General features: G+C 37.8%; 6 protein-coding genes, 3 long non-coding RNA genes and 2 pseudogenes across 27 annotated transcripts; 6 read left to right on the top strand and 5 right to left on the bottom strand.

Moving 5' to 3' along the window:
* Window positions 1-3,182: 3,182 nt before the first annotated feature.
* LOC126585078 (co-chaperone protein p23-1-like) lies at window positions 3,183-6,042 on the top strand. Of its 2 annotated transcripts, none has more exons than XM_050249478.1 (6): window positions 3,183-3,292; window positions 4,557-4,743; window positions 4,839-5,016; window positions 5,117-5,274; window positions 5,410-5,464; window positions 5,595-6,042. In XM_050249478.1, the coding sequence occupies exons 1-6, from the start codon at window positions 3,288-3,290 to the stop codon at window positions 5,708-5,710; spliced, it is 699 nt and encodes a 232-aa protein (XP_050105435.1). In that variant the 5' UTR covers window positions 3,183-3,287; the 3' UTR covers window positions 5,711-6,042. The 2 variants fall into 2 exon arrangements, with proteins under 2 accessions (XP_050105435.1, XP_050105434.1); XM_050249477.1 differs by having other exon boundaries at window positions 5,592-6,042.
* Window positions 6,043-13,691: 7,649 nt separating this feature from the next.
* LOC126585079 (truncated transcription factor CAULIFLOWER A-like) lies at window positions 13,692-21,848 on the top strand. The gene is made up of 7 exons (XM_050249479.1): window positions 13,692-14,095; window positions 19,758-19,839; window positions 20,024-20,088; window positions 20,157-20,256; window positions 20,874-20,915; window positions 21,342-21,383; window positions 21,503-21,848. The coding sequence occupies exons 1-7, from the start codon at window positions 13,911-13,913 to the stop codon at window positions 21,590-21,592; spliced, it is 606 nt and encodes a 201-aa protein (XP_050105436.1). The 5' UTR covers window positions 13,692-13,910; the 3' UTR covers window positions 21,593-21,848.
* LOC126585074 (probable F-actin-capping protein subunit beta) lies at window positions 21,754-25,601 on the bottom strand. Of its 9 annotated transcripts, XM_050249465.1 has the most exons (9): window positions 25,337-25,601; window positions 25,104-25,174; window positions 24,679-24,789; window positions 24,191-24,273; window positions 24,022-24,095; window positions 23,668-23,895; window positions 23,342-23,434; window positions 22,984-23,095; window positions 21,754-22,382 (listed from the first exon to the last, which is right to left on the bottom strand). In XM_050249465.1, the coding sequence occupies exons 1-8, from the start codon at window positions 25,472-25,474 to the stop codon at window positions 23,012-23,014; spliced, it is 882 nt and encodes a 293-aa protein (XP_050105422.1). In that variant the 5' UTR covers window positions 25,475-25,601; the 3' UTR covers window positions 21,754-22,382; window positions 22,984-23,011. The 9 variants fall into 9 exon arrangements, 8 of the variants coding, with proteins under 8 accessions (XP_050105422.1, XP_050105421.1, XP_050105426.1 ...); XM_050249464.1 differs by lacking the exon at window positions 21,754-22,382 and having other exon boundaries at window positions 22,760-23,095; XM_050249469.1 differs by lacking the exon at window positions 21,754-22,382 and having other exon boundaries at window positions 22,760-23,095; window positions 23,776-23,895.
* Window positions 25,602-46,598: 20,997 nt separating this feature from the next.
* Window positions 46,599-47,879, top strand: LOC126585082 (aspartate aminotransferase, cytoplasmic-like; annotated as a pseudogene).
* An 11,749-nt stretch (window positions 47,880-59,628) lies between these two features.
* On the bottom strand, window positions 59,629-62,941 carry LOC126585081 (uncharacterized). 4 transcript variants are annotated; one of them, XM_050249480.1, is made up of 7 exons: window positions 62,791-62,940; window positions 62,586-62,700; window positions 62,402-62,482; window positions 61,152-61,198; window positions 60,397-60,476; window positions 60,200-60,237; window positions 59,629-60,040 (listed from the first exon to the last, which is right to left on the bottom strand). In XM_050249480.1, exons 3-7 carry the CDS (start codon window positions 62,438-62,440, stop codon window positions 59,876-59,878), a joined length of 369 nt encoding a protein of 122 aa, XP_050105437.1. In that variant the 5' UTR covers window positions 62,441-62,482; window positions 62,586-62,700; window positions 62,791-62,940; the 3' UTR covers window positions 59,629-59,875. The 4 variants fall into 4 exon arrangements, 3 of the variants coding, with proteins under 3 accessions (XP_050105437.1, XP_050105438.1, XP_050105439.1); XM_050249481.1 differs by having other exon boundaries at window positions 62,402-62,478; window positions 62,791-62,912; XR_007610298.1 differs by lacking the exon at window positions 60,397-60,476 and having other exon boundaries at window positions 62,791-62,911.
* An 842-nt stretch (window positions 62,942-63,783) lies between these two features.
* On the bottom strand, window positions 63,784-66,675 carry LOC126585085 (uncharacterized). Its single transcript, XR_007610304.1, has 2 exons — window positions 66,537-66,675; window positions 63,784-65,621 (listed from the first exon to the last, which is right to left on the bottom strand). It is a non-coding gene; the product is annotated as an uncharacterized LOC126585085 (long non-coding RNA).
* Window positions 66,676-69,531: 2,856 nt separating this feature from the next.
* LOC126585086 (uncharacterized) lies at window positions 69,532-97,922 on the bottom strand. The gene is made up of 2 exons (XR_007610305.1): window positions 96,221-97,922; window positions 69,532-69,599 (listed from the first exon to the last, which is right to left on the bottom strand). It is a non-coding gene; the product is annotated as an uncharacterized LOC126585086 (long non-coding RNA).
* On the top strand, window positions 70,130-78,421 carry LOC126585064 (disease resistance protein RUN1-like). Of its 3 annotated transcripts, XR_007610288.1 has the most exons (11): window positions 70,130-70,683; window positions 70,993-72,088; window positions 72,555-72,833; window positions 72,983-73,798; window positions 74,085-74,549; window positions 74,805-75,731; window positions 76,346-76,424; window positions 76,841-77,021; window positions 77,551-77,672; window positions 77,759-78,280; window positions 78,370-78,421. XR_007610288.1 is itself a non-coding variant. In XM_050249451.1 (10 exons), exons 1-10 carry the CDS (start codon window positions 70,223-70,225, stop codon window positions 77,899-77,901), a joined length of 4,569 nt encoding a protein of 1,522 aa, XP_050105408.1. In that variant the 5' UTR covers window positions 70,130-70,222; the 3' UTR covers window positions 77,902-78,421. The 3 variants fall into 3 exon arrangements, 2 of the variants coding, with proteins under 2 accessions (XP_050105408.1, XP_050105409.1); XM_050249451.1 differs by having other exon boundaries at window positions 77,759-78,421; XM_050249452.1 differs by having other exon boundaries at window positions 70,131-70,683; window positions 72,986-73,798; window positions 77,759-78,421.
* A 1,678-nt stretch (window positions 97,923-99,600) lies between the features above and the next one.
* Window positions 99,601-107,853, bottom strand: LOC126585084 (uncharacterized). Of its 5 annotated transcripts, XR_007610301.1 has the most exons (12): window positions 107,209-107,853; window positions 105,886-105,972; window positions 105,576-105,670; window positions 104,699-104,766; window positions 104,523-104,565; window positions 104,334-104,395; window positions 103,529-103,629; window positions 103,382-103,426; window positions 102,897-103,031; window positions 101,919-101,991; window positions 101,135-101,203; window positions 99,601-100,012 (listed from the first exon to the last, which is right to left on the bottom strand). It is a non-coding gene; the product is annotated as an uncharacterized LOC126585084 (long non-coding RNA). The 5 variants fall into 5 exon arrangements; XR_007610300.1 differs by lacking the exon at window positions 103,529-103,629 and having other exon boundaries at window positions 104,523-104,557; window positions 104,695-104,766; XR_007610299.1 differs by lacking the exon at window positions 103,529-103,629.
* A 188-nt stretch (window positions 107,854-108,041) lies between these two features.
* On the top strand, window positions 108,042-113,244 carry LOC126585065 (disease resistance protein RPV1-like). Its single transcript, XM_050249453.1, has 5 exons — window positions 108,042-108,633; window positions 108,824-109,916; window positions 110,162-110,434; window positions 110,552-110,974; window positions 111,067-113,244. Exons 1-5 carry the CDS (start codon window positions 108,173-108,175, stop codon window positions 111,889-111,891), a joined length of 3,075 nt encoding a protein of 1,024 aa, XP_050105410.1. The 5' UTR covers window positions 108,042-108,172; the 3' UTR covers window positions 111,892-113,244.
* An 18,358-nt stretch (window positions 113,245-131,602) lies between these two features.
* On the top strand, window positions 131,603-143,973 carry LOC126585080 (putative pectinesterase 11; annotated as a pseudogene).
* The last annotated feature ends 206 nt before the right edge of the window (window positions 143,974-144,179 follow it).

The following is a 144,179-nucleotide window of genomic DNA, read 5'->3' as shown; positions in this document are numbered from 1 at the left end:
TGAGGCTTGATCTTGAATAACGGTGATGGGCGGATCTTCAAGGGCTTTTGGGCTTAATCTTGAAGAACAGTGATGAACGGATCTTCAAGGGCTTTTGGGCTTGATCTTGAAGAACGGTGGCTTGTTGATCCAAGGGCCGTCGAGGCTTGATTTTGGAAGAACGATGAACGAAGAACGAAGAACACTTTCTTCAAGGGCCGTCGGGGCTTGATCTTGAATTGGTGGATGATTGTTGATCCAAAGGGCCGTTGGGGCTTGATCTTGGAAGAACGAAGAACGAAGAACACTTTCTTCGAGGTCCGTCGGGGCTTGATCTTGAATTGGTGGATGATTGTTGATCCAAAGGGCCGTTGGGGCTTGATCTTAGGATGAACGATGAACGAAGAACGAAGAACGAAGAGAGCTTTCTTGATTCTTCGGGAACCTGGATGCTTGAGAGCTTCGGAGTTTCAGAGCTTCAGAGCTTCAAGAATTTTGCCTAATGATTTTGGTTCCCCTTAAATGAATGAATTAGCCTCATATTTATAGAATTTTCCAAGGCCTAATTTTGAATATAATATCCCAGATGAAATAAGTCGTTTCTGCCAGGTGTTGACATGTGTCCTGTTTGATGACTTTTCCAACTTATTTCGATTTTTTGTTTAGACATACGCTACGTGTAAAATTTATGTAATACATGAGCGTTGAAACTTTGATTTATTGGTCAACATTTATTTACCGAAATTTCGATGTCTACAAATATATCTCATTTCTAAGAAAATTAAAAAAAATGCTATGAATCCCACAAATTGTGGAACAAACCTCACATACTTAATACACCTCATATTTGCCTTTTCAATTAAAAATTATCTTAATACACCCTACATATTTTTCCATAATACTCTCACACCCCACGTTCTCAATATACATTGCCGCCTAGGATTTAAAGCATATGTGGGTTGTTTTCAATTCCACCATTAAAACCCATGTCGTCTATTTTTAATATTTGGTGGTAATTTTAGGTGTTTAATTCTTTGTGTAATCTATGCGATCCCTAAAAGATGAACACGAACATAGAAACTTGAATAATGCAACAAAAGCAAGATTAATTAAATAATTATCGATGTCGTCAAAATCACTAAAACAATAAAAAAATTGAAGTCTTACCTCAAGTGAAGCTTCCGAAACATTGATTTCATTTTTATTCGTCAAAATAATTTTTCTCATTCAACATATTTGTAGTTTTATTGGTTAGAGTTTTGTTCAACAATGGAGGATCGGAGGGGTTTTGATAGTTAAAGAAGATAAATAATATGTTAAAAGTGATTTGAGGTATATTTAGATTTTTTTAAAACCTAATAAGGTCAAAATTGTCATTGCATAGTAGGCTAAATAAGTTATTTAATATTAAATTTTAATGTGGGGTGCTGTTGACCTTAAAAACTACCAAGCCTACGTGGCGCGCATGCCGAGTAATCTATAAGCTAACTACGTCATTCGGTTGAATGCGGGGCGTGCCAACTCGTCAGCCGAGCTCGGCCGAGGAGTAAAATTTGTTGATGTTGCGTTGGGTGCGCGGCTGACTTTTGCGTCTCGTGATTGCGACCGAGGAAGGAACACGTCTCGACCTCTTGGGTTCTCGAACCTGAAGACAAGGCTACTATTCTTACGAAGTTCACAAATTGTCACTGTCGGATTCGGTCACAGTGATGGTATTCGTCAGAGTAAACTCACACCGAATCGACACCAAAGTGTAAGGGCACAAATACTCAAAGCAGATATGTGTCTTAACAATAAACGTGGTTTGGCCGTCAGAATGCCGAACTCTAAATCCCACTTGAGAGTATCCAATCATAAACTAATTCGGCATGCAATGTGCCGAGCCTAATATACTATAACATCTCACTTCGCCGAGAAGGCTAATGAGATGACATCGACCAATAAGGATTCATAATTCCTTCTCGACTGAGACTTGGATAGATAACCAGTCACCCTCGACGCAATGCTATCTATGTCGACTGAAAATGCTGTGAAACTGGCTGGTTCTACGGTGACAGTGCTATCTATGCCGACTGAAGATATCACTGGTTGCCTTCACAGTGCTGTTTATCCAAATTGAAGGTGTGTTGGCGAAAAAAGAAAATGAAAAAGTCTCAAGGTTGTTGAGAGAATTTGCGCAGGGCAGTTGTGTGTTGAATTGGAGGGGGCTTGAACAATGCACAAACTCTTCTATTTATAGCACCAGACACTTTCTAGACCGAGTTAAAACCCTACTCGGATTAGGATTTCTTCTTCTCATCAAACACCATCTCGACCAGTCCTATTTTCACTATGACTTTGAACCCAGTCCTTTATCAAACCGGATTCCCTTCTATCCATATCTTGCCGAGACTCCTTATTGTGCCAGGATTCAATTACTCGTCTCGCAGCATGACTTGACCAACCTAGGTTAGGAAGCCCATGAACTAAACGATCCACAGTAATCTTTCTGTAAGGCTTTCCGGGCCGAGAATCCATCTCGGCCCAAACCAATATTTTGGGCCCAAACAGGTGCATTCAACATTTTGTAGAATGCTAACATAAAAAGTAAACTACATTGTATCCATAAAAAAAAATTACATTGTATCGTTTTTTTAATAGAAAAACAAATCATCGCCTCAATCTGCAATGGTAAACTGATGAACACTCCTGATCACAGGAAAAGCATCAACAAAGCTAGCATCAACAAAGCTAGCATTTGAGGCTTGACAATGACACCATTTAAGTATCCCTCCCAAGGAATGGCATATCACGTGTCACTATTTAAACAGTAAAATATGTGTATTAAAAAATTAATAACTTCAAAATATTTTTTTTTTACCATTTATATAAAAATACATGATACTACTTGTGTTCCGTAACAACTCAAAATATCTAAAACTTGCACGAAGTATCGAGCCACACGGCACCACCTAATCTAAAACTATACATGTTGGCTAAAAACAAAACAAAATGTAAGACTAGAATTCGCACCTATTTTCACTTCTTATTATTATTTTTTTTTAATTTTTACCATTGAAATAAATAAATTAAAGACGATTAATATAAAAAATTAATAAAAGTATACGGAAAATAAAAATGAGTGTAAATACTAAATATCACTCTCCTCACTTTACCGTGCATTTTTACATTTTACCGTCCAGAAATCTATAAATAGCACTAAAACCCCTTTCCTTTCTTGTATAAACCACTCCCGACTCTCTCTCTCTCTCTCTCTATCTTCCTGTGCGAAGTAAAAGCTATTTCTGAGCGAGGATCAATACGCCGATATGAGGTGCTGCTCTTAGATCCTGCTTTCTTTTAATTTACATTTACTTTAGATATTTATGTTTTCTTCTTTTGGGGTTGCATAAGAAGCATAGGGTTTGAGTTAGGGTTTTCCAATTTTTCGTCTTTACTTTTTCAATTGTTTACTGTTTGGTTGCTGAGAAAGTGATGGAAAATGAGTTATCTGTGAATATGGAAACTTGAATCCGCGAAGACGCCTTGGTTTTTGTGTTGGGTTCAGTTGAGGTTTAGGGTTTTAATTCTGAATGATTTGTTTTTCATTTCATGGAGATGACTTGTAATTTGATTTGACTGAGTAATTTGATGGAAATATGTTGTCTTATTTTCCATATTTCGTTTTCTCTGCAACCAAACAGGGGCTATAAGTTTTAATTTTTAAAGGATTTACTCAGATTTTGGTAAATTAATACCAGACCTAATTAGGAGAAGAAATTGCTGAATTAGATTTCTCAATCTCTTTTGTATGTTGTAGAAAGCTATTTAATTTATGCAACTATTGTGCCGGTCTTTCTTTTTCAGCTTTATTTTATCTATTCCCATTTTTTCTAAACTCATGTTTCCATTTTCTTTTTTGGTTTATCATACTTAAACACTGCCTTATTTGTGCAAGCTGCAACTACGTGCTTGAACGCGTTTTATTATTGGCGGGATGTGCATAAAGCTAGATATATGTGCAGGACGCTTGATTAGTGTAGGGTTTTAACAACTAATTGCTAGCAGCTACCAGCTTTGGTTAGATGAATGCTAGTCTGATTTGTCTTACAGTACTTGAGGTGCTAGTTTCATAGTGTTTGTTCCCTGCTGTGCGGTTTCATTTTTGTTTCTTCATAACTTTCTTGGTCCCGGGAGTTATGTAGATTGAATACAACGAATGTTCAGTGTTCTTTAACTGTTAGGTATTTGGCATCGGTTGTGTAGTTCAAGAAATTTAACATTTAGCAATTGGCGGGTAAGATGTAACTTTTGGGTCTTACTATCCTTATGGCAGCCTGCCTAACATTTGTACGCTCTACACTCTACCATCCAATTTAATGAAATTTCAAAGATTGGGCGGTACTGATTGCAGAAATGAAAAAAAAAACTACGATATTAGAAAGGTGAAAGTAAGTGTGTTAGAAGAAGTGGCTAGCATTATGGATAATATTTTAAATTTGTATTTCTATAAGTTTTTTGTTCTGGAGTATATGATTTACCTCGATTGTTTTGTACTTTAATCTTTTCTAATTTTCATTTAAACTTTTACATTTCAGCCGACATCCTAATGTGAAATGGGCCCAGAGGTCTGATATGGTCTACATAACTATTGACTTGCCGGATGCCCAGGATGTAAAGCTTAAACTGGAGCCTGAAGGAAAGTTTTTGTTTTCTGCTACTACTGGACCAGAGAAGACAGCTTATGAAGTTGACCTTGATCTCTATGACAAGATTGATGTAAATGTAATGTCTCGCCATAACCATCATGGATTTATTTCATTTTACTAGGATATCGTAGGGTAGTCAATTATGGGACTAACATATTCTTTTACTTGCAGGAGACCAAGTCTAGTGTTGGCTTGAGAAATATCTGTTACCTAGTGAAAAAAGCTGAGGAAAAATGGTGGAGCAGGTTGATAAAACAGCAGGGAAAAGCTCCTATTTTTCTGAAAGTGGATTGGGATAAATGGGTTGATGAAGATGAGGAGCCTGAAGAAGTGAAGGGTGACGAAGGCGGTGAGTGTTTCTCTTATCCTTCCTAAATCTCTTTCTGTATTGTCATAGTTTCCTTGAGGAATTCTGATTGTACGCTTTTGGCTTTAATTCTGGTTTCCAGGTCCAGGTGGGTTTGGAAATAATATGGACTTTGGTGGACTCGGAAACAATATGGACTTTGGAGGACTTGGAAACAATATGGACTTTGGAGGACTCGGAAACAATATGAACCTCGGGGGACTTGGAAACAATATGAACTTTGGGGACTTTGATTTGTCTGTAAGTAGTTATACCATCGCCTTACTGTTGAATTGTTTATACTAGTATAAGTAGCTATACCATCACCTGACTATAGGATTGTTTATATTAAATTATTTATTACGTTAAACAATTTCTTGCATTCTGTTATTTCAGAAGTTGAACATGGGTGGCGGTGGCTCGAGTGCTGACGCTCTTGGCAAGTTTGATGGTGAGTTTCACAATCTATATAGTCCATTCCAGTTGCATGATCTTTTGTTTGTTGGAACTGGACTAGTAACTGCAGATTAGCGTACAATTTATCACTGACAATTAAATTAACCGTCTTGTACTACTAGCAGAGAATGATGATAGTGACACAGAGGACGAAACTGCGGACCAACCACCATCCGCTGCTGGAGAATCTGACGCCAAACCTCCTGCGAGTGGTGAGCATGACGCAAAGGCTTCTGTCTGATGATGCAAAAGATTCAGAAAGTATGCGGGTGTTACCGCAAAAGTTGAAGTTTTCAAAGCCTTCTTTACAGCGTCTTCGAAGCCAATGCTACTCCCTGTTTCGACATGCACTTGAATATGTTTTTATTTCCCGACACAGCTTTGTGATTGCTTTGCTTCGCCTTCACAAAAGGGGTTCCTTTACGTTTTGTTTATGGTTTTATCACGAGGGGTAGCCAGCCTGATTGTTCGTGAGACGACTGCCGTTGGCAACGGAAGCTTTATTATCTTCCCACTTACTGTGATTCGCGGATATTGGAATTTACCATGTATTAGATATCGGCTTGTTCATTACCGGTGACGCTGTTGATGTATGGTTTTTAGTCATTGTATAGTATGCATCTCAGTCATATTCATAACCATCTTCAACGAAAAGGCTAAACATAGCCCCTCAATAATTTAGTGATCACACTAGAAAAGTTAGGGTTTCTGAGGAATTATTTTTCGGTTTGTCTGTCTTGATTTTTTCGCCTGTCAGGAGGTTGATTAAGTTTTATTCCAAAAGGAGATTCAAAGTCCTTTCAATTGCTCCTGTTCTACAAGAAATTGTTAAATTATTTTTTAAGAGGGGTTTAATGTTTTTTAAAAAGCTGGGTTTTGAGAGAAAATATGGAAGAGAACGATCATGAGACAGAGAGAAGATGAATTTCTAAAAGAACAGAGACGTGAAAAAGAAAGTGGATTCCACAAAGGTTGGGCCTGAGCTGCCGGGTTTTGAGGGTTTTCTTGCTACTTTAAACTAGTTGAGCTTGTTAATTAGTGGCATCAAGTCTAATTGTTCACACTGCAATGAGTTTGATCCGATGATGAATAGCTAATCAGATCGTCATGAGAATTGAGACTTTTTTAGTGTTTTGTGCCATGGTGGTTTACTTAGAAGTGTTGTTTTGTCAACCCACCTGTGCCGTGACATGGAAGTCTTTCTCATGTATAGGGGAAGATAAAGAGAATTGAGATCAAATTTTCTGCACCTATTTTGTGTGTGGCCCTCTCTGTGACTTCTATCATTGATTGACACATGTTAAGTTTATGACAACAAAGTTAAGGAGAGTGAAGTTTATTTACACGTGACAATCAATAATAGCGTCCATAGATGCTACAATATGTTACGTCTTGTTTAATGTATCACTCTGCGCCTTAAGCGCGGCACATGCCAACCTTGAATGTGACTTTACGAGTGCGGCTCTTAGGGCTGGTTTGGTATTGCTGTGCTTTGAAAAAAAGCTGCTGTAAGAATAAGCGGCTGTGCTGTGAGAATAAGTGGCTGTGAAATAAAGCCAGTAGAGTGTTTGGTAAACTTTTTTGTGAAAGTGCTTTTGGAAAAAAAATCAGGATGATAGTGTGTCTTTTCATTAAAGGAGCACTGTAGCTCCGTGTGCTTTGAAAAAACTGGTTTTTTTTCAAAGCAGCAAATAGCAGCTTCAGCTTTTCCTTTGATTTTCAGCTTATTCTCACAGCAGCTTCCAAAATAAGCCCTTTTTTTTCAGTTTACCAAACACAAAAATGACCCTTAGCTTTTTTTCACAGTGGCTTTTTTTAAAATCACCTCAATCCCAAACGGGGCCTTAGTATCAGCTCAATCACACAAGCATCCCCTACTTTCAGACGATTTTCGAGCACAAATGCTTTCCAACCATCATATATTCTTGCATTCAAAGACATATCGCTTAACTAACGATACAGATAGTCTCTGCAAACATCAGAAACAAAATATAAAAACAAACCAAAAAGGGGGTTATTATGTAGTTCTGTTGCTCCTTAAGCTGTTTCGTTCCTAATTCATATTCCAATATGAACTGGGATTGTACAAACGGCGAGGAAGTTTACCAAGTGAATTGCTATGTATGATGGTTGCATTTTGACCATGAGAAACGGATTACTAGACTCTAAACTCATAGCTTAAGAACCATGGATACTTAAGCTCGCAGTTTCTCCCCCATCCCTAGACATGCTCCAACTCTTGCTTCTTGTTTTTTGGCGTGGCGAATCCAACCATCCCTAGACATGCTCCAACGCTTGCTTCTTGTTTTTAGGCGTGGCGAATCCAAGATTTTGACAGAAACATATCTTCGAGTTCTTTGTTCTTGAGCAGATAGAATCGCCCACATACATTGGGTTCTCCGGCCGGAAAACAAAAAACCATCCACTACACAATAACCAACTTTTACAAAGAGCAGTCAAAACCCACGGAAGACAAGTAACCAAAGCCATACGGAAGGAAAACACCCTTGACCTTTTGTGTATGTCATGAACAGACCAAATTTACCACAAAACTGATCAGCCTCTCTGCAGTTTAACTAGATACAATCCTAGCCATTGCTTGCTCTTCAATTAATGGCTTTAAAAAGTGTCACAGTGTTCACTGTACGTAAAAGATGCGTGTCTCCCGATCCTGCTCAATGAACTTTAAAATCCAATGATAAAAGTAGAAAGCCGTTGTAAGCCCTACTCAGTCACAACTGCACAATGGTTCTAGTCCTTCTGGGACAGGAGATAAGTGGTAAATCCATTGCTTTCGAAGGCATGGCCTAAGTTTAAGTCTGATCGGGTGAATTTCTCAGCTTGCTCTCCATTTCTTCAATCATTGTTCAAATGTTACAATACGATGTACGATAAACGGTTTTGATCACAAGATTCCTAGAATTTCCAGAAAAATGATCCTCCTCCGGATCAGGAATGCTCTGCGAGGAGCCGCACACCCACCCCCGTCAATCCTAAAAGAGGATAGGTTTCCATAAAGTAATGATGTGGACGTGGTTGATGCGACCAAAGCAAAAGTTGCCTACTGATTACCCTAAACGTTCAGACAGGATATACTCTTCTAGATGTGTAGGCCCCAATATTAACAAATTAAGGAAGAGCGTTAAGTACTATTTACAGAAAATAAATAAATTTTGGTTACCTAATTTTGGAATCAAAGTGAAAATATAAGAAACAAAAGCGTTTAATTGATTAAACTAAGAATGGATTGAAAATTAAGTACTAATTTTATACGTCGCTTAATATTATAGTTTAATGATTTTTTTTTTCAATTTTAAATGAAGATCTTATAGACGGCCATTCATCGTAATAGTGAAAAACATTTGTCTCTGCATTTTAATACAAAATTTGAACTTATTTAACATTGATAAGTAAATGATAAACATTACATCACCATCTCTTTGGCGTTGTGAGCAAAAACATATCTACTAAAACCAAGATAGAGGGTTTACCTTTTAATAGAATAACCTTATTTTGTTCTGAAAATGGCTGAAAAAATATGGAAAAGGATGGGGATCCTAAGGATCTCGTGATCGTGACTATTCATCATACATTATGCAGTCAGAAATCATTTCATTTAAAATTTAAAGAAGAAATTAGGTTCACATCCTTCTTTTTGTTACTCTATTGATTAAAATCCTATTCATTTTTAATTTTTGATCAAGATTCTTGGATATTAATAACATCATTAATGATTTGAATAATAAAATATTTTTATTTTTAAATATATTCCTTTAGTGTTAAAAATGTTATAATTAGTATATTTATATTTATGGCTAAATTTTTTATTATATATTTTTATTTTTAGTTTGTACCTATTTTTAATTTGCAAATATTTTTTAATTTGTACCAATTTTCTTTTCATTTTTAATTTGTACCCATATATTAGTTTCTTTTTGTGCCCATATTTTTTAAAGTTTTATTTGTGTTTGTACCTATATGTATACCGTCACGTGATATTGTATATTTAATCAATGATAGAAAAATTACATATGGTATGTTGATGCACAAAATCAGTGGGGACTTTGGTACAACAAAAAGTGTTAAATTTATGACCTTCGCTAGGTTGCTCCGGTCACTAGTGTGGATAAGTATGTAAATAGATAGAGACAGGGAAGCAAACACAAGATGTACGTGGTTCACCCATATTGGCTACGTCCATGGAGTAGAGGAGTTCTCATTAATTGTGAAGGGTTTACACAAGTACATAGGTTCAACCTCTCCTTTAGTGAGTACTAGTGAATGATTTAGTACAAATGACACTCGGAAATATTGTGGGAGAATGATCTCCTTTTATAGAAGAGTTTCTAGCTTTGTTAACAGCAAAAGTATCATATATCATCAAGGTCGAACGAACTCTTGATTTGATGGACTTGTTTTGACCCTTAAATTCTTGAGTCGGTCTTATACTCTGGAGGAAACTAGAAAACCCTCCAGCCTAGTTCAAGAATAAGCTTGTGGAAAGTTACTTCTTCAAAACCAAAAGTATCTCATATCATCTCTTCTCCTTTTTCTTCTCTTTATCCTTCCTGCTGCCTGCAAGATAGGGAGAATGAGAACAATTAGTTGGAACTCGAAATCAAACTTCTGATCTGGGACTGATTGCTTGGAGCTTTGATTGCTTACCTTGTTTGTCACATCTTTCGGCAGATCTCCTAGCTCGGCGACTTAGGGGACTCTTACTACATGGTTTGTATCGCGCTTGATCAAGCCTGAAACTACAAGTAAGCTTCAAGTGAAATTGATACATTACCTTGTGCATCTCCACCGGTTAAGGATACCACCCTTGGATGGAGGAAAAATACTTGCAAAGAAGATGCCACATCTACCTATGAGATAGATAAGGCAAGTGAAAACGATATCACACTTCGGTACTAGGAAAGTTTCGTGATTACTCAGCGGCTTGGATCTTGCAAGTCCCCAACCAAGGAGCTTTCCTCACTTGGAAACTTAGGGGATCACTGTTTGTACCATACTTGATCAATCCCGAAACTATTGAGTACTGATCAACATTATACCGTTAAGGATCCAGAAGAGTTTCCCTCCAACCAGGAGGCCAATCACAGTGCAACACATGTCAACATCAGAAGCCAATCACAGCGCGACACGTGTCAACATCAGAAGTCAATCACAACACGACACGTGTCAATGTCAAAACAAAGCTAGAAACTCTTCTATAAAAGGAGATCATTCTCCCACAATATTTCCGAATGTCATTTGTACTAAATCATTCACTAGTACTCACTAAAGGAGAGCTTGAACCTATGTACTTGTGTAAACCCTTCACAATTAATGAGAACTCCTCTACTCCGTGGACGTAGCCAATCTGGGTGAACCACGTACATCTTGTGTTTGCTTCCCTGTCTCTATCCATTTACATACTTATCTACATTAATGACCGGAGCAACCTAGTGAAGGTCACAAACTTGACACTTTCTGTTGTACCTAAGTCCTCACTAATTTTGTGCATCAACGTGGTATATTTATGTTTTATGCCTAAACTTTGTATCATGTATTTATATTTTTAGTTTGTACCCACTTTTAATTTGCAACATATATTTTTTTAAAATTTGTAGTATTTTCTTTTTAGTTTTATTTTGTACCCATGTATTAATTTCTTTTAGGGCCTATATTTTTTTTAAAATTCATTCGTACTCATAATTTTTTAATCTTTTATATGTACCCTAATTTATTTATAATGTACCTATTCTTCTTTATTAATGTACCACTTTGTTATATGTGAAATGTACCAATTTTTTAACACTATGGATACATTCTTTTGCCATTTATTATTTCTTATTTTTACATAGTTTTTATCCATTTATTCAATCAAAACGTTTGAATTCTTTCATTGTAACCATTTCTAATAGTATTATAATGAGGGATTTTAAATTTATAGGATTATAAATCTCATAAAATATCAAACAATTAATGTCAAAACTATAAAAATAAAAATATTAATAGTAATATAATGAGGTACAAAGTCAAGGGACTTTGATCAAACTTTGAATACTATTAAGGTTTTAATAAAAAAATGTTAAGGATTAGGGACCGCGTCCAAAGTATTCCAAATTTAAAATTAAATATAAATAGTACTTAACGAAAACTGACTGGACGATGTACAATGAATGATCACGATTGCGGAATCCTTATGATACCCACAAAAAATCCCAAGTAAAATTCTCTATATGTGTATTTTACGCGAATAAGTAACGCGGTAGGATGACTTTCCGCACAAAAGAACATTTTCATAAATCGTAAATAGAAATATCCTACAATTTCTTAAGAGATTAAGAGCTTGTTTGAAAGTACTTTTAAAATGAGTAAAAATACTGTTGATAAAGGTGATTTTGAGTACAAAAGCACTAAGACCTACTCAAACCCCTTGAAGTAAAACTCAAATTTTAGATTATAAACTTACCCCAACTTTGCTTCAACCCTTGGGGCAAATATGAGTTTTAATCCAAAACTCATTTTTAGAGCAAATTTAGCCCATGATTCTCCTGAGTTAGTGGAGCTGGGCCACCATATACGTGTACTTTTTTTAGTTTTATATTTATAAATTTATTGAATACAACAGATAAGATTTAATATGATCAAATCTAACGGCAAAACAAAAGATCTAAAGGTCCAAATTTAAATCTAAAGCCTAAAGTAATAAAAAAAATTATTTTATATGTTTCATATTTTTTCATAGTGTTCCATGAGTTTCATAGTGCCAGTTTAGATATTTTTCAATATTTATCGGAATTTAAATATTTTTAGGTTAAAATATTCAAAAAATTAAATTAGAATAATCCACATAATTTTTTTTTTTAAAAGTTACTTTAAGAAAAAATTGTCCTAAATTCATTATTTAATACTCCCAGGCTAAAAATTTAACTCAAAAAAAGTTGGAGGAGAAAAACTGTTTCTGTGTTAAAACCTAAATCTTCTAGGTTAAAAATTTTAGATTTTAGCTCAAGAGTTTGAGATGGTCTAAGTATATTTTGAAACAAAAAACACTGTATCTAGTGTTTCTTGCAGGAAATACTATATATGTGCTTTTTACAAAAAACATTTGTTTCTTCTACGAAGCATTTAAAATATTTTTCAGAATTCGTTCGAATTTTTACTAAGAATTTATTTTAAAAAACATCCAAGCGATCCTAGAATTTTTAAGCCCAGGAATTCAAGTGCGGTGGTTCCCAACTCAGCCGATATGGATGGATGAGGAAGGCAGATGTGTTCTGCGAGGAGCCGCACACCCAACGTCAATCCTCAATCCTAAAAGAGGATAGGTTTCCATAAAATAATGATGTGGACGTGGTTGACGCGACAAAAGCAAAAGTTGCCTACTGATTACCCTGAACGTTCAGACAGGATACAGTCTTCCAGATGTGTGGTCCCCAATATTACCAAATTAGGGCAGAGCGTTAAGCACTATTTATAGAAAATAAATAAATTTTAGTTACCTAATTTTGAAATCAAAGTGAAAATATAAGAAACAAAAGAGTTTAATTGATTGAACTAAGAATGGGGAATGAATATTAAGCACTAATTTTATACGTTGCTTAATATTATAGTTTAAAGAAATTTTTTTACTATAGTTTAATGAATTTTTTTTTTCATTTTAAAATGAAAATCTTATAGATAACCATTTATCGTATTAGTTAAAAACAATTATCTCTATATTTTAATACAAAATTTGAACTTATTTAACATTGATAAGTAAATGATTAACGTTACATCACCATCCCTCGGGCGATGTGAGCAAAAACATATCTACCAAAACCATAATAGAGGGTTTACCTTTTAATAGAATAATCTTATTTTGTTTTGAAAATGGCCGAAAAATATGGAAAGGGAACCTCATCGGATTTTTTCTTGGAAATCCTAAGAATTTCGTGATTATGATTGTAATTGTTCATCGTATATCGTACAGTTAGAAATCATTTCATTTAAAATTTAAAATTAAATATAAATAATACTTAACAAAAATTGATCGGACGGTGTACGATTAACGGTCACGATCAGACGATGTACGATTAACGGTCACGATCAGACGATGTACGATTAACGGTCACGATCACAATCCTTAGAATCCCAGAAAAAGGATCCGCCTTTTCTGAAAAATATGCCTTGCTGACATGTGCACCCAAAATAAAGCTACTCTCTTTGGTTCTGGTACGTTTCCTATTTTGTCCTATAAACAAAATTAGTAATATCCATAAATAAAAAAAGGTAAATTCCTTAAATGGTAGTTGGGTGGGAGGATCGCCGACGACTGAGAAACCCCTCCTCTGGTTTTCCTTCGAATTCGCTGCTGCTGCTTCTAGGTTAGGGCTCTACTCTCGCTCCCGGAAACTAGAGAGAGAAACAAGAGAGGGAGAGAGAGATTGAGATCAAGCAATCGCAAGTAAATGGGGCGAGGGAAGGTAGAGCTGAAGCTAATCGACGACAAGCTCAGGCGGCAAGTGACGTTTTCCAAGCGGAGAAGCGGACTGATCAAGAAGGCACGTGAGCTGTCCGTGCTCTGCGGGGTGGAGGTGGGCCTCGTCATCTTCTCCGCCAAGGGGAGGCTCTACGAGTTCTGTAGCGGCGAGAGGTACGCCCCCCTTTAATTTGTTCTTCCTTCTCAGTTTAGTTTTAGCTTAATAGGAACCGGGATCTCGACCCCAAAAAAAAAAAAAAAGCTTAAAAGGAACCGGGGCTGGGTACAGTTTAGTGTGGTTGGGGTTATTGTGGTTCGGTTCGATTCGAGGGTGGAAACCGTAATAAATTATGTTGACCTTCACCAAATTTAAATCCATATATGACCTTCACCAAATAACCAATACGCCAACATTTAATTTGCTAACTAAATTAAATATTTTGTATATTATGTTGTCCGGTTTAGAATCGGTTTCAAATATTAAGAAGAGAAATTAAATTTACTTAGCTTGCGGTTCGTTTCAAATTAAAACCGTTAAAATTAAAAAAAATGAATCATTCGGTGCGATCGAAGTTGATTTATGTTTAATTTCGATTTTATGTCCCAAGTGCCCGCCAGGAACTAGACAGCTGGCTCCGGATCTATCTTTTCTTCCTTTTTCTGTATGGGAACCGGATCCTCTCTGCATCCAAACAATTTAAGTAGAAGGATCGAATGATCCGGACCATTGAAATTTGATCTAATGGTTACAAATAGAAGATCCTTTAAAGTTAATAATAATTATAGCTGTTGAATTAAATTTCAATGGTCTGAATTATTTGATTATTGGACTCAGCTCATTTGGGTCCGAAGGTGATCCGGTTCCTTCTGTATGTATGTCTTTGCAGTGCTAGGCTGCTAGCTAGCTACCATCTTGTAATTAAAAGTTGGAAGTTTTAACGAAAAATTCGTGGTACTGTTCACTATAACGAAAGATTATATTTTTACACTAAAAGGTCAAATTTGATATTATTTATTTTACCTTTTATTTTATTTTTATCGTTAAAACTCAAAGTTTTTAAATCATTTTGATTTGTTTTCTTTAAGAGTTACCAATCAATGGATCCATTTATTTTATTTATTTTTTGTTGATGTATGTGCTATCTTTTCACATGTTTTGTATAACTTTTGAAGTGATAATTTTTATGCTTCTTTCGCCTTTTGAGGTAAATTTTTTTTTTTGAATTACTTAACTAATATCAATTACATAATTTTGAACTTTAATTATTTAAACACATTGAAACTTACTATTAACTAGGAAATTATTTTTTTTCTAAAAATTAAAATAAAATTGTTTAAAGAAAACTCGTATGTGGTTATACCTCAGATTGAAAACAATGAAAACATAAATGAAATCTCCAATTTAGCGTTAAAAGACAACATGTATAAATCCGTTTAGCTCTCGATATTCTTTGTCCTTCGCTTACAAAGAGGAGGGTTTCGAATTTTGAGTTTCCAGCCTTCTCCTACCCATTACGCTTCCAACGCTCGCCATTGGACTAAATTTCCCATTGACTATGCAAGAGATTTATTGGAGCGACTACATCCATCATCCACCGTTACTAACGAATGAACACCTTTAGACAACCTTTAGCATCAATCTCTTCAAGGGGCATGGGGCGGACCCGAGTTGTTGTATATGAATACTATATACATATTTATATATTATTCCTTTTCTTCCTCTATATTGTTAATATTCGATGGGGAAAAAGTGGATGCTGTTTTCCCAAACTTAGTAGAATATGTAAGTATAGATGCCTCCAATAAGAGAAAAACGCCTCCCTTCTCTCTCCCCTGCCGTTTTGCTCCATCAGTCACTGATGGTAGGCTGGTAGCTTACCCTATCTCTCGGAAGATGATAGCTCGCCTCAATCCTCGAATTCCGGTGTTAGTGGGCCTGAGCTCGGTCTCAGATTGGGTGCATTGTTGTTGCACCAGATTTAAGTTAGCCCCAAAATTATATATAATCCCTAACCGTAACAACTACTTAGATCCCCTTCCTCTGTGCATCACACGAATGCTCTCCTATACCCTCCCACTCCTCAGCCCCCAAGTCCTCCATTTGTTTGTTGGATACCTGCTTTCGATGGAGAAGCCTCTTCTAGCCATTGTGTTTGCTACCCACCTCGAGAGCGAGTTGTCGCTCACTTAGATGAATGTGGGCAAAACCGCTGTACAGCTACTTTTGGGTATCTGCACCGCCTCCTTCAACGGTTCTGATGGTGTTTTGTCTTCTTGTTTGGTTGGCATTACCAGTTTTCCCTTGCTGGTCCTTGAGTGGTTGATATGGTTGCTGGTGCTGGCTGCTTTCTTTTGCTGAGTATTTTAGAGGCAAATTTGTGTATTCTTTGTGCATCTTTGTTGTTGAGGGGATTAGATATGTTCTTCAATTAGGACTTATTTGCATATGTGGTTTGTCTTTTGGCCCTTATGTTTTGTTGGTGCTGACCGCATATCAACTGATCTGAACGGAGGATTGGTGAGGTATATGGTGGTTGTGGCAAAGACGACTTGCGTCAACATAGTCTAATTGGGCATCATGTTCCTTGAGCTTCTTGGTCCACTTGGCCTACTAGCAGCTTTTCTTTAAGTTTATCTCATCTTATGTAACATTTTCTTCTATTAATGAAGTTTATGTTTGATAAAAAAAACTCAACTTATGTTCGATATACATTTACTTGACGTGAAATGTATTATTGCCAAACCATTTGGCAACATAAGATACCAAACATTGAATTGATCAAGTTCTGACCTGAATAGCATGTGATTCATATGCACATTGTTGGGTTCGTTAGGAAAATAGAACATTGCACCTCAACTTGAGAAACAATCACATACCTCATCTTATCATCCACTAGCTTATCACATACCTCAACCTTTCATAGATTGTCGGATCACATTAATTTGTGAACAAATAATAAGTGATATGGAATCCTAAGTGTGGAAAAATAAGTAATAGTAACTCTCATAAGCAACTAAAATAGTGACTAATCAATATAATCACCATTTGATCCGATAGAGTTGTGTGTGACGACTGCTATTGTTGTCGAGATTCTGGTACGCACTCATGTATATCAATAGTTGCACGCATTGTATTGAAAGTGAGTTTGTAAGATCACGTTAACATGTCAAGTAGTGTTTCCATCACATGAAAGAATTTCTTAAATAATTCAGGGAAAAATAGTATAGCATGATACGTTGAGATGATAAAGAAAAGTTTGCATGCATAAGGAGTGATATGGTAATAGTTAGAGTAATATTGGTTAAATTTCCATGCATGTCGTGAGCATGTCTGTGATGAAGTTTTGTTTGGCGAAGCACTATATATATAGTAGAATATATATTGGATCATCAGAGTTCCAAAGTATTTGCATGATTATTTGGTGATTTTTGCGTCTAAGAACTAATTAATTAGCTTGCTCGGGTTTGTTAACCTTCTTCAACTTGAAAAATAAAAAGGAAAAAAAATATCAGTAGTTCCCTGTAGTAAGTGTATTTGTATTGGTATCATCACTCCATGGGAAGGACCATGTTAATTACAAGAATTTAACACCCTCAACTCTTACTGCAGAAAGAAGAAAGGTGTAGTCTGCTCCATAAAGGGCGAAGGTACATAAGTTTATAAAGTTCAATAAAATCTAATGTGGTATTATATATAATTAAATATAGGAAAGAAAGACCAGGATCAAAATATTCGTAATAATATACCTAAAAGAAGGACCAAGTTCAAAATCTATGGCATTGCAGATGGCATTTTATCGTAGTGTCGGAAAGCAATCATGCATATGTACTCTGGTGTGAATTCCCCTTCACCTTAACAATTAACAATTTAACGACTAACATTATCGTTTGCTAAAAAAAATCTATCACATCATTGTTAAAAAAAAATCACCTCTATAAGAAAATTATGTTATAATTCCTTTTGAAATTTTGTTTTTCATTTATTTCCATATGATCTGACTATAAATGTGAAATTGACTAGTATTGATATGAGAGAACGTTAAAATACAATAAATATGTAGATAAGTTCTGCATGCATGTAAATAAAATATGCGTATGATAATCCACCGACATACTTACAGTCCTAGGTTAATCTCCTAGGTTGCCATCTGGCTTCGAGTTAAACAAAACCGGGAGAAGTCCAACTCCTTCGAAGCCCTTACAAAGTTTATTAAATTTCTGATGCGAGACAATGCTTCACACTCTCAACGATAATCAATTGCATATCACGTCGTGCACATCCTTTTGTCTACTATATATGTTACATTTTTGTTGTCCCGACTTAGGGTCCTTTTAAAATGTTTCTCTGGAAAGTACTTTTGCTTATAAACACTTTCATTAGCAACAATCAAAATGTCTATACATTCAATTGTTTCTTGATAAAGCACTTGGAACTCTTTAAGAAGCACTTGCTAGGTATTTTTCATAAAAGCACTTAGAAATGCTTTTACAATTTAGAAAGATTTTAACTTTTTACGTCAAACATTGTCAACACTTAATTTTTTGAAAGCGGTTTTAGCTATTCCTAGAACTCTTCCAAACATACATTTTAACTGCAATATGAAGCTTAACTTTGATGTTTATATCTAGTAGTGGTGCAGTATATAGTGATAAGGCCCAACTATTTGATCCATCAGTTCTCCCTTGTGTCCAGTTTTCATCGATTCTTGAGCGTCCATCTTGAAGTGTTGTCGAAATAGGAATAGGATCCTATCTGGATCCTGTTTGTAAGGATCCCGAGAATTACTTCATCGTGTATGTTCATCTGTCATCCTGCGGTCATAAATTATTTTGAAATTTTTTTATTTAAAATTGAAATAAATAAAAAAAATTCAAAATGATTTCTGATCAAGTGGCATGATGTACGATGAACGGATACGATGAAGTAATCCCCGAAATCCTAGGATCCGGAGAGAATCCTCATCTGTTGAAATAATCATGGCATGCACCTTACATTGAGAGTAAAATAGTAAATGTCACTCGTTTAAACTTCTAGGGGGATTTATACCTAAAAGGTGTTATTTTTCTATGTTCTTCTATTGGTTTGGCTTTCCTATAAGTTCATAACTTGTGGTGAAAGGGTTATTTATCTTAGCAGTTTACATTCACGGGTGCATTTTTGCTCACCACCCTATGTATCATCGTTAGATGAGCTTAAATTTATATTTTGTGTCTATCCACTACACAAGTTTCGAAATATAAACTTATTGAACGATGATAAATAAGTTGGTAAGCATCACAATCACTTGAGAATGGTGAGCAAAAACATTCTCAAAATCTAGAGAGAGAAAGCGAGCAGCGCCCAGGAGGACAACTTTAAGCCTACATCAACAAGAAGAATACAAAAAAGAGCTCCCATAAAAAAGAAAAAGAAAAGAGAAATAAATAAAGAAAGTGTATGAAAAACAAAATGCCATTCTTTCGAGGACAAACTACATGTAGTCCATGTAGTTTGCACAAAATTGTACTTCTATCCCTGTAGTTTCAATTTTATTCAGTTTTGGTCCCTATTGTTTTCTATTGTGTTTCAGTTCAAGATATGTATTCACCTTAGCTCTGATACCATGGTAGATATGAAAAATCAATTAGAAATACGTGGAAACACCAAGTTCTTTTAAGCCCTTAACGAAAAATCAATTGGTACTTGAGTATGTTATCATGAAGTCCAATCATCACTCAGTACGTTTTTCACATGTTAGATAGACTCTTATTCTCCACACGAGAGGAGCCGCTACTGTAAGTATATCATGGATGGTTTATTTCTTTCATAATTAATGCACATAATTATCTACTTCAGTTTGGGAAAGCTTCTGGAGCGTTACCAGATGCATAGTGAAGAGGAAATTGGTGCTTCCAAGAATGCTGGTGGTACTGACAAGGTTAGCATCAAAGACACCTGCCAGGCACCATCTGGGCTACCCCCAGAAGATTGGATTAATAACTTCAATTTACTGTATTTGTTAGGACTTCATGTTTTGTATCAGTGTCGAAATAATTACAAACACCAGTAGCAATACTTGCAACCTATCGTCTCTTCTCACATTCTGCTAATCTCGGGTGCAGAAGCATAATTCGGAATGTAGTGATCTCCGCGCAGGCGCTAACCGATCTCCGAAAATGATTCAAAGGTAAGTATCATGTACAGAAGCTTCGTTACATTCACCCACGTGACCAAGATCTGATTATGTGTTTGCAGTGGTAGGGAGGCACAAGACCTTGATAATCTAGATGTTCCAGAGCTCACCCAGCTTGAAGAGGAATTAGATGCACTTTTAAGACAAACAAGATCAAGAAAGGTTGTTTCTTTATGCTCAGACCATTATTAATTAGTTCATATTCTGGTTTCACTTAGACTGGTTTCAATGGATCTTTCAATTAAGTGAAGTACCTATTTTCGGAATATAAACCTGCATACAGAGCTTCTTTTTCTAGCTGGGATTGTGTCGAAGATCAGTAATGTATGAAACGTCTGTTCTCTTTTGTTATGTTTTTGTCCTTGAGTTTTGGAAGTTGGCAAGTTCTGTTGTTTCCATGATATCAAGGTATTTTGTTCATGTTTTGAGTGAAGTTTAAGCTACAAAATATATGATTCGTCTATGAAACTGCAATTTCATGTGTAACAACATCGATAAGTGTTTTACGACACAAGTTTACTGATATTTGATCATTTCAGTAATTCCAGAGATTAACATATATGTGCACTAATACAAATTCGATGGTGTTCCTGTGTCATAAATAACTAGGAATGTAAAGAAAGAAAAAATCAGTTCAAGTCACTCGATTATCGTTGAAATAACCACACAGTAGTAACAGATACATGAAGTGTTTATATAATTTGTGTCGTGTATTGGAAGTACAGTTAAGTCTAATAGATTGGTGGTAAAAACTCACTTGAGTACTACTGATAATGCAGACGCAGCTGATGATGGAAAACCTTACAGCTCTTATCGAGACGGTATGCATTCTCTCTCTCTGACATCATCTGTTCTTTCTCTGATAATGGAAGGAGTTCTAATTCTATTCTATTGCCATTTGCATTCTGTTTGAGGGCATATCCACATTACACCTACGTTGATCAGCGGTCCATGTGTACTGTGATATGCCCTCCCCCGAACTCACGGTTCTTGCAGGGACTTGCATTTTTGTTGTTTCATTATTTTTGTGGTTTGGGAGAAGGGGAGGGGAAAGTGTAGATTAAAATCAACTATAGTGGTTCACTAATATTTTTCTTATATACTCAGTTGTCTGATCACTTGATCACTGCATTTCTGCTGGTGCCATATATATTTACATATTCAGATGGTTTAAATATTTGTGGAGTGATTTGGACAGAGTTTTGATTTGAATTTGGTGTATTATGCATGGCTCTATTTCTGAACAGGAAAAACAGCTGAAGGAAGAGAAGCGTCTCATAGAAAATGAGGTATATACGTAAACAATTATGTATTTGTTGAGTTATTGGAGAAATGAAGGTAGAAGTTGTGATAGAAAAGCAAGTGAAAAACAAGTACTCACAGTCACTTGATGGCTTTAATTTATCAGATTGCAGCACTGAATCTGAAGGAGCAGGCAGACCAAGGACTGAGCTGCCGACGAGGAACCGGATCAGCAGAGCACTTCCTCCGACTATAACATCAACAACAACAACAGCTGCAGCAGCGACGACGATGTTCCGGCCACCAAACTTAATTTAATTGTTTTTCAAAAAGTAAAAAATGACGAGACACAGTACAAACCAACTCAGTTCAAGCCCAGGATGCGAGACAAATAGTCCATGCTGGGCAGGGTGATCATTCAAACAACAAATAAATATTGTCCTTAATTAAAACACAACCAAAAACTGATTATTTGCAACAAAAAACAAGAGATACTTCCCCGTTACGAAACATTTACAGATTGCCATCACATGAATGAATTACTCATCCGGATATATTTCAGGATTCCAGAAATTGACCATTCTTAAGAAAGAGAAGAAAAGGAAGAGATGGGAGCGACGACGGAGGGAAACATCGTTATTTTGGGCCATGCCAAAAGATTTCACTACAAGAGCAGCGAGAATCGACTTCTTGGCAAGAGGGTTCCTGGATTATGTATGAATACAGCCTCAAAGACCATCCATTTCTGCTGTTGACAATGATGGTGATGAGCTGCCAACTCCGAAAGAGCGATAGGACCACGGAAAAGAGGAAGGGAAAGTTTTAAGGCTACTGTCGTTGCTTCTGCTGGCGGCGACTGTGATGATACTGCAGCGCAATCAAAAGCCAAGAAGAAGATTCCAAGAAAAACTGATGATAAATTGGTGGCTGCTGATTCGATTTCTACTCCCGCTTCCATGTCACTTCATGATGTTATGGATGATCCGTACAGTTTCATTAATAGGATCAATGTTCAGCATCATTCATCGTTCTTCCACTTTTTCGATCTGCAAAAGACTTCAAGAACGAGCCATTAATCCTTAGATTCCATTACAAATTAACAAAACTAGAAAGAATCGACAACCAGAGGTTTTATCTGTTAAGATCCTAAATTATTTCCAACCAAACTTCTTTCCCGGCAAGAGGCGCCTCAAACTCTTCCGGGAGCAACAATTTGCATTGCCATAGCCCGAGACGGTGCCTCAAGCTCTCCAGCCGTGCTTGTGGAAATGTTAATACGACGTTGGTTTTTGTATGGTTACAGTAGCAACCTACTTGATTGATTTAGCTAGGGTTTGTTATTTTGGCTTGGCGTATTGTACATGGTTTAGGGTTAATGGGATAATATGATTTTGCTTAATATCAAATAACTTGACACACAAGGTTAATGGCTAATATGATTTTACTAACTCAAGAACACAATTGATAATGAGTATGAAAATACAAAATCCACGAGGCGTTTTCGATTCACAAACCGGCCATCTTCTCTACTGTGCAATGGCACAAGGCCACCAAGTGGTACAATTCAAAACAACAGAACATTTCAAAAACTAGATAATGACATAAAGTACAGCAGAACCCTAATCGCTTAAGTTTGACAACCAATACCTAGTGAGTGACTGGTATTCCCCCTTGTTCAGCTGTCAGGCAGTCTCATCACTACTTCAGATGGTGGTCGTAAAGTGCAAACCATCTCTTTCGTCTTCCCAAAATAAACCTGCAATAAGCAGATCAATGACAATTTAAATTCCAACGATAAATATACGAAGCCCTTTGTAAACCTTACTGTTTAGTCACAACTGCACAGTGGTTCAAGTGCCAGTGAGACATCTAGTACGTGGTAACCCAATGCTTTCAGCGGTCATGGATGGCTCTTAGTTCCATAACTTGACAAAACATTGTGTAGACGGAGCTGTAGAGCAGGATGTAGAAACGTAAGTGTGCATGTAAGGAAGCACAGTAGCTGATCGAGTGAATTTCTCAGCTTGCTCTCCATTTCTTCGATCATTCTTCCCATGTTACAAATATGGCCTTCTTGAATTGAGAGGTGCATATTCATCTACAAAGCCAAAAAGAAAGAGTACTTGATCCATCCCAGGATATCATACAAATAGTACATGCAGGGCAGCACAGAAAAACAGATGTTGAGTGATCATTCAAACAGCAAATCTTGTGCTCAATTAATTTAAACCATATCAGCTCCAACAATATAACACAATCACAGAGATTTCACAGCACTTTCATTGGCGTACATCAAGTTTTTCTCTTAACTATCAAAAGAGAGAAGAGTACCATTTCTCCCCGAACCGACTTGTTTGTACCTCTCAAAAAAATGTTTCCACAAGCAAAATTGTACAGAAGATCAAATTCCTCGATTGAAAAAGAATAAAGTGTGATTACGTGTCGTCTAATTGATCCAGACAAAGTGAATGTGCCTGATGACTCATTATCAGTAGTCAAAGGCAGCATGACAGTGCTGGTTAAACGGTAATGAGCTGTTCCTTCCTCCTCCGGACCCACCTATGTAAAAAAAAAAAGTTCCTGAATGACAGTTAGTGGAAGTGTGAAAGGGGGGAGAGTGTCAGGACTACATGAACACCTTCACCACAGATGTACATTGTTCCTACCATGACAAATAGAGTTTACCTCAATCACATGTATAGCATCCCATGGCCCCTCCTGCAGATAACCTCTCCGACCTTGCCCTGTCTTGGAGCCATCTGAATCCCCTCAAAAAATAAAAATCAGCAAATATACATATAACAGAACATAAATTGAATTTTGCATCTCCTTGGAGAAAGTTCAGGCAGTATACCTTTCTTGATTAAAAAGCAGCCGACAAAACCTTCGTTAACATCCTCCCACATATAAACTGAAGAAATGCCACCTTCATAGTACCTACCAAATTACCGGTTAATCAAGCTGTATAAAATCTTCAGAAGGAAACAAAGAACAGAACCACTATGCTAAAATAAATTGCATGAGCATACTTACGACACATTCTTTCCTTTTTCCTTTTTTCGAAAATTTGCTAAAAAGGTCGTACCCAGTGCACAAGGCTCCCGCTTTACGCACGGTCTGGGAGAGGTGAATGTCGGCTAGCCTTACCCCCATTTATGGAGAGGCTGCTCCCAAGTCTCGAACCCGAGACCTACTGCTCATGGGCGAAGGCACTTGCCATCGCACCAAGTGCGACCTCTTTTCGAAAATTTGCTAATGGAAGAAAAATCATTTTGTAAGTGTTTTATAAAGTTCAACCAATGCCAAGAACAACAGAAGAATGAGGTAAGTAAAGGACCTCACTGGTCACGAAAAATGGCAAAGATGTCGTTTGCTTCAACTTCAAGTTTCCTCAACTCAGATGGGAGGCTGCCGTCTTCTAGCAGCGGATGATATTTGTTTGACCAAGGTGATCTACATGGAAATATAGTAGCAAAAATATCACCATAGGCAATCGATGTTCACAGAAGAGAAACGATTGTACGAAAAAAGAAAAAACAGGATTACACAGTTATACCTGCATTGCACTAATCACACCAATATCTGCATGTGAACCAAAACAATAAATTAAATTAAATTAATCAAACTATATCAAACATCCAGATTCACAAATCAAGGCCAGATCTGCTACCTCTAAAATGTCCTAAAAAAATGTAGCAATTAAAGTGTAAAATATCAGAATACTAACACCAACCCATCAAATTTGACAAAAGATTTGAGGGTTTTACCTGTAAGAGTCTGCATCTCTGTTATATTCACACAAAATGAACTCCTTCCCGTATTTCATATCGCACAAAGCCTGAATTTCGGGAAATCAGAGCAACACTGTGACTAAAATTTGAATTTCAAGACAACATTTTATTTTATTTTTTTGGGACTAAAATGAAACCCTATGAGAAAGAAAATGGAAAGTGAAAAGTGGATTGGATTGGATTTTCTCGGAAAACAAACAGGGGAGAACCTGGAGTGGCTGATCGACTTGAGAGAGGAGATCGGAGGAGTGCTGGGGGAGAAGGAAGAGAAGGGCGGAGAGAGCCGTCTCAGTGTGCTTGGGAGGCATCCGACGCATCCGACGCATCAGTCCCATTGCTGCTTCCATTTTCCCCTTGTTTTCTTTTTCTTTTGTTTTTCTGGTTCGAAATTCGGATTTTGATTTCTTTCGTTTCACGAGTTTCTAATTATTTTTTGGGTTGTTTGTTTGTTCGGGTATTATAAACTCCCATAAGCAAAAAGAAAAGAGGCGCCTTGTTTTGTTTGACCCGAGTTTCTCTCGCGGGAACTCCCCACTCACACACTTATTTGTGACTATATTATTATTTTGTTGATTTTAATTTTCTCATTGACCATTCGAATTTAAGATGTCTTTCTTACATTACATTATTAGGCTAAATTTTTCTTGGATCTAAATTTTTGTTTTTGAAGCTAATAAGTATTAAGTAATTTAGCTACATTCATCATTTTTTTAGATAAAAAATATAAATTTGTTTAGATGTGTTTTTAAAATAAATGGAAGTGTTTTTAGGTTTTAAAACACTTAAAGTGCATTTTAGAAGAAACATCAGTTATGTGTTTTTTGCAAAAAACACTTCAAGTACTTTTTTTTAAATTCACTTGCAATTTTTTAAGAATTGATTCCAAAAAGCATTATCAAAAGTGTATTTATTAGTCTTTTCGAAAACACTTCCAAAATGAAACCCTATGAGAAATAAAATGAAAAGTGAAAATTGGATTGGATTGGATTTTCTCGGAAAACAAACAGGGGAGAACCTGGAGAGGCTATTGACTCGAGAGAGGAGATCGGAGGAGTGCTGGGGGAGAAGGGAGAGAAGGTGGAGGGAGCCATCTCAGTGTGCTTGGGAGGCATCTGACGCATCAGTCCCATCGCTTTTTCCATTTTCCCCTTGTTTTCTTTTTCTTTTATTTTTCTGGTTTGAAATTCAGATTTTGATTTCTTTCGTTTCATGAGTCTAAATATTTTTTGTGTTGTTTGTTTGTTCGGGTTAATATTTGAACATTAGGCTGCAAAAATAAAGAAGCTCAGAGATGCCAATTAAAAGAAGACTTGCTCGAAGCCTAGCACTAGGTCCAGAGATAAGTTGGCGCCTCCCCATTAATGCATAGACCATGTGTCTATGATTTAAATGTTAAGTGTTGGAGGGGATAGTCAATTTAGGATTTGATAAGATTTTAAAATCAGGGTGTAGTCAATTATGATTTGAAACAGGATTTTAAAGGAGTTTGAAATCATAGTGTAGTGAAATTAGGATTTAAGAGGATTTTAAAGAATACAACCAAATCCATGGATAGTCAATTACGTTTCTAATAAAGTCCATCAAATCTAAGTGTAGTGAGAACATCAAAGATTTGCTAGGATTTTAATGAATGGAGGATTTTGATGGATTTGAGAGTGAGTTGTATAAATACCAATGCCATCCAGAATCCGACCCTCCCCCCTCAGATTTCTTTTCACATTCATCATACTTCCTCTCTCAGTTAGAAGAAGAACAGTCTTCCTCAATCGGTATTGTTTTTCTCTTCCGAGATTGATAAACCCAAGCTTTGAGGAAAACCATATTTATTGTTTGGCAGTGCCTTCACCCATTGTATGCCCCAATTTCTCGATTATTATAATTCCCCCCACCCCACCCCATATTCATTTTTCACAAAAGAGCAAATAAATTATATATAAATTTCTAATATTTCACAATTCGTTTATGAACAATTTATATATATAATTTTGGTTCCTTGAGTCAGCTTTTATATTGTGGGTTTTGCTTGGTTTATGGTGAAGTAATTAGCAAAACCCAGTTGCCACAAGCTGGATTTATTGAAAAAAATTCGGGTTTAGGAACACAGATCTTTGCATGTTTACGGAAATGTAAGAAAGTTGGAAGCTTTTCTTCAAAAACCCATTTGTTAATTTGGTGGCTTTTCCAATAACTAACCGGTTGAATTTGCAGTTTTGCTTGGCTGCTAAGCTGAATTTGGCTCTTTTGGAATTACCCATTTTCCAGTTACAGAATTGGATTCTTATTTCTTTCGTTTCAATTTGAACAACTAATAGATAATTTTGATTTGGTACTTTGGTTTGATAATTTTGATTTGTATAGAGCAGCAAATTATAGTGAAACACGACAAATTAACCCCAAATAATAGATTACTTGAACCCAAAATAAAGAAAAAGGCTATGCAAATGTATGCAAATTGCTCCAAGTTCATGTGGCAAAATGTATAGAGACCTGTACAATAGGACGTGTTTCAGAAAATTAGTCTCCAACTACCATCTGAAAGCCAGGATTATTACTATGGACATGTGGAGAGACAAACAAGGTGACTGCAACAACAGTTGGCAAGAGTTTCAGGTACAAACATTGTAGGTTAATTTTTTGAAATCCTAAGAAATCCTAAAAAATCCATGAAAGAAATCCATACAAATTTATAATGAAAATACGCACAAATTTGTCAAAATCCATATAGAATTGTAAAGTCTATTAAAATCCTTTGAAATCTGTTACTTAAAAAAAGTCTTTTAAAATCCTATGAAATCCAAATTGACTACACCCCCTAACTCACAATCAACCAAAAAGCATTTTTTAGTGGCAATACAAGTAAAAAGATGATGAGTCACTACCCTCCAAATGCTTTCGGGCAAAAGCAAAGTCAAAGCAGTCGGGTTAATTCGCATATAAAAGGAAGAACATGCCCCAGAGATAAGGACACTCAACCAGTCAAACAAACAAACATACAAACTCTGCTCTCAAGCCAGATTTGCATCCAAAAGCTGAAATCAACCCAGATTCAGTCATTTTTAGCGACAAGCTATCTTTCTCTCTAGTTTAATGCTCTGCTATCTCCCTTAGTGGCGTAGTATCAAATCCCTTGTGTAAACTTGTTTACCATCCATCCTTTTTTAGCATACAAACCCCTGTAATCACAAAGAGAAGTGACTGCAAGAAGTTCAACCTTGACAGACAAGGTGAAATCTTACATAAAGCTCTTTGTTTGTTTTCTGAATTTGTAGATCTATTACGTAATGCATTCCCCAATATGTATTCAAGTCAAGTCTACATGTTGTCATACTTTAAGAGTTCTATTTGCATCTGGATCTGGTTAGTTTAATGGATAAGCTATCATTAAAATCAATCAAGAACCAAGCAAACGGCTAAATGGCTTAAAGAGGATCTGAACTCCCTTCATACGAACATACAAGACTATAAACTAAAAGTCCTTGGTCACAAGGCAAGAAAAAGAACTTAATGTGGACTTAACCCATCCATGACAATCCTTTGTTAACAAGAAGTCCGAGTAACTTGGGGCGCAAGTAATCGACTAAACACACTCTTGTTCTACATATGCTATACTGAGATAGCAGTGGCACGCCTAGCACTTAGTCAGTTTTGATTGCGAGCCTCAAGGCCTACACCTAAAACCCCATAAAGGCACCCTTCAAAACTAACTCTATCATCTTCTTGTAGCACAACATTAAGCAAGAGCCAAACTACACATCCAAAGTGCCAATCCCTTGGGGAGCTGTGCTGAAGTCTAAGGAGCCCTCTCCAGAGAAATCTTCGCCCGAACAGGTATATTATGAACTTCGAGAAGTAAAAAGAAAAGAGGATCCTTGTTTTGTTTGACCCGAGCTTCCCTCGGTGGAACTCCCCACTAACGCACTTATTTGTGACTATATTATTATTTTATTGATTTTAAAATTTCCATTGACAATTTGAATTTAAGATGTCTTTCTTACAATATATTATTAGGCTAAATTTTTCTTGGTTCTAAATTTTTGTTTTTGAAACTAATAAGTATTAAGTAATTTAGCTACACTCATCATTTTTTAAACAAAAAATATAAATTTGATTGGACGTGTTTTTAAAATAAATGGAAGCATTTTTAGGTTTAAAAACACTTAAAGTGCATTCTGGAACACCAGTTATGTGCTTTTTGCAAAAAAACCCTTTAAATTCTTTTCTAGAATTCACTTGCAATTTTTTTAAGAATTGGTTCCAAAAAGCACTTTCATAAAAAATGCATTTCTTTTCGAAAACACTTCCAAATACACCGTATATATCAAAGAGACCGTTACATTCATATACTTGGATCCAAAACTAGTGACCGGTTGAGTTGATTTGTTTTAATATTTAAGGCATTCCTCTTTACTTATAAATGAGAAATCTCAGATTCGATACTTAGTAAGTGGCTGACCCATTATGTGGTATGGTTTAATTTCACCTCCTCTTAAAGTAGACTAGTATATGCCCACACACAAAATGTGTGAAATTTTTTACTTTGGTTATTAAAATTGATGGACAGAAGAAGAGAGTGAGAGAGAAAGTGGGAGTGAGGAGAGAGGGATAAATGTTGTTTTTTTTATTCATTTTTTAAATTAGAGATGATAAACTTACATGTAGGTGAGGTTTAAAAAAAAGTAAAATTTTGTTTTGTGAAATTACGTTACTGTCATTAACTTTTTTGTTGTGATAGAAAGCAAAAATGTCTTTTCACCCTCTTTTAATTGACCAAGAGAGTTTCATTAATGTAGTTTTAGATTATACTTCTCCTCTAAAATGTAGAATATCATTATAAAAATGAAAAAAATTTATTTGGATATGTGTAGTAGAGGAGGAAAAACTGGAGTCAAGAATGTTCATTGGAGAGAAAACCTTGGTTCAAACTAAATTTGAGTTTTACAAATTAAAGTATGTGCATTAGAGGTGGTTAATGTTGGAGTAAATATGTTTTTATTTAAAATATATTTAAATTTTGACTTATTACAAACATTAAATATAAAATGCAAATTGTAATAAATTATTAGTAACTTATGATTTGATAAGAGAACTTATTATTAACCTATGATTTGACAAGGAGCACTTTCCTCCACAAAAAGGAAACATGAGAAAGCTTCTCACCTTAAAGATGGGATTCCTCTCTGAAGACAAAGATCAAGTCTATATAAATAATTTTGTTCTGTCATGATCCGTACGTTTCGATTTCTTCAGTTTTAATTCCTTGCAGTTTTGAATGATTTGTACGTTTAGATTTCTTTTGCTTTAATTTCTTGCAGTTTTCAATGATTTATTATTTAGCCCTGCAACAATTATTTCATCTACCTATATATATTGATCCCTTGTACGAAGGAAGAAGGTGAATAGAAAAACAATAGCTTATATTTAAAAAAAAAGCAACATATTGAGAAGGTGTGAGTTCGAAGGGTCTTCGACTGTGCAAGGAAGAGCTTTATCAGAAGAAGAAGGTTCTGGGCTGTTTTATCTTGAGGATGACGTGGTGTTTGTGAACTACTTGCACACTTTGGGCAGAGCGACTTAGTCCGTGACTCATCCCAAGAATCATTCACCACTCAAGGCTTCTACATTTTTCGGGTAACTTCGTTCCTTACTATTTCAGTTTACAACAATTTTAAGACGTTTCCAATCTACCATGCATTATAAGGCAAACTCTGCTTCTCAGGAAAATCATGTTGAAGAGCAAATGATTGCAATGATATCATAAATCAACGTAGTTGATGGATCCGAGGGATGGTGGGTGGACACCGGCGCTTCTCGCCATGTTTGCTATAATCGTTCCCTTTTCAAGACCTATTATGTGGCTGAGGGAAGGAAGGTGTTGTTGGGTGATTCGCACTCAACTGATGTTGCTGGTACTGGAGAGGTGGAGCTGAGGTTCACCTCTAGAAAAACCATGATACTGAAAGATGTGATGCACGCTCCAGCAATAAGGAAGAATTTGGCATCGAGCTTTCTTCTCAAAAGGGCTGGATTCACTCAAACCATTGGTGCATATACGTATTCTCTTACTAAAAATGGGGTTTTTGTGGGAAAGGGATATGCTACAGATGGAATATTTAAATTGAATGTTGATGCTAATAAAATGTCTACTTCTACTTACATGTTGTCTTCATTTAATACTTGGCATGCTAGACTTTGTCATGTTAACAAACGCTTGGTTAAGAACATGAGTAACTTAGGTTTTTTATCCAACTTATCATTGAATGATTTTAAAAAATGTGAATATTGTAGTCAAGCTAAAATCACTAGAACTTCACATAAATCTGTCAATAGAGAATTTGAACCACTTGACTTAATTCATTCCGATATATGCGAATTTGATAGAGTGTTAACTAGAAATGGAAAACGTTATTTTATTACCTTTATTGATGATTGTTCGAATTACTATTTTGTCTATCTTATGAAAAATAAAAGTGAAGCTATTGACATGTTCAAAACTTTCTTGACTGAAGTTGAAAATCAATGTAATCGTAAGATTAAAAGATTTCGTAGTGATAGAGGACAAGAATATGAATCCACTGAATTTGTTAACTTGTTTAGGTCTAATGGAATTATTCATGAAACTACTGCTCCTTATTCTCCTAAAATGAATGGTAAAGCGGAAAGAAAAATTGAACTCTTTGTGAATTGACTATTGCTACTTTACTTAGTTCTGGAGCTGCTTCTTATTGGTGGGGTGAAATTGTGTTGACTGTATGTTATGTGTTAAATAGAATTCCTAACTCAAAATCAAATATCTCTCCTTATGAAATTTGGAAAAATAAGAAACCAAATGTATTGTATTTCAGAACTTGGGGTTGTTTAGCTTATGTTCGTAAACTTGATCCAAAAAGATCCAAATTGGCTAGTAGAGCATATTAATGTGTTTTTATTGGTTATGCATGTAATAGCAAAGCATATAGGTTTTATGATTTGGAAAACCATGTCATAATTGAGTCACTTGATGCTGATTTTTATGAGAATAAATTTCCTTTTAATCTTCGAAATAGTGGGGGTTCTAATTCTTTTAAAATTTATGAACCTACTATTGTAGAACATAGTCAACTGCATTAGAACCTAGGAAAAGTAAAAGAGCTCGAATAGCTAAAGATTTTGGGCCTGATTTTCATGTATATAACTTACAAGAAGATCCTAATACAATTCAAGAAGCTTTAACTTCTTTAGATGCATATTTGTGGCAAGAAGCTATAAATGATGAAATGGACTCCTTGGAGTCAAATCAAACTTGGCACTTGGTGGATCTTCCACCTGGTTGCAAAACAATAGGTTGCAAATGGATTCTTAAAAGAAAATTAAAACCTGATGGTTCAGTTGAAAATTTCAAAGCCTGACTTGTTGCCAAAGGTTATAGACAAAGAGAAAATATAGATTTCTTTTATGCTTATTCACCTGTGACTAGAATAACTTCTATTCGTGTATTGTTTGCTTTAGCTTCTATTCATGATCTTGTTGTGCACCAAATGGATGTTAAAACAACTTTCTTAAATGGTGAATTAGAGGAAGAAATATATATGGATCAACTTGAGGGTTTTATTATTCCAGGACAAGAAAATAAAGTTTGCAAGTTAGATAAGTCACTTTATGGATTGAAACAGGCTCCTAAACAATGGCATGCGAAATTTGATAGTTTGGTTATTTCGAATGATTTTAAAATAAATGAAAGTGACTGCATCTATTATAAGTTTGAAAATAATATATGCACTATAATATGCCTATATGTGGATGATTTGCTCATTTTTGGTTCAAATATTCATGTTGTGAATAATGTCAAATCTTTGTTATGTGCTAATTTTGATATGAAAGACTTGGATGAAGCTAGTGTAATACTTGGTTTGAAAATAACTAGGTTTGAACATGGGTTTTATTTAGATCAATCTCACTACATAGAAATTTTTTAAGAAAGTATAATTATTTTGATTGTAAACTAGCTTGTACTCCTTATGATCCTAGTGTAAAATTGTTCAAGAACTATCACAGCCCCGTCCCGAATTATTGTTATCGATGGTGTGAAATGTCTAAATTGCCATTGGACATTGAGTATGTTATGTGGTGTTGTGGCTTAAGTTTGGGTTTAAACTAAATGGGTTAGTTCCTAAGTTTTTGGAACTTAAAGTTAGTAATTTTGGTTGTGATTAGTGACCTAAACTTGGACCACACACTCACACTCACACACACACACCTCCCGTTGACATTTCTCTCTCCTCCCTCTCTCGGATCTTCTTCCATTTCCGTACAACCTGTACGGACAACCCTCAAACCCTTTCAATCTTCACAGATCGAGGTTGTGATTGCTGTTTTTAAACTCCTTGCAAGTTTAGGAGTTGTTCTATACCTGTGGTTGGTCGAGAAATCTTCGAAAAACCGTGAAACCATAACCTCCGATGAGGTACTGTTCATGCACACGTAAATGTGGAGTTTTTGGAAGATTCTAAGGTTATAGGAAGCTTTAGATCACCTTCATGAAGCTCAGAGAAGAAAAATGAAGTGATTTGGACGTCGGGAAGTTGAGTTTTGACGAGTTGTAGGTTTAGCCGGATTATCGAGGGATTTTCCGGCGAGTTCCTCTGCAAGGGTTCCGGCTAATATGTTATTTTCCATGAATTTATTTTCCCCTGAGTTACTTATTTTGTTTTATATTTTGGCATGGCATACTTATGAATATGGATATGTGAAGCATGAATTGAAATATATACATATATATATATATTTATATTCCATTTATGGGAAAGTTATATATGTTTTACGGCGAAGGGTTAGAGCATTTGATAAATGAAATGGTTTTGAAAAGCTTTGTTTTTGCCCACTCACACTTTCTATTTTGCGCCCCTCCAGGTTTTAGATAAGCTTATTCGTTGGTGGCTCACGAGGATTGATTGGAGGTTCTGACAGACTATCACAAACGTAGGGCATCTTTGGGTGTCGTTTAATTAGTACTTGTTTTCTGGACTAAACTTAGGCTACTCACGCTTTGATTGTGTATTCACACATTTTCTAGCACTTATCTTAGCTAGTACTCTTATGAGTTGGTTTTCATTTATTCGTACTCTCTATTATCATTATTGCTTTTGCACTGTGCACATGGCTACATCACCCTCATGTGACGGCCAGCATGCCTCAATCTTGGTTGAGGTGTGTCAGTTTGGTATCAAAGTCTAGGTTTAGCAGTCCTGTATAGTTCATGAATATTCTAATCATTGTGATGTCTTCTGTTAGAACTATGCCGCCTCGTAGAGAGCCACGTTACCCAGCTGAGCCTAGTTTCCCTGATATTGCTCAATTAGGGGAAGTTATAGCTAATGTCGTTCAGTCTTCGCTCCGTCCTCCTCAAAGTACACCTCTTGAGACTGTGTATAATCTGAAGCTGAATCATTTTATGGGGAATGAAGGGCATGAAGGAGCGAAGGAATAGATTAATCATATTGAGAAGACTTTTTGTGTAATGCAAAGTCAGGGGAATCTTCCTCCTGATAGGTGGGTCGAGATGACTACTTAGTTTTTGGGTCTGGAACCTGCAGCCTGGTGGAGACAAGAGTCCTATCAGCTGACCCTAGAGGAAATTGCAGATTGGGAAGTGTTTAAACAGTTGTTTCAGAAAAGGTTTATTCCCCATGAGTATATTGATCGCAAAAAGCAAGAATTTACTCAATTAAAGCAGGGGAAGATGACAGTGAATGAGTATTATAGGAGATTCACTGACTTGTCTCGTTATCATCCGGAGGTTACTGTTAATCCGGTTGAGATGCTCTGTCGTTTCAGGTTGGGCACTAAAAAGAAATGGTGTTCTATAGCAACATCGACTCCTTGTGCCACTTACCAGGAGTTTTATGAGGTTTTACTGCGGATTGAGGACTCAGAGAACATGCCCAGTGAAAGTGAAGACGAAGAAGAAAAGAACGGGAACCAGAGGTGAGATGATAAAAGTAAAGGTCAATCATCTTAGAGACCTCGCAAGACCAAAAGCTTTAAGAGAAGTGATGTCAGTTCCAGCTCTTCTAGTGGAGGCTTGAGCTCTAATATGCAGAAGAGAGGTGGTAGATTTTCTGGAGGCCCTAGATTTCAGAGGCAGAGGGATTTTGGTGGTTCAGGTGCTCCTTTATGCCGCAAATGTAATAATAGGCATTTTGAGGAGTATAGGAGAGGCAGCAGTGGATGCTATACTTGTGGACAGATGGGGCATAGGGCAACATATTGCCCTCAGAATCAGCAGATGCCCTAACAACTTTCCTTACCACCACCTGCGCAAATCCATCAAGCTTCAGGACCTAGTGGTTATGCCCATACTGGTCGTGGTAGTGCTTATCATTATCAGGGTGACGCCGCTCCTTATACTTCAGGGCAGTATCAGTACTCGTAGGACCCTCATTATTAGGGTAGTTACCCTCAGTATCCGGGATGTTCTATGCCTTATCAGCCACATTCAGCAGATGGATCCCAGTGGTACCAATGGGGACAGCCCCAGCAGGCAGAGATTGCTGCTAGCAATGCAGGATATTCGAGACAATCGGGTCAGCCAAGGTAAGGACGAGGTATTCATGCTAACAGAGGTCGTGGTAGACGACAGCAGGCTTATGGACGTATCCACAATATGACACTGCATGATGCTCAGAACAATCCTGATTTAATAATGGGTACGTTAAATATTCTTGGTCATTTTGCTAGAGTATTGATTGATTGTGGTGCTACACATTCTATTGTTTCTCATACATTTGTTCAAGTGACACAACCTCATCCTACACCTCTAAGATATGATTTAGAGTTTTCTATGCCTAGAGGGGATAGATGTTATGTTGATTGGGTATATCCAGGATGTTCAGTGATGGTGGAGGATGTTGTTATGCCAGCTAACCTTATTCCGTTAGACATTGTTGATTTTGATGTGATTTTGGGCACTGATTGGTTACACTACAATTGTACCAAGATAGATTGCTATGGAAAGGCAGTCACTTTTCATCGTCCTGGATTACCTGAAGTTACATTTGTAGGAGAGCCTAGCGGGTGAGGCATGGTGTTATTTATGCCATGAAAGCCAAAAGATTGTTGTCGAAGGGTTGTCAGGGATATTTGGCACATGTAGTGTTGAATGATAATGCTCCTAATAGTGTGGAGGATGTACGTGTGGTCAGACATTTTCCGGATTTGTTCCCTGATGATTTGCCTGGTGGTGCGAAAATTAACTTAACACACAAATTAAACCCTCTTTTTATCAAATGTAGTAAAGTATGTAAGTAGGGATCGTTCTGAACCGGGGATTAGGAGGGATTGCTAAACACTTGAAAACTGACTTAGAAACGTAAAAACAAAGTTTAAAACACTAAACTAGACTCAAAGAATGCAAAACTAAAATTTAAAACACTAAAACAATGCAAAAGACTCAAAACAGCAACCAAAAGACTCAAAACTGCCTTACAAACACTTTCTGGGCAGTTTAGAGCACAAACACAAATTTGGACGAAATTGGGTTACAACTTGAATCAAAACACTTAAAAACACAAACTAAATGGATTTCTAACTAATCTAACACTTTAAAATAAAGGGGGATTTGGTTTTGACGAAATTGAAAACAAGACAAAACTTTGTAATTAAAACAGATTGTAAAACGAATTTGAATGAAACTTATGGATGGAAGGCTAGCTAGGAGGTTCTTCTCCACACATGTCACACTTGCATACAAAATGATCTCCAATTGCTTTTCGATAAACTATGAATACTCAACGCCCCATATTAACCGTGAATTGCACTAATTAAACCTCAGTTTTTTTTCACAAGTTATTGAGTTGGATGATTGCATATGACAACCCAAAACATTCCCTACAAGTTCCCTACATGAATTGCATAATAGAGATACAAGCAAGAATCATTAAGTTCTATGAAAAACATAAGCATTGACGATGCACTCGTTACTATGAATTGCATGAAACTTATGCCAAGAATTTACTTAACGCGATTGTGACTAGCAACCTTCACTACTTGCGAATATAAGTTCATAACAATTAGGTGAAACTCCCTTATATTCTAGCATCAAATTCATGCATGAAAATTAAGCGTGCACTCTCAACCAACATACACAAATCAGTTTTTATACGAACGGATAAGTAAATTGAATTCATAGCTTATGAAACGCAATTAGAAGTAATCAAATCATATTGCAAGCATAAACATGGTTTCGAATTCCCCCTAGCCAAGGGGGGTTTAGTTTCTCATACTCACAAAGCAAAGATAAACAAATTTAGACATTGAAAACAAAAGAAAGAAAACACCTAGACGCTCAAATGATCCACTTTGAACAACAAGCACGCCTATGGACTGTCCTCCTTCCTCTTTGCTGCGGCACAAGACTTGGAGACAGGTTTTGGGTGATATTTTTATGGAGGAATGGATGTGAGATGGTATGGTAGTGTATAGGATAGGTGGAGGGTGCGGCAAAGGTAAGGAATTATGGATGTATGGTGATTTGGGAGTGTAGAATGGTGTGGAATGTGGCTGGACGAATTTCTGAGATGAAAAGGGGTATTTTTCATGTGTCTAGTATTCTTCCCTTCACTCCCTATTTATAGAAGCTCCAAAGCAAAGAATCACTCAAGTGGCTTCAATAAACAATACAAACAAAGACCAAAATGATGCAAAAACAGCTAGTTTACATGCTCTTTTATCATTGTGTCTTGCCTTTAACAAAAGGCAATCATTCCTCTCTTGCTAATTCAACTCCTTTGTAGCTGTCCATGTGCCTTCATGATCACTCATATATTTCATGCATTTATACCATCCATTTCTAAAGTCTTTGTGATGTTTTTGTGTTAAAATTATTTTACCTTGTGTTAATGTGCAGTTAAATTTCTTTTAGGATAAATAATAAAAGAAAGAGGGAGTGGAGACTAATGGGACGGAAAGGGAGACTGACAGCCATCAAGAAAAGAAAAAAATAAAAAAATAAAGCAATAAGTGGGAGGACATGGACTAGTGGAAGAAAGAAGGAGTGCATGACAACAATACAAAAACCAGCGGAAAAGAGAAGACAGACTGGCAGACAAAGAAGACAGAAGGAATAAAGAATAAGAAGCAGTGAAGGTGCGGGAAAAAGAAGAAGAAGGCAGAGGGGGGAGAAAGACAGACGTGGGAGAGAGAGAAGCACAGAGGCACGGAAAAAAATAGACACAGAGAGCAACAGAGAAAAAGGCGCAGAAGAAAAGAGACAGAGGGCAGGGAATTGAACGCAGAGGGAAGTCAGTAGCACATCAATCCAAAGGAGGAGGCACGGCAGAGAGCAGGGAGAAGAGGCTTCACTCCATTTTTCTTGGTTTTATCTTCTCAAACCCATGTTTAACTTTTGGTTTAATTTGTGAATTATGTGTAACTAAATTTTAAGTAGTTAGGGGCTGTTTTGAAGCCCCGAATATGATTGTAAGTTTGTTGTGATATTTTGTTTGAATGACTTTTATGAAAGGATGAAAATTGTTTCACTACTTATGTCATTGATAAATTCTTTATGTGTTTCTATGGATGCATACATAGTGAGCATATCTAAGATTTTAATGCTATGAATATATGTATGCCTGCCTTTGTTGAATGAGGACCTACATATGTTCTAGAGTAGCACTTGTTAATTGTGGTTAACATGTGAAACGATTTCTAGGATAAGTAAGACAACGCCAGTACTTACGATGCCTTGTGATGACTCAAACTCTTTTTATTCTTAATGATTTCTACTTGTTAAATCTATGAACACGCCATTCTAGATTGCATGCTAGGGACTAAGTTAAGTTGAAAACACCATTCTCTTAACATACTACATAAGAAAGAGTAATAGGTTGAGTTCTAACAGTGAGCCAACTTGAGCATCTTCATCCGGAAATAAAAGGAATTTGAATGAAACATAACATGTTTGCATGATTATTTGGTGGTGGATAGCATGTCCCCTAACTCATTTTCTTAACTTGTGAATTAAAATCTATTGGTATTATTTAAAATCGGTTTCTGTACTGTTTTTGTATGATTTAATTTAAATAGCAAATCAACTCCAAAAATCCCAAAAATTTGTGTGAGCATAGCTTGGTGTGTCTAGTTTATGTGTATAAACTTTCGTTGCATTTGGATAAGTATAAGTTAGTCTAATAATTATTGTTTGGTGGCTGGTCAGTCGAGACAGCCACCCGTTTTTGTGACATTTTAAGTATTTGGATAAAACAATCTTCTGCGGGAAAGACCCTTATTTTCATATGCTACAATTGACAAATCTTAGTGTTAATAATGAAAATTAATAGGATTATTGTGTGCTACTTTGTGGTGCGTTATAATTACTACCACTTCATTCTTCAATTTCTGATGCATTTGCCTTGTATTCCATCCCTTTTCCACATGTACTAGCTGTTAGACAACTTTCACACACATGTTTTGCATCATTTCATCTTGAAAACATCAACTTTTGGCCACTTTACACCTCTACACACATGCTATGCATCATTTCAGCTTGCAATTATGTTTGTAGTTGCCGAAAATGTGAATACAACTTGTAAAGCAATCCAACAAATTGCATCTTTCACTTCTTTTCCTTTCAAATTGTTCCTTAAGTGTATGTATTTGCACACTTCCATACTTCAACTTCATTATTCAGATTTTTGCATGTGTTGAAACTCTTTTTAAAACACCAAAAACGTCCATCCCACTTGCTCCATATGCATGCAATCCATTTTGGCCCAAAATTGCTCCAAATTGCACCAAAATGCACTTTCTTTCCAACTTTGCTATTAGGACCTATAAACACACGAAAATAGCTTAAAACACTCTTATAAGCAATAACTAACTAAGTAAATGCAAGAAAACATGTTAACTAAGTCGCATAAATATGCTCCTATCACCTGGATTGCCTCCAGATAGAGACGTAGAGTTCACTATTGATTTACTTCCAGGTATGGATCCTATATCTTTGACTCCATATAGAATGGCTCCTGCTGAATTGAGGGAATTGAAAGTTTAGTTGCAGGAATTGGTTGATAAGGGATTTATTCAACCTAGTACTTCACCTTGGGGAGCTCTAGTTTTATTTGTGAGGAAGAAAGACGGAACCTTGAGGCTTGCATTAATTACAGGCAATTAAATCGGGTAACAATTAAGAACCGTTATCCATTGCCATGTATAGATGATTTGTTTGATCAACTCCGAGGTGCTTGTGTATTCTCTAAGATTGACTTGAGGTTTGGTTACTACCAGTTGAAGATTAAAAGTGAAGATGTCCTGAAAACAGTATTCAGGACTCGATATGGTCATTATGAGTTTCTTGTGATGTCATTCTAGTTAACTAATGCACCATCAGCTTTCATGGATTTAATGAATCGAGTATTCCAGCCATATTTGGACAGGTTTGTCATTGTCTTCACTGACGATATTCTGGTATACTTTAAGTCTAGAGCAGAGCATGCTAGACATATTAAATTGGTGTTGAAAAGTTTGAGGGAACACCATTTATATGCTAAGTTCAGCAAATGCCAATTCTGGTTAGATTAAGTGGCATTTTTGGGACATGTTATATCAGCTCAAGGTATTCGAATGGATTCTCAAAAAGTGGTAGATGTGGAGAATTGGGAGCAATCTCGAACAGTCACCGAGGTACAGAGTTTCCTTGGCCTAGCAGGCTAGTATAGACGGTTTGTTAAGGATTTTTCAATTATTGCTTTACCATTGACGAGATTGACCAAGAAGGATGTTAAGTTCGAGTGGGATGATAATTGTGAACAAAGTTTTCAGTAGTTGAAGTATTATGTCACTCATGCACCTGTTTTAGGACTCCCAGATGATAATGGTAATTTTAAGGTCTACAATGATGCTTCTTTGAATGGTCTGGGTTATGTATTGATGCAACATGGTAGGGTGATTGCTTATTCTTTGAGACAGTTGAAACCTCATGAGAAGAATTACCCTACTCATGATCTGGAGTTAGCGGATATCATCTTTGCTTTGAAGATTTGGAGACATTATCTTTATGGTGAGAAATGTAAGATCTTCACGGATCATAAGAGTCTTCAGTATCTTTTTACCCAGAGGGATCTAAATCTTCGGCAACGGAGGTGGATTGAGTTGCTTAGAGATTATGATTGCACGATTGAGTATCACCCTGGTCGTGCAAATGCAGTGGCGGATGCACTTAGTCGGAATACTTCAGCTGGACTTAATGCCATCTATGATTGTCATGTTCCTCTTCTTGCAGATTTGAGGTCCACTGGAGTGGAGTTAGGAGTGGAAGATCGAGAGGAAGCCTTGCTTGCAAATTTTCAAGTTAGGCAAATTTTAATTGATCATGTGCTTGAAGCCCAGATGGATGATGAAGAGACCCAGGAAATAATTCAAGCAAGAAATTGAGGCAAGAAGAAAGATTTCAGAATTCAAGAAACCGATGGCATGCTTATGCAAGAAAACAGAATGTATGTGCCGAATAATGCAGAGTTAAAGAAAGAAATCCTTGATGAAGCGCATATTTCGGCATATGCAATGCATCTAGGAGGTACCAAGATGTATCATACCATTCGACCATTTTATTATTGGCCGGGTATGAAAAGAGAAATTACTAAGTATGTGAATAGATGTGCCATTTGTCAGCAAGTTAAAGTGGAAAGAAAGAAGCCTTTTGGATTGATGCAGCCACTTCCCATTCCACAATGGAAAAGGGAAAATATTACTATGGATTTTGTTATAAACTTCCTCGTACACAGAATGGTTATGACGGTATTTGGGTGATAGTTGATTGGCTCACTAAGTCAGCACACTTTATTCCAGTGAGGGAAAAATACTCATTAAGCCGATTAGCTAAGTTATTCATATCGAAGATTGTGAAGTACCATGGTGTTCCAGTTGATATTATTTCGGATCGGGATCTTAGATTCACTTCTAAGTTCTGCGTAGCGTTCCAGGAGGCTCTTGGTAGAAGATTACTTTATAGTACGGTATATCATCTTCAGACAGATGGACAATTTGAGAGGACTATTAAGAAATTAGAGGATATGCTGAGATCTTCAGTGCTGCAGTTTGGCGAGGGTTGGCATGATTGTTTGGATTTGATGGAGTTCGCCTACAACAACAGTTACCATTCGAGTATTGGTATGGCACCGTTTGAGGCACTTTATGGCAAGTCTTGTCGAATGCCATTATGCTGGTCAGAAGTTGGTGAAAGAGTTTTGGTGGCCCTGGACATTGTGGATGAAACTACTCAAAACATTCAGGTAATTAAGTCTAACCTGAAAGCGGCCCAGGATCGTCAGAAAAGTCTGGCAGACAAGCATGCTACTGATAGAGTGTATAAAGTGGGCGATTGGGTATTTTTGAAGTTGTAACTGTGGAGAGGTGTGGTACGGTTTGGGAAAAAGGGTAAACTAAGCCTTAGATACATTGGACCATATATGATCACCGAGCGAGTCGATGAAGTTGCTTATAGACTTGAGTTACCTCCAGAGTTATCCAAAGCGCATGATGTTTTTCATGTCTCTATGCTTCGTCATTATGTTGCAGATCATTCACATGTGATTCCTTCTCAACCATTGGAAATTAATTCGGATTTGACTTACGACGAGAAGTCAGTGACTATTTTGGATTGGAAAGATAAGGAGTTGATGAATAAGACAGTGCACCTAGTGAAAGTTATGTGGAGAAACCATTCAGCGGAAGAGGCTACCTGGGAGACAGAAGATCGGATGAGAGAGATGTATCCATGATTGTTTTATGGTTATTAGTGGATGTATTGTTGTGTATAAATTTTGAGGAAGAACTTTATTAAGGTGGGTAGATTGTCACAGCCTGTCCCGAATTATTGTTATCGATGGTGTGAAATGTCTAAATTGCCCTTGGACATTGAGTATGTTATGTGGTGTTGTTGCTTAAGTTTGGGTTTAAACTAAATTGGTTAGTTCCTAAGTTTTTGGAACTTAAAGTTAGTAATTTTGGTTGTGATTAGTGACCCAAAACTGGACCACACACTCACACTCACACACACACCTCTCGTTGACCTTTCTCTCTTATCCCTCTCTCGGATCTTCTTCCATTTTCGTACAACCTGTACAGACAACCCTCAAACCCTTTCAATCTTCACAGATCGAGGTTGTGATTGCTGTTTTTAAACTCATTGCAAGCGCATGAGTTGTTCTCTACCTGTGGTTGGCCGAGAAATCTTCGAAAACCCGAGAAACCATAACCTCCGATTCGAGGTACTGTTCATGCACACGTAAATGTGGAGTTTTTGAAAGATTCTAAGGTTATAGGAAGCTTTAGATCGTCTTCACGAAGCTCGGAGAAGAAAAATGAAGTGATTTGAACGTCGGGAAGTTGAGTTTCGACGAGTTGCAGGTTTAGCCAGATTATCGAGGGATTTTCCGGCGAGTTCCGTCGGTTTTAGGGCTTTTTAAAGGTATGGTTGTGTTCTATTCGTCATAAGCTTCAATTTGGTTTAAGTTTCATGAAATTTGGTGGAAAATTGAGTGAGAAATGAAGGTTTTATTATTTTCCAAAAACCGGCAACGTAGAGGTCACCGGCGCGGGACTCCGGCGAGCTGAGGAAGACGAATGAGCATATTCCGTCAAATCTGACGGAATATTCTAATGGCAAAAGGTAATGCCGTTAACGTTTGTTAAGGTTTTAATGGAATATTCCTAACGGCAGTTAGGATTCCGTCAGGGTTACCCGCGTGTGGGGCATTTGAATTTTTTTCTAAAAATATGGGGATGTTCGTGAGGTTGTGTAGATCACGTTGGTATATTTAAATACCCCATTTGAGCAATGTATGAGAAGTTATTAACTAGTTTTGTCTATGTGCATTAAATAACGTTTATTCAGTTATTTCGCATATAGGTGAGACCTATCCTGAGGACGTGCGCAGTCAAGAGCGACTCGGGGGCTACGACCCTTCGACATACCAGTGAGTGGGCTTTTGGTTTTAAGTATATATGTATATGCTTGGTATCTTTCCCAGAAAATGCATTTAAATGAGTTATGATTTAAATTGCCATGCCAAATGTTTTACATTTAAAATATGCATATGATGTTTGCATATATATATAATTGTGGTGTTATGGGTGGACGCTAGGTTAAGCCCCAGGTGAGTTATGAATTGTGAATGTGGATAACGGTTGTGATTAATTGAGAAACATTGAGCTCATAAACCTGCACCCCGATGTTAGTGATTTAGCCAGAGATATGACATATGCCTGTATATAATGTCATCTCCCGCACCATATGCTCACATTGGATCCAATTTAGGTGCACAGTCTTGTCGTACAGACCTTTACAGTGGTTCTGACTCGTAGGTGACTAGCGATTTATCGCACAACTATCATGAGAGCGTAGCATTGAGCATAACTATATTACACCCAATCCTGTCGTACAGACACTTACAGTGGTTCCGACTCATGTGCAGTGTAGTGTCGTATAGGTCACTTACGGTGACTCCGGCTAGATTGAGGTGCAGTTTGGGATTGAGGTGCTTAAAAAAAAGCTAGGATGAAAAAAAGCTGGTAGGGATTTTGGTGTTTGGTAAACTTTCAAAAACAGCTTTCTTTCAAAGTTGGGGATGAAAAAAAGTCCAAAACTTAAAGGAGTCCTGAAGCTGCAATCAGCTTCCAAAAACAGCTTATTTTAGAAAACACGGGTGAACAGTGGACGTTTAATGAATTTTTCAATAACCCAAAATTGCCCTCCTTTCCCTCTCGCCTTCAGCTTTCGACTTCAGCTTTCGCATATACCCGAACCCAGACCACTCTCTCGTTCTCTCGTTCCAAAAACCAGCAATCTCTCTCGTTCTCCAGGTTTCTCCAGGTTCCCTTTGTAAGCTGTTTTGTAAAAAATTGTTATTTATTTGTTTGGATTTTTCAATTTGGGGATGGGTGTCGGGAAAAACAACTGGGGATGCAGGGGTGGGAAGAGCAAAGGGATGAGGGTATGGGTGTCTGGAAAAACAACTGGGGATGGAGGGTATGTGCGCACGCCTCACTCAAAAAAAGCAAAATTAGAAAAAGAAAAAAAAATAAAAAACAATGAGAGAGAGAGAGATAACTATTAAGAAATAAGAATCCCATGCAAATGCTGAGAGGAGAGGGAGAGGGAGCAAAATGGGAGGTTTGGCGAAAAGGGTAGCAGAGAAAGCGAATGGAATGGTTGCAAATCTGTGATTTTTTTTAATTGTTGGTTGTTTTTTGTTGGTGAGATCTTAGGGTTTTGATTTGGTAGAGTGGGAGTGGGTTATTTTTGTGATTTGGGGAAATGGGTAATGGTGGGTTTGTTGTTAGGGTGAGATTTGTGAGCTGGGATTTGGTAATCTGAGTGAGTTGGGGTGGGTTTGAGGGGTTTCTGGGATGGTGTGTTTGGGGGTGAGATACCATTTGGATCTGAGACTTGTAAAAAGCAAGTGAGAGAAATGGAGGGAAAGGTTGGGAATTCAGCTTGTCTCTGGTTGATCTTGGTAGCTCATCCACTATGGATGACAATGGTGCTTGTTAATTGTTGAATTGGCTGCTGATTATATGTTTGTATTGACATTGAATTTGCATGTTGCTACTTCAGTTGACTGGTTTGATCAATTCCCCGCTGATACTTTTTTGTTGTTGTTGTATTGCCTCACCTGCCTTTGCAATTAAAAAGGTAAAACCATACTTTTACTTGTATATATGCATATTGATTTTCTCCTGAAAGTTGGAAAATTAATCATGTTTTCTTTATGATGGTATATATTTGTATGTAGTCGTATATAGTGTACCTGGGATCGCTTATATATATTTGTACGTAGTCGTATTTGTAGTTGGGATTGCATACAAATACAACTGGCAAAAGTGTAATCCTCACTATAAAAAATGGAGAGTTTCTGAATTGTCCTGCAAACTTGGTTTGGTAGTTGTCTAATAGATCACCATTATAGTGAGGATTACACTTTTGCCAAATGTGTCTATTATGGTCTGTGTGTGTTGTTGGTTTACTGCGAACAAATGTGTCTATCTTAAATGGTGATGGCCAAGCTTAGATTGCATCTTTTTCCTCAACCCCAGCACCCAGTAAGTATATGTCACTGTTGTAGCTACTACAGTATATCTTAAATGGTGATTTGAATGTCTATTTGTATTTTGATCGTTTGTGCGTAAAATCCTTTTCGGTTTTCGAACCGAGGTGAGTCTGTTTTGGACCGAATTTAACATGATTACAAAGCTTTAGTATGTATTGTTAGCGAAATGTATGTTCCCTAATGTATGGGACTCGAGCGTGCCGACTCAAGCTGATGTTTGTTTCATTTTCAAAATTATGCACGTCTTCGTAACTGAAGGATTTTTATTTCAAAGGTAGTGGCACTAGTTTTGTTATCATCGTTTGCGAATTTGTTAATTTCTTAACCGCCTTTGTGTTCATGGAATGACAGGAGGGAAAACCACTTGTTCTGAATGTGGTGAGAAAAGCCGAACAGCTGCTCGTTAATGACATGTAAGCTATATCGTTGTCAGTAAATTGATTTTGCTATTAATTTAAGAAGCTAACATTATTGACGTTAAATGGCAGCATGCATTGTAACGTGTCTATTCTTCATTCTGTTTTAATACTCTTCATTTCGTTAACATGCCTCTTAGAAGACCTCAGTTCTGCCCCCGCCGGAGCAATTGTACTTCTCCATGTATGTGCTCATAACCCCACCGGTGTTGATCCAACTCTTGAGCAGTGGGAGCAGATTAGACAGCTCGTGAGATCAAGAGAAATTACCTTTCTTCGACAGTGCTTATCAGGTAGACCACGTGTAGAGTTCCAATTTCTCTACACTCTAGTTTCTTCTTTCTGTTTAACATCATGCTATTCCAACTTCTCATGATGAACTGTTTTCTTGTATTTGTAGGGTTTTGCTAGTGGAAGTTTGGATGGAGATGCACAGTCTGTTCGTAGGTTTGCTGCTGATGGTGGAGAGTGCCTTATTGCTCAAAGTTATGCAAAAAACATGGGTCTGTATGGTGAACGTGTTGGAGCCCTAAGCATTGTAAGACTCATTCCATAACTTTTAGTTGCGAGTTACCTTATTTTGATGCATCCCACTAAAATTTAATACGAAAAAACTCCATACTTGCCATACATCTTAAATTGTTCTTGATTATATTGGTTGTTGAAAATTTTACTTGAACATAGGTCTGCAAGAATGCTGATGTTGCAAGCAAGGTTGAGAGCTAACTGAAGCTTGTGATCAGGCCCATGTACTTGAACACCAACCCATTCATGGTGCATCTATTGTAGCGACCATCCTCAAGGATAGACACTATTTGAATCTTGTTCATATATGTGCAAAATGACAATAATTGACTTGATGTATCATCAGCTAGTTATTGAACTCTGACCCAGAAATAGTTTTTCCTTCCCTATTTGATTTCTAATGATCTTATCACTTAATTCTTTTGTGGTCAGGGATTTGTTCAATGAGTGGACAATTGAGTTGAAGGAAATGGCTGATCGTATCATCAGCATGCGTCTTCAACTTTTTGAATCCTTGCATGCCAAGGATTAGCATGGTGGGTCTGAGCTCAAGGACCGTCCCTCATCTTACGGAGGCAATACATGCAGCTGTTACTCGCGCTGCCTAGTCATATGTTTAGAAGGCAACATTTTCTTCTTGTGAGCCGACTCCAATGTTGGACTCTTCCCTTTCTACAGTTTTGTTGTAATAATTGTTTTACCTTATTAGATGAGGTTAAAGATTTCTCCGACTAAAGATAAACTGAAGAAAATCTAGAGGATTTTTGAGTTTTGTTTTCGACCTTCCCCATGTTACAATTATATGATGCACTCATGTCAAATTTTTCGTTCATTAGAAATATTCATGCCAAATTAAAAGTTTTTGGATCTTCAAATACATCTCTTTCGTATGCCATTGTTTCATAATTTTTGGAACTTTTTGGGTTTCAATAGTCCGGGAAGACGTAGTTTGAAAAATGAAATGTGAAGATTGAGCGGTTTTGAAAAATAAATGGTGAAGATTGGTTCTAATATTGTTTCTAAGAAATTAAACGGTGAAAATTGAGCTGGACTGTTTTTGAAAATTGTTTGAATAGCAACAAGTTTTATAAATGCATATAATTAGACTACTTTCAAGTACATTTACAATATTGTACTAATGAATCTTAGCTATTCAGTTTAAAATATTTCAATTGAAGTAGTTTGTCATACTAATTAATATTTAAGATAAAGTTTATAAATATTTTTCTTCTAAAAATAAAGTATATTTAGTAATTTACTTTTATTTGTTAAGAAAACAAAATTATTAGAGTATTATACCCTTTTTTGTCATTTCACACAGTCATAGCTGTTTTACATAAAAGTTTACCAAACACTATCATACAACTTTTTTTCTAAAAGCACTTTTACAAAAAAGTTTACCAAACACTATACTACTTTATTTCACAGCCGCTTATTCTTACAACAGCTTTTTTTCAAAGCACAGCAATACCAAACCAGCCCTGACTAATGAGCTATGAATTCAACCGTACAGACCTTTACAGGGGTTTCGGCTAGTATGTTATTTTCCATGAATTTATTTTCACCTGAGTTACTTATTCTGTTTTATATTTTGAGCATGGCATACTTATGAATATGAATATGTGAAGCATGAATTGAAATACATACATACATACATATATATATATATTTATTTATTTATATTCCATTATGGGAAAGTTATACATGTTTTACGGCGAGAGGTTAGAGCATTTGATAAATGAAATGGTTTTGAAAAGCTTTGTTTTTGCCCACTCACACTTTCTGTTTTGCGCCCCTCCAAGTTTTAGATAAGCTTGTTCGTTGGTGGCTCACGAGGATTGATTGGAGGTTCTGACAGACTATCACAAACGTAAGGCATCTTTGGGTGTCGTTTAATTAGTACTTGTTTTCTGGACTAAACTTAGGCTACTCATGCTTTGATTGTGTATTCACACATTTTCTAACACTTATCTTAGCTAGTTGGAATACCCTTTCAGATGACTCTAAAGCCACTAGTGGATATATTTTTAGTATTTGTGGTGGGGCTGTGTCATGGAAGTTGAAGAAACAAACTATCTTGGCTCACTCTACTATAGAATCAGAATTAATAGCGCTAGCTACGACAAGCGAAGAAGCAGGATGGTTGAGAAACTTACTGTCAGATACCCCTTTATGGGAGAAACCGATTCCAGCAGTTTTGATCCATTGTGATAGCACAGTGGCAATAGCTAAAGTGCAAAACTGTTATTATAACGGGAAAAGGAGACAAATACGCTGTAAGCACAACACTGTAAGAGATTACCTCTCTAAAGGAGCCGCAAGAGTGGATCATATACGGTCTGAAGAAAACTTGGCTGATCCTTTGACGAAAGGACTAGCACGAGAAAATGTTTGGAAAACCTCGAAAGGGATGGGACTAAAGCCCGTAGAAGATTGAGTCATTTGTGATAGCAACCCTTCTAAAGACTGGAGATCCCAAGAAATAGGTTCAAAGGGTAATAACAAGTCACAAGTGACATGAGTGAAGTTTTATTAATTTTAATTTGGAATATTATTCCATGTCTATCCCTAAGAAACATGACATCCTGAAGCGTTTTCTAGGTTGAGATTTTTTTTTCTCTTAGTAAGGTCTATACTCTATGTTGAGTGGGATATCTAGCTGCAGGAATATCCTTGATAGTCTTACTTATGTGAATGTGGAAGTGAGGCCGCTTCCTATGAAATCTTGGGCAAGTTTCTAGAGCGTTCACTATACTGGGATACAAGCACATGGCCGTAATGTGCTGGCTTTTTGAACTTCGCCTTAATAAAGTTATGTGTGTGGTGTTGTCATAGATAGAGTTCAAAACTACAAGTTACTTTAGTATAATTTGGATCACTAACACTATGCACAAGTTCAAGTTGAGAAACACCTTTACTTATGCATAGCTTTATAATATGTTGCTTGATTTACGGTTTTAAACAAAAACAAGTGGGGGATTGTTGGAGTAAATATGTTTTTATTTAAAATATATTTATATTTTGACTTATTACAAACATTAATTATAAAATGCAAAATTGTAATATGTTTGTACCATACTTGACCAATCCCGAAACTACCGAGCACCGGTCAACGTTATATCGTCAAAGACCCAAAAGAGTTTCCCCCCAACCAGGAGGCCAATCACAGTACGACACGTGTCGGCATCAGAAGCCAATCACAACACGACGTGTCAATGTAAGAACAAAATTAGAAACTCTCTTTTATAAAAAGGAGATCATTCTCCCACAATATTGCCTAATGTCATTTGTACTAAATCATTAACTAGTACTTACTAAAGGATAGCTTGAACCTATATATTTGTGTAAACCCTTCACAATTAATGAGAACTCCTCTACTCCGTGGACGTAACCAATCTGGGTGAACCACGTACATCTTGTGTTTGCTTCCTTGTCTCTATCCATTTACAAACTTATCCACACGAGTGACCGGAGCAATCTAGCGAAGGTCATAAACTTGACACTTTATGTTGTACCAAAGTCCTTAATGATTTTGTGCATCAACATTTGTCGCTGTTTGTGGGAAACACACTTATTCCTACTCTCTTCAGCTTTGTCAAGCTGGTTTCCACCATTCGTACACTCTCTTTTGACTAAGCATCCATCTCCAACATGGGAAACGAATGAAGCCACAACACGCAGAACGACACCCCCTTGCGTCTAGTGCGAAGCAACGAAAGAAGCTCGTTCTTCAAGCTAAAGTCGAGGAGCTGGAGGCTCAGAACAACAAGATAGCAATAAAGAATGAGATCCTTCAAGAACAATATGAGAAGCTCTTCGAGACGTTCCACGAAACTAGGCGTACTCAAACACGCGAGCTTGTTGTCCCTGTGGACATCAACCATCATCTGGGTGCCCCCCAACACGGAGGGTCACTTTCCTTCGACATGGGTATCCCTGATGAGGAGCGAGCTAATCATTAAAACATTGATCAACATGAGACTTCTCTCAACCTAACTGATTCGACCCGAAGTAGGAGAAGTGGAGGAAGACACCTCCTTGCAGAAGGGTTAAAAGAATCGAAAGCCGTTTATCGTGACTGCCGATCCTAAAGCAACGTCGAGAGAATCCTCTCCATATAAGTTCGAAGATCAATGACCCAAGGGTTTCTGAAAGACTCGGTCCCCTCCCACGACCTAGGCCACCTACCAATCTAAGGAAGGAACGACAGGTCCCAGAGGAACATGAAGGTACAAAGGACTCGGAGGCATTCCGACAGACTCACCCTAGAAGTCAGTACGGCGAGTCCAAGTAAAAACCACACGCTCTTGCTCAAAATTTCCTACTTCCAAGAAGCAATAGAGACTTACGGACGAAAATTCCAGTGGTACATGACTACACTCAAGACCCCCTTGTCCTACAACTCCTTGAGGAAGTAAACAAGTTGAAGGTCGAACGTCAGGTCGAGATACCTGACTGGAACCAACCCATGCCTGACCCTCTCACAAGGAGGATCCTCGACACCCCCTTCAAGTGAAGACAAAATAAAAGCTTGGTTTACAACTCTATACTGGAAGGGAAGACCCAATTGAACACCTTAACCTCTTTGAGTCCACCATGGCATATCCGATGCATGCCGATGAAAAGCGATGTCTTCTCTTCCCTTCCACCTTCTTTGATGGAGCTCTAAACTGGTATTGTCGTCTTCCACCGGAGATAGTAGACTCATTTGAGGAACTAAGGAAACTGTTTGTCTCTCAACACATCTTCCAGACCGATCGCTTACATTCTGCAGATGACCTGTACACTATTCGCCAGAAGCCGGACGAGTCATTACGAGAGTATGTTGGTCACTTCAGCCATGAGTATTCTTGCTGCACTGAGGCATATGACAAAATCACCCTCAAAGCCTTCACGGCAGACTTACGTGATTGTTTCTTCAAGTACATGATCAATGCTAACACTTGGAAGACTTACTCTAAGGTGATGACACATGCTTACAACCACGCCTCTGCCAAAGCAAGAACATACCAAGGGAACTCCCATATGGTTAACCCCTATCAACAAGTGGGAAGTGGAAGTTAAGTTCTACCAAGTGAGGAGATCTTGACCATTCAGACACCCATTGCATCATCTCCTGCCTCATTTAGCTACTCGCTAAGTCACCAAACGTATTTGTCTCTTGGTAAGAGGAAGGATTTTTACTCTTAGCAAGCCCATTACAATAAGAGGGATAAAAGTTCGTATCAAGACAACTAGGGGTGAACGTACTGTCGACTATTGTGACTATGGGGCCAAGCCTCACTTTTTCAAAGTGAAGGACTAGGTACTGAAGGAAATGCTATTATAAGAAGGCATACATATTACAAATGTTTTAACTCTCAACCACTTGAGATCTTTTGTCACACAAGCCATTTGGCAAATATTTAAAGAAGAGGGAATTCATACAACTTCTTCTGAGTCTTTTGCATTCCTAGCATTGGAAAACTTGGTCTACGCTGACCTACCTATATACTCTAACTCAGAGTTTCAACATGCGTACTTTGACACAAAGTATGTGATACTAAGTGTTACAACCAACATGGTTCACATATCGAAAGCATGGATCCCTTCATGCATATCAAAACATTCATAAGCATCACTTATGTCAATCAACATAAACATCATACATTCCAACACATTCATACATAAACATCATACATTCCAACACATTCATACATAAGCCAATTGTGTTTCGAAATGGTTCAACATACTTTGTGTCATTCAACACTTGCTACAATGTGCCTTGACACCTTGCCCTTATTCTCACCAACTAGGTGATAAAGGAACTCACTTTCGTGCCACCAACCAAGTGATGAAATGTACAACCCGTACTCTAATATTATTTGGAAACTTTCCACTCTTATCACCAACCAGGTGAAGAAGGAACTCATATTCGTGCCACCAACCAGGTGATAAAATGTACAACCCGTACTCTAATATTATTTGGCAACTTGCCACCTTATCACCAACCAGGTGAAGAAGGAACTCACCTTCGTGCCACTAACCAGGTGATGAAATGTGAAGAAGGAACTCATCTTCATGCCACCAACCAGGTGATGAAATGTATAACCCGTACTCTAATATCATTTGGCAACTTGTCACTCATGCCACCAACCAGGTGAAGAAGGAACTCATCTTCGTGCCACCAACCAGGTGATGAAATGTGATGAAATATGATGAAATGTGATGAAGGAACTCACATTCATACCACCAACCAAGTGATGAAAGCAACTCACCATTCATTCCACCAACCAGAAGACGAGTGGTACAACTTGTACAATGTGAACTCCTAGCATTCACAAATAATCAAAAACCCTCAAGCTTTACAACTTAACTAGGGGAACACTCATGCCTAACAAGAGTTATAGTCACTAATAAAGTCTTATTGCAAGCCAACAATGGCTTCAGTGCATGGTATACGAAGATCAAGCTCTTCAGCCCTCTTGCATCTACTTCAGACATTTCTCTTTTATAACAATGCAAACATTACAACTCGTAGAAAGCGTCACACACTCTTGATCAAGACTGTTAGAAGCAAATTCAATTTACATGGCTCATCCAAACCTTCGACTATTACAAGGTGTGGCTTGCATCACAATCTCTTGCTCAACAGTGTGGAAGAAAAATTTGTATATGTTGTCTCTCCCACATTTTTAAATTCCTAGTTTTCCCAAAAAAAAAAAAAACGAAATTGGGAAATTCAACAACTTCAACAAATGGAGGGCAACTACAAATGCCAAAAGCTTCACACACTCTTGATCAAGATAGTGTGAAGCAAAATCAATTCATGGTACTCAATAAAGCTTCATCACAAAAGCTTCACCTACAAAGTTTCAACACAAAAGTTTCAACAAATGGAGGCAACTACAAATACCAAAAGCTTCACACACTCTTGATCAAGACAGTGTAAAACAAAACCAATTTATGGTACCAACAAAAACTTCATCAATGGAGGGCAACTACAATTCTCAAAAGGTTCACACACTCTTGATCAAGACAGTGTGAAGCAAAACCAATTTATGGTGCCAACAAAAACTTCACTTATAAAGCTTCACCTACAAAGCTTCAACTTCAAAGCTTCACCTACAAAGCTTCAACATTAAAGCTTCACTTACAAAGCTTCAACTCCAAAGCTTCACCTACAAAAGCTTCAAAAAATAGAAAATTAAAAATAAAAAAAAAATCAAAAAATAGAAAATAGAAAATTCGAAAAAAAAAAATTTGAAAATTTGAAAATTCAATAAAAAAAAATATTCAAAAATTCAAAAATTCAAAAAAAAAAAAAAAAGAGCCTAGGCCTCCCCTTCTTTGGACCTAACAACTTTCATAACAAATGTACATGAAAGAGAAGTTTTGAGCTACCACTTAGAAAGGAAAATGGTGAAATTTTGTTACTTTGGAAACTTGGCTACTAGCAAGACACCTAATTCGTCAACTCCCTCGATCGGAGACTTGGGGAACTCCTACCGTATGCTACTACACCTTGGTACTTGGAAGTTTGACGACTACTCAGTGACTTGGATCTTCAAAGTCTCCAACCGAGAAGTTTTCCTCACTCGGGAAATTAAGGGAGCATTACCTCAACCTACATATTTCACTCACAAAGCTTCAACATACAAGCTTCAACAAAAGAAAAAAAATTCAAAGAACTTAGTGAGGGAGGCCTTGGTGTATTTAACACAATACGTTGAAATGAAGCAAAGCTTATTTATTGATATCTCCGATAAGTTACAAATATGTACATATACATGAATCAAAATAAACAAACAAGATGGAACCTTCACAAAGGTTGCTCAGGAGAAACCTCAGCAGTCGGCAGAGTCCCAGAAAGATGAGGCACTGGAGGGTGATCATTCGGAGCCTCAGTACTGGGCAGAACCCTAGAAGGAGAAGGCACCGAAGGTTGATCATTTTGAGCTTCATTACGCAGTACAACCCCAAAAGACAAAGACAATAAATGTCTTTGGAACAAACCTCTAATGATCAAGTAAAATCTGACCATCAAATTCATGCAGCTGGTCAAGCTTCCTCTTCATGTTTGTAGCATAGTCATGTGCGAGCCTATGCAACTGTTTATTCTCATGCTTGAGCCATCTAATCTCCTGTTTGAGACTTATCACTTCAGTCGCCAATGATTCAACTTGGTGGGTTCGAGCAAACAGGCGTTGGACCATATTAGACACAGAACATGTACACTGAACACTAAGAGCCAGTGAATCCTTAACAACCAACTCATCAGACTGTTTGGAAAGTAGTCTGTTATCTTTTGGGAGTGAGAAGGTTCCTGGCCACCACCCCAACGGTCATATCATTCTTCATCATAGAGTCCCCAACGGTAAGAGGACCAGTAGGGGATAAGAAGGATGGGCGCCATATATTGTCTTGAGGAGGCATGACTGCCTCTTCACCAAAGTTCAAGTCAAAACGACGGTCGGATAGGCCAGACATTTTCAGAAATGATGAAGGAGAAATGAGGTCCAATAAATCTCTGAAGTACAAAAATAAGGGGAAAATTCCTACAAGCAATAACTCTCTGAACGTACTTCTTGCACACAATTGGTGCCCCTATAAAAGAAAGGGCAACAAGGTCGTTGGTTCAAAAATCGAAGAGGCATCACTCTCCGAAGTTCGAGAAACGGATTTTCCTGAGTAAAATTCGTCGACAATCTCCACACGCAACATCAGCTCCTCGGGTACCACATATAACTTTGCCAAAGATCTCTGACAAAGTTGAGACACATAAATTTTGAAGGTCCAGCTACCCTACTATTACCCACAAGGGTAAAGGAACAGCACCACTGCTTGATAACTGGAAAGTCCCTATGTGTGTCAACCTCTGTGCTTCGTGGCAAGGCAGACTAGCAAAAATGCCCAACCTTTACTCACATTCGAGAAAACACTCCCAACATGATTGCTTGCTCAAAAATCGAAGAGGCACCGCTTTCCGAATCTCGAGAGCCAGACTCCCAACATGATTACTTTCTCAAAAATCGAAGAGGTGTGCTCTCCGAATCTCGAAAGCCAGACTCTCAACAGGATTTCTTTCTAAAAAATTGAAGAGGCACCATTCTCCGAATCTCGAAAGCCAGATTCCCAACATGATTGTTTTCTCAAAAATCGACAAGGCACCGTTCTCCGAATCTCGAGAGACAGATCCCCGACAGGATTGCTTGTTCGAAAACCGAAGAGGCACTTTTTTCTGAACTTCGAGAGACAGATTTCCTTGGATAAAGCTTGTTTGCAATCTTCACACGCAACATCAGCTTTCCAGATACCACAGACCACTTTTTCAAAATGCTCTGACAAAGTTAAAACACGTGAATCTTGCAGCTTCCACTACATTGCTATGAACGAGAAGGTGAAAGAACAGCGTTACTACTCGCTGTTGGGATAATTCCTATATATTTCGACCTTCATCCTCCACAGCCAGGCAGACCAGCAAATAAAAAAAAATGCTCAACTTTTCTTCACATCCGAGAGGGCATTCTCAGCAGAGTCTCTCAAAATACTCAGCTTCTTTTCCCCCGATAATACCTCTGCAAACAAGCCACACTAGAGTAAGAGTATCTCATATCATCTGGGTTAAAAGCAAGAGTATCTCATATCATGCTTTTTCCTTGTCTTTTCCTTTGCCCTTATTCTTACCTGCAAGACAAGGAGAAAAAGAGCAATTAGTCAGCACTTGGAATCAAGCTTCCAGTCAGGAACTGACTACCTGGAATTCCTTGCCTGATTACTTACCTAGCATTGCTCTCGAGTACTCATCCTCAACATCTTATGCTTCCAGAAAAGATACCACATCTGCTTAAGGAGGAGATAAGGCAAGTGAGAATGATAAAAGGAAGCATGTGGAGAAAAGCGCAACAGAACACGTGTCGATTCATCTATTACTTTGTCAATAACAAAAGTATCACATATCATCAAGGTCGAACGCACTCTTGATTTGATGAACTTGTTTTGACCTTCAAATTCTTGAGTTGACCTTATACTTTGGAGGAAACCAAAAAACCCTCCAGCTCAGTTCAAGAATAAGCCTGTGGAAAGTTACTTCTTCAAAAGCAAAAATATCTCATATCATCTATTCTCATTTTTCTTCTCTTTATCCTTCTTGCTGCCTGCAAGATAGGGAGAATGAGAACAATTAGCCGGAACTCGAAATCAAACTTCTGATCTGGGATTGATTGCTTGGAACTCTGATTGCTTACCTTGTCTGTCACCTATTTTGGCAAATCTCTTAGCTCGACGACTTGGGGGACTCCTACTACATGGTTTGTATTACGCTTGACCAAGCCTAAAACTACAAGTAACCTTCAAGTGAAATTGATACATTACCTTGTGCATCTTCACTGATTAAAGATACCACCCCTAGATGGAGGAAAAGTACTTCCAGAGAAGATGCCACATCTACCTATAAGACAAATAAGGCAAGTGAAAACGATACCACACTTCGGTACTTAAAAGTTTCGTGATTACTCAGCGGCTTAGATCTTGTAAGTCCCCAACCGAAGAGCTTCCTTCACTTGGGAACTTAGGGGAGCATTGTTTGTACCATACTTGACCAATCCCGAAACTTCCGAGCACCGGTCAATGTTATACCGTCAAAGACCCAGAAGAGTTTCCCTCCAACCAAGAGGCCAATCACAGCGCGACTCGTGTTGACATCAGAAGCCAATCATAGCGCAACACGTGTCAACATCAGAAACCAATCACAACACAACACGTGTCAATGTTAGAACAAAGCTAGAAACTCTCTTTTATAAAAGGAGATCACTCTCCCACAATATTGCCTAATGTCATTTGTATTAAATCATTCACTAGTACTCACTAAAGGAGAGCTTGAACCTATGTACTTGTGTAAACCCTTCACAATTAATGAGAACTCCTATACTCCGTGGACGTAGCCAATCTGGGTGAACCACGTACATCTTGTGTTTGCTTCCCTGTCTCTATCCATTTACATACTTATCCACACTAGTGACCGGAGCAATCTAGTGAAGGTCACAAACTTGACACTTTTTGTTGTACCAAAGTCCTCACTGATTTTGTATATCAACATAATAAATTATTAGTAACCTATGATTTGATAAGATAACTTATTATTAACCTATGATTTGACAAGGAGCACTCTCCTCCACAAAAAGGAAACCTGAGAAAGCTTCTCACCTTAAAGATGAGATTCCTCTATGAAGACAAAGATCAAGTCTATATAAATAATTTTGTTCTGTTATGATTCGTACGTTTCGATTTCTTCAGTTTTAATTCCTTGCAGTTTTGAATGATTTGCACGTTTAGATTTCTTTTGCTTTAATTTCTTGCAGTTTTCAATGATTTATTATCTAGCCCTGCAACGGTTATTTCATCTATCTATATATATTGATCCCCTATATGAAGGAAGAAGGTGAATAGAAAAACAATAGCTTATATATATATTTTTTAAATATTGAGTTTTAATAGCAACATATTGAGAGGGTGTGAGTTTGTATATTCTTTCATTGTGCAAGGAAGAACTTTATCAGAAGAAGAATGTTCTGGGCTGTTTTATCATGGGGACGACGTGATGTTTGTGAACTGTTTGCACACTTTGGGCAGAGCTGCGAAATGTCTTAAAGAGAGCGACTTAGTCTGCGACTCATCCCAAGAATCATTCACCACTCAAGGCTTCTACATTTTTCGGGTAACTTCGTTCCTTACTATTTCAGTTTACAACATAAAACTCAAATATTAATTTTTTTGTTGGAATAACTTTTCCATATCAAGAAAGAGGGAAAACGTTTTTTGTACACTCATGTTTATTTTTAATATTTCAACTGAGTAAATTAAAAGAAAATCAATAGAAAATACAAACATATATGTTTTTTTTTATTATAACAAAAAAATGTGGTAAAAACATTTCCCTGAAAAGAGTTGAGGATGCCATGGAGAGATGATCTTCAGCACTCAAAATGGTTGTGGTTTTTCTGTGATCTCAATTACTGACTGAAACATATTAAATTTGGGATAATAAATTTTAAAAAAGTTAAATTTATAAATACATATTAATTAATGATTAAAGTCACATAGATGTCACATCTATTTTAAGTGCAAAAAATGAACTCTGCTTAAAATGAACTCTGCTTTTGGAATCGGACTCAGAAGCAAAAGCAGCCCCAAGTAGTTGGTAGAAAATGACTTCTGTTGTAAAAAGTCGGTAAAATGATTGGGGGTTTGTGAGGTCTTCGCACTATACACTCTTTGTCCATGTGCTTTTAGCCTTTTATGTTACGTATGCTATTATTCCTACAACATTTTGTTGGTAGCCGGAGTAGAGTAGAATCCCCCCAACAAATGGCAGACCCACTCAACAAAATTGTGATTTGGAAATCAGAAATAGTTAGTAAACTAGAATATGTTACCCGCGCGTTGCTGCGGGATAAAGAATTATAAGAAAGATTATGTTTGAATGATATAAAAGATTGCTCATTGTGATAGAAGATTAATAATATTTACATTGAAAACGTTAGAAAGATGTTCACGTACCAAAAATTAAATAAAGCCGAGTTACAAAAAATCGTAGCTCCAAAAACATGAAAATCAAACTTTGAGAACCAATTCTCTTCCCAAGCTTCAAAATCGCATTCAATCAACTTAATTACACTGACGAATCAATATGCTAGGATCAACTCAAACAACCCAACACCCCTACATCAACACACAACTAATACAGAACCTATTTGACCTCATAAAAATCAAATATGCATAGGAATGGAACATTTTCCAAAGTATAAAATCCAAACAAAATTTCTGACCTCTTCTTCTCCTTGAGCATTTTCAAAAGCTTTCTTGCAAATTGAATTGGCAACACACCGTTGATGCTGTTGATGTTGATATGTAGCTGTTTATCCAAGGAACACATAAAATAAAAACAAAGCGAAAGATAGTTATTTAGTGAGAGTCGATAATCTCATTTTTGCCTCAAGAGAAGCAAAATCGAAATATACAACTAACCAAAAATAAATTTAAAAAAAAAATCTCTCAAAATATGTGGAGCTACCTGATTAAGTGGGTTCTTTGGCATTCCATACTCAGCAGCTAGAAAACCAAAAACATGTCATGCATTGCAGAGAAAGTTAATGGGATAAACGTCATGTTTATCAATTATATTTGCATGATAGAAGCTGCTGGAATAAATTTAATCATATTCATTACCCAATCTGGAAAATTTAAAATGTAAACACACAAAAGATATACTTATTATATTTCTTTCTTTGGTAAGTGCTTTGCAGACAATCACACATTTTTTCCCTGTTATTTTGGAAGAAGTATACCGTCTGCAATTTTGTTAAAATAAATAAAATAATATATTAGACAATGCCCTTAAACCATGAACATTTAATGTGGAGAAATTGGAAGTTGAAATAAGTGGAACATAGGACAGAGGAGCAAATGCAAAGAATATTGTGATCAAAATCGGAACTCAGTGAGAGTTCAACAGAAAGATTAGTGGAAAATGCACTCACACACCAACTTGAAAGAAAACAGTGTCAAATAATTGTGTCAGGAATAGAAAAATGCAAACTTTGTATGGAAAGTAAAGATTTACTTGCAGACCGGCATCAACAAAAGCAAATGGAATACAACGAGAGTTACTGCAATAGTGAGAGGGAGGGAGAGAGATTAAAGATGAGTGATCAGTTAAAGCTATAATTTTTTAAGCGTGTTCTGCAATATGAATCATTCAGTTATCACAATAACATGCTTGAAATAAACAATATGCATAATCGTGGTATAAAAGAAAAAAAAAACAGAGATGCAATATCACCAACATTCATGATTATTATCCAGAATCGCTAAAGTAAACAGAAAATCAAATTAACACCTCTCTATTTCTAATCCATCTTCATATTGTATTGTGATAACGTTTATACTAAACAATGTTTCCACCAAAATTTAATAACAAAAAGATCACAGTAGAAGTTAACATGAGAGAAAGAGTTGACCTCTACCTCTTATATGTTGATCCTACCAATCCCCTGCATACTTTTAAGTCCACCTGTTAAAAGAAGAAAAAAAAACACAAAATTTGCAACACAATTTGAACAAAAAGAGAGTTCTCAATTAGTGAAAACTTTAGTTTCATGTAAAGAAATTGTGTTCTAATTTTAGGGCTTAACTATGCAATATTTGGATTTGCATTTAGCTCAAATAAGTAAGATAAACTGATAAAGCAAAGGATAAAAACAAAATCTATATCCATTTCATTATCCATTCAAAAGGACATTTGAACAAAAAAGATTTTTATTCATCCAAAGAGCCATTAAACTAAAAAATTAGTTAACTAATCTTTACATTTGAATAGTGTAAGTAGATAGTTTTCTTATCAATGCATCAACCAATATGCAGTGCAAATGAGAAAACTGAATATTAGATTTGAAAACTTTTTGTCTCCACATTTTGCTAACACAAACTCTAAATTTTTTGCTAGCTTCAAATGGACCCAAACTTTGGATTGGAAATATATTCATTTCGATCTGAAATTGAAAATTTATATTTTGTTAGTCCAACAATGTATAAATGCATTCATGTAGCATGTCTCCAAATAACAATACTACCCTTTCAAAAAGGCCGTCGTAAAAAAGGTCGTACCCATTGCACAAGGCTCCCACTTTACGCAGGGTCTGGGAGAGGTGAATGTCGGCTAGCCTTACCTCCATTTATGGAGAGGCTGTTCCCAATACCCATTCAAAAAGGCAAAAACAAAAAACTAAAGTGAAATATTAAAACTTGAAAAAGAGAGGTAAAAGAGTTAGTTGCTTCCAAAAGTGCAAGCGACCAATTTGTTTTCTATGAAACTGTAAAAAAGTAGCATAACAAATAAGGACACGATGGATGATTTGTTTTCTATGGGTATAGCTGATGTTGATCATAGTTTTGCTCAACATAAACAGAAAATATGGTAGCTTTCAACTACATTGCTACACAAACAGAAAATTTGTTTTCTATGGGGTGCCCCACCGAAACTTGTATAGAAACGTATCATTCATGTTTCATGACCAACTTTCGATTGTATAAAAACAATCAAATAATCCTCAACATTGAAAGAATAAAGGAAGAAGCAAAGTTTACAACAATGTCAGCAGTTGCTTCGATTAGTAAAAACAACATTATGCACGTGTGTGGTTAAGGCTTCACTCTTTCGCATTATACCTAGGTATTAGGCTAGTCAATGTAATCATGAGTTTAGAAATTAATTGACCTCAACGTTGAAGCACATCTGCAAACATTCACAGCACATTGCAAATTGTTGCTCTGGGTCACCACCAATCAAAGACCCTGCCTGCACACATAAATATGTGATCATGAATGAATCTTTGATACAAAAATAAAATTATTCTCTTAGTTCCGTGAAAACAAAGTAACAGAACTTTTGCCATACTAACCAAGTCCTTTTAATGTCGGCAGATTCAATATTCACCCTATCAATCAACCTCGGAATAGCTGCTCCCAGAATAGGCAAACAATTTACCCTAAGCATGCAGAGAAAGTACTCCAGACCTACCAATACAATTATATGTATTAAATACAAACTGAACCTAATCAGATAATAAGACATCCATTTATAGTTTTGTATCATCTCTATCTTACATGGACAGTCTCATTCTCTTCTGAAATGTATCCGTCGCAAAAGCAACTCAATCCCTTGGCAAAAGACCAAATAAGAAAACAAATAATTTTTTTATCATCTTAAAAACCAAAAAAATGAAGACTCCTTACCAAGAAGATAAGTTCAATTTCATCACCGAAACTCCTAGCTTTCTTTGGAACACTCATTTTTATCCTTGAAAGTAACACTTCAGAAAGGCAAAACCCTCTTGAGAAATCTTCATTAGCAGCAGCAGGGACCGTTCAAAGTTACAACAAACAACAACAACAACAAAGCCTTTTCCCACTAAGTGGGGTCGGCTATATGAATCCTAGAACGCCATTGCGCTCGGTTTTGTGTCATGTCCTCCGTTAGATCCAAGTACTCTAAGTCTTTTCTTAGAGTCTCTTCCAAAGTTTTCCTAGGTCTTCCTCTACCCCTTCGGCCCTGAACCTCTGTCCCGTAGTCACATATTCGAACCGGAGCGTCATTCGGCCTTCTTTGCACATGTCCAAATCACCGGAGCCGATTTTCTCTCATCTTTCCTACAATTTCGGCTACTCCTACTTTACCTCGGATATCCTCATTCCCAATCTTATCCTTTCTCGTGTGCCCACACAACCCACGAAGCATCCTCATCTCCGCTACACCCATTTTGTGTACGTGTTGATGCTTCACCGCCCAACATTCTGTGCCATACAACATCGCTGGCCTTATTGCCGTCCTATAAAATTTTCCCTTGAGCTTCAGTGGCCTACGACGGTCTCACAACACGCCGGATGCATTCTTACACTTCATCCATCCAGCTCGTATTCTATGGTTGAGATCTCCATCTAATTCTCCGTTCTCTTGCAAGATAGATCCTAGGTAGCGAAAACGGTCGCTTTTTGTGATCTTCGCTAGATTGCTCCGGTCATTAGTGTGGATAAGTATATAAATGGATAGAGATAGGAAAGCAAACACAAGATGTACGTGGTTCACCTAGATTGGCTACGTCCACAGAATAGAAGAGTTCTCATTAATTGTGAAGGGTTTACACAAGTACATAGGTTCAAGCTCTCCTTTAGTGAGTACAAGTGAATGATTTAGTACAAATGACATTAGGAAATATTGTGAGAGAATGATCTCGTAATCACGAAACTTCTAAGTATCGGAGTGTGGTGTCGTCTTGACTTGCCTTATCTGTCTCATAGGTAGATGTGGCATCTTCTCTGGATGTACTCTTCCTCCATCCAGGGGTGGTATCTTTAACTGGTGGAGATGCACAAGGTAATGTATCAATTTCACTTGAAGCTTACTTGTAGTTTCAGGCTTGGTCAAGCGCGATACAAACCATGTAGTAGGAGTCCTCCAAGTCGCCGAGCTAGGGGGTCTGCTGAAAGAGGTGACAGACAAGGTAAGCAATCAGAGCTCCGACTGATTGTTCACCTTCTCCCCATCTTGCAGCAGCATGAAGGATAAAGAGAAGAAAAATGAGAAGAGATGATATGAGATACTTTTGCTTTTGAAGAAGTAACTTTCCACAGGCTTATTCTTGAACTGAGCTGGAGGGTTTTCTGGTTTCCTCCAGAGTATAAGGCCGGCTGAAGAATTTGGGGGTCAAAACAAGTCCATCAAATCTAGAGTACGTTCCACCCTGCTGATATGGGATACTTTTGCTTTTGACAGAGTAATGGATGTATCGGCACGTGTGCTGTTACGCTTGTCTCCACATGCTTCCTTGTATCCTTCGCACTTGCCCTATCTGTTCCTCAAGCAGATGCGGAATCTTCCCTGGAAACATAAGATGTTGAAGATGAGTACTCGAGAGCAATGCCAGGTAAGTAATCAGGTAAGGGGTTCCAGGCAGTCAGTTCCTGGCTGGAAGCTTGATTCCAAGTGCTGACTGATTGCTCTCTTTCTCCTTGTCTTGCAGGTAAAAACAAGGCCAAAGGAAAAGACAGGGAAAAAGCATGATATGGGATACTCTTGCTTTTAACCCTGATGATATGAGATATTCTTGCTCTAGTATAGCTTGTTTGCAGAGGTATTATCGGGGGGAAAGAAAGCTGAATATTTCGAAAGGCTTCGTTGGGAGTGCCCTCTCAGATATGATGAAGGGTTGAGCATTTTTGCAGGTCTGCCTGTCCGTTGGGGATGGAGGTCGACATATATAGGAGTCTCCCTAACAAGTAGTAATGTTATTCCTTTACCCTGCTTGGTCATAGCACGGTAGTGGGAGCTGCCAGTTTCACATGTTTTAACTCTGTCAGAGCACTTTGAAAAAGTGGTCTGTGGTATCTGGCTCTCGAGATTCGGAGAACGATGCCTCTTCGATTTTTGAGAAAGCAATCATGCTGGGGGTCTGGCTCTCGAGATTCGGAGAGCAGTGTCTCTTCGATTTTTGAGGAAGTAATCATGTTGGGAGTCTGGCTCTCGAGATTCGGAGGGCGGTGCCTCTTCGATTTTGGAGCAAGCAATCTTGTTGGGAGTGTTGTCTCGAATGTGAGTAAAGGTTGGGCATGTTTGCTAGTCTACCTTGCCACGAAGCACAAAGGTTGACACACAGGGACTTTCCAATTATCCAGCAATGGTACTGTTCCTTTACCCTCTCTTCGATTTTGAGAAAGTAGTCATGTTGGGAGTCTGGCTCTCGAGATTCGGAGGACGGTGCCTCTTCGATTTTGGAGCAAGCAATCTTGTTGTGAGTGTTTTCTCGAATGTGAGTAAAGGTTGGGCATGTTTGCTAGTCTACCTTGCCACGAAGCACAGAGGTTGACAAACAGGGACTTTCCAATTATCCAGCAGTGGTACTGTTCCTTTACCCTTGTGGGTAATAATATGGTAGCTAGACCTTCAAAATTTATGTGTCTAAACTTTGTTAGTGTTGTTTCTTTGCTATTCTTTTACCTTTCTTGGTCAGAGCGATGTAGTGGGAGCTGCAAGCTTCACGTGCTCAACTTTGGCAGAGAACTTTGGCAAAGTTATCTGTGGTACCCATGAGCTATTGTTGCGTGTGGGAAGTGGGTGATTGAACAGTAAGATTCATGTGCTTTCTACTTCACCAGAAGTCTTCGACAGAATGCCCTTAATTTCTGCAAAGCTGAGTGTGCGTGTGACAGGTGCTGACAAGGCTAGAAAAGTAGGTGCCGCTTCGATTTCTGAGATCGGCCCTCGTGGTCTCTGAGCAGCCCAGCTTTTGAGAAAGCGAGCGCCTCTTCGATTGATTCGGAGAACGATGCCTCATCGATTTTTGAGAAAGCAATCATGCTGGGGATCTGGCTCTCGAAGATTCGGGGAGCAGTGTCTCTTCGATTTTTGAGAAAGTAATCATGTTGGGAGTCTGGCTCTCGAGATTCGGAGGGCGGTGCCTCTTCGATTTTGGAGCAAGCAATCTTGTTGAGAGTGTTTTCTCGAATGTGAGTAAAGGTTGGGCATGTTTGCTAGTCTACCTTGCCACGAAGCACAGAGGTTGACACACAGAGACTTTCCAATTATCCAGCAATGGTACTGTTCCTTTACCCTCTCTTCGATTTTTAAGAAAGTAGTCATGTTGGGAGTCTGGCTCTCGAGATTAGGAGGACGGTGCCTCTTCGATTTTGGAGCAAGCAATCTTATTGGGAGTGTTTTCTCGAATATGAGTAAAGGTTGGGCATGTTTGCTAGTCTACCTTGCCACGAAGCACAGAGGTTGACACACAGGGACTTTCCAATTATCCAGCAGTGGTACTGTTCCTTTACCCTTGTGGGTAATAATATGGTAGCTAAACCTTCAAAATTTATGGGTCTAAACTTTGTTAGTGCTGTTTCTTTGCTATTCTTTTACCCTTCTTGGTCAGAGCGATGTAGTGGGAGCTGCAAGCTTCACGTGCTCAACTTTGGCAGAGAACTTTGGCTGCACTCGACGGAGCTTCAGAAATCGAAGAGGCGCCTGCTCAGAAATCGAAGAGGCGTTTGCTTTCTCAAAAGCTGGGCTGCTTAGAGATCACGAGGGTTGATCTCAGAAATCGAAGAGGCGTTTGCTTTCTCAAAAGTTGGGCTGCTCAAAGACCTCGAAGGCTGATCTCAGAAATCGAAGAGGCGCTCGCTTTCTCAAAAGCTGGGCTCCTCAGAGACCACGAGGGCCGATCTCAGAAATCGAAGAGGCACCTACTTTTCCAGCCTTGTCAGCACCTGTCACACGCACACTCAGCTTTGCGGAAATTATGGGCATTCTGTCGAAGACTTCTGGGGAAGTAGAAAACACATGAATCTTACTGTTCAATCACCCACTTCCCACACGCAACAATAGCTCATGGGTACCACAGAAAACTTTGCAGATTTTTATAGGGGCTGGCATTAAGTTCCAAAGCACACTTGAATCTCCACCAGTAGAAGCTTCATTCTTGCACTTCTAAGATCTTGATTTGTCCGACCTCTTCTCTCTTCAACACCTTTGAAAATGTCTGGCCCCTCCGACCGTCGTTTTGACTTGAACCTTGTTGAAGAGGCAGCCCCGCCTTCTCCAGACAACATATGGCGCCCATCCTTCGTCTCCCCTACTGGTCCTCTTACCGTTGGGGATTCCGTGATGAAGAATGATATGACCGCTGCGGTGGTGGCCAGGAACCTTCTCACTCCCAAAGATAACAGACTACTTTCCAAACGGTCTGATGAGTTAGCTGTTAAGGATTCGCTGGCTCTCAGTGTTCAGTGTGCAGGTTCTGTGTCTAATATGGCCCAACGCCTATTTGCTCGAACCCGCCAAGTTGAATCATTGGCGGCTGAAGTGATGAGTCTCAAACAAGAGATTAGAGGGCTCAAGCATGAGAATAAACAGTTGCACCGGCTCGCACATGACTATGCTACAAACATGAAGAGGAAGCTTGACCAGATGAAGGAAACTGATGGTCAGGTTTTACTTGATCATCAGAGATTTGTGGGTTTGTTCCAAAGGCATTTATTGCCTTCGTCTTCTGGGGCTGTACCGCGTAATGAAGCTCCAAATGATCAACCTCTGATGCCTCCTCCTTCTAGGGTTCTGTCCAGTACTGAGGCTCCAAATGATCCCCCTCCGGTGCCTTCTCTTTCTGGGGCTCTACCGACTGCTGAGACTTCTCCTAAGCAACCTTTGTGAAGGCTCCCTCTTGTGTGTTTATTTTGACTCATGTATATGTACATATTTGTAGCTTATCGGGGATATCAATAAATAAGCTTTCCTTCATTTCAACGTATTGTGTTAGATACACCAAAGCCTTCTTCGCTAAGTTCTTTGAATTTTCTTTTGTTGAAGCTTGTATGTTGAAGCTTTCTGAGTGGAGCATGTAGGTTGGGTAGTGTTCCCTTAATTTTCCGAGTGAGGAAAACTTCTCGGTTGGAGACTTGGAAAATCCAAGTCACTGAGTGGGATCGGCTATATGAATCTTAGAACGCCATTGTGCTCGATCCTGTGTCATGTCCTTCGTTAGATCCAAGTACTCTAAGTCTTTTCTTAGAGTCTCTTCCAAAGTTTTCCTAGGTCTTCCTCTACCCCTTCGGCCCTGAACCTCTGTCCCATAGTCGCATCTTCTAATCGGAGCGTCAGTAGGCCTTCTTTGCACATGTCCCAGCAAAGCCCAAAAAAATGTTTAATACATTTTCTCAAACAGGTGGTAAGCACTGACAAAAGGAAATAAAATCAAACACCACATCAATCCAAAACCCAAATTTTATTTCATTTTCTTCGCATCAGATCCCCAAATCAAAATGGATCTGACCCCAGAAGAGCTCCAATTTCTCAACATCCCAGATCAATTTCAAAAATTAAATAGATTTAAATTCGGATATAGGAAACAATGAATGAAAGAAATCATATAAGAAATATACATACACTACAGAGATCATTTAATATTAAAAATCAAGATGCTCAGAGACTCAACACAGACACTATTCATACTAAGAATTCTTAGATACCCGTTGAAATTAATTAAATAAATAAATTTCAGGGCAGCCAATTTATACCTCCGATATTCTAAGCTCCGTGTCCCTTGACTTGGTTCGTCTTCGAATCCATTTATTGGTCCTTCACAGACTTTGCCGAGTACAAACTACAAACATAAAAAATACCCATTATACCTTTTTCAGATGGATTTTAGAGAGAGGCGAGAGAGAGATTAGGGTTTAAGAGCAATAATAAAAACTAATTTTATGCTGAGATGACCCAGTGAAGCAATTGTGGTAGGCGTCTCTCAGATTTGCACAGGGAGAAGCGAAAGAAGAAGAAGAAGAAGAAGAAGGTAGAGAGGGGGTGGTCGATAGCTTACCCGGCGTTTGAGAGTGACAGAAGGCAAGTTGAGAGCAACGGAAGCAGAGATTTGCGAAAAGGAGAACTGGAAACGGATGGAAAAATCGAGAAGCTGCAGTCGAAGTAGAGGTTCAGACGATGATGGACGCGTGACCAACGTGGACAAATGCGTAATTTCACTATGCCAAGACGGAAAAACAACGGGGCAAGGAAAGTTTAATGAGGGCAATTCCGTCATTTTACTGCTGATAAACAATACTTTTCCACCGGATTTTAGTACATAGATGATTTGCGTGGATTCTTTATACTTGTATCTACATTTTTCAACCAAATATTCAATTGTGCTACAACATCGAAATAAGAGTTCAAAGGTGATTTTTACTATTTATAAGAAATTCGAATTTCAAACAGTAAATAAGTACCTGATTTTATCATATAGGAGAACAGTGAACAAAATTGTTAAGAAATATATAACAAACCTCATGGCAACAACAATTTCCAAGTTGAGATGACAACTTGGCATTCACGGCCTTTAATTCCTGGATTTTTATTTGCAAATAAGTTATTAAAACTATACATTCGTTAAAAAAATGTATATTTTGAGAAGATGTGTAGAGCTCTGGTATGCTTACTGGCTCGAGTTTCCGCACCACCTCCTTCTCTCGGTCAGTCTTTATTGGCAGCATCACTTGTGGGAAACTCACAGGCTTCTTTGTTTGCTTCTACTTGGAGGTTCCGTTCGGAGAGTTTCATTGATGGATTATGGGTCTTCCTTCCTCCCATCTCTGAGGCGTTAATTGGTCGGCACCTGCTGTTTGTGCGGTGCTGCAGCGGCAGATGTGGCAGAAGGCTAAGGCTTTCTTTCGGTGTTTGTTTTTGGGCATTAGCCCATTTTTAGGCCCTTGACGTTTAGCTTGTAAGGTGAATTTTTGCTTTGTATATATAGTGTGGGCCCTTGTTAGCTTTGTTCTGTAAATTTTCTACGATAATGATATTTACCGTTTTACCCGAAAAAAAAAGAGAAGAAAAAAAGATAAAAACAAAGGGGCTCTGTGAATAGCGATTCTAGGGTAATATTATAAGGTTCATGTTTTTTGGGTCAATGTGTAGTGGACTTCCTTTGCTAGTTCGATTCAAAATCCATCTGCCCCTAGTTCCATTTTGCAGTTCCGATTAGACATAATCGTTGAACAGATGGAGAACCCGGGCAGCAAGTACGACGTGTTCTTGAGCTTTAGAGGCGAAGAAACACGCATGGGCATCACGGACCACCTCTACTGTACATTAAAAGACTACAAGTTCAATGTCTTTCTGGACGAGGACGAATTACCTAGAGGGGATGGTATATCAGGAGAACTGACGCAAGCAATCAAAGGGTCCAGACTTGCTGCCATCGTGTTCTCAAAGCGTTATGCGGAGTCCAGATGGTGTCTTCAGGAGCTGGTGCAGATCATGGAGTGCAGAAAACTGGGTCAACTTGTTTTTCCGATTTTCTACGATGTTGATCCTTCAGATGTCAGGCATCAGACTGGTAGTTTTGCAACCGCGTTTCAGAACCATGAACAAAGGTTTACGAAAGAAAAAGTCCAGGAGTGGAGAGAGGCTCTTACTGCAGCTGCAGAGTTGAGCGGCGAGCATTTTCAAGTGAATAACGGGTAATAACTTGTTTATTTCCTTTAACAAAGTAATTCTTTGAATCGTTCTGTTTTTCAAAATATAATCGCAAAGCTTAGAAACTCTGATACGAGGATTAATATATAAACGCTTGATCTATCTCACTCGATATACACAATAAAAAAATAATTGGTAATAATTGCCTTGTTGAAATTTAACAACCAGGATTTCAGTTTAGGAAATTGTAATAGTATCTGGAGATTTTGACTCGTCAATTTCTGAAAGATTAATGTGATCTTGAAGTCGCACAATAAATTTTTACTTTTGCTTTGTTGAATTTTAACAACCAGGAATGAAGGAAATTTTATCAGGAACGTTGTTTCTCAGATCACTGGAAAACTGAGCAGAAACAATTGCTTAGTGGTACCTACCAAGCTAGTTGGAATAGATTCTCGCGTGCGAGAAATTAGTAAGCATTTAGATGTTGGAGGATCAAATGATGTTCGCATAATTGGAATTTTGGGTATGTGTGGACTGGGTAAGACAACGGTTGCAAAAGCCGTTTTCAACAAACATCATCATAGTTTTGACGGTGCAAGTTTCCTTGAAACCGCGAGCGAAGAGAAACTGGTTGATTTGCAAAAAAAACTTATTTCTGATATCTTGAAACAGGCCTACATATTGGTAAGTAGTATCAATGAAGGGACCAAGGAGATAAAACAAAGGTTAGGCAACAGAAGGGTACTTGTCGTAATTGATGATTTAGACAGCGTTCAACAAAGAGATGCTTTGGCTATAAAACCTGACTCCTTTGGTCCAGGGAGCAGAATCATTATAACTTCAAGAAACGAACATTTGCTAAAGATAATTAATGTGGATAAGATATGTCCTCTGCCAGCAATGAATGAAGGAGAAGCTCTTGAACTACTTAGTTGGCATGCCTTTAGAAACAATTATCCTAATGAAGAGTATATTGAGCTCTCAAGAAAGGCTGTTGGCTACTGTGGAGGTTTGCCACTAACACTTGAAGTCTTAGGTTCTTATATACGTACAGGAAGCACAAGTGAATGGGAAACTGTACTGGATAAATGGAAAAGGTCACAGCCTTATCGGGAAATTCACAGAAGACTTAAAATAAGCTATGATGGGCTAACTGATGATGACGTGAAGGCTATATTCCTTGACATCTCTTGTTTCTTTACTGGAATGAACAAGGACTATGTCATGACAGTACTGGATGGCTGTCAGTTTTATCCAGAAATAGGGATTCGAGAACTCCAAGATCAATGCCTTGTAACTGTTGATAAAGAAGGCAATCTCATGATGCATGATTTGATTCAAGGCATGGGCAGAGAAATCGTGCGTGCAGAATCCCCTGACAATCCTGGAGAACGTAGTAGATTGTGGCATAATGAAGATATAACAGACGTATTGACGAAGCAATCTGTGAGTACTTTTGCAATTAAATTTGATGTTAAATGCATGTACTAATGTAGCAGAGAAAGGAACCTGTAAGAGACAAAAAAGGAGCCTTTTGTATTGAATCATCTCAAATTAAATAACAGAATCACACATGTCCTGCTCTCGTTAAGTACAATTTGTGAATTATGATACCTGTAGCAGAAGCTTGCTAAAGATACCTAATTCATGTAGACAGATGTAAAGTACAACTCTATGGTTATAATCCAGACATATAAGCATATTATAGTAGATATATAATAAAAGTTGCCTATGAGAGGTCCCATGTTCTATATTGTCTAATTGTCTGCCTCTCATGTGGTTCATCCATCCAATTCAAGGCTTTGTGGTTCTGATGTATGAATTAATCACCTTTTCACTTGCATATAACCCTTTTCTTAGTTCCTCTGTTGTTGTTGGTTTGTTTTTAATTTTCAACTATTTTTTGTAATAGGGAACGGAAGACGTTGAAGGACTCGCTTTAGATATGCAAGAGTCTGACGAGTGTAGCTTCAGTACAGAAGCATTTGGAAAGATGCAGAGTCTGAGATTGCTCAAACTCAATAACATAAAGCTCACTGGAAGTTACGACAATCTTTCCAAAGAGTTAAGATGGTTGTGTTGGCATGGATTTCCTCTGAAGGTCATACCTGAAGATTTCGATCAATCAAACCTTGTTGCTATTGACCTGAGCTATAGCAAACTCATACGAGTTTGGGTGGATACTGACGTGGTATGATACGATCTCAAACAAATTATTAATTATTTTCTTCAGCTTCTGTGAATACCAATATCTTGCTTTCTCTCTCTTCTATTTGAATTTTTATTTTGTGTTCTGTTTTTTTTTTTAATTTATTATTTATTAATTTTATTTTTCCCTAGCAGCTGCTCAAGAATCTGAAAATCATCAATCTCAGTCATTCCCATTACCTAACAGAATCACCAGATCTTTCCAAAATCCCAAATCTAGAAAAACTGATATTGGTAAATTGTGTAAGATTGTCTAAGATTCACCCATCCATTGGGCATCTTGAAAGACTTTCGTTGGTAAATCTTGAGGACTGCAAAACGCTTCAGTATTTACCAGGGGATTTCTGTAAGTCAAAATCAGTTGAGACTCTTATTCTTAAAGGCTGTACAGGATTTATAAAACTGAAGGACAAGGGGGAGATGGTATCATCGACAACACTTCAAGCAAGCCATACAATGACAATGAAATTACCATCCTCAATAGCAGGATTGAAGAACCTGAGATCTGTGCTCCTTTCATTGCATGGCTTAAGTTCTTTGACACTTTTAGGTCTTGGAAACTGCGGTTTAACTGATGATGCAATCCCTAAGGATCTTGGGAGTCTATTTTCCTTAGAAATATTGGAGCTTGATGGCAATTTGTTTTATAGCCTACCTAGCCTCAGTGGACTCTCCAAGCTTAAAATGTTAGATTTGAGTTATTGCAAAAATCTTCTTGAAATCCCAGATTTACCAAGAAGTTTGGAAATCTTGAGAGCGAATCACTGCATTGCACTCGCAAAACTGCCTAATTTTTCAGAAATGTCAAGTATGGTAGAACTGCATCTAAATCACTCCCCCAAACTCACTGAGATTCTAGGCTTGCATAAGTCGTTAAACACTATGAGAAGGATTCATATGGAAGGCTGCACCAATCTCACTGCTGATTTTAGGAAGAACATCATACTGGTCTCTCTCTCTCTCTCTCTCTCTCTCACAGACACACACACACATATCCACAAAAACACGCCAAAAACATGCATTTACAAGAATGTATTTCTTAAGCATAAGAATGACATGTACATGCTGAGTTTTAGGAAGAACATCCTACAGATCTCCCTCTGAGAGCCATATTCTTTTCCTCTTTCTATCACACGCCCACAGAGGCACCTGTACTGTACATGTTCATGACACACGCATGCATAATTAAGGCTTGCTTATACAAATTAATCTGGCTTTATGTGGTATGCTCTAGGGATGGACTTCTTGCGGACATGGTGACATTTTTCTCAGTGGAATTTATGATATTCCGGAGTGGTTCCAGATTGTTGGTATTCATGAGCCCAATGATGTTCGTTTTAAAGTGCCTCGTAATTTTAGAGGATTGACTGTGTGCTGTGTTTTCGAAACATATTGTCCGGGATTTACTGTTACAAATATTACCAAGCGTAAGGCTTTGCACACCTGGGATGAATCTACCTGCTGGGTAGCTGATAGTGTACTCCGTTTGCAAAGTGTATTATCAAATGATGTACTCCATTTGCAAAGTGGGGACGAAGTCTCGATTTCTGCAGTTACAAAGGCTCATGGGAGAGGGAGAGTAATAGGGAGAGTGATGAAAACAGGAGTTAATCTAGTCTGGGATGATGGTAATGCCGGTGACAAATACACTAGCATTGAGGAGATTGGTGCTGTACCAAGAAATAATTCATCTGAAGAGGTTTGTACTTCCGAAATTATTAGATAGTTATATCGTATATTTGCCAAATTTTAGCATCTAAGTTTAGTTTTTGGTTATTTTTATATTTTTGTTTTTTTCTTATATAATTAAACTTCTATAAATAAATAGCCTTGAGACAAGGAAGACTATCTATGTATTTTTTTTTCTTAAATATTATACATTGTATTTAGTTTCTCATCTCAAAGATGTAAAGAAATCAACAATTAACCATAGTTGTATACTTTTGTTTTCTAGACTCTTCCATCTCCCTCGGTCCACACGGATGGTTGTTTGCCCATGGCTTCCGATCTCGAAAAGTGTGCCAATGAGGCATTCATCGATGACTGCTTCAAGTTGGCCGTTGACCTCTACACCCATGCCATCGCTTTCAACCCTCAGAGCGCTGAGCTCTACACCAACCGCGCACAGGCCAACATCAAATCCGGCAATCTCACTGAGGCTGTTGCGGATGCGAACAAGGCAATCGAGTTCGATCCATTATCGTACAAAGCGTATTTGCGCAAAGGAATTGCCTGCATCAAGCTCAAGGAATATCAGACTGCAAAAGCAACCCTGGAAATTGGTGCTCCTTTGGCCCCGCATGAGACAAGATTCGCTAATTTGATAAAAGAGTGTGATGAGAAAATTGCAGAGGAAACTGCTGTTCTACCAACGGCTTCATTGGAGAACATTACAGAGAATGTTATACCTGCAAAAGATGTTCAGCCTGCGAGTCAACCTTCCAATCAGGTGACTGTAGCATCTGTCAAACCAAAATACAGGCCTGAATTCTACCAGAAGCCAGAAGAAGTGGTTGTGACTATATTCGCCGAGGGCATACCAGCCAAAGACGTTAATGTTGACTTTGGTGAACAAAAATTAGGTGTTAGCATTGATGTTGCTGGTGAAGATACATATTATTTTCAGACCCACTTATTTGGAAAGATAATACCTGAAATGTGCAGATTTGACGTTCTGTCCACCAAAGTTGAAATTCGCCTGGCTAAAGCTGAACCATTACACTGGACATCTCTTGAATTCAGTGAGGACAACCCTGTTCCACTAAAGGTCACTGGCCCAGTTGTTGGAGTGCCAAGCCCATCCTACCTATCCTCGAAACCCCGTACAAATCCTGTCACTGTGCATCCCATGCCTTCAAATGATGCAAATCAACCAGATGGGGTAAGAAAAGATTGTCGATCAATCTATCATTAAATACCTACATTATATGGGTTACTGTTTTCTTTGAAGGTTATATTAGCTTGTTTAGGACACTTGTCAGACAGGATTTCTACGTTTTTTGTTAACATAAATGCATAAATGTATGTATGGTAAGAGAAAAGTTCCATATATATAATTTAGAACAAAAATCCGTAGGCAGAATGTCTCAATGGCGTAATATTGCTTTTTTACGTAAAGTAAGCTTAGCAGGGTACCGAGAGAAAAATGGTAAGATGGCAATGATCACCATATAAGACCTAAGTACGGTTTATATAATAACAATATCCCTTTCAAAGTAAGAATAGCATTTCTATAAGCAGTAAACCCTTTGAGATGTTGGTGCCGCTAAACCTGGTTTTGTGATCCAGTATGCTCTTAATTCATAGTTGCTTATCAAGAAAGCTAAAAAGCAGCATTTTCTAGTAAGGAATGCGTTCAGCGAAAAAAGGAAAAATATATACCATAAATAGGAAATCGAAAGCTCTATTTGGGATATTTCATTTCAGTTCTGGATTCATTTCAATCATTTCTTAGCTTCTTAGTTTCATTCTATCTGATGCTTTACTTATTACCAGAATACCATTGTGAAAGCAGAACCTCGTTCCTTCATTGCATCTGGTTTTAGCTTATCCGAAGAGCAGCACGATGTGGCAGGTTTGTTGTTTAAATTAAATTTTCTATCATTTCTAATTACATATTCATAGATTAGAATGCTGGATGTCTTGGACTATTGGACCACAAGTTTGCGAACTCATCCTTTTGAAACTTGTATTTTCTGTCTTTACGTTATGAGGAACTTCGTGATAGTCTTCTCAGAGAAGATGCAAGATTTTTAATTTTCAGTTATTTTCAACTTTTGGTATATTTGCCTATAGAAATATTTTGGCACACAGCATATTCTTGATTTTGCAGTAATTCTGTATATTTGCCTAGGCCTCCTGCACACGGCATACTCTTGAATCTTGATAATGGAAGTATTAAAAATAACATATACGTTTATCCATTACAATTAGCTTGAGAGGCCAGTGTTACAGGTTGCTCGTTTCTAAAACATAATATGCTATTTGCAGGGCCACCAGTCAAACACAGAAAGCAACATCGCATAAAGTATGCTCAAAACCAGGAACCAAGTCTACTGAGAGGTGTGTATTTTAAGAATATGAAGTGGCATGCAGCAATAAAAGTTGACAAGAAACAAATCCACTTGGGCACTGTTGGTTCCCAAGAAGAGGCTGCTCATTTGTACGACAGGTACAATCATTTTTTTTTCACTACGAACAATTTTTATTGGATGAGCACTATAAGGAAAGATCAGCAGATACAAGATTTTTCAGTAGTGCATAATATTGAAATTCATAAACCAGTGCAGTTTTCCTTTGTCTATCTACTACCGAATGCCTTCTCTTGTTTAGTGGTTTGTCATCATGTTTTTAGATACACCAAATAAAACAATCTTAGTTTTCACTGTTGCTACACTGGTTTTTTTCGTTCACGTTCTTTGGACAGGGTCACCAGATAGAACATGCCATCCTTTATGTTCATTCCAACCAGTGGTTACCTGTGTCCTTTTTTATGTTACTTCTGGTTTTTTATTTTTTAAAACCTGAAGGTCTGTTGTGTCTGCATTACCAACATGATTTAGTGGTTCGTGTCAATCCCCCGACATTCAAAAACATGAAACTTGATAAGCCAAATGGGAAAATGGGTGGTAAGCTTTGTGTGTCAAATGCAATAAATTATATGTCATATAAACTTTGTTGGTTTTGTTATTTGTGTTCAGGGCTGCTTTCATGTGTGGGAGGGAACCAAATTTTGAGCTTTCTGAGGAGGAGAAGCAAGAACTCAGGAAATTCAAGTGGGATGAATTCTTGGTAATGACTCGTCATGCAATTACCAATAAAAGTAAGTTTTCCTCTTCTCTTGCCTCACATTCCCCAGACTATACATGCCCCCGGTCTTTAATTGTTTGCTTTCGTGAAATATTTCAGAACACATGAGAAGGCAAGGGGCAGAGTCAGAGAAGAGGTCCGAGAGTCCTCAATTAGAAGACAGCGACTGGGAGGATGACCAAGAAGAAGTGAGTGGCCTTTCAGCTTCAGAAGATGCAGAGCAAGACATGTCAGACTCTTGAACACAAACGTTCAAGGGCAATGCTTAATTTCCTGCTTTCTAACAGTTAAGTGCTCAGCTGATAGACCTCCCATTTTTTGGTGTATAAAGGCCCATATTAGGGAAAATGGTGAATTTCATGGTCTTTCGCTTTAGATATACAAGAGTTTGACACGCGTAGCTTCAGTTCAGAATCATTTAGAAACATGCAGAGTCTGAGATTGCTCAAACTCAAAAACATAAAGCTCACTGGAAGTTACCACCATCTTTCCAAGGATTTAAGATGGTTATGTTGGCATGGATTTCCTCTGAAGGTCATACCTGACGATTTCGATCAACAAAACCTAGTTGCTATTGACTTGAGCTATAGACTCATACGACTTTGGGAGGATACTGACGTGGTATGATATGATCTCAAACAAATTATTTGTTATTTTCTTCAGCTTCTGTGAATACCAATATCTTGCTTTCTCTCTTCTATTTTATTTAGAAATATTGGAGCTTGATGGCAATGATAAGCCAGATATTTGCTTTCTCTCTTCTATTTGATTCCATCCCTAAGGATCTAGGTCGACGTGTCGGATACAATGATAAGCCAAGGACCATCTTCAATTGCAAGATTGAAGAACCTGACATCTTTATTTCTATGGGGTTTGAGAGGGTCACCAAGCAATACTTCATCTGACGAGGTTTGTACTTCTGAAATTATTAGAGTTATATCGTATATTTGCCAAATTTTATCACCTAAGTTTAGGTTTTGGTTATTTTGTCCTATTTTTGTTTTTGGTTTTCTATATAATTAAACTTCTTTAAATTAATAGCCTTGAGACCCAGGAAGATTATTAGTTAGCAAAATATTAAATAATCGATAAATTAAAAATTTATTAATCTATCAAAGTATTTTTTATTTTATTAAATACTATAAATTGTATTTAGTTTCGTATCTCAAAGATGTAAAGAAATCAACAATTAACCATAGTTGTATACTCTTCTTTCCTAGACTCTTTCATCTCCCTCAGTCCACACGGACGGTTGTCCGCCCATGGCTTCCGATCTCAAAAAGTGTGCGAAGGAGGCGTTCATCTAGAACCCGTTCGAGTTGGCCGTAGCATCTGTCAAGCCAAAATGCAGGCATGAATTCTACCAGAAGCCAGAAGAAGTGGTTGTGACTATATTCACCAAGGGCATGGCAGCCAAAGACGTTAATGTTGAATTTGGTGAACAAATACTAAGTGTTAGCATTGATGTTGCTGGTGAAGGTACATATTATTTTCAGCCTCGCTTATTTGGAAAGATAATACCTACAAGGTGCAGATTTGACGTTCTGTCCACCAAAGTTGGAATTCGCCTGGCTAAAGCTTGAACCATGACACTGGACATCTCTTGAATTCAGCTGTTGGGGTGTCAAGTCCAGACTACCCATCCCCGAAACCAGAAAGGGTAGGGTAGGCGGGGGGCCAAGCGATGGGGCAGGAAGAACTTAATGTACAACAACAACAAAGCCTTTTCCCACTAAGTGGATGAAAAAGGAGATGAGACATGCTGAGGGAAGTGAAACAGGACAGTGCCTTCGACAAACTGGAAGGAAGTGGGAAACAAAAAGGTTGAGGGAAATGCTCCGGTCGGCATGGAGATGAAGAAATGGGAGTTCTAGACTGTTGTGCTCTCTAGTACTAGTTGGAACTTGGACGAATGCTTGTAAGTTGTAACCTACTTGGGAGTGATTTTGTTGGTTGTACGGACAATGATTAGTTTTCCAACTAGTCTTTGGCGCTACTCTGGTTTGGATGACGACTCTCTCTTAAGAAATCAAACGGAATTGGTGTATTCGCTTTTGTGTTTTGCTTGTGCATTGTAAAGTCTGATCAAATGAATTGAAAAATAGAAAGGACATTAATTAACAAGAGGTATGTAAGAGATAAAGTTAGGCACGTGGATTGTACCGTCCTTTATCATATGGGAGAACAGTGAAAAAAATATTAAGAAATAAATAACAAGCCTCATGGCAGCAACAATTTGCAAGTTTAGATGGCAACTTGGCATTCACAGCCTTTGATTCCTGGATTTTAAGTTGTAAATAAGTTATTATAACTATACATTAGCTACAAAAATATAAATACTTTGAAATAAATATGGGATTATAGGAATGACGGGAAAAAAAACATTTGAAACTAATGTATTAGAGTATTAGAGAATTAGAGAAATTAGGTTTCAGCAGTACAAAACCTATCACAACCTCGTATGCATCTCCAACTAAAAGAAAACTAGTTAAACACAGACCAAGATGGCAACAAAAACTAACCTTTTTCCAATAGAAAACAAATGAATTTAGGATGGTTGTATTTGAACCTCAAATCTGCTTCTATTTTTTTCCAATTCAAAATTATTTTTTTGAGCCCCCTTTCATTGCAAGTTTTTTTTAAAGTTAAAGGGTAAAGGGTAATGTTATCTTGGGCTTTTACCTTCGGCTTTTTAGCTAAAATGGATATTAAGATTGATATAACTCCTCACTTGGTTCTTGAGATTTGAAAGTGACAGAAGTGGTTCCTGTGTTTGTCCAGTTTCAATTATTTTGTTTATTCCGTGAAAAATCTATGTTAAGTAAAGATCAAAATGATAAAAAATACTCTCAACTTAATAAACAATAAAGCTAAAATAATTTGACAATAATTGAGGGTATTTTTGCTATTTTATTTTTATTTAACATAATTTTATGAAATGACCAAAATAATTGATTGTGAACCAACTCAGAAATCATCTTATCGATTTTAAATATCATAGATGTAAATCACCACATCAAAAATGTCCTGCCCCAAACTGTTAGCGAAGGGCATGAACTCTGGACTACCACTAAAATTCCCCCGTACTTACCCCAAAAGGGTAATAAATTCCCTTTCCTTACACCTAGGTCCACATGAGCTATTACAATTCTTCTATCAAATCTCGTTTTTCTCTATTGAAACATTATTAGTTTTGTCTCCTAAACTTAAGAAAGCCCTCTCACGCTCCACTAATAATTTTTATGATATCATCGTTTGCGTGCATTGTTACTGAAGAAAGTTGAGATTTCATCGTAAAACTAATTGGCAATATGTTATATAGGGAATAATCCCATCTCTTATAGGCCCTTGTATGTTTTGTTCCCTCACCAATGTGGGACTTTGTCTTCACATTCTCATACGCCCCCTCAGATGTGGTGAATTTTCAAGCCTAACACGTGGACAATACAAACAGGGTGATGTGAGCACATGTGGCCATTGGGCTTTACACGTGGGTCAACCTATTCGGATACAATGAAGAAAGTTAAGGTTCCACCATAAAACTTATTGACAATACGAAGAGCAACTCAACCTCTTATAAGCCCTTTTCATACCATAAAACTTATTGACAATACGAAGAGCAACTCAACCTCTTATAAGCCCTTTTCATAGTTTGGTTGCTCACCTATCTTTGTCCTCACATTCTCACAGTTAGCACTATTCTTCACATAATTGATCTTCAAATTCAAATTTTCCAGTTCTCTATTCCTCACTTTGTGTCCATCCCGAATTCTAGTCAACCCTAACTCAACCAATTTGATTAATCATGTCAAATGACTCGACATAACAAAGGCCCTACAAAGGCACCATTCAAACAAACAAGTTCATATTGCAGCACACTAAGCAGCAAACCTTGCCCGACGAGCAGAGCTCCTGGAAGCTGTGCGAGGGACAGATCCAGCCCAAATAGTAGCATCATATCCAAAGGTTAAACTTTAAGTTTTCAAATGAAATCCAACAATCAATCATGTAACGATAGTCCGTGTTTTTAGGTACAAAAGAGAAAAATTGCTATTTAACAATTCAGCAAGAACTATCCACCTACTTCATTCATGGAAGAGTCTTACTCTTATATCAAAGTGTAGAATTATCACTTCAAAACTTTCTTTGTTGCTTCTACATGCAGTTTCTGTGAGAATATGGAATTATCGTACGTTGATAAGTTAAAGAAAGCTTCTAAGGAGTTAAACTACTCCTCCCCATTCCCCAAGAGACATGGGTTATTAGTTACTGAGCAAAAATTTAACTTCCATCACGCAATCATAGTGTGTTCATCCCCACTAATCTTACACAGGCATATAAACTAGTTTTCTAATCGTCAATTAGTAAACTTCATTTTCACCGAAGATGCTTGGATAAGCTGACTGCCAAGATAAATTCATTTTCCAAGAAGATCGTATAACATATAACATTTCTATCCATTAAGTTTCACCTATCAATCTATGACTACAAGTTACAACCAAAGCCTACCCTAGTTTCCCTTATGGTGAAAGAGACCAGGTTTCGAACTGTTCTCTATGTACAGATCCAAGATCAAGTGCATTACATAAATTACAAGCACACCAGACGTACCCAAGCATGTAATGTTGGTTAAGGATTGAGTTTGCATCATGTGGTAACCCGTGTTACCTATCCTTTATTTTTTTATTTTTTTTTATTTTTTTTAAAAGGAACCAGCTGGTGGCTTCGTTACCGCAGTCCATCATTTTTTAGGCTTGAAGACTCACAGATACATTTTAGTCTTCCTGGCCATCCTTTTGCTTTACCTGTCATTTCCATAAGACGCTAGGTTAAAGAAAATAATACGATGGTAGTTAAGACCAAAAGTAAATTACTAAACAGATTGCTACCCAAAACAAGTTTAGCAGCCACCTCTTCCAGCTTTCTATAAAAATTCCGATGCACTTCATTGCGGATGCTTTGCACAGCCATAGCATAATCTCCGTGGTCTTCCACCACCATTAAACCCTGCAGTCGCTGCCTCAATATCTCCAAGGCACCATCCAACCCACAAAAGTTCTTAAAACGAGAGGCTCGAGAGCTGCAGTTGTCCTGAGTTGCAGAAGGTTCTTAAGCGCAACGAGGGCCTGCATACCATTGCAAATAAAGAGAAACTGATCATCATAAATGCCATCATAAAAGTCACCAACTGTGCGTAGGCTACTCTCTGTAACATGGTTTTCGGGAAGCCATTGCCCGTCTCTTGTCAGCAACTTGTGCCAAGGCTCAACCTTTATGGAACCACAGCCGCTGAGCCGTGGAAAATTTGAAGGAGACACCTTACAGGAGGGATGGTGAAGCCTTGTATTTCTTCACCACGTTCAAGATCAAGGGCACCCGCATCGGTCGCAAGACAGGCAAAAATTGGTCCTGGCATGGAGAGACAGGCGCCACTGACGTTGAAGCTGCTCATCCCAAGGATGGAAACATCTTTGGTTTGGGCTATGCCAAAAGATTTCACCACAAGAGCAGCAAATCGACATCTCGTCAAGAGGTTCCTGGATTATGTATGAATACAGCCACAAAGACTATCCATCTGCTGTTGGCAATGATGGTGATGAGCTAGTTTTGCTCTGCCAACTCAGAAAGAGCGATAGGACCACGGAGAAGAAGAAGAGAAAGTTTAAGGCTAATGATGGTGGCGGCGACTGTGATGATACTGCAATGCAATCAAAAGGCAAGAAGACGACTCCAAGAAAAATTGATGATAAATTGGTGGCTGATGATCGTATTTCTACTCCCGCTTCAATGTCCATTCATGATGCTGTGGGTGAGCCGTACAGCAACAACAACCGGTGCAATCATATTCGGACATGTTACTGCTTTCTCCAGAGAAGAATGAAGAGCTGGTGATGGCATGTGCTTCCTACTTGACTGATTTAGCTAGGGTTTGTTATTTTGGCTGGGCGTCGTATTATGTAGGGTTTAGGGTTAATGGCTAATATGATTTTACTAACAGAAGAAAACACTTGATAATGAATATGAAAATAAAAAATCCATAAGGCGTTTTTCGATTGACAAACCCGTCATCTTCTCCACTGTGCAATAGCACAAGGCCGCCAAGTGTTACAACTCAAAACGAAAGAACATTTCACAATCTAGATAATGACATTCAAAGTACACCAGAACCCTAATCACTTAGTGAAGCAAGTTTGACAACCAACACCTGGTGAGTGCCATAGAATATATGCCTCATCAGTTGTCAGGCAGTCTCATCACTACTTCAGATGGTGGTCGTAAAGTGCAAACCATCAGATCAATGACAATTTGAATTCCAAGGATAAATATATGAAGCCCATTGTAAACCTTACTGTTTAGTCACAACTGCGCAATGGCTCAAGTGCCGGTGAGACATCTAATACGTGGTGATCCAATGCTTTCAGAGGTCATGGATGGCTCTTAGTTCCATAACTTGACAAAACATTGTGTAGTCGGAACTATAAAGTAGGATGAAGAAACGTAAGTGAGCATGCAAGGAAGCACGGTACCTGATCGAGTGAATTTCTCAGCTTGCTCTCCATTTCTTCTATCATTCTTCCATGTTACAAATATGGCCTTCCTGAATTGAGAGGTGCATATTCATCTACAAAGCCAAAAAGAAAGAGTACTTGATCCATCCCAAGATATCATACAAATAGTACATGCAAAAGATTTTAAGTGATCATTCAAACAGCAAATCTTGTGCTTAATTAGTTTAAAACAATATAACACAATCAATCAAAAAATTGATTCATACAGATTTCACAGCACTTACATTGGCGTACATCAAGTTATTCTATCACAACTATCAAGAGAGAGAAGAGCTGTTCACTATAACTTTCAATAGCTAAAAGGTGTTGAAACTCCTTTTTTGGTCAGCACTAAATAAAGAACATGAAGTGTATACCTCAATCACATGTAAGTGTGAAAGGGGGTGAGTGTCAGGACTATAAGAACACCTTTGTTCGTCTGGAGGAATTTCCACTGGGGACGTTTCCTGGCCAACGAGCACACAGCTCCCCAAGAGGTTGGCGCCGGTTGATATTGTCTATCGGGCTTCTGCTTATTGGCGGGCTGTAAGAAAAGGATAGAGTTAATTATGAAAGGTGCCTTTGTGGCGCCTTAGGTGTAGGCCTTGAGGCTCACAATCAAAATTAACTTTAAGTGTTCAGGCATGCCACTGTCATCTTTAGCATGACAGATGTATGTTTAGTTTAATTGTATATGCCCGAGAGACAAAATTAGCTATGAAATGTGCCTTTGTGGGGCCTTAGGTGTAGGCCTTGAGGCTCACAATCAAAACTAACTTAGTACTCGAACATATAGTGGTTGTTTCATTGTTGTGGAAGTATTATAACTATTATACTTAATCACCCGAGCCCGAAGAGCAGAATAAACCCAAATAGGTGCCTTTGTAAGGCCTTAGGTATAGGCCTTGAGGCTTCCCATCAGAGTTAATTCTATACTCAAGCGTTCTATGGCAATCATAATATAACAAAAGTAAAACTGAGAAATAGGCTGATTACTTGCGCCCCAAGTAACTTTGAACTTCTTGTTATCAAGGACTGTCGTGGATGGGTTAAGTCCACATAAAGTTCTTTTTTATGCCTTGAGACCAAGGACTTTTAATTGATCAATCTTGTATGCCCAAAAGGTTAGAACTTAGAAGTCTTTTAATCATAAACTTGCTAGAAATAACTTAGATGTAGATGGAAGTATACATCATATTAATAGATTTATGAATGAAAAGATAAAACAAAGAGGGTCGGGCAAGGTTTCACCTTGTCAGGTAAGGCTGATCGTCTTGCAACTTCCTCTCTTTGTGATTTACAAAGGGTTTGAGTGCTAGAAGGGGAGACTGGGGGATGAGTTTACAAATGGGAATCGATACTACAGCAAGATTTAGACAGGGTAGCAGAGCTTTTACAAAGGCTTTTTGGTGAAAGTTGATCCTGAAAAGGATGAAGGCTTGGTTCTGACTACAGCTTCGTATGCACATCTGGCTTGAGCAGAGTTTGTGTATTTGTTTGTTTGTTTGAGTGTCCCTATTTCTGATTTCTCTTTCTCTTTTTATAGACGATTTGGCTTGGCTGCCTGCAGCATTAATCTTGCCTGAATGCAGCTGAAAGGTAGTGACTCATCAGATTTTTACTTGTACTGCCATTATAAAGTACTTTTGGGCTGATTAGCTGGCTAGTCTACACCACTTGATCTCTAGGTAGGTGAGCAAGTGGCTTAAGTGATCTGCACTTAGTCGGGAAAAGGGCTTCTTCCTTCTTCTGGGCTTTGGCTTCCTTCCTTTTGGATCTTCTTTTGGGCTAACCCCCTTTTGAGCCCAAAGTTCAAGTTTTAACCCAAACAATGCCCCCTTCAATTAATATTCAGGTTGGAATTCCAGGCGCCAATATTGATTGAATAGCTGCCCTTCATACCCATGTCTTTACTTGGGACTTGTACCCTTTTAAAAAACAATCATCACTTACCTGCGATCTTTTTACTAACCCACAAATCATCAGCTATCCCTAATACGAAATCCCCCATTTTTCGATTTCCTACCTTCCCAGATATTTCACTTCTTCCAAATTTTCAGACTTCCTTTTGCTCTTCGCCCTATATCTTCTGCCCTCATCACCTTCTTGTCACGCCTCTTCCAAACTTATCAAATGGCTTCAGGATCCGACCAAGTCCAGCTATCATACGAATCTGGTGAAGGCATCGCTACTTTACGCCGCTTACTCAACGGATTGCATCGCCCTCGGGTAGGTTTGTACTCTGAACTTTTCTTTGAAGCACACGGGGTACAATCGTAGGGTCCTGCATGGATTTCTCGCGTCCCTGCTGTGATAGAGAGTAATATGCCCAGGGGTAACTGGGTAAAGAGAGTAATATGCCCAGGGGTAACTGGTTTACCCCAAATCCTTTCTTGGCCAAGTCGGGCATCTCTTCATCTAAGTGGTCATCATATCGTCGTGGCTTTCCTCTAATGAACGACCCAGCTTGGACTCAGTGGATTGATGAACTAGAACCAACCTTCAAGAAAAAATGGATGAACAATGGTATTTATGAACTAATAATGCTTTCAAAAACTACCATTATTCCCAAGCCCGAACTGCTTACTACTTCTCTTCTTTTCTGGAACTTGAGCACAAATACTTTTTATTTTTGCATGGTCCCATGTCTCTAACTATTCTAGATATGGCCCAAGTCTTCAGGCTAAGACCATCGGGCAAGATTGTAGATGTTACCTAAGACTGGGTTCCCTCTTCCTCTTCAATTGCTGAAAGCTCTGATTCCTCCGCATCTTTTCTCCGATTAAAATATAACTCTGCGACTTTTAAGAGTTACGGGACCTCTTTCAAGGGATTCATCCCTTTTGTAAAGGAGAATTTTGGTGCAGATTCTTCATGCCAATAAAGATCAAGAACATATGTACTTCCTTTTATATTGGCTCAACAAGCATGTTTTCCCAAATAAATCTAAATGGGTGAAGGTTGAATGGATCCCTTTAGTGGAAGCCCTCCACAACTTTGATGATGTAGCCACAGGTCAATTTCTTCTTTCTCATCTTTATCATCTCCTCTTTGAAATGACTCAAGGCGAGCCATTTGAAACCAATCTGAATGGACCCATATGGATGATCCAAATATGGCTCCAATGGTATTTTCCATAATTTTGGGCTGTTAACTTAGAATTTCCAGAAGGTGTGGCCCCTGCCCGAATATTAGCTGAAGCCGCTCCTACAGATCACTCTACTTTCGCCTGTTTTTATTTCTTCAAAGTTTGTAGAACCCGATCATACTTGGAGGAGCGCTTCAGTTTTGAGGAGATATCCTTGGTTCTCGGACCAAGCCTTCCAAGACGTTCCCAGGGAAGATGCCACCTCATTTTTCAGGGAGAAATTCATCAGTTGTATTCAACCAAGAGACATAGCCTGGGGAGTTCGTGGCAACCGCTATGATCGTGGGTTGGAAGTATATCACCCTAATTTTTGTAGCAGGCAATTAGGCTTTAGGCAAGCCATTCCTATCCCATTCTTTTATTCTGTTCACTATGGCACTTCCTTTCGGTCACTATCCCCTTCAAAGGTGACCTTTTGAGCAGCCCGACGAAGTTTTGAAGTTATGAATTAGGCTGCCTGAAAGTATATAGTTCTTAACTTCAAATGTACTTCACTTTTCTCCACCTGGTGGGAAGCCAAATGGACTAAGAAATATGGAGGAGATTTGCGAGAAACTCACGACCGTCTTTTTAGCCAACTTTCCCTCAAGTCATACCCAAGTTCGGGTGAACTTGAAAACTAGAAGAAAATGATTCAACAGAAGAACCGGTTACTCTTGATAGGTATTTCTCTCCCTGACTCGACTCTGTCTTCCTTCGAAGTTATTTAAGTATCATTTTTCTTGATCCTGCAGCTCAAGTAGATGTTGAATTAACATCCATTGAATCAGATGATGATTCAGCTGATGCCGCAGTTCTTCATGGAGCTGCAGTAGAGGCTCAAAGACGAGAAACTGGAGAAGGTGGAGATGTTTCAGAATCTTTTGGAGATTCAGAAGCTGAAGACGTACCCAAGGCAAACATCAGAGCGCCTAAGCAGAGAAAAGTAGTTGTGGTCGAGACCTCAAAATCTGAACCTGCATTACCACCCAAACCTAAACGGCAAATCCCCACCAGAAAGAGTAAGAGATCAAGGACTATCCAAGCTTCCAAGTCTTCAACCTCATTGGTTCCATTTTCTAAGGCAGGCATAAAGAAGCAAAAGTCTTCAAGTAAGTTTTATACTTTCCTTTATCAAACTGCCACCCTTCTTCCTTATCTAATTGTCCCTGTTCTCTTTGAAATCAGAACCTCAGGCCTCCAAGAGACCAACTATTGCATCCAGGGAGGATCCACTAGGAGCTGAAATGCATCAAAAAGATGAAGATCTACAGAATGTCACCCTCAGGGAGCTTGAGGTATTTGCTTGTATTTTTATTTGCATAATCTCCCTTGCTTTTCTTAAAATTTGAACATGATTGCTTGATTTAGGTCGTAAAGGAAGAAAAGATTCTTCCGCCCAAGGCCTCTTTATCATTTGCCCAAAAAACAAGTGTATCTCTTCCTCGGGCTAATCCTTCGGAAGTGCATTTCCCTCATTCTTGAATCTTGAATAACTTTATAGTCTCTGGAACAGATGATCGAACTTTCTCTTCCTCTCTTTTATCCAGGTTAGGGTATCTGCGCCTTTGCCTAGCCAAGGTTCACCTCTAAAGTCTTCTATTTCTCCTTCTGCCCTGGAGGCAACTCCAGCTTCTCAATTTAATCCAGCAACAGGAGTCATGTTGCATTTTGTGGATGAGGAAAACAGTTTGGTGAGCAATTATCCTGACATTGAACTTCTATACACTGTGCCCATATTAACTTTTTATTTATCTTTTCTCCAGCCATCTCCAATACATGAATCACAACGACCATCAGTGGTGACACTTGAAGAACATGTAGCCTCTGAGATTCCTATGACCCCAATGGTAGCTATCTTGCAGGTGCTTCCTTGCCCGATAGCTACTACCGATGAACCTCCTTCTTTTCCTCATACTCAAGTATGGAGGCATCTTCTCTTTCTATTTTCTTCTCATAACCTGTTTACTAACAACTGCTGCAATCTCTGGATGCTCTTAGGGCGTTGGTGAAGGTTCGGGCACAACTTTTTCTTCCTCTGTTGGTGGTAGTGATTCTCCTCCTCCAACAGGAACTGATACTCTTCCTTTTAAAACCCTAGGACCCATTCATGCATATTTCTTCTTCCCAAAGCTTATCTCTACCTTAAACTGTCTTTCTTTCTTTAGTTCTTGCAGCAAGCCCTAGGAGAGGCTTCTGGTAAATCTCCCCACGTTTGGTGCATAAGACAGAGTTCCCCCGGCCTTCTTCAACTTCTAAAGATACAGGGATTTCCCTCCCTGGAATTGAGAGGACCGGGACCGAAACTAGAGATCTGGCCTCATCAGTGGTCACTACTCCATCAGAAGAAACTGGAGTACGAACCCCTCCCCCTTCTTTTTCATTTTCGACAACTACTGACTTGCCCGAACTTTTTGAAGAATTCGGGGCAACTTGAGACAAGGCTAAAATCTTCAAATCGTTCTTCTGAACCTTCCGACTTTCAAAAGCAACGCGTAGCTTTCTAAGAATGGGTGAGGAAGGATTTCTCAGCTTCGTTCAGCCTTAAGGCTCTTCATGACATATAAAAGGTTACGATATAGCTTTTCAAAGCCGGCCAGCTATCCAAAACCCAACATGATTCCTTCCTATCTTTCTTTGAGAACTTGAAGGCTCTCAGGGATCAACATCAGAAAGCTGAGAGACAAGCCAATCGTGTAAGATGCTTCAAGGAGAAATAATTAAGTACTTCTGCTCAGGTTGCACAGTTGATGGATGAGGGCTTGCTGACAAAAGAAAAGATTAGAGTAATAACTCCTGAAATCCAGAAGCTAGAAGAACAGCTTGTTGCTCTTAAAGCTGAGTAAACAACTCTTCTTGGCACCCTTAAACATCAAATTGAAGAAGTGAAGAAGTCAAACTTAGAGCTAGAACACACTAGGTCTCAACTTGTTAATAGTAACACTGTTCTGGCTGAACCTAGTAGAATTTTTGCAATCATGCAGACTTATCATTCCCGAATAATTACTCAGAGTGAAGATGTAAATCTGTTAAACTAGGATCACTTGTAACCCTTCTTTTTATCAGAATGAACATGTGTCTTACCTCTGCTTGCCTTGCTCATGGAACTGTCTAAACTAAAACATTTTTTTTTTCTTTTTAACACCTCATGAGTTGGGCTTTCTTCAGTTGAAAAGAAAACCTCATGTTTATATATTCGGGCAATTCCTTGCCTCCTCTTTACTTTCTTTTCTGCTTCCTCTACTAATACCAATTTCAGGACCTGATCATGATCACTTGGTCCTTCTTCTGGTACTATTATTGTTGACATGGAGGTATTGGGGTAACATGGGATCTATCTGCCTCTTCTTTCGCAACAAATGATGACCCCCAACTTAGGTTGATCGCGTTGATAGGGGCTTCCGGGAAAGGGTTTGTATCAACCATCATACTGGCTTGGGGTTTGTCAAGCAACAACTTTCCCTTCACTATAAGGTTTTGTATCCAATCTCTGAACTTGACACAATTGGCTATGGAATGGTTGAAGGTATAATGCAACTTGCAATACTTATTCCCCCTTAGCTCTTCTGGTTTGGGTATCTTTTTAGTACTGTCGGGCACAATTACTCTTGCCCGCACCAGTTCTTCATAGATCTCAGGTGCTTTGGCCAAATCAAATGAATAACTCTAGTACTTGGGAGGTTTCATAGGAACGAACCCTCCATCATTCATTACGATTTTTTGGTCTTTGATGGGTTGAACCAACCCTTTTACTGTCAATGGTTTGAAAGGCGTGGTCATTTTAGCAGCACAAACATCAATTTCCTCTCTATCATGGCCATCTTCATGCTCTGGCCTTGCTTCTTCCACCTCCACACGATGAATTGCTGCTTTTTTTTTTGTAAAAGGAATGAGCCTTGGAAGTATGCTTCACTTGCTATTCTTCTAGCAGCAACCTTTCATACTTGGTGGCAGCGATTACCAACTCCTGTAACTCGTTGAATTGCGTATCATAGAACCTTTTCCTTAGAGGTAATCTCAAAGCCCTTTGAGCAATTGATATAAGCTGCGCTTAGTTAACAGGGAATTGGTATCTCATTCTTGTCTTTCTGAACCTTATCATGAAATCCTCTGTGGACTCATGGTCGTATTGTTTGACTTCAACCAGGTCATTGATAGTCATTTCTGATTCTATTCGTAAAACTGTTCATGGAAGGCCATCTCCATCTGCCCCCAGTTGGCCTGTCAAGGTGTGGCATCACAACTCAAAGTGTGATCCTTGGCATCTAAGACCTAAAACTTCAAGAATAAGGGATATTGTTCCCGAACCTCAACCTTGCAGAATCTACTTCCATTTTGGTGGAATAGATTCATTGGTTATGCACCTCTTCATGTGCCTACCAATGTCGTTAAGGAGTACCATTCTAGTAATCAACATGTGAGACTGATTTTGCTCCAAAATTTTGACATGGATGACCTTGTTGGGAGAATTTCTTTAGTACCTTTGGTTTACTTTGTGGATAATCTTATCGATATTGTCCTCAAATATAAGTTAATTGAATAATGTTTCTAACCAAATTCAATTAAAAACGTGATTAGGTATGAATGTGGGAAAATTAGTTGTCTGGATGAATGCGACACTACGCACACTAACTTATACCTAAATCGCATCTCTAACAACAACTTCAAGTTTATCCAACCTGATTAGGAGCATTGGCACGCTTCTCGTTATATAAATGGTACTACATTACCATTTAAGAGACCTTATGTTCTCCTCATTCCTGAAGAACATCGTTGAGTCTTTAGGATATTCGAGAGAACAATGATCATGAATGAAACCACTGATGAAACATAGAGTGGAATGTCTTTGCATCACCCCTAAAATAAGCCTAAAGCTTTATTTTAGGGCCAATAAGCTACCTTCCCACTGGGATATGCCATGTGTGGCTAGCTTAAAGTCGGGTGATTTGAGCAGTTTACTTGCCATGGCACAACTGTTTGGTATACTTAGGTCGAACAATGATTCCACGACACATCTCCTTGCCCAAAGTAAGGATCTTGTGTTTACAAGCGCACACTTTGCCAAGCTTATTCATTTGGGAAATTTGATTTTCTAAATCATCCCTAGCAAAGATATGAAATGGCCCTTTTTTTTCACAGTGTATTCAAGGGAATATATGTGGACTAATCTAACCAAAATGTGGGCAATATAAATACTTATGGTTTTGGCTGATGAATCGAAAAACTGGTCACATGTTTGTCCACACTCACTGCTGCTAAACCTCCTGGCCGATTTTAAGGCACCGCCACCCAAATTATCCTATAAAGTTTAGAAGACTAGATAATACCATAAAGTTTATATCGAAGGTTTTTTAGAAGTATTGCATTTGTTTTTTGGGGTTTAGAATTGGACATTGAATTCTCATGTTCACCCTAAAACAGCCTTGCAAAGTGATCATAAAGCGCAAGTTAATTGATCACTGGACCTTGGTGAACCCACCAAGCTGTTGGTTTCTAAAGCTATGCAATCATGTACACAACTATGTTGATCTGCTTTAAGGCCATTGCCACCCAACCTATTCGACGTCATAGTTGGTTACTAGGTACAAACTTGACATTTCATACTTACACATTTAGGTGCGCATTCCATGTGCCAAGTTTGCACCACACCAACGTACCAACATGGTTCCTCAAAGAATGATGTAAATCATTGTCGATTATGATTTTCCTTCACACTAGCTCTTTACAACCCTTGCATGCAATCTCCTTACCACTCATTTTGTGAATTGTCACTTTAAGGAGATAGTCTTCTCACTATTAGAGGGAGATAAGAATGTCAAAGTTAATGTAGAACAATGTAGATTTGTGTGGACGTTGCCCACTATGTCTTATAGCCACACAAGTGTGATAAGTATGTGTTACGTATTCTAACTTTCAGAATGTTGGTCCAAACTCATTCCTTTGATCTAGCTAAAATGACAAGATCATATACTAGCTACAAACATGCATGCAAAGTACGAACGTTGAGTCAGCATTCCTGAAGGGTGTTGGCTGCCTATGTTGGGTGACTTGGTACCTTGGCAAATGTTCAATCAATTTGTTCTTGGCATGAAGCACGACATATCACTTGGTTCATTAGATTCACTTCCCTAGAAGAGGAAGATCACGACACATCATGAATCCATAATCGATTATCATCTCAAATAATTTCCACCTCAAGGGATTAATCTGGATTACTCCTGAGACTTGAAGTTCTTGGTCCGGTATACTAGTTTGGATGAGATATGGAATTGGAATGAGATTATCATCGATGCTGTTTTCACTTATATGGTAGCTACGGACATAAATGAAAAGCGACGATTTCGAATTACGTTCCGTTGATTAGTGACAACATAGAACTGATTGGACAACCAAGATTACAATCTAGGTTAAATTCCTTACCAAAGTGTGTTTGGACCTGTCATTCCTACACTGTCCAAGGTAACCCTGTTGTGTTACAAATGGGAAATGAAACGTAATGAGATGAATGAAATAACATAGCTTACGACACAATGTTTCTCTCAAATGTCCTGTGATTGACTGTAGAATTATGAATGTGGTTAGTATTTCTCGATAAGAACATTGATACGGAGATTGACATGTAAGTTCTCAAAGAATTACATGAACTGGTTTAGATAGTTAGACCACAGAACACCTTCTTAACTTGTTTGAGGCGTTTACTTACGGATTGAAGCAATCTGGTAGATGTGGTATACCTGTCTAAGTGATTATTTGATCAATTAGAGATATGAATTATGCCATTGCGTGTTAAACTATGAAGTCATATTCCGAATTGCCAGAGTCACAGTTTATGTTGATGACATGCATCTCATTAAGACTCTCTAGAAGAGCTTGAGAAAACAGCCTAACACCTAAAGATGGAAATTGAGATGAGGATCTTAGGAAAACTCGTTTATGCCTTGACCTGAAGTTCAAGCGTTGTTTTGTGTTTTGACAGTATTTTGGTTTACCAGTCGAACTACACTCCAAATGTGTTATCTTTTGAGTATACCTATGATCTTCCATACGTTATATGCAAATAAGACCCTTGAAGAGGTTATGGAATATAAAGTTCCATATCTGAGCTCAACTTTATGCTTTGTTGTACTTAGCTCATTATGTTAGACATGATATCTCCTTCGATGTTGATCTATTAGTAAAGATGTAGCATTGCGCCTACATGCAACCACTGAATTGGTAATAAAGACGCTTTTTTGCTACCCTGAAGATACTAAGGATTTGGGCTAATCCTAACACATCTCGAGTAGATCCGACCCATTGATCATTAGAATGATCCTAGCCTTGTTTGTTATGTTGACGCAAGATGCTTATCAAGCCCGCACAAGGGACATCCCCAAATGTCTATGTCTTTACCGTTAGGGATACCGCAATATCTTGAGGGTTCAATGATATGACCTTAGTTGCGAATATTCAAATCATTCCAAGACTCACCTCACTTCACTGTGCCACATGTGAGACATGGTTAAGAGCTATTGTTGAGCTTATTTGAAGTTTATGCGATGTCTTCATCCATTGTTGAGTCCTAATGACGATCTATGAAGACTATGCCACATTTATCAACCCGACAAAGACATGATACATCAACGAAGTCAACACCAAAGGATATTGCGTCTACACCATATCAGCAAAACATCAGAAGGTTGAAGTTATGCAAGCCGATCCCAGACAACCTTGCCAACCTTTACATGACGTCACTGCTGAAGTCTACTTTCTCGAAACTTGTCTGAGGAATTGGTATGCCTAACTATTCATATGCAATGCTTGTCGTTCATATTGGGAAACTTTGTCAAACTCAGCGGAAGTATCCAAAATTATACTCACTTGATCTTAATGTACTTTTTTGCCTACGATTAAGAGCATTTTCCCCACTGGGTTTTTGTTACCTAACTAGGTTTTGACGAGGCACCCATCTTGGGTTCGTCATACCTTTGTGAGCTCTTTTACTTGCATCCAAAAGATGTATAGTTTTGACTTAATGCAACTTCTCACCTTTCTCCTTAGTTTATGAGTTTTTTCTCCCACCTTGGGTTTTACCATAACGAGGTTTTGTGAGTTTTACCTTTTATGCATTCTTCCGTTGTTTTGAAACTCACATTCGGTCATTGTGCCAACGACTTCATCAAGTGTGCTTACTTCATCGCTGAAGACCTGATGTGTCATTCTTGAGTATTTACACACTCAAGAGGGAGTGTTGCAGTCCTATTAGATTATGAATGTGATTGTGTAAATCCTATCATATATGAGATATCTCTTTGACTAGATATTATTCTATTAGAGTTGTAATCCTATTAGGGTAAGGAATTTACATTCCTTACTACTATAACTAAAGGCATAATGGGATGGCAAAACAGATACCTCACATTTACACATCTCTCTTTCTCTCTATGCCGCCACACCCTCTCCTTATGCCCTTTATATTGTTTAGTAAATTAAGCATACAACAATACGTAGATTGTATAATGAAAGCTATGATATTTCACAGTTCGAAATAAAAACTTGAGCAAACAGATTGTGAAATTGATAGTAGTACAATTTGGTCAATAGATGACATTTGCATGGATTCTTTATACTTGTATCTACATTTTTCAAGCAAATATTCAATTGTGCTACAACATTCTATGATTACATCGAAATAAGAGTTCAGTGGTGATTTTTACTATTTATAAGAAATTCGAATTTCAAATAGTAAATAAATACCTGATTTTATCATATACGAGAACAGTGAAAAAAATTGTCAAGAAATATATAACAAACCTCATGGCAGCAACAATTTGCAAGTTAAGATGACAACTTGGCATTCACAGCCTCTAATTCTTGGATTTTTATTTGCAAATAAGTTATTAAAACTATACATTCGTTTAAAAAATGTAAATACTTTGAAATACATCTTGTAGTATAAGAATGATTGGTTGAGAATGTGTGTAGAGCTCAGGTATGCTTATCGGCTTGGGTTTTCGCACCAGCTCATTCTCTCGATCTGCCTTTATTGGCAGCGTCACTTGTGGGACTCTCACAATCTTCTTTGTTTGCTTCTACTTGGAGGTTGCGTTCAGAGAGAGTTTCATTGATGGATTATGGGTCTTCCTTCCTCCCATCTCTGAGGCACTATGATGCATGGACATGGACACGAATATGGAGATACGACAATATATGGAAATACATCAAATTTCTAAAAACGAAGACACAATACGGCAATGATATGACAATTAAAAATAATATAAATAAATAGATCTATCTAAATATTATAAAATAAGCATTCAAATATACTATTCAAGTTCAAATTTATTTCGATAAACTTCAAACATTTAAAAAGATAATCCACTAAAGGTCGTACCCAGTGCACAAGGCTTCCGCTTTACGCAGGGTCTGAGAGAGGTGAATGTCGGCTAGCCTTACTCAGTGCACAAGGCTCCCGCTTTAAAAAGATAATCCACTAAACAACTAAATTAGTCTTCAAACTTGAAAAACTAAAAAGAACATCCAAACGACTTAAAAAATAAAAAGAAAAAGTCCCTCATTCTCGAACTAGCTTTTTCATTTCTGCAAGAGCTTCATTAGTAACCTTGTTGCAAGAGACAATCTCATTCCCGTACATTTTTAACAAATGAAACTTGACCCTAGAGTAGGATCCTCTGAAAATATTTTGACAATAGTTGCATTGAAACACAGTACCTCTTCTTCCATTTCCCACTCTTTCGAGCTTTTTGACATACTTCTAGAGTGTACCATGATCATTTTCAACATTCTCAACTGGGTTAACATTAGCATTCGCATGATTATCAAAATGATTCATTTTCCTAAAGAAAATTGTTATTAGCACTCCTAAAATCTCATATGGCACTCCAAATTTTCTATAAATAGAAAGAAAAATACACTTATAAGGAGTGTAAAATGAGATTTTTGGAGTGCTAATAACAGTACCCTTCCTAAATTGCCAACATGTAAATTGTAATAATCAATCCAAAGTAATTGCATAAAATGTTAGGAAAACTAATGAAAATGGTTTGAAAACTTTGAGTTTTAACAATAAGGACAAAATAAAGAGTAAAATGAATAATATCATAATTGACTTTTAGTGTAAAAATGTGATCTTTCGTTAAAATGAATAGTATCAGAAACTTTTCGTTAAAGTTTTTTAAAATGTTACAAGTAAATTTATACAAAGCGATCAACAAAGCAATATAAAAACATATATAAATATATTATAATCTAAATTATTCTCTATCACTAACAATAATATTATTATAATATGCAAAAACAGAAAAGCAAAAGGAGCTTTTCGTTTGGCTTCAAAAAAGCAACAAAGAACGCTAATCATTAAAGCAGAGGAATCAGAGCAGAAAAGCATTGAAATTATTAACAAAAAGAAAAAGAAAGCTTCGGGAAAGCATGGAATTCAAAACCCAGTTACAAGCTCTCACCAGCAGATGCATAAGATACGATGCAGCAGTTGCAAACGGAGCCGACAAGAGCAGTTGCCGATGGCGGTTCAGAGGTTGTGTTGTTGACTTCCTTTGCTAGTTCGATTCAAAAACCATCTGCCCCCGGTTCCATTTTGTAGTTCCGATTAGACATAATCGGTGAACAGATAGATAACCCGGGCAGCAAGTACGACGTGTTCTTGAGCTATAGAGGCGAAATACGCAAGGGCTTCACGGACCACTTCTACCTTAGATTAAAAGACTACGATTTCAATGTCTTTCTAGACGAGGACGAATTGCCTAGAGGGGATCCTGTAACAGAAAAACTGAAGCAAGCAATCAAAGAGTCCAGGCTTGCTGTCATCATGTTCTCAAAGGGGTATGCGGAATCGAGATGGTGTCATGAGGAGTTGGTGGAGATCATGGAGTGCTGAATAACTAAGGGTCAATTTGTTTATGAGCTTTTCTCTTTTATCCTTGGTCTATAAGTTTTTCTCCCACCTTGAGTTTGACTTTTCATGCATTCTTCAGTTGTTTTGAAACTCGTATTCGCTCATTGTGTTGATAACTTCATTAAATGTACTTCATCGTTGAAGACCTGATGTGCCATTTACTTGAGTATTTACACACTTAAGGGAGTGTTGCAGTCCTATTAGATTAAGAATATGATTGTGTAAATCCTATCATATATGAGATATCTCTTTGACTAGATATTATATTATTGGAGTTGTAATCTTGTTAGGGTAAGAAATTTACTGTCCCTATTACTATAAATATGGCATAATGTGGTGGCATAACAGACACTTTACAATTACACATCTCTCTTTATATTTTTTATATTGTTTAGTAAATTAGGCCTACAACAATATGTAGATCATATGATGAAAGTTATGATATTTCATAGTTCGAAATAAAAACTTCAGCAAATAAATTGTGAAATTGATAGTAGTACAATTTGGTCAATAGATGACATTGGCGTAGATTCTTTATACTTGTATCTACATTTTATTTTGTAGGGGTGTGATATCCACACACCTCATTTTACTTCTCACACAACTTTTAATTTTCGACGGTCAGATCATATGAATTGAAGAAGATTAACAGACATAAATTATCAAGGAATATGTGAGAAATAAAATATAGTGTGTGGATATCATACCCCACATAATCCCCACCCACCCACACCAGGCCGAACCTGGAACCTAATCAACCCCACCCCTCACCCACACCCACATCCTCACCACTAGGCTATTCCTGGTGGCTTTTTACTATTTATATGAAATTCGAATTTCAAACAGTAAATAAGTACCTGATTTTATCATATAGGAGAACAATGAAAAAACTTGTTAAGAAATATATAACAAACCTCATTGCAGCAACAATTGCAAGTTGAGATGACAACTTGGCATTCACAGCCTCTAATTCCTGGATTTTTATTTGCAAATAAGTTATTAAAACTATACATTTGTTAAAAAAATGTAAATACTTTGAAATACATCTTGTAGTATAGGAATGACGAGAAAATATGCCCGCACGTTGTTGCGGGGACTTGAATGTATTAGTCGCAACAGGCATGAATAGTTTCCACACAAAGCAACTAAAAAGACGTAGCACCTAAGAATCAATGAACAATTGGGACATCTTACTCATATGTGAGAGTCTCAATCCCTATTTCAAATCCCTATTGGACAAAAGTCCTATTTCTTCTTCAAATGGAATGGACATCATTGATCAAGCAATTAAACATTCCTACTGGCAAATAATTGACCAAGAGTTGAGCAGATATATAAGGATTGGAAAAAGAGGGCAATTAAACTATATAATTTAACAAAAGTAAAGGTCAACACAACTCTTCAAATTAAACTATATATCTAATTTACCAGAAAACTTTGTAAAATTGATAGTTTACCTGATATAAGCACTTAATTTTTCTATTTAAAACAGTTTACCCATTCTTGATAAGTAAAATATAGCTTAAGCTTAATTTATTAACATCTTAATGCAGTTCAAAAGTATTTCCTGTTGTGGCGAGAAGGAGAAGCCCGCCTTAACTTTTAACTTCTTCCAGATGCATATGTACAGTTTACCTACACCCTCATACCATGTGTCTTGAGCTGTTATCTATCCTCCACTTGCAGCATTTTCGCTCTTTTGCACGTGAACCTCGACAACAAACGATTTCATCTGTTACCGGTTAATGGAGATGTCTTTTGCACGACTGGATTACAAAGGGAGAAAAATACAGTATTAGAAAAACACATTATACTCAAAATCATCAGTAAAGATATTTTCAAACACATCACAATCCATTACACAAAGTGGATCCAACTCCAAGACAAGACTAAGCAAACACACAAACTGTATAAAAACCCAATAAAAGTAGAAGTGTAACAATATTGTTATGCATGTAGATTTATTCTCACAGATAACGAATAATAGAATTTGATGATCTTGTTACTCAAGCTCCAAGGAAAAATGAAATAAAATTCAATGGTTAAAATTAATCCTTATGTAAATGTATTTCCCACATCTATATCATTCAAGTACAACGAAATTCAATGGTTTCAACAAAAAAAAAATCATGATTGACTTGAGTTCAGGACATTCAAGTACAACGTAATTGAAATCTGTGCAAGAGATTCCATGAAAACATAACATACAAACAAAACTTAATTGAAAGCAGAAAGAAAAACTTGGACATGAGAACCGATAAACACATTGTACCATAAAATGGCTCTACATGAGAGGGAGCGAGGGAAGAAAAAATGTGTAGAGAGAGAACGCACAGAGTCATAAATCTTGAAACATCCCAACGTTACAAAAGCAGTAGTACAAAATGCCTCACATAAAGATAGAAGAGCCCAACAATAAGTAAGAAAGAAATTAGTTGCTCCATCTATAGCACATTTTGCAACAACAGTTGGGCTCTTGAAACTAAAAGATCATAAATACATTTATGTAAGGGTAATCGGAACAAAAAAAAGGAATTGAAAGTCGATTACGGACTACTCTGGTGTTTATCCAATATTGGGGAATCAAAAATTTGGGAGACCATGCAAATTTTGGAATCCAACTCCAAAATTTGGAGGAATTGGATTCCTTACAATTTGGTGGAGGTTGAATTCCAAGTTATTGGAATGCATTTTGCCTTCCCATTTATACCCTCGAAAAATATAAACAATCATTGGAGACCGAGCAGCACACACTCAGAAATAAAAGATTAGCAACATTTACTTCAAGATAAACATAATGCATACAGAAAAATAAAACTGCAACAAAAAACTTTGCTCACAAACTTTTGCACTGAAGATGAGAATTAAAAGAATCACACCAGACTTACCATTTCAAAAATAAATCCTGGACCTACAAATTCAGAAAAACCCTGTGAGCCGTTCACATATACCTATACCTGTCAAGGTGCACAACACCATTAAATGCTAGAGTTGACATCTACCTGTTCATTCACATAACAGATACAATGAAGGAGACACAGAAAACAAACCAAGCTTCAAGTCTTGTTGTCTAATCTAAATTAGAGAACGCTCACCCAGAAGACAAAGTAATACACATTTCTTAGGAAATTGTTTTGCTGTAGAGGCTATATAAGTGATCATTTCAGCAACGTGTTGCTGAACCTATGTTTATCAAGACGTATCAAAGTAAAGCAAACAAAATAAGGCATTGTTAAATCTTTCTAACTACAAATTCATGAAGTAACACCACCCCGTAAAAAGTAACACCACAGAAAAAAAAAAAAAGACTCCGTAAAGACAACACTCTTGTTAAGACACCCCAACTAAATCAGTTATCAGCAAGAGACCAACATGGCAATGGGAGTCTACAAAAAGGAAATAGAATAGAAGATATAAAATAGTAGACAAATGGTCATAGTTATATTAATTGAAATTGTTCAGAAAAAAAAACAATGTTGAGTACATACTTCCTTAAGAGTAAAAATTTTGATTAATTCATTATAATGGTTTTTTGTAACCCAAGTAGAAAAGGATACAACTTAATAACGATGGAAGCCACAGACCTGTGTCATTTCTTATTCGGGTTCAAATATAGCATATTTCTTATTCGGGAACCAGAAATTTAATATTGCAAGCTCGAGACTTCCATACCTCAAACCGAAGTCGGCGTGCTGTCTAGTAGTCCAAACCTTGATCCTTGATAAATTGAACTTCCTTCTTTGATCTAACAATCAAAAAATAGATAAATTAGGCAGCATGTCATATCAATATAACACCCATATACGTACACAGATACCAAAACAGCCTACATTCAGATTTGCATCATATCCTTGTTTCTAACTCTCTGGGAAATTTTCACAAACACATAATAGGTAAGATTTGCTTCAATTTGAAAGAAATCTGATTTAGTCAATGATCTCAATTGCATGTATATCTGAACGACCATGCTTGTTAGTCAATCATGTTATAGGATGTATTTAACACTTACTAAGCGGTTCCAAAACAACATCGTACATACATATTATGTTGCCAAACTATGAATCAAGACCAAACTTTCCTACTTTGGTAATGTACTCTCCTAGTCTAGTTACGATTTGGTTCCTGTATTTTGACCTGAAAACAATTTTGGTCCCCTAGAAGTTGCCAATGGCACCCGAATTGTAACTGGAAAACAACTCAGACACAGCTATGAAAAATTAAAACTCGAGGCACCAAAGTATGAGAACAAAGAAACCAAAATAGTTAATTTACCCTTTTATATCATACATACCATTAAAATTTTGTTTAGAGATAAAAATGGTAGTCATGGTAGAGAATCCAACCCAACCAAAGAAAGTGGATTTCCTCACTTTCTAGTGCTATTATATTTACTGTGCTTGAGACTATTCAAAGATGAAAAAAGTGGAAATTTCATGCAATATGAAAACAAATCCCTGATAGTTAATACTGCTTACCGTAGAAGCTAACAATCTTATTTCGTACGAAAAACATGAAGATCACTAAAAGACAGCAGAATATAACTTTCATCAATGACATACTTTATGAGAATTTTGGATCCAAAAGTGGCTCCAATAAAATAAATTTAGACTCGTATATGCAATATATTAACATGTGAAAAAACATGCATACCTAATGAAATAATGAGAATGACCTTTGACCATTTGTTGTCTTTGATACAACTCTTTTCATCCATGCCTTCATGTTTGTATCCTTTGGGACATTGACATGAATAATTTCCAGGTGAATTTATGCATGTTGCAATATCTGGAAAGTAAGCAACCATGGACGACCATCAGTTAAAATCCCAATTTTTAAATTGGTTGATTAACATATAAGTTTTATATATCAATGTTTACATCTACGTTGTTTGATAAGGTAAATTAGCAACATATACAGTGATCAAAAGATTAACATCAATAAACTGCTCATTATTCGAAATATACATGAAAGTTGTCATTCACATGATCCAAATGGTAGTTAATGCGAGGACAAAACAGAAGGAAACAAATATTATAGCGGCATAAGTTGAATAATTGCAGCAAGCAAACAAATAGAAGACTCAAAAACTGGAAATGAAAGCAGGTAACATTGAGTTTTAATAACCGAAAAGGGACCTTGTTTAAGCAGCTCCACAGCAGCATTTATACTTGGAGGATGAGCTGCAAAAACAGAAAAGAAAACACAAATTAAACTTAAAATATATAGAATTTAACACTAATCCAAGGATTAAATATCAAATATAAAGTCATTAGGATTGAGACCTCTGCATTGAGGAATATCTACTACATTATGAGTTCCCACCAAATCCCTATCTCTATCCTTCCCGCTCTCTCTCCTGACGGCATGCTCTCACCGAGTCCCTCTGCAGCTCATAGAAAGAAAGGAATTGAAAGTCTCCCTAACCCACCCAATCCGTTCGAAACCCTACAGACTAAAATGACCATCGCAACCCTACCTTTCCATGATTATCAACACGCGACATCAACAATTAATGAAATAAGTTTAACCATATATTCAAACAACAAAGAAATAAAATTGTAGAAAAATCTAAGGTTTAGATGAGAGAAGAATTAAAAGCATCTATTCAATTCAGGTGCTTGAAATTCATATGTTTACAATTCATCTACTGAATGGAGCGTGTAGAAATTGACTAAATTCATACATATGTTTAGGATTCATCCTTCTTCCTCATAAAAATTGCTCCGAACTGCAATTTTCAATAAAATTTGAGCCAAAATCTAATTCAGTATCTGTCGTCATCAAAATCTTCTTCCAAGTCAAAACTCATGATTGGGGGAGTTCAATAAGCAACAGATAATTACCTAAAGGTTTCATCCACCAACAACAATCCCTTCCTCAACAGCCGAATGAAAAGAAAAAAAAAGTTTTAAATTTTGATGGTGCTTTCTATGCCAAATATAAGATGAAAGAAAACTTAACATGTGTACCTGTTCAGGTAGAGTGAACAAAGATTTTATACAAAACAGAAAAATTAGCAATTTGTAAATTTATTTTGTCATGCCATAAAGCTTTTAAGAATCGAGTAACATATATTTTTCGACATACTGGTTCTTTGCGCGAATAAACTGAAGGTGTAACTTGCATTCTTCTGTGGAATGCTTCTCTAACTGCAATAGCAGACAAACTGATGATGATGGGGACTAATAAATTCATGAAAAAAGCATGAAATTTTGAAGCTTTACAAAGTGTAACAATAAAACTGCACCCCGTGGAGAAACCACATAATTAACTAACCTTGATAAAGTCAGAAGTATCCACATCCTGCCTGTCTGAATTCCTGAAAAAAAAGCATGAAATTTTGAAGCATTACAAAGTGTGCTTTTTAAAACTTGGACACAGGGCCTTCTTCTTCTTCCGGAAATTATCAAAACTAATCAAATTGTGGAATTCCAATCGTTAAAATGACATACCAGACTGAATAAATATTGTCGTATGCCTCTCACTTCTTCAATGGAGCTATAACTCCTTATACCAAGAACTGCAACAATTCAATCAAAAGTGAGACCAAGTTTATGCAAAGTAAATACATACACAATAACATTATATTTGACAATATAAGACATTGAATTCCCCACTCTTTGATACTTAATGACTCGTCCTATTACCAAATAGCTATTGGAAATGGTTTGAGTTATAAAACCTGACTCTAAACAGGCCTGACTCTTATCAAATAGCTCTCGAAAATTCGATATGTAAAAACTGAAACAAAAAAATAGATCCCAAATCTCATCCCACAACGAACAATGAACCAAAGTTACATGAACAAAAACAATACCAACATTTCAAGCTGTACAAAACTAAACCCATTCAGGAAAGCACAAAGTCATACATCCAATCCTGTCCCATTCAAAATTCCAATACTCGATTCTAAAGAATAAAGAGAGCAATAGCATTCAAAATCAATAGTTCGCAAGTCTCCAACCAGCATAGCAAACTGCAAAGAGAGCAAAAGTCTCCAACTCTCCAACCAACATAACAAAATGTCAAAAATCAAAATGCCTTATGGCATTAGTACAACACAAAGTTCAAAATATTAGCAATAAATTTAAAAATGCCTTATCTAATATCATTATTGAGGCCATAAGTTGGAAGAGAAGACAAAAAACGAAAAGGGGTTGATGCAGGCAATGTAAAAAGCATAAGAGAGGAAAGATACCCAAAACCAATCACAAATCATAGTGAAAATTCATGTTATAGCAACCCTAAATTCAAAAAATTTCTCTCGTTTTCCATATTTTCTCATCAAACAAACCACATACTCATATAAAATCAGAAAAGTAAAATTACCAACAGTAGCGTTGCGGCTCGTATCGCCCACAATGGCGTCGAGATTGCTTTCTGCAGCAAGGATTACAAAGGAAGTCCATAAAATTCATCGACAACTGGAAGAAAACAAAACCACCGAAAGTCAAGAGATTTGCAAAACCGAAAAGAAATGAGAGAGACAGATAGAGAGAGAGAGATTGGAGTACCGTAAGTGTATAAACATATTGGAAAAACAATTGCACGAAAATTACTACAACTTGAATCAAAATTCCACTGTTTATTACACATTGCTTTGGAATTGTGTAAGTAGAGAAAGAATTGGAGTTCTTACAGTGTTGGCAAACTGAATATCAGATTCGAGCGTCTTGAGAGATTCATTGAAGGACTTTGTTCAACGTTTATCAAATGTCACTAAATTCTGTAATGTACATGGAAAAATCCAAAAATATTAGATATGAACAAAAATAAGTGAATCAGACGACTGTAATTTTGAAATATCATCTATTTGCTAATACGGCCTTTTTCCATCAAAATAACATAACCCCAAAGAAAAAATGGAAATTAGGAACGACCCATAATTTGAAAATTTACAAAAATTAACAGAAACGAATTAAATATGAGAGAAAGAATTGGAGTTCTTACAAAGTGTTGATGAAATTTCAGAAAAGAATTCGACTTTCCTGATCGTTTTTACTCTTTTCTCATCCCTCCCATAAAAAATCCTAAACACTCATCACTCCACCCACCTCAAATCCTCTCTCTCTGAAAATAGAAAAAATATATGACCCTTTCTCTCTCTAATCTGAAGAAAAATCTGATCAAAATTTATAAAATTGGTTTTTGGTTTTGTAAAAGTGTGGACAGTTAGAAGGGAATTTGTAAAGCGAAGAAGGGTAACGTTTTCAGTAGATGGGAAGCAGAGCCATATATGTAGCTCGGTTCGTTTAGAACCAACGATCATCCACACAAAACCTTGACTTACACAAAAACCCATTCAAAAAACCAAAACAGATATCCAAAATTATAACCAAACAATCAAAACCCACAATAAAAAAAATCATACAACAGCAATGCTTTCACAGAAAAAATCTCTAAAAAAACCCCACAAACCCCCTAAAAAAAACTCAATTTGATTACCTCGCCCCTCTCCCTACCATCAGTCCCCTCCAAATCCATGGCAAGAGAGTGAAAGAGAAAGGATTAGAGAGAGGTTGAGTGTGACAGAGATGAGGGGAAAACACGGGATGGGATTACCAATCCCTGAAATCACTCTCCCTACCCCCAAATCCCTCAAATCACTCATCTGAAAGTGCAACAGAGCATGGTCCCATCGACCCCATTCCGGTTCAGAAACAAAGGAGATGAAAGTTCCCCTCTAACCAATGCTCGTTCAATCACCGACACCAACAATTGATTTGAGGAGAAAAAATCAACCCTAACCCATTTTTTGGTAGCCTCACTCCTCCCTCTCCCTTCCCCTTCCTGCCATCCCACACCTCTCTCCCTGAAATCCATCCACAAATCCTCCCATATATATCTCTCAGCCTAATCCGTGAGTTTTGGTTGAAGCACAGCCACACCAAATTTAGATCAAACCCTAATTTCCAGAATAATGATAAAAATCGACAAAAAATATATACAATTGGCACGTTACCATTGATTCGAGTTCTGGTAAGGAGTGCGGCGACGAGGTAAGGCGAGGTGTGCGACGGCGAGGCGTCGAATCGACTTTGTCATTGAAGAGCTCTGGAGCAAATGGGTTTGTCGTCGAAGAGATCTCTGGAACAAAATCGGGTTTGCTTCCATCCCGCACCCTTTCTACGATGGTCGACACGTGCACTCTGAAGGGTGGCAATTTCGTAAATAAATCAAAATTTTCAATCTGAAACTGAAGAGGCGGTGGCAATCTTGTAAATAAGTTGAAATGTGGTTCAAAATACTGTTCATTTGTACAGTGCAATTGACAAGCCTTCTTTAGACTAAAGTAATTGGTTGAGAAGGTGTGTAGAGCTCCGGTATGCTTATCGGCTCGGGTTTCCGCACAACCTTCTTCTCTCGGTCTGCCTTTATTGGGAGCGTCACTTGTGGGAACCTCACAAGCTTCTTTGTTTGCTTCTACTTGAGGTTGCGTTCGGAGAGAGTTTCATTGATGGATTATTGGTCTTCCTTCCTCCCATCTCTGAGGCGTTAATTGGTCGGAATTTTGATGTTCGTTGGTGTCCATGGTTCATGCTGCTCGGGTGGTGCTGCAGCGGCGGATGTAGTAGAAGGCTAAGGCTTTCTTTCGGTGTTTGTTTTTGGGCCTTAGCCCTTTTTTAGGCCCTTGACGTGTAGTTTGTAAGGTCAATTTTTGGTTTGTATAATTGTATTTATAGTGTGGGCCCTTGTTAGCTTTGTTCTGTAAATTTTCTATGGCAATAATATTAACCGTTTATACCCGACAAAAAGAAAAAGAAAAAAGGAAATGAGAAAGAGTATGTGAATAGCGATTCTAGGGTTATTGTAAGGTTCAGTTTTTTTGGGTAAATGTGTGGTTGACTTCCTTTGCTAGTTCGATTCAAAAACCATCTGCCCCTGGTTCCATTTTGCAGTTCCGATTAGACAAGATCGGTGAACAGATGGATAACCGGGGCGGCAAGTACGACGTGTTCTTGAGCTTTAGGGGCGAAATACGCAAGGGCTTCACGGACCACTTGTACGTTAGATTAAAAGACTACGAGTTCAATGTCTTTCTGGACGAGGACGAATTGCCTAGAGGGGATCCTATAACAGAAAAACTGAAGCAAGCAATCAAAGAGTCCAGGCTTGCTGTCATCATGTTCTCAAAGGGGTATGCGGAATCGAGATGGTGTCTTGAGGAGCTGGTGGAGATCATGGAGTGCAGAAAAACTAAGGGTCAATTTGTTTTCCCGATTTTCTACGATGTTGATCCTTCAGATGTCAGGCATCAGAAGGGTAGTTTTGCAACTGCGTTTCAGAACCATGAACAAAAGTTTACGGAAGAAAAAGTCCAGGAGTGGAGAAAGGCTCTTACTGCAGCTGCAGAGCTGAGCGGCGAGCATTTTCAAAAGAATAACGGGTAATAACTTGCTTATTTCCTTTAACAAAGTAATTCTTTGAATCGTTCTGTTTTTCAAAATATACTAGTGTGTTGGTGATGAATGTTTAGAAGTTTAACTAGTATATTCGAATCTTACACACTCCTAATAAATGTTTAGAAGTTTAACTAGTAGATCTTACTTTTTCTTAATTATGAATTTTAATTCCAGGAGTGAAGCAAGGTTTATCAGGAAAGTTGTTGAGGAGATCGCTAGAAAACTGCAGAATGGACGCTTAAATGAAGCCGCAAATCTAGTTGGAAGAGATTCTCGCCTGCAAAAAATCAGTAATTATTTGGATGTTGGAGGATCAAATGTTGTTCGCATAATTGGAATTTGGGGGATGTGCGGGCTAGGTAAGTCAACAATTGCAAAAGCCATTTTCAACACATACCAGGACAGGTTTGATGGTGCATGTTTTCTTGAAAATGTGAGAAATGAGAAAATGGTTGATTTGCAAAACATTCTTCTGTCTAAAATCTTGAGATCGGCCAACATAAATGTGAGTATAGTCAATGAAGGGACCGAGGAGATAAAAACAAGACTTCGCAACATAAGGGTTCTTGTCATAATTGATGATGTAGACAGTGTGAGACAGATAAATGCATTAGCTATAAAACATGACTCGTTTGGTCCGGGAAGTAGAATTGTTATAACAACAAGAGATAAAAATTTGCTAAAGACACCTGAAGTGGTGGATGATGCATGTTCTCTACCGACAATGAATAACAATGAAGCTCTTGAGCTCCTTAGTTGGCATGCGTTTGGAAAAAGTTCTCCTAATGAAGGATATCTCAAAGTCTCAAGAGAAGCTGTTGATTATTGTGGGGGTTTACCACTTGCACTTGAAGCTGTAGGTTCTTACCTATGTACAAAAACCACAAGTGAATGGACAGATGCATTGAAAAAATGGAAAAGACTACAGCCTAGCATAACTCATGAAATTTTTAAGGTAAGTTATGACGGGCTTACTGATGACAAGGTGAAGGATATATTCCTTGACATATCCTGTTTCTTTATTGGAATGAACAAGCACCATGTCATGGCAATATTGGATGGGTGTGATAGTAATCCAGCAATAGGTATTAAGGAACTCGAGGAGCGATGCCTTGTAACTGTTGATCCAGAAGGCAATCTGATGATGCATTGTTTGATTCGAGACACGGGCAGAGAAATTGTACGTGCTAAATCCCCTAAGAAGCTTGAAAGTCGCTGTAGATTGTGGCATCATGAGGATGTAAAACACGTATTGACGAAAAAATGTGTAAGTACATCCTCAATCAAATTGCATTTAATACATGTTTGTAATAAATGAGAAAAAAAATGCTGATTTTATTTACTGAATTATTTGAAAATTATCCCTGTAACACAGATGACTAATTTAGATTGTTCAAACAAAACTGATGTCTAAGCAAACTCTTGTCACTGATCCAGTACTGGTGCTCTGCACCGGTTAAAGTCTAAGCAAATAACCCTCGTCTTACTTTAGTTTCTTTTGCTTTCTAACAGGAAAAGAAAAAAATCGAAGGAATCGCTTTAGATTTTTCAGAACCTGACAAGCTTAGCGTCAGTACAGAAGCATTCAGAATGATGCTGAACCTGAGATTACTCAAAATAAGAGGCGTAAAGTTCACTGGAGACTGCAAACATCTTCCCGAAGAGTTAAGATGGTTAAGTTTGTCTGACTTTCCTCTGCAGGCCATACCAGAAGATTTTAATCAACCAAACGTAGTTGATGTCGACCTGAGTTATAGCAATATAAAAGTCTGGAATGACAACGTGGTACGATACAAACCCAACCAAACTATCAATTCTTTCCACCAGGTTTTTACATACCAACATCATGCTCTCTCTCTTCTATTTGAATTTTGATACTTGTTTTCCCTTTTTATCTTGCAGTCACTTGAAAAGTTGAAGTTTCTCAATCTTGGTTATTGTGATCACTTGAAACAATCACCAGACTTTTCAAGAATCCCAAATATTGAGATATTGATACTCGAAGCCTGTAAGAGTTTGTCCGAGATTCACCACTCTGTAGTACAATTGAAGAACCTTAAGTATTTATCTGTTGCAAAATGCAAAAATCTTGAGGAAATCCCAGATTTACCAACAAATTTGGAAATCCTGAAAGCGGATGAGTGCATTGCATTGAAAAAGATGCCAGATTTTTCGGAAATGTCGAGTATGGTAGAACTGCATCTGAATCACTCCCCCAAACTCACTAAGATTCTAGGCTTGCATAAGTCGTTAAACACTATGAGAAGGATTCATATGGAAGGGTGCACCAATCTCACTGCTGCTTTTAGAAAAGCAATCCTACAGGTCCTCTCTCTCTCTCTCTGCACCCATCCGTATACAGCCTATACATACATGCATTTATTAACTTTTTGTACAAATCTTACTCCATGGCATAGGGATGGAGCGCGAGCAGAAATGGTGATCTTTTTTGCCCAGGAAATGATCTTCTATCAGGGTTTACATGCGTTGACCCTAAGGATGAAATAGTTTCTGCTCTTTTTATCCCCGGAAATGATCTTCCATCAGGGTTTACATGCGTTGACCCTAAGAAAGAAATAGTTGTGCCGCAATGTTTCGGTGATGATGCAAAGGCATTGACTCTGTGCATCGTTTATTCTTGCAACGACTCCCAATCTAGTGATTCTCTTTGCATCTGTGTTGAAAATCGTACCAAAGAAACTGAGATTTCAAGCTCTCCAATGTTTGCCACCGTACTAAATCGCCATGAAAGTAATATTTGGCTGGGACATTTATCAAACAATACGCTTAATGTGAACGCTGGGGACAAGATAAATGTTGGTGCAAGCGTTGTAGGACACGGGAGTACAGACGATATTCATCTCAGGGTGCAGAAAATAGGGGTTTACCTGGAGCAGGAAAATGTAGTCGATGAATTTTCCAATCCTATGACACTTTCCAGTGAGTATGACAAGGAGGTCAATCTTATGCAAGACGAGGTGAGACTCTTATCTGAGGAGAATCTATCTCGTAAAAGACAGAGGTATGACAAGGATGTCAATCTTATGCAAGACCAGGTGAGACTCTCATCTGAGGAGAATGGATCTCGTAAAAGGAGGGGGTATGACAAGGATGTCAATCTTACGCAAGACCAGGTGAGACTCTCATATGAGGAGAATCGATCTCGTAAAAGACTGAAGTCTAACGGTGTTGTAAGAAATGCACAAGAAATTGATGGCCCGATAAACAGCTGCATGGACTAGGAGGAAAAAGAAAACAAGGTGCGTAAAACGGAACTCGAGTCATCAGAAGATTTTTTTTTTTTTACTTGAAATATGAGTTTAGCCTTTGAAATTTAAATTTGTTCACATAAAATCTTACATAAGTTTTTTACTCGAATAAAACTTATTGACTAGAATCTACAATAGCAAATTCATTAGTTATGTTTGACTTTACACATTTAAAATTTTTCGGGATGCCCAAAGTGTTACGACCTTTTTTTTGAAATATTGTATTTTATTCTCAAGATATGTGAAATGACTATTTTGCCCGAATGGAATGTCTTAATTAATTTTCGAGCCTCGACTTGAAACTTATATTCTTATACTTTCTTTTAGTTTCATAACAATTTTCTCGAATGTTAGTTCAATTTCGAAACGAAATTCGAATAGACCACGAGGGCATAATTGTTATTTTTGCAACTATGGAGGGTAATTGGGTGATTTCATTTAAATTATTTTAAGCGGGATTAAACCCACATCCGGTTCTCTCTCTTCCCTCATTTTCAGAACACTCCCTCTCTAAACTCTTTTTCTCTCTCGAACTCACTCTCTCTCTAGCACCAAGAGAAGAAAGCTCTCACTCTCTCACTTACTGATAGTAGCATATATATGCGACTTTGTTATCTTATTTCTTTGCATTTACTTAGCTAATTTTCATTTATTATAGTAATTTAAGTCATTTTCGTATTATTGTAGGTCCACGGGTAAAGCAGACAATAAATAGTCAAATTGAGCAATTTGGAGCGGTTTGGACTTGGATTGGATAGCATGCATAGAAAGCATATAGACTGGACGTTTTGGTGTTTAAAAGGCGTTGAACATATGCTAAAATCTGAAGGAATCCTAGTTAAAGAGATTGGAAGTTCAAAAAAGGCTTCCCATGTGTTGCTAGCTGTTTGTGCACTCAGGCTTCCTTCACACTACCTCCCCATGTGCTGCTAGCTGTTTGTGCACTCATGCTTCCTTCACACTACCTTTCCATGTGTTGCTGAAACTGTCGATTCCTATCCGTGGAAAGACAACAGAAAGATAGCAGAAAATGTGTGTAAAAGGCCCAAAGTTGCTGCATGTGTTTGACATGGTGTAAAGACATTGAACACCAACATTTGTTTTGCATGTGTTGGTCCTTGCTTTGTGTTGTTTATCAAAACCACTTGTATGGTTATTTACTTTTCAACATGTATAAATAAGCCCTCTTGTAAGGCTTTGAGGCATCCCATCTGAATCACATTCCATCTACAAGGGATCAGTTTGTAAACCTTAATTTTCAAATTTCTTTCTATCTTTGTTTTAAGCTTTAATGTTTATTTTAGAATATTTTTCATTTATGATAAACATGTATAACTAAGTTTCTTTGCGGCTAGATGTGAATTCGAAGCTATTATCATATGTTTTATATAAATTGATTACATTCAGTTATTGTTTCATAAAACATGAACGTGATTTACTTATCTGCTTTATAAAGAACTTATTCGTGTATGCTTGTTAAGGATGCATACTTAGTTTGCATACAGGGATTTGATACTAGAATATAAGAGAAATTCACCTAATTGTTATGAACTTATATTTGTAAATAGTAAAAGTCATTAGTCCTGATTATGTTAAGTAAATCATTGGCAGAAGTATCATGTTTTTCATAGTTATAAATGCTTTGTCGATGATTATAATTTTCACAGATTCATGGTTAATTTAGGCATTGTCATTCATGATTTATAGGAACAATAGTTGGAAATCGATTTGTATGCATATAATTCATGTGTGGAGAAGAATCATTTAGCTATATTTTCATCCATATTTCATTCACAAGTTAATTTACTTGCTGCCATTTACTTTTGTTTTAATTAAATTCGTCTAAAATCTCTCCAGTCATTGTTTTGTTATTAGTTTAACTTAGTTTTGAGTTTTATAATTCAATTTGTGTTGATTAGCATCCATTCTAATCCCCGGAATAGAATGATCCTTACTTATCGTACTACGATTACATAATTTATAGTTTAATTTGTGTGTTAGTTTATTCTTGCATCACTTACCTTCACAAATCAAACCTAAATTTTACATGTTCGAAGTCCGTGGGATGCAAAGGATCACAATGGTGGTCTTGCATGTGAGATCGGTGCAGTGTGGACCTTGGCACCATTAAAGCCAAGAGCTTGAAGCTCTCAAACTTCATACCCAGGTGAGGCCTCTGTTTATCCTTCGAATTTCCGTGTTTAATCATGTTGTCTTTCACCCCCATTGTGTTAGTTTTATGTTGAAACTCGAGGGTTTCAACATCTGCAAGCAATTTTCTGTACCTTTGAACCCAGCCTTGTCAACGAATTTCGGTGAAATATCGTTGAGTTAGAAGCCGGTGGATGTCCTAGTACTTCTATTCTCTCCAGTTGTTTTTGTGATACTTGGGACGAGGTTTTTAACACCATAATCGAGTCCTAACCCCTGCATGCACCTTATATCTTTTTCCAGTTCCCGGCAAGTGTGAACGGACGAACTCTGACTAGTTTATGACTGGTGGTGCACTGACCCCATTGTAATCGAACCCAAGTAATTAACCTAGTTGCATCTGAGTTTCTAGTTTCGCTCGTTGAATTCGAGGTGGATTCAACCTCTCATCGTCCTAAAAAGGGTCTAGGTAAGTTCCTGATCATATTTAGGACTAAATTACACAAATTTTGGCGTTGAAATCATTCAAATCGATCTTAGATTGGTCCTAATCGAAATTTGGAATTTTATGTTGTTTTCAACGAGACTCAGGCAACCAGCGATGACGACGGGCGATGGGCGACGATCATTTATTAACCTTAATAGCAGGAACTGAGATTCCGTTATCTACTAACGGAGCAGGTATATTCCGTTAACTCACTTAAAACCTCACCATATCGGCAATGGCAAGTGTGACGTCTACTCGCCGAACAACGGTGGTGAGTACGATGTTGACGGCCCACGGCAGCGCATGACGGTGCATGACATAACCGCTACGATGCGTGGCTGGAGCATGGCGATGCGTGCATGACCCGTGACCTATCCATAGTTTTTCAGTGTTCTAAATTCACGTGGCGCCTTCCGTTTGTGCAAATTCATTACCTAAATGGTAGTTTAGGACAATTTTCCATAAAATATCAATTCCACCACCATGGAGTGAAACCTGTAGATGAAGAACATGCCAACACCGTGAGTCTGAGCACTGAGAATGGTGGTTCCCGGCGTGGAGGCTCCGATGCTTAAGTCAATGATTGTAGAGAGGGGTGTAAAGTGTATTTCTGGGGTGTTGATGGGCTTACCTGTGGTGAGGAGTCACCAGGAATATTTATAGGCCTCCTGCGAAGTCAGTCCACGTCACTGGACATTCCCTTACGTAGCCTGGAATAAAGGGTCCAACAAGGAGACCGATCGGACATACGAATGCCATGTCGGAGAAGGATACTTTGTCTCTTCTCCATCGTGGGTGAGAGGAGTGGCTGTGCCAAACTGCCCCGCCTGGCACATCACGTGGCCTAGAAGGTATTATGCAGGCTAACCTGCGCAGCCTAGTACCTGGACAGCTGGTCGAGTCTGTACTTTTGATTGACTTGGTTCTCTCCAAAGTTAAGTCATTTGTATTCGATAGTATCAGGGAATCACCTGATTAGATCGATCCACTTCCGGGGTAGGCTTAGCTTTCTATTCACTCTAAGTCTTGCCCTAGGGTGCAGGCTTATGTTATGTCCACTGAAGAGGTGATATTTCGGTGTCTTACAAAACTTATGCTTGAATTGTATTTAGAAGATATCTTAAGATCATTGGTAATTTATTTTCACCACATGATTATCATACATATAGCTAGCTATGGCCGTAGGACTTATTGCAGGTACCTTCTTTCTAGTAGAGGCTGGAATGTGCTAGTAGGCGCTAGATATCAATCAAGTATATGTCACTTCACCTGCTTACTATACATTACGTTATTTGTGATTGATTTATTTTCTTTGATATGACGAGCATGATCTTGACTACTATTATTGTAGTATTACTGTGTATGTAGTTTTCACTATACATGTTTTCAAAACAGGGACTATTATGTTGAATGATTTTAAATGTGATAAAATTAGTCCACTAACGTTTTTTTCCTGTCAACCCCTTCAGGACGTAACGAGAATAAGGAGAATGCCAGTGGTGACGAGTAAGCTTGGGAGTGAGGCTTTCATCATATGGATTTAGGATGATGGTTCATTTACTGCAATTTTATCTTTATTATAATAGTTGCATGATCGTACTTTTGATTATGCATAATACTGCGCTTTTATGTGTTTATCGTTGTGTGAAACTTCTAGTTGCTTTAATGTGATGTGATAATAATGAGAGTTAATCTCGAGATAATTTGTGTCCCCAAGTGGGGAGGTTGATAAGTGAACTTGTAGAAGCTTTGGATTTATTAGTGATGAACGTTTTTGTTCAAATTCTTGCCAAACATAAATATCTTACTATGGCTTCGTCATTAAGTTGGCCTGTGATGTCATCTCTCAATGGGGTTATATGGTCAATTTAGTGTCGGTCAGCACGTTATGGCCTTATAACTTGTGTTATGAGGGTCAGGGTGTGTCAATTTGGTATCAGAGCATGGTTAAGGGAAACATACATTTGCATTGTATGATGCCAGTAATTGTGCTAATTATTTAATGTCTACTTAGAAAATTATGCCACCTAGGTGTGAACATATTCCTATTCCGGGATTACAACAGTTAACTAAGGCATTAGCCCAACTAATTTCTAATGCGAATCGTGGTCGCACTCAGGCAAAAATTGTCGTGAGTCATGGTGCCTACTTTCTCAACGGTTGTGGAGCCGGGGAAGAAGTTGAATCTTGGTTGGAGCATATGGATGATGTCCTTACAGTTATGAGATGTTCGGTGGAATAGAGAGTAAGCACAACGACTTTCTTCATGGTTGACAACACTAAGAATTAGTGGAAGACGGAGCGTCACAACATTCGAGCTGATGAGGTTTGGACTTGGGATCTTTTCGAGGAGCAGTTCAAGAGTAATTTTTTGAGTCTTGAGTTTCAAGCTATCAGGAGATGAGAGTTCTTGGTTCTCGAGCAAAGGGATATGTCTGTTGTCAACTATGAGTGAGAATTTTGGCGATTGGTCGAGTATTGCCCGGGTATTCAAGATAGTGCTGATGAAAAGAGAAAGCAGTTCATTTCTAGCCTTAATCCTGAGTTATGCACTTATGCCGTTGTTAGTGACGGTGTCACTTATGAGATAGCTTTCCGCACAGCTTAGCGGGTTGAACAAGTGATTAATTATAAGAAGCAAAAGCAGATAGCGAAGGGTAAACAAATGAGCATTTGTGGTGGTGGATGACAGTTGGTGGATTTAAGAGTAAGTTTAAGGCCAAAAATATCAAGCATTGTCCATGGGCGGAATGAAGAGTAAGGCAGCTATTAAGAAGAAAGGTTAGCTTTCTGAGTCTACTAATGGTGGATCTAACAATACTACACTTCGTGCCAGCAAGGGTTCTGCCAGCAGTGGCCGATTCTCTGGCAACGGATCTTGGGGTGGCTGTTTTTGTAAGGACCACATACCTTTCTGCACTATTTGCTTCACATACTATGACGATGAGTGTAGATCGGGTACGGGACTTTGCTTCAATTGTTGCCAGCCATGACATTTTCAGAGGAATTGCCCTTATCCGAGGCAACATTCAGGGATATCTTACGAAATGATTCAACAACTTGAACTTGAAGTTCCACATAATTCATATCAGCAACTTGCACCTTATCCTGCTTATGGGCAATAGTTTTTTCAGCCCAGTTTGTATGGAAAAAAAAAAACATTTTCTTCCTCTCACATATATGTAGGCAGTCTAATTTGGATTCAACCACACCCTCAAATCAACCCCATTCTCCTCTCATTAGATGTCATGGCAATTTTGACTGGATTTCACCTCCGTCAGTGGATGTGCACATATTTTGTTCCAACAATCATAATTTCAATTTTCGCACAAAATGTTAGAATACGATTGGCTCTATAATTTCACATAATAAAATCTTGATAATAGATTACACACACACACACACACACACTTAACTTCGTGATAAAGACTATGATTCAGTACCATTCACATTAAAGCAATTGTGTAAGTAACACATTAGGGTATGTGATAGGAGGGACGAGCATCGCTTATCCAATTTTTTTCTTTAAAAAAGAGGATCAGCTGGTGGCTAACATTTCCACTTTTTTAGGGCCGAAAAGACTCATAAAGGCATTTTAAACTCTCTTGACAATCATCGTGTGATTCACCAGTACCAAGAAACGAATCCAGAATCGCTTATCCATATAAACCTAACTTGTATCTACATAATAAAATATTCATAATTGTATACTACTAAACTAAGTAAGGATTGGGTCAAGGTCTTAATTTGACACCATTCTGCCATAATTGATTAATTTAGCACCAATGATTGTAGAACCGGTTTGCATCATTTTCTTCCTTTTTGACATGGGTGACATCTGTTATTTTGTCTTAAGCAAACATTTGGTTAAAAAAACATTTTCTTCCTCCCAGAGAAATGTAGGCTGTCCAATTCAGATTCAACCACCATCCAATCAACACCATTCCCCTTCGTCAGAGATTGTGGACAATTCCGACTGAATTTCACCTCTGTCCGTGGATGTGTGTGTATTTGGTTCAAACAATCATAATTCAAGTTCTACACATAATGTTAGAATACGCTTGGCTCTATATTTCACATAATAAAATCTTGATAATAGATTATATATATACTTAAATTCGTGACAAAGAATATGATCCAGCATCATTTACGTTAAAGCACTTATGTAAGTAACGCATTAGGGTATGTGATAGGAGGGACGAGCATTGCTTATCCAGTTTCGAAAATTCCGGGACCGGTTGTTATAGACAGGCTTATAGCCTTTGTTCGTGGCGGGAATTTCCGTGGGGAATGCTTCCTGGCCGACGAGCACACAGCTCCCCGAGAGGTTGGCGCTGGTTGATGCTTTCTGTCGGGCTTCTGCTTTACTGGCGGGCTTGTCAGGCAAAGCCTGTCGGGCAAGGCTCGTCGGGCAAGGCTGAAAGAGAAGGACAAAGTTAACTTTGAAAGGTGCCTTTGTGGGGCCTTGAATGTAGGCCTTGAGGCTCACGATCAAGATTAACTTTGAATTGCTCAGGCGTGCCACTACCATCTTCAGCATGGTAGATGTAGAACGGATGTTTGGGTTTTAGTTATATCTGTTCGAGAGCCTATGTTAGTTATTAACAGGTGCCTTTGTATGGCCTTAGGTGTAGGCCTTGAGGCTTCCCGTCAGTAACTAACTTAGTACTCAAACACATAAGGTTCCTTTTGTGAGTTATATGGTTCTTATAACCATTATACTTCTGATTACCTGAGCTCAAAGAGCAGAATGGATCCAAATAGGTGCCTTTGTGGGACCTTGAATAGGCCTTGAGGCTTCCCATCAGAACCCTTTCTATACTCAATGTTCTTGCCTGATAAATAGGATGAATCCAAATATGTGCCTTTGTGGGGCCTTGAATAGGCCTTGAGGCTTCCCATCAGAATTCATCCCATACTCGAACGTTATATGGTCATCATAATATAACAGAAATAAAACTAAGTAGCAGGTCGATTACTTGCGCCCCAAGTAACTTCGGACTTCTTGTTATCAAAGCTTGTCGTGGATGGGTTAAGTCCACATCAGGTTTTTTTTTATGCCTTGAGGCCAAGGACTTTTAGAATGATCAAATCTTATATGCCCGAGGGCTTAGAACTTAGATCTGGTTTTAACTGTGAAGGCATATTCAAATCGGATTCAAGTGTTGAGAGAGAGCCTTTTAATAGCCATATTACTATAAATAACTTGGATATAACTTGAAGTATACAACATATTGCTAGGCTAATGAATGAAAAAGACAAAAACAAAGAAGGTCGGGCAAGGTTTAACCTTGTCGGGCAAGGCTGATCGTCTTGCAACTTCCTATCTTTGTGGGTTAACAGAAGGTTTGAAGGCTTAGAAAAGGGGTTGGGAAATGAGTTTGCAGAAAGAAAATCGATACTACAGCAGGTGTTGAACCGGGTAGCAGAGCTATTACAAAAGGTTTATCCCGAAAGGGATGAGGGCTTGGGCTGACTACAGCTTCGTTTTGAAGGTAAATATGGCTTTGAGCAGAGTTTGTGCTTGTATTTGTTTGTTTTGAGTGTCTTTAATTCTGACTTCTCCTTCTCCTTTTATAGCCACCTTGGCTTGGCCTCCTGTAGCAATAATCTTGCCCGAATGTAGTTTGAAGGATAGTGACTCATCAACTATTTACTTGTACTGCCATTAAAAAGTATTTTTTGGGCTGATTAGCTGGCTGGTCTATACCACTTGACCATTGGGTAGGTGAGCAAGTAGTCTGCATGGCCTGCACTTAGTCAGAAACGGGCCTCTCTTATCTTTTGGACTTCGGCTGGGTCTCTTCCTTTTAGGCTGCTCTTTGGGCCAACCTCCCTTAGGCCCAAAGTTTCAGTTTTGATCCAAACAGTGCCCCCTTCAATCAATATTCAGACTGGAATTCCAGGCGCCAATATTTGATTGAATATATCTCTATTAATACCCACGTCCTTCGTTCTTGGGATTTGCATACTTTTCAAAAGCAACCACCGCATTTCTTCAGTTAATCCCATCACTCCCGAATCTCCTGCATTCTTTCCCGTAATCGAAAACTTCCTAACCCTTCAGCTGCTTCTTCCTTGTCGTTCCATTTTCCAAACTTCATCAAATGGCTTCAGGATCCAGCCAAATCTATCTATCATATGAATCTGGCGAAGGTATCGCTTCTTTGCGCCGTTTACTCAACGGCCTGCATCACCCTCGAACATGTTTGTATTCTGAGCTCTTCTTTGAAGCACATGGGGTACAATCGTTGGGTCCTGCATGGATTTCTCGGGTCCCTGCAGTGATAGAGGATAATATGCCCAAGGATAACTGGTTTTCTCCAAATCCCTATTTGGCTAAATCGGGCATTTCCTCATCTAAGTGGTCATTATATCGCCGAGGTTTTCCATCGATGAATGATCCGGCTTGGGCCCAATGGATTGATGAACTAGAGCCAATATTTAAGAAGAAATGGATGAATAATGGTATTTATGAGTTGATAATGCTCTAAAAAACCACCATTATTCCCAAGCCCGAATTGCTTGATTCCTCTCTTCTTTTATGGAATTCGGGCACCAATACTTTTGACTTCCGCATGGGTCCCATGTCTCCGACTATTCTTGACATGGCTCAAGTCTTCGGGCTAAGGCCGTCGGGCAGGATAGTAGACGTTACTCAAGACTAGGCTCTCCCCTCAATTGCTGAAAGCTCAAGTTCATCCACATCTTTCCTCTCCCTGGAATATAACTCTGCAACCTTCAAGAGTTATGGAACCTCGTTCAAGGGATTCATCCCTTTTGTAAAAGAAAATTTTGGAGCAGGTTCTTCCTGTGCTGATAGAGATCAAGAGCATATGTATTTCCTTTTATACTGGCTCAATAAACATATCTTCCCCAACAAATCTAAAGGGGTAAAGGTTGAATGGATCCCCTTGGTGGAAGCTCTTCACAACTTCGACGATGTGGCAACATGTCCATTCCTTCTTTCTCATCTTTACCATCTTCTCTTCGAAATGACTCAAGGTGAGCCATTTGAGACTAACTTGAATGGACCCATATGAATGATACAAACATGGCTCCAATGGTATTTTCCAGAGTTTTGGGCTGCCAACCTAGAGTTCCTGGAAGGTGTAGCCCCTGCCCGAATCCTAGCTGAAGCTGCTTCTACTGACCACTCCACCTTTGCCTGCTTTTATTTCTTCAAGGTTTGTAGGACTCGATCAGATCTGGAATGGGGTGCATCAGTCTTGAGAAGATATCCTTGGTTCTCTGATCAGGCATTCCAAGATGCTCCTGGTGAAGATGCCACCTCCTCTTGTAGGGAAAAATTTATTAGTTGCATTCAACCGAGAGATATGGCCTGGGGAGTTCGGGGCAATCGGTATGATCGAGGGTTGGAGGTGTATCACCCTAACTTTTGCAGCAGGAAATTGGGTTTCAGGCAAACCATCCCCATCCCGTTTTTCGACTCTGTTCACTGTGGCACCTCTTTTCGTTTAGTATCTCCTTCTGAGGCGACCTTTAGAGCTGCCCGACGCAGCCTTGAAGTCATGAGTCAAGCTGCCCGAAAGTCCATCGTCCTTAATTTTGAATGTACTTCACTCTTCTCTTCTTGGTGGGAAGACAAATGGACCAAGAAATATGGAGGAGACCTGAGAGAGACTCATGATCGCCTGTTTGGTCAACTTTCCCTTAAATCATATCCTAGCTCGGGCGAACTTGAAAATTGGAAGGAGATGATTCAAGAGAAGAATCGGGTTCTTCTGATAGGTATCATTTTCTCATCTTGATTCCACAATCCTTCCCTTAAACCCTTTTAACTTTTTCTCCTCTTAACCCTGCAGCTCAAGTGGATGTTGAATCAATACCTACTAAGTCCGAGGATGACTCAGCTGATGCAGCAGTTCTTCATGGAGTTGCAGCAGAGGCTGAAAAACGAGAAGTTGGAAGAAGTGGGGACGTTTAAGAAGATTCAGGGGCTGAAAAAGAAGCATATGAAGCTACCATCCAAGTGTCTATGCGAAGGAAAGCAGTCGTGATTGAGAGCTAAGATTCTGATCCTGCATCCCCCCTCAAGACTAAACGACGAATTTCTACTCCTGCTAGAAAGAGTAAGAGAACCAGAACCGCCCAAACTGTTAAGTCCTCAGACCCACCTGCTCCAGTCGTTGAGGCGGGCAGAAAGAAGCAAAAATCTTCAAGTGAGTTGTGTCTCATTCTATTAGGCTGCTACCTTTCTTCTTTATCTAGTTCCTTATGTTTGAACACAGGACCTCAAGCATCCAAGAAACCAACCATTGCCTCCAAGGATGAACCCTTAGGAGCTGCAATGTATAAAGAGGCTGAAGAATTGAGAAACCTAACCCTTAAAAAACTTGAGGTATAATTTACTTGTATGTCTACATAATCTTTCATGTTTTTCACAAAAAAAACCCTGAGCAAGGTTTACTTGAATCAGGCTGCAAGAAACGAAAAGCTCCATCCGCTCGAGGTCTCTTCACCACTTACTCAAGAGACGAACCTCTCCCCCCCCCCCCGGGTTAACCCTCCGAAGGTATACTCCCTTTCTCAATCCTTAGGTAACTTTATGATTTCTGGGGGTAATGCTTGATCTTTTCTTTCTTCTGACTTCAACCAGGTCGGGGTATCTACCTCCTTGCCTAGTCAAGGTTCTCCTTTGATTTCTCCTTCTATCTTGGAGGCAACTCCCTCTTCTCAATTTGATCCATCCACGGGGGTAATGTTGCACTTCGTAGAGGAGGACAGTAATTTGGTGAGTAACCATCCTCACAGTGATTTCCCGTACATTGTTTTGATATTAACCTCTATCTACCTCTTTCTCAGCCTTCTTTAACATAAAATCCATCAGTGGCAACAAGAACAAATGACGAACCCATAGTTCCTGAGATTCCTGTGACTTTAGAAGCAACTGCTTTGCAGGTGTTTGACTGCCCGACAGTTACTCTTGATGAACTTCCTTCATCTTCTCAGGGTCGAACTCTAGTAAGGAGATATTTCATTTCTGATCTTCTCTTACCATCTGCTTAATAACCATTGCTGCCCTTCCTGGACACTTCCAGGGTATTGGTGAAGGTTCAGGTGCAGTTTCTTCTTCCCCCATCAGTGGTAGGGAGTCTCCTCCTCAACCAGGGATTGGTACTCTTCCTTGTGAGACTCCGAGGCTTAGTCAGGTATATTTCTTCCTCCCCAAACTTCCTTCATTTCAAATTGTCTACTTAACAATCTGATATTCTTTTGGTCTTTGCAGCAAGTTCCTGGAGAAACTTCGCCTCCTTGCTTGGTTCGTAAACCAAAGCTCCCCCGACCTCATTTGACTATTGGGAGTACTAGGACTGTTCATCCTGGAATGGAGAAGGTCGGAGAGCCAAAAACTACCCCATCAGTAGGTGCTACTTCACTAGAGGAAACTGGAGTGCGAAGTCCCCCATCAACTTCAAAAACTGCTAAGTTGCCCGAACTATTTGAAAAATTCGGGCAGCTTGAGACAAGGCTGAAATCCTCGAAGCATTCTTCACCTTTAAGTTTTCCAAAACAGAAGCGAGTCTTCCAAGAATGGGCAAGGAAGGATTTCTCCGCTTCATTTAGCCTTAAGGCCCTTCATGATCTGGAAAAGGTTACAAGTCAGCTTTTCAAAGCCAGCCAACTGTCAAAAACCCAACATGATTCCTTCTTCTCCTTCTTTGAAAATTTGAGGGCTCTTCGGGATCAACATAAGAGGGCAGAAAGACAAGCTAATCGTGTAAGGTGTTTCCAGGAGAAGGAATCAAGCATTTCTGCTCAGGTGGACAAGTTAATGAATGATGGTTCATTAACGAAAGAAAGAATTGGAGTGGTGACTGCTGAAATCCAAAAGCTAAAGGAACAACTGGTTGTTCTCAAGGCTGAGCAAGCAACTCTTCTGGACTCCCTCGAAAATCAAATCGAAGAAGTGAAGAAGACAAACTCGGAGTTGGAACATTCTAGATCTCAGCTTGCAAGCAGCCATACTATCCTGGCCGAACCTAGTAGGATTTTTACCATCATCCAGACATATCACTCCCGAATAATCACCCTGAGTGAAGATGTAAAATTATTAGACTAGGAGCACTTGTAACCCCTCTCTTAGTGGAATGAACATGTATTTGTCTTTTGCTCGCTTTGCTTCTGGCCCCTATAAAATTTTTTTTTTCTCTCTCGGGCAACTCTTTGCCCCTTGTTTACTTTCTTCTTTATTTGAGCGAGGGTGTCTTGACGACCTGAGATCCATCTTTCCCCTTTGCTGTTCCAGCCGATGACACTGGCTTCTCCATCTAAACCAGATGGATCGCGTTGATAGGAGCTTCTGGGAACGGATTGGTATCAACCATCATACTAGCTTGTGAATTGTCAAGTAACAACTTTCCCTTCACTATAAGGTCTTGTACCCAGTCTCTGAACTGGACACAATTAGTTATAGAATGGTTGAAGGTATAGTGTAACTTGCAATACTTCTTTCCCCTCAACTCTTCTGGTTTGGGCATCTTTTTTGTACCGTCGGGCACAATCATTCTTACCCGCACCAGCTCTTCATAAATCTCAGGTGCCTTGGCCAGATCGAACGAATAGCTCTGATATTTGGGAGGTTTTATCGGGACAAAGCCTCCATCGTTCATCACGATCTTCTGGTCCTTGATGGGCTGAACTAATCCTTTTACCATTAATGGTTTGAAAGGTGTAGTCATCTCAGCAGCACACACCTCGATTTCCTCTTTATCATGATCGTCCTCCTGCTCTGGCCCAATTTCTCCTACCTCCACATGATGAATTGTAGCTTTGTTTTTGTAGAAGGGATGAGTTTTGGACGTATGCTTCACTTGCTGTTCTTCTAGCAATAGCTTCTCATATCTTGTGGCAGCAATGACTAATTCCTGTAGCTCATTAAATTGTGTATCGTAAAATCTTTTCCTCAAAGGTAATTTCAGAGCCCTTTGAGCAATTGATATGAGCTGAGCTTGGTTAACAGGGAATTGGCACCTTATCATTGTCTTCCTGAACCTCATCATGAAGTCCTCCGTGGACTCATGCTCGTACTGTTTGACTTCAACCAGATCATTAATAGTCATTTCTGGTTCTATTCTGTAAAATTGTTCATGGAAAGCCATCTCCATTTGCCCCTAGTTGGCAATAGAGTTAGGGGGTAATAGAGAATACCACTGGGATGCAAGTCCTACCAATGAATTCCCAAACAACCTTAACTTGTAGTTCGGGTTGTCCTTATATGCCACACAATGATTAGAGAACTTGAAAATGTGATCTCTGGAGGACACACCGCTGTCTTCACCCGTGAATGTTGGGAATGCGGGCATCTTGAAGTTGAGAGGAAACGGATTCTGTTCATCAATGTATTCAGGATAAGGCTTTTGATAGTTAACCCTGAATACTGGGCGAGCTCGTGGTTGAGCATTTTGAACCACTGCCCTCCTCAATTCGGCCAACTCATCTCTTAGTTGTTGAGTAGCTATATTATTCTGGAAGAGAAGGGCAGACTCGTCCTTCGGGCTTCGGTCATTGCCTATGAATGCTTCTTTTTTTGACTCAGACTTCCTCCAGTTGGTTCCCCCTCCCTTATAAACCAATAGGGGTGGCCTATAAGGAAGAGGTTTGTCTGGGGCCGCGAAGCTTTCCTTTTGGCTGGACTCTCCCGTTGTTATGGGCATCCCATACTGTCCTTTCCTGCTCGCTTTGCTTCCTGTTATTAAATGTTAACAACGGGAAGCTAGGAAACTCTTTCCCGATGACGGGCTCTATCGCGGGTTGACTCCCTTCAGGAACTGCTTTTTTCTTTCCCCTATCCGCTTCTTCTTCTAATAGTGGAAATAGAGGAATGACTGGCTCACTTCTGATGGTAACCTGGCTTATCCCACTTCCCTGAGCACCTTTTGGGGTGGAAAACTTCAAATCGAGCCTTCTCTGTAAATTTCCTGTTAAGGTACACAGTCTATTGACTTCCCCATTGGTCTCCAAAGAGATTTTTTCCATACTTCTCAGTACTTGTATCATAGTAGCCTGTAATTCCTCATTCGTTCCTTTTCCTTCCGACTTCCCGGATGAAGATGGGCTTTCTAGAACCACCCGTCCTGATGGGGAAGAAGGATTTCCTGATTGATCTGTCATTGATAGCAAAAGTTGAGAAGAATAGCTCTTCGTTTCCTTTCTACAAAGTATATGGCTTTTCTTTTTGGGCATGCAAGATCTACACAAATGAAGTCCTATTGGGCGTGCCAAAACTATGTTCGTGGCGGGAATTTCTGTGGGGAATGCTTCCTGGCCGACGAGCACACAGCTCCCCGAGAGGTTGGCGTCGGTTAATGCTTTCTGTCGGGCTTCTGCTTTACTGGCGGGCTTGTCGGGCAAAGCCTGTCGGGCAAGGCTCGTCAGGCAAGGCTGAAAGAGAAGGACAAAGTTAACTTTGAAAAGTGCCTTTGTGGGGCCTTGAATGTAGGCCTTGAGGCTCACGATCAAGATTAACTTTGAATTGCTCAGGCGTGCCACTACCATCTTCAGCATGGTAGATGTAGAACGGATGTTTGGGTTTTAGTTATATCTGTTCGAGAGCCTATGTTAGTTATTAACAGGTGCCTTTGTATGGCCTTAGGTGTAGGCCTTGAGGCTTCCCGTCAGTAACTAACTTAGTACTCAAACACATAAGGTTCCTTTTGTGAGTTATATGGTTCTTATAACCATTATACTTCTGATTACCTGAGCTCAAATAGCAGAATGGATCCAAATAGGTGCTTTTGTGGGACCTTGAATAGGCCTTGAGGCTTCCCATCAGAACCCCTTCTATACTCAATGTTCTTGCCCGAGAAATAGGATGAATCCAAATAGGTGCCTTTGTGGGGCCTTGAATAGGCCTTGAGGCTTCCCATCAGAATTCATCCCATACTCGAACGTTATATGGTCATCATAATATAACAGAAATAAAACTAAGTAGCAGGTCGATTACTTGCGCCCCAAGTAACTTCGGACTTCTTGTTATCAAAGCTTGTCGTGGATGGGTTAAGTCCACATCAGGCTTTTTTTTATGCCTTGAGGCCAAAGACTTTTAGAATGATCAAATCTTATATGCCCGATGGCTTAGAACTTAGATCTGGTTTTAACTGTGAAGGCATATTCAAATCGGATTCAAGTGTTGAGAGAGAGCCTTTTAATAGCCATATTACTATAAATAACTTGGATATAACTTGAAGTATACAACATATTGCTAGGCTAATGAATGAAAAAGACAAAAACAAAGAAGGTCGGGCAAGGTTTAACCTTGTCGGGCAAGGCTGATCGTCTTGCAACTTCCTATCTTTGTGGGTTAACAGAAGGTTTGAAGGCTTAGAAAAGGGGTTGGGAAATGAGTTTGCAGAAAGAAAATCGATACTACAGCAGGTGTTGAACCGGGTAGCAGAGCTATTACAAAAGGTTTATCCCGAAAGGGATGAGGGCTTGGGCTGACTACAGCTTCGTTTTGAAGGTAAATCTGGCTTTGAGCAGAGTTTGTGCTTGTATTTGTTTGTTTTGAGTGTCCTTAATTCTGACTTCTCCTTCTCCTTTTATAGCCACCTTGGCTTGGCCTCCTGTAGCAATAATCTTGCCCGAATGTAGTTTGAAGGATAGTGACTCATCAACTATTTATTTGTATTGCCATTAAAAAGTACTTTTTGGGTTGATTAGCTGGCTGGTCTATACCACTTGACCATTGGGTAGGTGAGCAAGTAGTCTGCATGGCCTGCACTTAGTCAGAAACGGGCCTCTCTTGTCTTCTGGACTTCGGCTGGGTCTCTTCCTTTTAGGCTGCTCTTTGGGCCAACCTCCCCCGGGCCCAAAGTTTCAGTTTTGATCCAAACAGCCTTAATCTTTGAAAGCTTATTAGGTGCTCCCTCGGTGATCTTGGTGACACAGAAACAGTTGAGCTCCGCCTTGAGATAATCTCAATGTACAGAAATGTGTTTTGACAACTTTTTTAATTAATTATTAAACCACATTAGCACATAACAGACTTTTTTACAGAAGTGTGACAGAATGACCACATTGATTTGCAACACCTATTTTCAGGGACTACGTTGATCGATTTTCAATTTCAATGACCATCTTGATCATGTGGGTAAATTTCAGGGACCATTTGTGATAAAAACTCTTACATCTTGTGGGCCCTATTTATGTGTCATATCAGCACATAATAGAATTTTTTACAGCATTATGATGAAACATTGATTTGTGACATCTATTTTTTAGGAATTACATTGATTGATTTTCAACTTCAAAGATCAATTTGGTTCAATTCCAATGACCATTTGTGATATAAACACTAGCATAAATCACTGCTTATTGTTCTATTTCTTGATCATTTGACTAAATTTTAAAAATGTATACTCTTATCGAAAGAAATTCGTAAAAATTGAAAAGTAAATAAACACACATGGGTTTTGAACCCTGGACCTTCTTGTTAATTTTATACAACAAAAATTGCTAGTTCTAGTTAAACTTCTTTGTTATTTAACTAAATTGTATATATTTATACTATTATGAAAACATACATAAATATACCACCCTCATAATTTTTGTGCCTCTAATTTTTTTTTTTTAGGGGGATGGAGGGTTGCCTAACTCGCATTGGGCCTAGGCCGGCCCTAATACACTCTGCACTCTCAATTGAGTGTAAAGCAAAAATAAGTCGTACAAAAAATGTAACATACAATTTTCTCGATCCAATTTCACCCTCTTTCATTTTTTCAAAGATGGTTTTATTAATTTTGAGTTTGATCCATTCTAGACGATGCGTTTATTAATTACACCCTTTCTTTTTAGAACATAATACGCTTTAATTCTAACATTATAAAAATGAATTTTGGAGATCGTTGTGTTTGTTTGGTTTTGCGGCTACACCTAGGTGGAGCCCATATTGCTTACATACCATTTTTTAGGGATTAAGCAACTCGTAGTTCATCATTTTCAATGAGTGAATGATCCATTGAAAAAGAAAGATTTGGTTATGCAGTTGCGTCTAGAATATGATGATAGACTGACTACGCATCCGTGGCAAAATCAAATCGGCATCATTCTAGATTTTTTGATGAGCGAATGACTGAAAGAAAGATTTTGTATTTTGGTGAATTTGGTTGTATGGACTAGAGATTCGATTTGGATTTGCTTGAGGTGAACCAAGGATTTGATTTGGACTTGTTTTTGGTGTTGTGCATTTGCATCTAGATTGAATCTATAAATTGCCTACACCCTTGGTGGGATCAAACCTGATGTAGTTTGGGATGTTTTTGTGCAGCTTTGTGCCATTTGAAATGTGAAACGGCTTTGTACTATATGGAATTTGAAATGATTTTGTGCCATTTTGACCAATTTGGTAATTTTAACAGAAATTTGATTAATTTGATGTAGATTGCATCTAATAATAAAATAATAATAATTATCTATTCTAAAGTAGGGGGAGGGCAGACACTGTTCACGTTTGTTTTGATTTTGCTTTATTTACAAAAATACCAGCCGAATGGGAGTGGGTTGGGAGGGTGATTCTCAAAATTTCAGAGGGTGATTTTGTCCTTTGAGGTCAATTCGTCCCCCCTCGATTTTGCTTTATTTACAAAAAAAACCATGGGATTTGAGGCTGGGTTGGAACGTAGTTATTAAAAGTTAGGAGGGTAATTTTATCCTGTACGCTTGAGACGGATTGGGGTGGGTTTGGGTATGCTGTCATTCAGTGAGGGTTTCGGGGATGGGAGGCCATGCCTCCGATAGAGAGAGAGACAGAGCGAGAGAGAGGGAGAGGGAGGAGTGGGGATCTCAGTGCCATTGCTGCAGATCCTCGATTTCATGAGTGGGAGAGGGGGGACAGTCAGAGAAAAGTATGGGGGTACTCCGATCTCTCTCTCTCTCTCCTCCGTTTCTCTCTCTTAATTTCCTTTTGGTTTTGGAAATCTCTGACCTTTTGGGTGAGTGAGAGATTATTGATGATGAGAAAAGTATGGAGGTCTGACCTTTTGGTTTGGGTATGCTTTCATTCCTCAATTTTCTCCATCCGAGCAATGAAAAATCGAACTGGGTTTTCAGATTATCGATGCACAGGGATTCACAGACAGAGAAGGGAGAGAGAGAGAGTTGATTGAGGGAGTTGGTGAGTATGGGCTTGCACAGAGGGAAGATCAAAACAAACGTGAAAAGTGCCTGCCCTCCCTCCTAAGTGGGAAATGGCAAGCGCAATGGACCCAATTTCATGGCAGGTTGGTTTAAAGCAATTCCAAAATTTGGGATCGTTTCGTATATTTTTAGGTTTTTCAATTTTTCTGATTCATTATATTTTAATTTTATTGAATTCAGGTAACCATCTTCAAATTTTCGGTTTGATTTAAAGGAATTTTTTAGGCAAAAAAGCTAGGGCTTTCCGGTGAGTTCTTCGGGTTGTACATCCGGGTGGCTTTAATTTGTTTAAATTTGGGGCTTTTGTGATTTGGGACTTATAAATGGTTTGAAATTTACGTTTTTCAAATTTCAGTTCCCACTCAGAAGTTTGTACTGCCTCATCATTAGAATTGTTTCCTTCTGCTCTTCTTCTCGAAACAAGGTCACAGATCCACAGACCATCAAGGTATGTCATTTAATTATATATTGTATATGTATGTATTGTATTATGCATGTGTGTGAATGGTGTTTTTCTCTGTTAATCTGTATTGGTTTTCTTCTGATTTAGTTAATGGACTTTGTTTTTATTTCAGATAATTTGGTTCAAGCTAAAGTTATTGAACGTATGATAGAACCAGTGATCTTTCAAAAAGGTTGGTTCTTCTATATTTTTATCCTTTTGGTCGTTTTGAATGGACTTCCTGTATTCTGAATGAAGCTAAATTGAATAGTTGTTTTTCGTATACTGTATTTTCTTTTGTTAAATTAGTTCTTTTTTTTTGTTGAAAAATGTTATTTGGTTTTGCAGATCAAAGTTTTTCAGCAAGAAAATTATCTGTCAAATTAAATTTATTGTTATAATTCTACATGTTCTTGGTTTGCATTTATTTTACTTGATTGTGTTAGTGGTTGCTTTTGTTTTCACCCAGCTACCAAAACTTTGCCTACACTGTCCATCTCTGTTCTCCGCCGTCCATTACTGTAAGTCCCTTTTTCTTTTTCCAGATTTTTCAATCCTTTTATGTTTCATTTTCTGAAATCTTCATGTTTCTGTGCACACACACACACACACATATATATATATATATATATATATATATATATATGTATGTGTAAATATTGTTAGATATGGGACTGTAAGCAGTAGTGGATTAGTGTCAAATTGCACTTAATTAGTGGTTGGGGTGTAAGTAATGTGCTTATGCGTACCTGTTTCTTAGTTTTAATTTAAGTTTTCTGCATTTAAAGAGTGGTTAAAGAAAAGTTTTATGTAATTGATTTTCTGCTATAATGTTTTGCATTCTTTAGTTATATAGTTCTACATGTTCTTGGTTTGCATTTATTTTACTTGATTGTATTAGTGGTTGCTTTTGTTTTCACCCAGCTACGAAAACTTTTCCTACACTGTCCTACACTGTCCATCTCTGTTCTCTGCCATTCGTCACTGTAAGTCCTTTTTCTTTTTCGAGAATTTTCAATCCTTTTATGTTTCATTTTCTGAAATCTTCATTTTCAATGCATATGCAAATCTGTGCTGAAATTCCTCTCTAGGGATTTTCATTTGTAGTAGGATTGAATCGTTTAAATTCATCTTTATCATTGTATGAAAGTGGCCATGTTTTATTTTGTTGTCATCTTTCTTGATATCCTAATTGATTTGACTGGGTTAATATGCACTTAGTAACGCATTCTGGCAGCAGTATGCATGTTAATTCAACCGAAGAGTTAAGGTTCTATCACACAACAGGAAACTGGATTGATACCTACTACCTGGCTATCAGTAAATGCTTAATAACAAATTTATACAAATTATAAAGGTTCATGCATTCACAATCTCATTTTAAACTTGAAGGTAGTTAAGCTGAATATACTGAAAGATAGAGATGTGCGCACCGCTTTCATCATTTCAGTTATGAGAAAAATGTTTGAAAATAAAATATATTAATTTTTGGTTCTAATTATTTAATCCACATGAGAGCTATTGCCTTAAGGTCATGAGTTTTTTGTTGTAATTGGCGTTTCTTATTGGTCAACACAATACAAGCTTTACCAGAGCACTAGCTAATACTTTACTAGACTAAAGTAGAATGATTGTGTTTTCCAATTTGTCTGATTGTAATCAATCAATAATTTATTAAGCCAGTAGACTAAAGTAGAATGATTGTGTCTTCCAATTCACTAAAGCACTAGCAAACAATCAACTGAATCCCGATTTGTTTGCAGCGTGTCAGCAAAGAATTAAAACATTTTATGGTGGATAATCAATTGGAAACAGCTTCAAATGGGAAGTTAGGCTGAGTTGGCACTTGATTGGGCTTTAGACTGAGAGAGTAATCTGGTACAATAGAGCCGATACTAACATCTGGTTCTGTCTAGACTCTAAATCACATCTTTAGTCGTCACATTTGAAACTTTGAATTCTTGAGTTTATATAAATTTTAATTCTCATTAGTTAATGCTTAACATTTGGCCTTTTGTTTAGAATAAAATCATTCCAATTTTTTGGTGTCTTTTTAGGTGGGATTTGGGATATGGTATACATTTGGCCTATGTGAGTGATCCCTGCTACAGGAATGGACCTCTATTAAATTTGATTTTCCTAAGCATTTTCTTTTGTTTAATGTCAAAACTATTTATAAGTTATATTTATAAGCAAGTGTTTATATTAGGAGGTTGTACGTTGACTAAGCTTTTAAGTTAGAAGGTGGAGGTGTCTTTAAGGTTTAATACAATAGATAAGTGGGTTAGATTTCTCAACTTTTAAATTTCTCAACTTTTAAATTGAATGTACCACTGATGTGGGTTTTCGACCTTCTATTGGATTTACCACTAGGTTAAAAATTCTAAAGAAATGCATGAACTTGGTGGTTCTAATTATGTGTTCTGCTGTTCGGGTTGGGTATTGGCAATGTGGGTCAGATCCCATTTTCTGTGACACTGCAGGTTTCTGCCTTCGGGATTTGTGAAACAGGAAAAACGAATTTTGGGTGTCTGAGTCCATGGCCATAAAAACCGAATCTTTCAACAAATTTATAGACCTTTGCAGAGTTATGATTAACAGAGACTTCGTGGAGTACAGTATTTGAGTCTGGTTTTGGCTAAATGTGAACATTGTAATACATTGTTAAGGAGATACCTTGAATTTTCACTTATCTGGACAGTACTGAAAACAGTAATGTGAAACCATCTTAGTTTACATTCCATTGTTGGAGGAAACTCTATACGACTTTTGATTTGCCAAATAATGTGCATGCTGTGTATATGCTTTATAGTGCATATAAGCATATCAATAATTCTTGGGGATGGATGGAGGGTTGTGTGGGTATGCTAGGATGATAGCATACTTTATAAGAGTGTTAGCTTCAAAACTGAGTTGCTATGGTGCTTCTTGGATTTCAGAACATTGGCTATGCTCTATGGTACACCAGCCTATACAATGTTATACGGAATAGGACCAAAATATTTACTTTTTGAAAGCGCTAATGAGCAAGAAAACGGAAATCTGTTATTGAAATGCAAGCATGTTCAATTTAATGTTTGTTAAAAGACCTTTTTTTTATTATGGTTTCTTCGGAGTTTCTTTTTCATTCAATGATGTAAATAATTTTCATCTTAATTTGTTTGTTTAATATAGGTAAGGGTGCCGTGCAAGAAGGCCAAGGAAATATTAATGGAAGAAAGCAATGTCCAGGTGGGCCTTTTTAGTTGCAAGTTTCTGTTTCATTTCTTTCTTTGTATTGTTTCATACAGGTTTTGGACCTATAAAGATTTGGGCATGTCATGAGGTAAATGAATAACCATTTTGGGTTTTATGTGTTGCAGCCTGTAAAAAGCCCTTTAACTATCTGTGGTGATATTCATGGACAATTCCATGATCTGGCGGAGCTTTTCCGCATTGGAGGAAAGGCATTGTTCTGATTTGGGCTATTTAATTTATCGTATGTGTTCTTCAAGGTTGTTAATTGGTTGCTACTTATTGGTGATGTTTTCTCTTTCTTATTTTGTAGTTTTCTGGTTTGTTCTGTTGGATGTTTCACTTTCCAAAAATAACATTAATTTCCTGTTGCAATTTTTTTGCAGTGCCCAGATACAAACTATTTGTTTATGGGAGATTATGTGGACCGTGGCTATTATTCAGTTGAAACAATGACTGTAAGTATTGAGTATTTTTATTTCTACTTCTTATCTTTCAATTAGTTAAGCTATAATTTTAGGGTTCTCCTTATGGCACTAAGATAAAGGTATTTTGGTAACTCTGTGCAATGATTTGGGTTCATTATTTAGGGTTTTGATCAATGGCAAGCCCAAAAGGCCTAACTATCTGCCTCTGGAGGTATGCCAGTTCCTTTTGATTATCATATTCTTTCTCAGACTCTTAGTCTTATCTTTTTGGAACTCCTCTGTCTGATATCTAGATTTGTGCTTTCCCATGGGGTTTCTCTTGGTGTTTTAGCTTTGTTCATTAGTTTCGCTTCAACGGTATACAAAAGCATTATCTTCAAAGCAGAGGGCATCCTTAGTTGAAAAATCAAGGCAGAAGGCTCAGGAAAGAATAAGAACTGTGACGATATAGCTTTGCAGGTCATGAAAGGTTTAGTTTCTTTACCACATGTTGCAATAATTCTTCTTGCTCATTTGATTTACTATTGCAGGCTATGAAAAAATACCAGTATGATAATGATCCTGTGCTTGCTACATGTGGAATTTCTATAAATAAGGACTTGACTCAGGTCAAGGGTCGTGTTCTTGAGACTCCGAAGGTAAACTGTCACTTTATATATGGGCTCTGTGGAGTGGGGGGGGGGGGGGGGATATGCAACTTGGATATTTCAAATGAGCTCAATAGGTTGTATCGAGTGCACAAATGAGCTCAATATGGCTCATCGGTTATAGAGAATTAGAATTTGCAACTTGGATATTTCAAATGACTAACAAACAGTAATCAATTTAACTTTTCTTCCCTGTCAGTTTTCGTGCTTTTTCTTTTCTTATTACTTTTAGGAGTTAATTTTTGAGATATTTTATGACTAACAAACTTGAATTTTTTGCTATTTAGTAGTGAATTTGTAGCACAGTGGAAATATGTGGAATGAGGGCGATGTCTTCTACTTGCTCATCCAAAGGTTCCAATTTTTTGCATTCTTTTGGGGTTTTTTTTTCTTAATTTTATTTATGAAATTAGATGACTAATTTTTAAATAATGAGAAATTAGTTCTTCGTTGTGAAATGTTCATTTTTCGGTGTTTCTATTAAAACAATGAAATCTTAATCTTCTATCAAATGGGCTGTTATTTCATATGTTTTAATGTAAACAGTTCACTGATTATGGTTGTAGTTGGTTGGTCTGAATTGCAGGATTATTAAGGTCTGGAAAAACTAATTATGGTTGTAGTAGGTTGGTCTGAATTGCAGGATTATTAAGGTCTGGAAAAGTTGCAGCCTGAGATGGACCAACTATCTGAGGCCAAACTTGAAGAGAGGTCTTTTATCATAATATGAGGAGAAGATATGCGGGATGAAGAGGTGAGCGAGAGAAACGGTGAGGTTTTATTTTCTGATTTGGATTGTGAAATTGAGTAATTTTCTGCTTTGTGTCTTTTGAGCAGGTGTGGGATTTAGTTTCATGCCAGGGGTTGTAATGGGTGGATTGGATGTAAAATTTTCTTTTCGAATTTCAATCCCCCCTAAATCTCTTCATTCCAACCAAACATTTGAGGATTTGGTTTTAATTGTTTGTTTGGACTTTTGAGCTTTTGACCAATTATTTGGATGCTAGGAAAATTTACATGCTATTTGGATACTAGGAATATTCATGGAACTCAAACAAGATTGTTTCATAATTTTTTGAGAAATGTGGAATTTCGTTTCATATGGTATTGACTATTTTTCAAAATCCTATAATCTGATCGGAGTTCTGAATTTCCATTAAGATCAATATTAGTTGTTTTTGGTTCAAGAAATTCCAACATTCTTTGTTGGTCCTTGAAATTTTCATTGGCATGGAGTATAGTGGTTTTTGGGGCAGGTTTGCATGGAAGATGAGAAGACAATCTCTGTGTCCCTCGAAACAAGTATTTTGGGAAGCTCGATGATTTGTCTATGTTTCGCGAACAGGGTTCATTTTCTAAATGTTAATATTTAGTGTATTTACACTCAGGTGTTAAGCCATACATATATAGATGTATGCATGTTCTTTGTTTTCCCCATAATTTTCATATAATTTATGAAGAATGTATACGAACGACAATGATCGAGTGGATTATGCAAGTCTCACTATATAAACTGTAAATTCTACATGATTGTTCTCCTTCCCCCTCTCAAAACACAGTTTGGGTGGATTAACTAAGATATGTGTAGTTAATCTTTTTGTTTGTCTACAAGTCATGGTTTAGAACTTTTGATGCTTGGTGACTAACAATGTAACATATAATTAATGGGGCAGGCAGTGACATAAATTTGGGCAGGGCTTGGAGAGGCAGACCCCATATGGTGTATGCCTACACCAACATGACCAAGGTGGTTAACCCTGCCGGCTGGAGCGACGATAACCACCCTGAATGTAACGATAACCACCCTGAATGTAACAAGTTAGCAGATTATGTCATTTAAAACATGATTAAGCATTTTCATATAATTAGTTTTGAGAGTTAATAATATAATTTGAAATTGCAGCAATGTGGCCTGCGAAGAGTACAAGTGCATGGGTCCAGGTTCAAGTACATATAATGAGAAATTTGAGCAAATAACTGACTGACAAACAAGTCAAGCCTTTCATTAGCCTTGGATATATTCAGGGTATGGTTACTTCCTCCTCCAAATCCAAAAGTGTAGTTATATATATATATATATTTTACATATGTACACTACTAATTTTGTTAGTACTAGGGAAATAGTTGATTTTTCTACGTGCACATATACATATATAGGTTCGATTAAAAAATTCTGTCAATTGAAAATGATACTTTATGTTATCATTTACTTGGTACGTGAAGATGTTTCATTTTGAAAATAAAAGATAGACTATATACTTGGAACAAAATTCTGGAGACTGTTGAAGTGTGCCTTTGGATGCTAACTTGGTTCTTAGAGACTGTTTTGCATTGCTTCTTTCCTTACTACGTTATATGATATGGACATAATTTTTTGTTTATCATTTTGGAGGTTTTCTGGACCCTTGATTTTTTAACGTGCATTTGAGCTTTTCTGTTAAATAGCGTAGAATTGAGTACATGCTGATGGTCTCAATGAAAGAAGATCATCATATATGGTAGAAATTGGTTTGAATTTCTGATGTCGTGTGAGTGGGTTTTAAATTTTTCAAACCACTATATTATCTTTTTAGTAAGCAATGAACATTCACAGAAGATGCAGTTTGGTTTCCTGTTGAAAATTTTAGTACTGATACATAAAATTTGCTAAATATCGTAACTTATTTTGGTCGTGAGTTTGTTCTGTAATTTTTTTTCCTCTGCTATTAATAGCTTACCACATGTGGTAGCAGAGTGATTGCGTTGGTAGCTTATGTATACAAGCAAATTCAGAAGACACAATGAGTTTGATATTCAAAAAAATGTCTGTTGGTTCAGTTTTTGAATCTTTAAAAATTGTCGAATCAATTTGAATATGTAATTTTATGTTTATTGTTAGGTAAATTGTTGTTTTTTTTGCTGATAAAAAGTATAGAGTTTGGCTGTGTAAATGTGTATAGTTTTATACGTTTCGTTTAGTTGACAATATGATAATGGTTGAAGTGCATTCTTTAATGAAATGTGCTTTCTTTCCTCGATGGTGAATGTCTTTTTGGTATTTTGCAGATCGAAACAAAGTGAAAGCTTTTCACTGTGAATTTTACAACCGCTGCCTTGCTGCTTTGGTAAAGTCTCAACTTTTTGATAATATCATTTAATTTGGCCTGTAATGTTAGGGTATTGAGTTGAATGCATATGCTACATGGCATAGGTCTAACATGATTAGAACTTTAATATCATGATGTGTGATGCTAATTAAGCACAATATGAGTATCTGTACCAAGAAAGACATGAGCATCTATCTGTTCCTATTGAGTCAAGTAAGGCATTGTATGCATAGGCACAAGTCATGACTAATTAATGTCCTATTGTTGGTGCAAGATACCATTTTTAGACCTTATATCATTTGGAGCTTTAGTTATATAACAAGTTGGTGCACTGAGTTGAATAAATGGTTGATAGGTTTGGTTTCATATTTATTGGAAAAGGAAAAATGGAGACATGGGAACACAATTATATATAGCATTGCTTATTGTTCTTGAAAGTCAAAGATGTGCCGATGGTGTTGAGGAGAATACCTAATTTAGTTTGACTGTTCTCATTTCTTTGAGTTTTGTAATTGCATTTTTAAAGCCAACATAGTTATCTAAGTTTGTTAGAATTTATGGTATTTTTTTAACAAGTTTTAAAAGATCCTGGTCATTCCGGTTAATTAAAGGTTTAAGATATCCACATTCATTTAACACATGAAAATTAAGCATTTTCATAATTAAAGTTTTAAATTATCATCATTCTGTTCAAATGCACCATTTCCTTTTTGTTTCCCTTCTCTCATCTTGCAAGAACTCATGGTGTCCATTTCCTTTTAATTTTGGTTAATGCAGGTTTTGAAATTTGTGATGATCATTTTCATATTTCTATAAATTTTGAGAGAAAAAAGCATGTGAAAAAGCACATTAGTCTCTAGGTATAAAACACATTAGTCTAATTATGGCTAGGATAAAAAACCATGTGATAAACTGTGGCTTGGTTACACTGCAATTTCAATTTGGGATTTGAATTTATTTACAAAATTACGATCCTTTTTAAAATTTAGAAAAGAGCATGATAAAAGACCAATTTTCTTTACAAGAACTTGAATAAAAAGTAGGCCATGAGTGAAAACCAACCAGCAAAGATTATGGTGATTCACTAATTTAAACATAAACCAGCTTTGAGAGTTATGCTCACCCATTGTCGGTTTTCCTTGCGAGCATATTTCCTACCCAAAGTTTCCCAAATTGTGTTCTCAAACCGCTGCATCAGCATATCTTTCCAACTTCTAATGGTCTTTGGTGCTAGAACATCTTCTATCTCATTCTAGAAAAATTGATTCATAAGTAAAGACACCTAAAAGCAAGTAAACAGTTTAATCGAGGCAATTCAGAAGTAGAACCAAATAAGCCACTCCAACTTTCGCATACCCTCCGGCGTGATTTAATATCAGAAACTGTCTCCTGAATTCAAGTTTGCCTAGAGCTTCTAATTGTGCGCTCCCATCGTGTCTTTCTTGGTCTACAACCAAGGACCGATTAGTGAGTGCTTCAAAAAAAGATAGTTATCACAAACAAACAGTTGATCAAGATGATTTTTTTGTGATTTGGGTTTATAGTGCTTCTAAATGCTGTTTTAATTGAGTTTTCTGTGTTTGCTCGATTCATTGTTGTGGATGCCTGATACGTTTTTTTTTCTTTCTTTTAGTTAGGAAATGGTGCCTTTCAGAGTTTGTCATTTTTGGTTGGGGTTTTTTCAAGCTGCTGTGTTAAAAAAGGTATATTATGTGTTTTTTTTTTCCCTTCCTTTTGTTTGCTGTTGAGACTTTTTTTTTTTTTTGGCTTTATTCTTGCTGGTTTGGGATGGTTTTTGCATCGTATTTTTTATATGAGTTTGTTGTCCCTACTCATGACTCTGCTCTTTTCCAAGCAACCTACCACACTGTATATCTGTATCTGAATTTGATTTGTTTATATAGTTATATTTTCTTTGTGAGGAGATTTCTGTTTGCTGAATAAATGCTCAAGTAATTGGATCTTCAGGCTTAATTTAATTTTGGTTGGTTTTCATCATAATTCTTTTTGCTGCACTTGGTTTCTTAGCAACTTGGTGGAGGAATGATGTTAGAAAAAATTGCTTGGTGGAAAAGAACCATATAAGATGAAGGTTGAAGAAAGGGTGGCGTTTTCACATATAAGTCATTGACAATGTTACACTTCAAAGAAAAATAATTCGAACTAAATACTTCAGGAAAAACCCCAGTTGACTTTGTAATGAGAGAAGGGCACCAAAATCAATTTGAGCATAGCAAGTGGACAGACGAGGCTCTTGAAGTATTTTTGTATAAAAATTATAGTTGTTGGGATTTTTGCTACTTTACTGGAAAGAGGGAGTCATTAGGTGTGTGAGCTTATGGTTTATAGAGAAGAATGAAGCTTGCCTTCTTTCTTGCTTTGATAGTTTGTATGATTGTTATATGTAGGAAGGAACTAATGGAAGGAAGATTCATATTTGAGTTTGTATGTGGATACATACATTAAAAGTGGTATGGTAATTGGATTGGGGTCTGGCCAAGCTTTTGGTATGGCCATACAGTATATAGGTCTGCAACTTGGTGCTGGTGCTTTGAAAGATATAGTCGGGATACGTACATTAAAAATAGTGTCTTTATGCTGTTAACGGTCCGTTTGGTTGAACGCTATTATGTGATATGCTCTCTCTGTTTGTAAAGCAAAATAAACAGGTTGGAGTATCTTCTAATGAGCTGCTCCAATCTATAAATGGGCTCCTGCAGTTTTTTTAATTACTCTGTTATTTCCATTAGTTATAGGTATCTGACTTTCTGTTTAATTTCTATATATGTCGTTCCAATGGAATCAAGTGCCAAAATTAGAATAAGCATCCTTTGGTCAAGTTGGACTTTTTTCCATATAATATTTGGTTCAGGGATCCCTTATACAAACATTATCTTCTTATGTATTTCAATCAAACTTGACCCTCATGGTTTAATAAGTGTGAAAACTGTCTTAACTATACAATTGGAGCGTTATAGTTTTAGTTAGTTTATTGAATCTGTTTGTTAGCGGTTTGAATTCTCACTCTGAATCTCACTCATTTTTTGTAGTTTAGATTGGACTCTCATTACAGCATTGTAATCTGCTCTTGCTGCTGCATTTTGAATAAACACTTTGGTATGTCACTTGAACTTAAATGCATTCTTTTCCCATTCTTTCTGTTTGAGGCACCACAACTTTATGATTTTATGATTGATTGTTTGGTTTGATCTCCTTATGTTATTCGTTTAGCGTCCATAATGGCTGCCTTTGTTACATTTATGATTTATGTTTTTTGCTATACTGTCGAAGATGTTCGGTCCCAGAAAAAGTGAACCCCATGGTCTCCGTGATCGAATGCTGCACACCATGCTGCATATTTTTTTGTTTGAACATCTATGGTTGACGACTTGCCTGCTCAAACACCACTTTTTCTGTGTTTTGCTAACTGCTAAGTGAGGTATGTAGGTTGCAGAGCATATATTTTGCCGTCTTAATTGCAGGAGCAAAATATGTGTAAACTCCAGCTTGCTTCTGTTTCTTCAGTTTCATATGGAACAGACCTGGTTTTTTGCCTTTGAACAGTTGTGGTTCCAAAATTAGCTACTTGAACAAGTTTTCAACACTTCTGTTTTAAATTACCTGTTGAACTAGCTGCTTACACTGCAGGACACATATTATATGTGTGAACTAAATGTTATTTTTTGAAAACCATCTCTTCCGAATCAAACACGTACAGTTTCTTCCCACTCATTGTGCAATGTGTTTATATGCCAACTCACTTAAATGTATATAAAAGCAAAACCGCTTCTTACTGGCCTCATTCGCTCATGTATCCCTTTGTTTGTTCGTAATTGTGTTGAATTTATTCAGGTTAAGTGTGTATAAAAGCAAAACCGCTTCTTATCGACCTCATTCACTCATGTGTCTCTGTTCATTCATGATTGTGTTGAATTTATTTAGGTTAAATGTGTCTTATTCATGCAGTTACGCTTGAAACAGTGGGTCTCGCTGCAACGCGCGAGACTTATTTTCTGCCTATGGTCTGATTGACGTTGGGTTTACTCGAGTTTACAGGTTTATGTGTGCAGCAAGCAAAATCCTTTCATTCATATGAGCTTCTTGGGCCTCTTTTACCTTCACAGCAGCTTACCTACCTGGGTCAGTAATCTTAAATTGATTCCTTCTAGCTTATTTCCGTCTGCATCTTTTCTTTTGGCTCCAGAATACCATATGGAGACATATCATCTTTCTCTTCTCTCTCTGTCTCTGTCTTTCTCTCTTTATGAGCGCTGTCTTTCTTTCTTTAGTTGCGCACCATCAGGGACCGTAGTTACATCTTATCTTTTTGCTATATTTCTTTTACCTTTGAGTATTATGAGGATGGGATTTTAGACTCATCAACGACAAAAAAAGTTGCTTTCATTTTATAGGAGTGAAAGATTTGATTTTTCATGCACTTATCTTTTAATTTTATTTGTTTATTTAGTTTTCCCAATATTTTGGGTGAAATTCTACCCCATGCATTTGGGTTTTAGTCTTTTCTAGGCCAGTTGCTAGAAAAAAAAAGGCGTTTTAGAGAGAGAGATGACGGCTTGAAAAATTTAGTATCTTGAAGTGATAAAGCAAAGAGATTTCCAAAGCTAATCAAATTGTTATCGTCAGCTTGCTCTCTTTGGATTAATTGATGTTATAATGCATTTTGAAGCTTAAATTATAGATTCCTTTTCTGTAGCAAACCTTGATTTATCAGTGTATAGAAAAAAATATCAATTCATTTCAGTTTAAATATTTCTGAAAAGTTAGAGATGGTTTTATTAGTTTCAAATTATATACTACTGAAAAGTTTAACATCTGCTAAGCACGTTGAGCGTTTGTAAATTAGCCAAATTATAGGGTCATGTGCAGGTGTTCTGTTTAAAACTTCTCTTTTTCATGAGTTTTTATAAAGCTTTGTGACTTTTTTTTTGTATCTGTTGATTTCTAAATTACTATAATTAAGAACAAGATTAGTGAATTTATAATTTGCTGCTTAGCTTAACACGATCCTTGAATAAAATTTGAGTCTTGGTTAAACTTAGGTCATATTTTTAAGAATCGTAAAAACTAAGGAAATTTTTTGGGTATCTCCTATTAAACTTTTGTTGGCAAATTGGTCTTTGCTAATCAATGTTATTTTTGGGTGCTAACTGTTTTGGTCTTTATAAATTTTGGTAGCGGTGATTTCTTCTACACTTATGATGTGACAACGTTGTGTAATGATTGTAGGTTTTTGAAAATTTTGAGCTTCACAAACTGTGGAAAAAGAAACAAGTTTTGCTGAAATCAATTTAAAGGCACAATAACAAATGTATAAAAAAAATCTATTGGATGATGTAATCTGGTTTGGATTTGTAAATTATGCTTTTCAATGTGGATTAATTGTTTAAGTAATTTTAGATTATGCTGATTGTCTGTTTTCTCTTCTACTTATTTTGTGTTTTCCAGCTATTTTTTTGTAATTGCCTTTTGTTTATATTATAGGACAGGTTTGTAATTCTTATTTTGATAATTTTTTCTCCTTTCTCTCTTTTTGATACTTTGCATGTGTATTCACTCGGAAAAAAATACTTCAGTCTAAATGGTATTAATGCTAAAGGATATATTTTC

This window comes from Malus sylvestris, chromosome 10 (genome assembly GCF_916048215.2).
Source record: "Malus sylvestris chromosome 10, drMalSylv7.2, whole genome shotgun sequence".
NCBI classification, from domain to species: Eukaryota; Viridiplantae; Streptophyta; class Magnoliopsida; order Rosales; family Rosaceae; genus Malus; species Malus sylvestris.
This window is presented reverse-complemented; position numbering and strand designations above follow the sequence as displayed.

Bases quoted from the DNA above. Each gene is read 5' to 3' on its own strand.
- LOC126585065 (XM_050249453.1), top strand. From the start codon at position 108,173: ATGGATAACCGGGGCGGCAAGTACGACGTGTTCTTGAGCTTTAGGGGC. The intron at 108,634-108,823 runs GTAATAACTTGC...TTTTAATTCCAG, and splicing joins CATTTTCAAAAGAATAACGG to GAGTGAAGCAAGGTTTATCA. The intron at 110,975-111,066 runs GTCCTCTCTCTC...TCCATGGCATAG, and splicing joins TTAGAAAAGCAATCCTACAG to GGATGGAGCGCGAGCAGAAA.
- LOC126585064 (XM_050249451.1), top strand. From the start codon at position 70,223: ATGGAGAACCCGGGCAGCAAGTACGACGTGTTCTTGAGCTTTAGAGGC. The intron at 72,089-72,554 runs GTGAGTACTTTT...TTTTTGTAATAG, and splicing joins ACGTATTGACGAAGCAATCT to GGAACGGAAGACGTTGAAGG. The intron at 77,673-77,758 runs GTAAGTTTTCCT...GAAATATTTCAG, and splicing joins TCATGCAATTACCAATAAAA to AACACATGAGAAGGCAAGGG.
- LOC126585078 (XM_050249477.1), top strand. The intron at 4,744-4,838 runs GTAATGTCTCGC...TTTTACTTGCAG, and splicing joins ATGACAAGATTGATGTAAAT to GAGACCAAGTCTAGTGTTGG. The intron at 5,465-5,591 runs GTGAGTTTCACA...TTGTACTACTAG, and splicing joins CGCTCTTGGCAAGTTTGATG to CAGAGAATGATGATAGTGAC.
- LOC126585074 (XM_050249463.1), bottom strand. From the start codon at position 25,474: ATGGAAGCAGCAATGGGACTGATGCGTCGGATGCGTCGGATGCCTCCC. The intron at 24,790-25,103 runs GTAAAACCCTCA...ATTTCCATGTAG, and splicing joins AGAGATGCAGACTCTTACAG to ATCACCTTGGTCAAACAAAT. The intron at 24,274-24,678 runs GTGAGGTCCTTT...GTAATTTGGTAG, and splicing joins TTTGCCATTTTTCGTGACCA to GTACTATGAAGGTGGCATTT.
- LOC126585081 (XM_050249482.1), bottom strand. From the start codon at position 62,440: ATGTGCTGTGAATGTTTGCAGATGTGCTTCAACGTTGAG. The intron at 61,199-62,401 runs GTCAATTAATTT...TTCTTTTAACAG, and splicing joins AGATGTGCTTCAACGTTGAG to GTGGACTTAAAAGTATGCAG. The intron at 60,238-60,396 runs GTATATCTTTTG...TTGGTTTTCTAG, and splicing joins CAAAGAAAGAAATATAATAA to CTGCTGAGTATGGAATGCCA.
- LOC126585079 (XM_050249479.1), top strand. From the start codon at position 13,911: ATGGGGCGAGGGAAGGTAGAGCTGAAGCTAATCGACGACAAGCTCAGG. The intron at 20,089-20,156 runs GTAAGTATCATG...ATGTGTTTGCAG, and splicing joins TCTCCGAAAATGATTCAAAG to TGGTAGGGAGGCACAAGACC. The intron at 21,384-21,502 runs GTATATACGTAA...TTAATTTATCAG, and splicing joins AGCGTCTCATAGAAAATGAG to ATTGCAGCACTGAATCTGAA.